The sequence below is a fragment of the Oncorhynchus keta genome, chromosome 27 (genome assembly GCF_023373465.1).
Source record: "Oncorhynchus keta strain PuntledgeMale-10-30-2019 chromosome 27, Oket_V2, whole genome shotgun sequence".
NCBI classification, from domain to species: domain Eukaryota; kingdom Metazoa; phylum Chordata; class Actinopteri; order Salmoniformes; family Salmonidae; genus Oncorhynchus; species Oncorhynchus keta.
In genome coordinates, this window is record NC_068447.1 from 48,928,535 (window position 1) to 49,072,713 (window position 144,179).

The window sequence follows — 144,179 nt, forward strand, 5'->3', positions numbered from 1 at the left end:
CAATTAACTTTGCTGGAAGTCAATGGATAAAACCAAGAACTCCCTTTTTAGTTTGTTCTCATGTTGGCAAAGTGACTCCTTTTGCAGCTAGATAAGACTACTTTCCATTTGCACGCCTTAATCTACATCCTGGAAGCATTTGTTGGGCAGAACGGCAGATTTTCCACTTTGCCAGCTCAGGGATTTGAACCATCGACCTTTCAGTTACTGGCCCAACTCTTTTAACTGCTAGGCAACCTGCCGCAGGTCCAAAGACAATGGGATTAACAACGGATTAAGTAGACTCAACAGCATAGAACTATTTCAACACAAAAAGTCTGTTTTTCAGAATTGTCAGAGGACAAACAGGTCCCGGGGCTATTGAACTTCCCGACGTTGAACTTCAGCGCTCACTTTTTCAAAATGTATCTATTCGGATTTTGGCTATTTGATAGGATTAAATGCATAGAAATAGAATGATTAGAATGGGCAAATTATTGACTTGACTGGGGCTCCGGTTGTATTAATTTCATTTGCATGCATGTTATCCTATCCAGTGTTGCCAACTCGTCAGTAAGGCATGCCCTAAAAGTCTCTAGAAGTCTCTAAATGACGTAATCACCAAATTTGCATAATTGGCCATGTGCATGTAATTGTGATGGATGCTGTAGGAGAGAGGAATAATGTTGTGGGAGAGACAAAAAGTCAGTAAAAAAACGCCCTAAATATGTTTAGAACTACAAATGAGCAAGCTGCAGAGAGTGGCACACACAGCGAATAAGAACCAGATATTTGAGGCCATACTCCTCCTCCTTCAGCACTTTATGGACCCCATTGTTAATCCCCGTCATAAGAGGCATTGTCAGTCCCTATCCCCAGGAGTTTCTCTTTTTTAAGACAACACTTCTCGAGGAAAGCCACAACAGCATGGGCTATAGATTGGCATCTCCTCCCTCCAACTCAACAAGCCCCAGAAATGTTGATACAACTGTCTGCTTGGTGTCACTAAAGTACCTTATCGCAACCCCCAGGTACTTAGAAACACTTACCTCAGTGGACTCATTGAGAAGGAGCCTGAAATGCTGGTCACCCACGTCTGCGACCAACATTTTCAGAAAGTATGGTGCTCGAACACCGTTAATCATTTCTGTGCACTTTGTCCTGTGCATTTAGAAGTGGGTAGCAGCAGTGGAGTCTGAGAAAGCAGCTCTACATGCTTCTCCAATGTGATCACATGCCAGCATGGAACAGTGCTCAGCGATAGCTAATGACATGGGTGGCCTCAGCCTTTTTTGCAGAGTCAATTTTTTAACCATAAACGGCAGCTTGTTTTGGGTGGAACTGTTTTTAGGCTTTGCTTTTTGAGTATGTTTTTGAGTTGTCATGTGTTTTTTTACATCACTAAGTTTGGCGTAGAAATCAGCCTTACAATACAGGCAGTATGCCCGTGTATCATCTCCAATAAACGGCTTCAACCAGCCTCTGAATTCAAGGTTTGATTCCCACTCCTTTCCGTATTTTTGAGTGTACAGTTTAGACTGAGACATGATGAGTCTAGATCTACATCTAGCCAGCTAGATGTCTAGCTTATGTCACAGAGAGGCACACACACAGTGGACAAGGTAAGTGACTGAGGCTGTGTGAGTCAAATGCAGTGATTTATTTTTGTGCAGTGATTTATTTTAGACAAAGAACATTTTACATTTGCATCCCGTCTGGAATGTACGCCAGGGCGGGATCAGCCAGCAGCGGCTTCACGCATGCACGATTCATTTGCAGTCTGGACTCGGAGGTGTGAACATCTCCTGCTCTGACTGCAGCTGGGAGGGACTGCTGCACGAGGACTGGGCCGCCTGTGAGTGCTTTGGGACGGGTTGGGGCCCACGGCAGCACCCGCTGCTCGTTGAGAAGAGTAAGAACGATACGTGCTTTCACGTCAGAGTTGACAAAGGCTCCAATAACACCAGAAAAAGTCACTAGATCTGTCGCTAGTCGATTTTTTTGAAAATGTGTTGCTAGAGGGGTCTGAATACTCGCTAAATATAGCGAAAAAGTCACTAAGTTGGCAACACTGATCCTATCTGATAGATGAAAATCTGAGCACAGGTAATTATCACCAGCTGCAGCCATGCGTGTGACCTGAATTGCACACGTATGATCAAATAGTACTGTATGCCAGGAGGTGGCAGCCTGCACATAGATGAAAAGATAACAAATGGAATTGAATTGATGTTGTCATCTTTATAGTGCTTTTTTTTTATTTTCACATTTGCAATATAGAAGGTAGACAGCAGAGGACAATGTTCCTGAATAACCTCTGAAGAAAGTCTGATAGTTATAGCTACAGCCAGGGTTTTTCCTGGTCAGGTCACATGGTTAGGAAAACCTTTTTGCCCTTATGTTTTCTAACACTAACAGCACAATGGGAAAACTCATGTCCGAATGTTATGGGCGGAGTCGGAAAGTTGGCTGTTAGAAGTGTGACAATGTACATTTCCTTTTAATCCGTCTGTCTGCATATTTCAAGACGGGACATATGAGGGTGCAGTGAGATACCCGATGGGGTGGATACTTTTTTCTCATCAATCATATTGAAAAAATGTATACTTAGCTGGAAATCAACCAATCCCCCATCGTTAACACAATGGAAAGGTCAAATGCTTTATTATCGGAATGTGCGTGGGCGACGGAGAGAAAGTAAATGGTGCAGTTTGAGGCTATGTGGCGTAAAGAGATGCGGGCCCTGGAGATGTGAGGCAGAGGTGATGTTGTGGATGTTTGTGTGCATCTGTATGTTGCCTTTTGTATATGTATGTTTTATATTGTAAAAAAAAGACCAAACAAAAGGAAAACTACAGCCCTCCATAACATAAGATACTACAGTGACCTACACTGTCAGCAGGAATGTCTGTAGCCAAACAAGGAATTTATTAGGCTGAGATCCATTTAGCCTGAGAACTTTTTCCAAATCACTTGAAAAATCATGTTCTCTCCACCACCAATTGTCTTTTGACAGCACCCTTTGTCCCACAAATATTTCAACACAAACACCCCAGAAAGTAAATAGGCTTTAACAAGCAGTCAACCCAGGGAATACATTTTCACAGCCCCCCTTTGTAAGCTGGTCTCTCTTAGCTCCCACGTCAATTTGAATGAGTGTGTTTCGTTGTAGCCGGACTGCACTCAGCATTGGCGGAATACAAAGTGAAAACGTAGTGAATTGGCACATTGCAAAGCAGTGGTGTGATATGAATGACGTGTTGTTCCAATTGTTCTTTGGTAATACCTTTGGAATAAAACAACACGTACATCTGACAGTGTATATTATTATTTCTCCATTTGAAACATCTTGTGAGTGATGACTTCACACATGAGGAAGGATTGTGCAGCCGGAGAAGTTTGAACCGAATCGACTATGGGACTTCTGGAAACAAAGACCTGAGATGTGATATGAACCGACGAACGGTATGCAAAGGCCTATATATCTCAGCCGTTATTTATTTAACAGGTTGTGATTTTGGTATATTCCTATATGTCATCACCATATTGCCATTCAGTGAAATTGTAACGAGTGCGCTGAGAGTTGGGAAGAAAGTACACGGAGTGAGTGTTTTAATAAATAAACAAAACAATGAACACGAAACACAAACAACGCACCAACATGAAACAGAGTCAATAACACCTGAGGAAAGAACCAAGGGGAGTGGCAGATATAGAGATGATAATCACGAAGGTGATGGAGTCCAGGTGAGTGTCATGAGACAGAGTCAATAACACCTGAGGAAAGAACCAAGGGGAGTGGCAGATATAGAGATGATAATCACGAAGGTGATGGAGTCCAGGTGAGTGTCATGAGACAGAGTCAATAACACCTGAGGAAAGAACCAAGGGGAGTGGCAGATATAGGGAAGATAATCAAGGAGGTGATGGAGTCCAGGTGAGTGTCATGAGGCGCTGGTGTGCGAGACGATGGTGACAGGTGTGCGAGATAATCAGCAGCCTGATGACCGAGAGGTCGGAGAGGGAGTATACCTGACAGAAATGTTGACGGTATATGAGTGGTGAAAAGTCCATTTGCTTGGTGCTCTACATACATGTAAGTGATATCCTCACTGTGCAGCTCACTCAATGATGCACAATGTCACCGTGGTTATATGGTGTATTTGGAAAGTATTCAGACCCCTTTACTTTTTCCACATCTTGTTACATTACAGCCTTATTCTAAATGGAATACATTTAATTTTTTTTATACACACAATAACCAAAATAAACAACTGAAATATTACATTTACATAAGTATTCAGACCATTTACTCAGTACTTTGTTGAAGCACCTTTGGCAGCGATTACAGCCTCCAGTCTTCTTGGGTATGATGCTACAAGCATGGCACACCTGTATTTGGGGAGTTTCTCCCAATATTCTCTGCAGATCCTCTCAAGCTCTGTCAGGTTGGATGGGGAGCATTGCTGCACATTTATTTTCAGGTCTCTCCAGAAATGTTCGATTGGGTCCAAGTCCGGGCTCTGACTGGGCCACTCAAAGGACATTCAGAGACTTGTCCCGAAGGCACTCCCCTGCGTTGTCTTGGCTGTGTGCTTAGGGTCGTTGTCCTGTTGGAAGGTGAACCTTCATCCAAGTCTGAGGTCCTGAGTGGTTTGGAGCAGATTTTCAAGGATCTGTACTTTGCTACTCATATTTCCCTCGATCCTGACTAGTCTCCCAGTTCCTGCCGCTGAAAAACATCCCCCACAGCATGATGCTGCCACCACCATGCTTCACCGTAGGGATGGTGCCAGTTTTCCTCCAGATGTGACGCTTGACATTCAGGCCAAAGAGTTCAAATTGGTTTCATCACACCAGAGAATCTTGTTTTTCATGGTCTGAGAGTCCTTTAGGTGCCTTTTGGCAAACTCCAAGCGGGCTTTCCTGTGCCTTTTACTGAGGAGTGACATCCGTCTGGCCACTCTACCATAAAGACCTGATTGGTGGAGTGCTGCAGAGCTGGTTGTCCTTCTGGAAGGTTCTCCCATCTCCACAGAGGAACTCTGGAGCTCTGTCAGAGTGACCATCGGGTTCTTGGTCATTTCCCTGACCAAGGACCTTCTCCCCCATTTGCTCAGTTTGGCTGTGCAGCCAGCTCTAGTAAGAGTCTGGGTGGTTCCAAACTTCTTCCATTTGAGAATGATGGAGGCCGCTGTGTTCTTGGGAACCTTCAATGCTGCAGACATTTTTTGGTACCCTTCCCCAGATCTGTGCCTCGACACAATCCTGTCTCGGAGCTCTACGGACAATTGCTTCAACCTAATGGTTTGGTTTTTGCTCTGACATGCACTGCTAACCTTACATAGAAAGATATGTGCCTTTCCAAATCATGGAGACAGGATGCACCTGAGCTCAATTTCGAGTCTCATAGCAAAGGGTCTGAAAAACCTGTTTTCGCTCACACTCACAAAGACAGATAACAGGACTTAAATGACCCAACCTCTGTTTGTTTTCTGAGTGTCCCTGATATGATGGAAACACACACGCAGATATGTAAACACTCACACAGCCACCCACAACCCCCCATTCTTATGTAGACACACATCACCAATGTCACCTGACACACATACACACACTGCAGTAGACAGTACTGCGTTATAAAAAGTTTTTTTTTTTACAGGGGACAGTGTAAATTTCCTTTATCAGGTATCTGCTTGGGAACATAATAGCAAACCTCGCCTGCTTTGCATCTTGACACTTAGTGTCCAGTGTCCCAGCCTGCCCAGCAAACCCTAGCCACTGGCTCTCTGTTACTGTGCCTCTTTATCTCAATTGAGCATGACTCTCAGGGGCACTTATTATTTACTTTAGAAACAGAGGAGATATGTTTTTTGTGTCGGTGTGTATGTCGTTATGTGTGTGTGTGTGCATTTCTGCACGTTATGGGTATGTGTTTGCCTCAGGTATGCAAATGTGTGTGCATGCTGTGTGCAAATACATCGGTGTGTGTATACTGTAAGTGTGCGCGACTCATTGTTGACGACAAGGCAGCCCATTTAAAACACAACATGAGAGTGAGGAGGTGGACTGAACTCTTCCCTTCAACCTCTCACACTGAACCCGTCCTTCACTTATTCAAGAGCTGCTATCAAATAAGAGGAAGTCCAGGGAGCCTGGTTTCAACTGCTCTGAATGAAAGGAGCAGGAAACCCAATTGGCCAAGCAAACACGATTAAATCTTGTATCCCACCCTAGATCAAACAACAAACTGATTATAGAAAATTGGGTTTTTGTTGTGGTTCCGGGGTGAGAATACATGCTGGTCCTGAACCACGATGTCCCGGAAACACGTCTCATAGTGTTCACCAGATGTTAGAGGAACGTTATCCTAATCTCATGTTGAACACACCAGAATGTTTATCATGACTAAAGGCTGCAAGGCAGCACTTTGTATAGGCTACAAATGATTGTAGTAAAGGAAATTGTAGGTAAGGTTCGATATTTTATCCAACATGTTTCCCAGAGTTGGAGAAGTTTGTGTCCTGTCTCTCCCGTCTTGGAGGGAGTTGGACAGACGGATGGAAAAGGGGGTGGGGGGATGCTGCATTCCAGAGAGAAAGAGGGGGAGAGAGAGGGAGACAGAGAGAAAAGAGAGACACACTCTTATCTACTGTTTGAGCAGAGGTGCAGTGTTTCCTGTAGTCTGTCAATACAGTCAACCAACAGGCAAACAGACGCCATCTGTATGCATTGTGGTGAATGACAGAGAGGCACTAAAGTTACAGTGCCTTCAGAAAGTATTCTTGACTTTTTGGTGGTGTTACCGCCTGCATTTTTTTTTTGTCAATGAAAAGAGGAAATGTCTTGAGCCAATACGTAATCAACCCCTTTGTTTTGGCAAGCCTAAATAAGATCAGTAGTAAACATTTGCATAACAAGTTACATAATACGCTTCATGGACTGTCACTCTGTTTGCAATAATAGTGTTTAACATGATTACTATCGCACCTCTATACCCCACACATACAATTATCTGTGAGGTCCCTCAGTCAAGCAACCACAAAGATCAGGGAGGCTCGCAAATCTACCTATTGGTAGATGGGTAAACAAAAAATAGCAGACATTGAAAATCCCTTTGAGCATGTTGAAGTTATTAATTACACTTTGAATGGTGTATCAATACACCCAGTAAAAACAAAGATACAGGCTTTATTCCTAACTCAGTTGCCGGAGAGGAAGGAAACCTCTCAGGGATTTCACCATGAGTGACTTTAAAATAGTTACAGAGTTTAATGGCTGTGATAGGAGAAAACTGCAGATGGATCCACAACATTGTAGTTACTACAACTTAATTAGATAACTAGCATGTTAAACTTAGCAAGTGTTAACGCAGAATTATTACATTTTCATGCAGAAAAAAATATGAAATGCCTAAGAAATCTCTTGCTGCGTTTTGTAAACGCAGATCAAAAAGGCTTCTTATTGTAATTTCTGTGCAGTATCAAACTTTGTGCTTCATTTGCACTTCTCCACTCAGATGAGAATTCACAAACGGGCCATTCTATCAGCAGACAGTGCTTTGACTCCTGTGTAGCTTTTTTTCTCCAGTACTTTTTTGTCTGTGTAGGCAGCCAGCCTACTATTCGTTGGTAAAATTCAAGATTAACTTTAAGCAAAAGATTAGGAAATGAAGCTGACTACATTCTGTCTATGATAAACATTATGGCCATGCATTGTTATTTTGCAATAAATACAGTGCTTTTGTGATCTCATTTACTGTGGCTGCCAACCAAATAGCATTGCACTTCTGTTGTCATTTGATGAAAACAAAGCTATTTTCTGCCAAATGTGTTGCACTGATGTATTTTCTGTGAAGAAAAACTAGTTGCACGTCCCTGATCACGCTATTCAACCAAAAAAAACACAGTTGACTTTCAATGTAAAACACAACCCCTGTCAATACATACAGTGGGGCAAAAAAGTATTTAGTCAGCCACCAATTGTGCAAGTTCTCCCACTTAAAAAGATGAGAGAGGCCTGTAATTTTCATCATAGGTACTTCAACTATGACAGACAAAATGAGGGAAAAATATCCAGAAAATCACATTGTAGGATTTTTTAATGAATTTATTTGCAAATTGTAGTGGAAAATAAGTATTTGGTCAATAACAAAAGTTTATCTCAATACTTTGTTATACACCCTTTGTTGGCAATGACAGAGGTCAAACGTTTTCTGTAAGTCTTCTCAAGGTTTTCAAACACTGTTGCTGGTATTTTTGCCCATTCCTCCATGCAGATCTCCTCTAGAGCAATGATGTTTTGGGGCTGTTGCTTGGCAACACAGACTTTCAACTCCCTCCAAAGATTTTCTATGGGGTTGCGATCTGGAGACTGGCTAGGCCACCCCAGGACCTTGAAATGCTTCTTACGAAGCTACTCCTTTTTTGCCCGGGCGGTGTGTTTGGGATCATTGTCATGCTGAAAGACCCAGCCACGTTTCATCTTCAATGCCCTTGCTGATGGAAGGAGGTTTTCACTCAAAATCTCACGATAAATGGCCCCATTCCTTCTTTCCTTCACACGGATTAGTCGTCCTGGTCCCTTTGCAGAAAAACAGCCCCAAAGCATGATGTCCCCCCCCCCCATGCTTCACAGTAGGTATGGTGTTCTTTGGTGTTCTTTGGATGCAACTCAGCATTCTTTGTCCTCCAAACATGACGAGTTGAGTTTTTACCAAAAAGTTATATTTTGTTTTCATCTGACCATATGACATTCTCCCAATCTTCTTCTGGATCATCCAAATGCTCTCTAGCAAATGTCAGACGGGCCTGGACATGTACTGGCTTAAGCAGGGGGACACGTCTGGCACTGCAGTATTTGAGTCCCCTCATTTTGTCTGTCATAGTTGAAGTGTACCTATGATGAAAGTTACAGGCCTCTCTCATCTTTTTAAGTGGGAGAACTTGCACAATTGGTGGCTGACTAAATACTTGCCCCACTGTAAATGTTGACTCACCCTGCTTGTAGACTAGTTGAACACCAATGCCAACCTCTTTTTCAAGTTAGCAAATGGTCTATGGCTCTTTTATACAGTACAGTTTAAGTTTTTGTTGTCATAGGCTACTTAGCAAAAATGCTCGCTAGCCTAACTTCCATTCATGGACAACAATGATCCAGCTAAGTTAGAGAGCTAGCTAGTTAATGTGAACCTACTAGCCTAACTTCCATTCATGGGCAACAATGAACCAGCTAAGTTAGAGAGCTAGCTAGTTAATGTGAACCTACTAGCCTAACTTCCATTCATGGGCAACAATGAACCAGCTAAGTTAGCTAGCTAGTTAATGTGAACCTACTCGGCTACATTGAACTTCAAACCTCTCAGGCCAGTGGCACAATATATTAATTTATTGTTAGATCATGGGCCTTTCCTCAGAATTATACAGAGAAGTTTAAATCCCCATCTCCATCTATGGCTTAGGAAAGGGCCAATTTAGCAAGCTAGCTAGTACAGGATATCAACACAAGCAGACCAGAAACAGACACGTTTTTCTGAAAATGAAGTTAAGGAAGTGATTTGGCTTCAGACCAAACTGGCCTCTCTTGGGGGGCGTTTTGCTGCACCAGGACAACCCACAGTTGAGCTCAGCTCAATGCTGATTGGCTAATTATTTTATTGTGTTATCAAGGGAGGCCAAATGCTTGCTGGCAGTGACCTACTTGTTGTGTGAACTGCTGACTGCTCATACCTTACAGATGGTTGTTGACACATCAACCAGGATCAAGAGGCAGGGACATGTGTGACTTGTTTTGGTAATCAGTGGTTGTATTGCAATGGGAGTTGTTTCACCTCTCTTAGGCAATCAGCTATTAGTACAGGGACTTGTGCTTTCCTGCTCTGCAATTATCAATTAGTGTTAGTTCTTCAGTCTCCCCTGGGCGGTTGTGTCAATGGCAGTTTTGTCAGAGAACTAAGATGGTTCTGGGGAGCTGTTTTAAGGAAGGAAAGAGAGGAAAGGTCCACACCACACTCTCACTTGAGTATCTTAACTAGTTATTTTAGATCTATCTCATTTTGCTCTCTTGTCAACTGTGTGTGTGTTTTCTATCTCAGTTCGCTCCTCTCCCTGTAGGCTTTACAGACGCTCCCCACCCCTTGCCTGCAACCCATCTAATTTTGTGTAACCTGCGTGCCCAATTCCGTGTCTCTGGCAGCATTTGGAATTGCCGATCTGCGGTCAAGAACGCAGCTTTCATCTCAGCCTGTGCTGCCCTTCAGTCCCTTGAGTGTTTTGCCCTGATGGAGACGGATCACCCCAGGGAACACTGCTACTCCAGCTGCTCTTTCATCCGACTGTTTTCTCTCATAGTCTGACAGCATCTGGTCGTCTCGGTGGTGACACTGTCCATCTCCTCATTTGAATTCCATGCTGTCACTTGTCCACTCGAGCTTAACATTATCTATTGCCCACCAGGTGCCCTTGGAGTGTTCCCCAATGAGCTTGACACCTTGATAACCTTATTTCCTGATGATGGCACACCGCTCTTTGTACTTCGTGACTTAACTTCCTGACATCTGCCTTCCCAACTCTCTTGCCTCTTTTGACATCACACTTTCCCAATCCCCTCCGACTCACAAGGCTCATACACTTGACCTGATATTTACTAGAGGCTGCGCACATACTAATCTCACTGCACCCCCTTCCAGGTCTCTGATCACTACTTTGTTTTCCTTTTCTGTCTTCCTCCAACCCCAACCACTCAGCCCCTACCCAGGTGTTAATGCGCCGTCACAATCTTCGCTCGCTCTCTCCCACTACTCTCATCTTATCATATCTCTCTTCTGCTAAATCCTTTTCCCTCTTGTCTCCTGATTCTGTCTCTTCAACCATATTCTCCTCCGTTTCCGCATCCTATGACTCGCACTGTCCCCTTTCCTCCCAGCCGGCTTGGCCCTCCCCTTCCTGCTCAGTGGCTGAGTGACTAGTTGTGAGCTTACAGAACAGAGCTGCCGGCAGCTGAGTGAAAATGGAGGTGAACTAAAATTTTGGAGTACCCATCTTCCTTGCAGCAGTCACAATGTTATTTGTCATCCCATATGACTGCCTGTCTTGACTGGAGTAACATAGATAAGCTAGCCAGTTATAGCTAGCTAGGGTAATTGAGACCACATGCTACACTTTCTCCCCAACCCCATTCAGATAGAACAGCCTAACTGTTAGTTGTCTGTTTTAGCCTACTCCTTCTCATTTCGTTAACTTTTTTAAATTCTGTAATTTTATTCCATCTTGCATTGCATTAGTAAACTCTCACTGCACTTGCTACACATTTAGCCTATTTGTTGCTTCGATTGGCCTACATAAACAACAAGCTACACACATGAAGGCTGCAGGCTGCCGGTCTTTCTATGGGGTGCACTGCAAAAGTTAGTTTTATTAAATAAGTCATTTGAAATGTCATGGTATGTCCTTGTATGTAACAATGAAAAAAACATTTTCAGTATTCAAGTAGGCCTACTGTATATACTCACACATGTATTAAAATATTAACGTTGGCTATTCTAATATTCAAATAACTGTGAACATCCCTAGAGTACAACAACTTAATTGTCCAGTCAAACCAACCCAGGTAGTAAGGGAGGCTGTGTTAATTCTGAGAATAATGATGATCATGTTAGGGTCAAATATCCAACATGAGTAGGCACTCCTGGGTTAGCTTCTGTTTTGGAAGTGTCTTTGTTAGTGAACATTATGACATTTTATTGTATGGCAGAATCCCACTAGCGATTACTGATGATATCAACCACCGTGTAGATAATGTCAACCTTTTCTAACTCTCCTTCTGTCTCAGACCCAGACATCCACTACTGGCCTCTGGATGAGCACTTCGATGTCCACCTACAGGCGCTGTTCTTGATGCTGAATGATGAGGTCTTTTGAGATCCTTGAGCTGGCCATCTGCACCATCGGACGCCACCTTTGTCACACTCTTCCTGCGCAAGATGCTCATCCAGGTAATGTAAACTTGTCTTGTTTTATTTGAGTAATTGATCCCATTCACCAGGTTAGTTGACTGAGAACCCATTTTAATTGACAAAAAAACAACTTATCTGTAGGTATTTTGTGTATTTCTGTGAAAGATGTATCAAAAAGATTATTCAGAAGAAACCAACAGGTTTTGATCTATTTTAGGTGTAGTTCTGTGTGTAGTACCCAAGATGCTTTTGCTTCCTGAGTGTCAGTGCTGGACCAGCCACTTCAATAACACACCAGCAGATGGCCAAGTTAATGTTTCACAATGTGGCTTGAATTACAAGTATCAGACTGTTGAACTATTCTAAACTATGCTTTGGGATTCTACGTTTTGACGGGAATAGGAGTGACTCTTCGCTCACAATTAAAACCTTGATATATTAGCTAAATTAAAAATAAAAGCGTTGATCAGAATGGCTGCTAAACGATGGTGTGTGCTTCTGCCTGTTCCAGATCCCGACTGAGCTGGAGCACAGTGGCGTGGACAGGAACAAGGAGCAGAGCGCTCCCATTCTCCGTCACCTGGTCTCCAACGCCCCTACATGGAGCCCATTCTAAAAGGTACATACTGTACCGTCATCAGCACTGTCCCCTATGTTTTACTCAATGAAAGTAACATACTATATATAGGATAAATGTAATCTTAAAGGTACCGCCATCAGTTCTGGCCCATATGTTTAACTACCCTATAAAATCCTCTGAATGTTTTACTCACTGAAAGATTGTTAGTCCACCATAACATATAAGTTACTGCTGTTGTTACTTTTTAAGTTGGACATGTTTAAATCATTCAACTTATACAAGTGACGTTGGCTCTAAGGTCATTTACTCTTCATTTCAGGCTCTTATTCTAAAGCTGAAACATCCATACCCCAATCCTGGGGTAGTCATCAGTGTCCTGGCTACCATTGGAGAGCTGGCTCAGGTATGAAATGTTGCCAACCTCTGGCCCTACCAGCAAACACTAGTGACATTCAGTAAAAAAAAAAAAAATTCATGTTCAGTGTATAGTGTGTTCTATATTATTTAACTGTCTGCCAATGGTGGCCAACTTTGGGATCCCCTGCGGGAATCAACCTTGTATTTTCACAATTGATTTCTTTTGATTGTCACTCTCCAATATGTTTTCTCCCTACTCGACACATCCTAGGCTACGACAATTATAAACAGAGTACTGTTTATGCACTGTATTATGTAAGGCATTGGCAATCACGGATTTGTGAATTTTGAACCACACAGGCCGAGTGAAGCGAAATGACAGACTGAATACAGTAAGTTGCATATCTGATAGGTGAGGTGCAATGTAGGCTTACTGTAAATTAGCTATGCAAGGATAGATGGCCTCTTTGCACCAGAGGCAAGCTCTGATTTGGTTGTTGACACAAGGCCCTCCAGGTGAACGGGTTGGAGATGAGGAAGTGGATGGATGAGCTGTTCCCCATCATCATGAACATGCTCTGGGAATCCCCTTCCCTAGCCAAGAGAAGTGTACGTATGTGCAATTGTATAGGCATAAGTTAATATTTTTATCTCACATTATCTTCAATTGCAAGCCTTTCCCCCAACCATCTCTTGTAATATCTGCTGTTATTATATTTACCTGCTTTCAAAAGGATGCTATTTTATTGTCTATTCCACACAGTACTGTTAGCAGGCATTTTATGGTACTATTATGGCTTCAGATGCATTTGTGATTTGATGACATTGTCAGTGTGGTAACACTTTTTCCTTTCCACCAGGTGGCACTGTGGACTTCAGTCAAACAGGTTGCCAGCACGGGATACGTGGTGGAGCCCTAAAACAAATACCCCTCTCTTCTGGAGTTGCTGCTCAACTTCCTCAAGATGGAGCAAAAGCAGGGAATAAGGAGAGGGGTACTCTTCATTCTCCATTGTGGCTCCATTTGGGCTTCACCCACAGTTTCATAGAAGCGATGGTTAAACTCAAAGCGAAAGCACAAAATGTCTTGTATGACGCCAGATGCAGCTGTCAAGATTCACAGCACTAATATAGCCCTAGGTGTGGTAACATCTTTGAATTACACTCCTAGTTAAGAATGAGGTGGAAAATGCTCTGTTTTACCATTTCACATGCCACTACACCACTGATCTAATGTTCTGTCGATAGAGATGTCATATGGTCTAATATTGTGTCTCTGTCCATCAGGCTTTTCGTCTGCTGGGCTTGCTTGGAGCCCTGGACCACCACAAGCAGAAGGTGAACATCGACCAGTCACAAGACGCCTCGGCCGTCAGCCTCCCGGATTCCAAGTCCAGCCAGGACACCGGTGAGCTCCGGCTGCTGTCTTTAACACCTCTTCTATTTCTCACACGCGCGCGTACACACATATATGCACATTAGCTTTGTTGGTAGGTAGAGATCACCTCTTTTTTTTCTTTTATATATATATATATATATTTCTGTGGTATTAACTTTACACTAGAGAAAAGCTATTTGCGTTACCAAAGGTCCCGGTTCTAGCTGCCACGAGTACCCAATTGCAGCTATGAGCTGGGCTAACAAATGGCCAGATCCACTGATTGACTTTATTATCACTGGAATCTGCTGCATGTAGGGCACCGCTGAGGCCTAGCAATGTCAACAGAATTTATGGCTTGGCTTTACAACCTGTCGGAGCCCAAGTGTCTTTGTACGTCTGCACACTTTGTCTGATTGCGAACCAAAAGATCCAACACGGGGAGGCTGACCTCCGTTCAGACAAAGTGAAGTGACCCACATATTTGGTCCCGAGGCTTGGAGTTTTTAACCATTAAATCCTGATGTATACGGCTTTGTAATGATTTTATAGGTCATATAAAATTCCTAATGGCCCATGCACTGTTGAGACCAACGCCTTGACGTCATTTGGGTCACAGGATTAGGCTACACTGTCCATTGTAGATTGAGAGTGAATGTTTTACTCATATTCATGTATATATTACATTTATGCATTATACCCACACCGTAAATCACTCATCTTTCTCATGGAGGTAGTACTCTATTCTGTGTGTTGGACTGATCCCCCGAGGTGAATTCAGTCCTCCCAAGATAATAACATATGCAGCCTTCTGTGGCGCCATCTTTTTACTCAGTCCAGAGATGAAACGGCTTGCAAAAATGACAAGCTTTTTTTTCAATCTGCAACTTATGTTTTGTCATATGTGACAAATGTTTTGTCAATGCCGGGAGCATTGCTTGGAAAATGTCAATCGGGACCTACACTACTGTTCAAACGTTTGGGGTGACTTAGAAATGTCCTTGTTTTTTTTGCACTTTTTTTGTCAATTTTAAAATATCAAATTGATCAGAAATCCAGTGTAGACATTGTTGTAAATTACTTTTGTAGCTGGAAACGGCTGATATTTTTAATGGAATATCTACATAGGCGTACAGAGGCCCATTTATCAGCAAAAATCACTCCTGTGTTCTAATGGCACTTTGTTAGCTCATTCAAGTTTCACTTTAAAAGGCTAACTGATTATTAGAAAACCTTTTTGGAATTATTTTAGCACAGCTGAAAACTGTTGTGCTAATTACAGAAGGAATAAAACTGGCTTTTAGACTAGTTGAATATCTGGAGCATCAGCATTTGTTGGTTTGATTACAGGCTCAAAATGGCCAGAAACAAAATACCTTTCGTCTGAAACTGTCTATTCTTGTTCTGAGAAATGAACGCTATTCAATGCGAGAAACTATCTCTTACAATGCTGTGTACTTCTCCCTTCACAGAACAGCGCAAACAGGCTTTAACCAGAATAGAGTGAGTGGGTGGCCCCGGTGCACAACTGAGCAAGAGGACAAGTACATTTGAGTGTCTAGTTTGAGAAACGGATACCTCACAAGTCCTCAACTGGTAGCTTCATTAAATGGTGCCGGCAAAACACCAGTCTCAACATAAACAGTGAAGATGCGACTCCGGGATGTTGGCCTTCTAGGCAGACTTCCAGTGTCTGTGTTTGTGCCCATCTTAATCTTTACTTTTTTTGGCCAGTCTGTGATATGGCTTTTTCTTTGCAACTCTGCCTAGAAGGCCAGCATCCCATCCTCTTCACAGTTGACGTTGAGACTGGTGTTTTGCCGGTACTATTTAATGAAGCTGCCAGTTGAGGACTTGTGAGGTCTGTTTCTCAAACTAGACACCCAAATGTACTTGTCCTCTTGCTTAGTTGTGCACCGGGGCTTCCCACTCTTTCTATTCTGGTTAGGGCCAGTTTGCGCTGTGCTGTGAGTAGAACACAACGTTGTATGAGATATTTAGTTTCTTGGCAACGTCTCGTATGGAATAGCCTTCATTTCTCAGAACAAGAATAGACTGAGTTTCAGAAGAAATATATTTTGTTTCTGGCCAATTTGAGCCTGTAATTGAATCTACAAATGCTGACGCTCCAGATACTCAACTAGTTTAAAGATGGCCCGTTTTATTGCTGCTTTAATCAGGACATCAGTTTTCAGCTGTGCTAACATAATTGCAAAAGGGTTTTCTAATGATCAATTAGCCTTTGAAAATGATATGCTTGGATTATCTAACACAACATGCCATTGGAACACAGGAGTGATGGTTGCTGATAATGGGCCTTTGCATGTCTATGTAGATATTCCACAAAAATCTGCAGTTTCCAGCTATAATAGTCAGTTAGTCAGTTACAACATTAACAATGTCTACACTGTATTTCTAATCAATTTTATGTTATTTTAATGGAGAAACATGTCCTTGTTCTTGAAAGGAAAGCAAATTAAGTGACCCCAAACTTTTGAACTAATGTGTTCGTCACTAACACACAGATGCGCTGTGACTTTGGGCTCTGTGGACAGTAATAGTTTTAGCAGGCCTGCTAAAAGGGCTTAGTTTGGAATTGAGGCTCTCCAATGGAGGATATGGTTACATCAAGGTCAGTGTCTGGAGCAGCTATAGTCTATGGAAGTTGGCTGCTGCTGTGCACTGGGGATACTGCAGGTCCTGCTACAGTGCTGGAAAGCAATTGGCTATGTTAGGGGTCTTCAACTTGTGGCTCCATAGCTGCTCCCTTGTGGTAGGAAGTCCTGGGCTAGGTGCAGCACTTAACCTGAACCACCACCCCAGTGAATACAATATCCAGGCCAAGAGTTGGACACCAAGGCCTCAAGAATGAATATGGTATGATGTTACAGCTCAGAGATCTGATAAAATGCCCCAGTTCCAACAGTACTCTGCACGCTCTGACGCCATGTACCTCACACCAACCTAGATATGTGTTCGGGGGGGTTGACAACACTTCAGGTCCCATGAAGACATTGGTGAAGAAATGGTCATACCTAATTGTCAAAGTAAAGATACCTTAATAGAAAATGACTCAAGTAAAATTAAGTCACTCTGTAAAATACTACTTGAGTAAAGGTGTTTGGTTTTAAATGTCAAAAGTAAATGTAATTGCGGAAAATAAACGTAAGTTTCAAAACTTAGTATAAATGATTTCAAATTCCTTTATATTAAGCGACCCAGACGGGACCATTTAAATAATAAAAAAATACACTTATAGCCAGGTGAACACTGACACAATTTACAACCAAACCATTTGTTTAGTGAGTCCGGCAGATCAAAGGAAATAGGGATGACCAGGGATGTTTTCTTTTAGTGTGAATTTCACAATTTTCCTGTCCTGCTTTTGGATACCAAGGAAAATGTATGTAGATAAGTACATTATTATCTTTACAAATGTAGTGAAGTAAATGTAAAAAAATTAAGTACAGATCCCCCCCCCCAAAAAATGTACTGTAAGTACTTTATACCACAGCATGAAGGAGACATCATGACTTTGACCAGCTGCTATCCACAGTTGTACTGTGCAGCGCAGCGGTAATCTGAGAGAATTTACAGACAAGACACCACTATGTAATTTTGTCACCTAGCAACACTCACTCATCCACATTGCTCTGGCTGGTACATAGGGCAGCAGTAAAAGTGGTCTTTGGCCGTCTTCTCCACCATGGCCTAGATCCTGATGTTGTTTGCGTCTCCATTAATCTCCACATTGTGTAGGGCCTAGTAAAGGGCCCATATACTGCTCCCGACTGGTGCAGCGGTCTAAAGCACTGCATCTCAGTACTAGAGGTGTCACTACAGACCCTGGTTCGATCCTGGCCTGTATCACAACCGGCATTGATTGGGAGTCCCATAGGGCGGTGCACAATTGACCCATTGTCTGGGTTAGGCCAGGGTAGGCTGTCATTGTAAAATAAGGATTTGTTCTTAACTGATTTTGCTTAGCTAAAGTAAGACAAGGCAATAGAAAAACTTGCCTGTCCAAAGGAACACGGGCGCTCTGCCCAAGTGCCCATCTATTGCGTTTGGCTTCTAAACCAGAGCGTAAAGGGAGGGGCCATTTATAAAGACTGGGACTTGCGTTAGGGGTTGAAACTAAACCCCTTCACTGGGCAATTAAACGTTTAATATCAGACATCTGTTTCTTCGACTCGCCTGTAAAACCAAACCCTGCTCACTGCAGCAGACAGGGCTGTGCTTGATCACCTAGGGTATTGTGACTGTGAAGCAAAGGGTTTTTGCTTGGGACGTGTTCTTTAAAAAAAAAATCATAATCAAACATATATTTCCACCTTTTTGTCTACTTATTAGTTGAATTAAAGAGATGCAGTGCTTTCGGAAAGTATTCAAACCCCTTGACTTTTTCCACATTTGGTTACATACACATTCTTTTTAGCCCTTTTTCTCCCAATTTATGATATCCAATAGGCAGTTAGTCTTGTCCCATCGCTGCAACTCCTGTACGGACTCGGGAGAGGTGACAGTTGAGCCATGCGTCACGAAACACGACCCCGCCAAGCCGCACTGCTTCTTGAAACACTGCTCGCTTAACCCGGAAGCCAGCCACACCAATTTTTCAGAGGAAACACTGTGCACCTGGCGACCAAAGTCAGTGTTCATGTGCCTGGACCGTCACAAGGAGTTGCTAGAGCCTGATGGGACAAGGACATCCCAGCCGGCCAAACCCTCCCCTGAACCGGATGACGCTGGGCCAATTGTGCGCCACCTCATGGGTCACCCGGTGTGGCTGGCTGCGACACAGCACTGCACTAAAATGTAATCAATGTTTTTATTTTGCCTCAATCGACAAACAATAGCCGGTTTAGACCTCTTTGCAAATCTATAAAAACAGAATTTACATACGTTTTCAGACCCTTTACTCAGTACTTTGTTGTTGCACCCTTGGCAGCGACTACAGCCTCTACTATTCTTGGGTATGATGCTACAAGCTTGGCACACCTGTATTTGGGGAGTTTCTTCCATTATTCACTGCAAATCCTCAAGCTCCGTCAGGTTGTATGGGGAGCAAAGCTATTTTTAGGTCTTGCCAGAGATGATCAATTCCGGGCTCTGGCTGGGCCACTCAAAGACATTCAGAGATTTGCCCGAAGCCACTCCTGTGTTGTCTTGGCTGTGTGCTTAGGGTTGTTGTCCTGTTTGAAGGTGAACCTGTGCCCCAGTCTGAGGTTATGAGTGCTTTGGAGCAGGTCTTCATCAAGGATGTCTCTGTACTTTTGCTGTGTTCAGCTTTCCCCCTCCTGACTAGTCTCCCAGTCCCTGCCACTGAAAAACATCCCCACAGCATGATGCTGCCGCCACCATGCTTCACCGTGCCAGGTTTCCTCCAGATGTGACACTTGGCATTCAGGCCAAAGAGCTCAATCTTGGTTTCATCAGACCAGAGAATATTGTTTCTCATGGTCTGAGTCTTTTGGTGACTTTTGGCTGTCATGTGCCTTTTACTGAGGATTGGCTTCCGTCTGGCCACTCTAGCATAAAGGCGTGATTGGTGGAGTACTGCAGAGATGGTTGTCCTTCTGGAAGTTTCTCCCATCTCCACAGAGCAACTCTGGAGCTCCATCAGTGCCACAGAGGTCTTGATCACCTCCCAGACCAAGGCCTTTCTCCCCCGATTGCTCACTTTGGACAGGCAGCCAGCTCTAGGAAGAGGCTTGGTGGTTCCAAACTTATTCCATTTAACAATGTAGGTCACTATGTTGGGAACCTTCAATGCTGCAGAAATGTTTTGGTACCCTTCTCCAGATCTGTGCCTCGACACAAGCCTGTCTTGGAGCTTTGCGGACGATTCCTTCGACCTCACGGCTTGGTTTTTGCTCTGACATACACTGTCAAGTGTGGGACCTTTTATATAGATAGGTTTCTGCATTTCCAAATCATGTCCAATCAATTGAATTTACCACAGGTGGACTCCAACATGAAGACACATCCCAAGGATGATCAATGGAAATAGGATGCACCTGAGCACAATTTGAGTGTCATAGCGAACGGTCTGAATTCTTACAAACATTTCTAAACCGGTTTTCGCTTTTGAGAATTTGTTTTTATTTAAGCTTTATTAGAATAAAGATGTATCGTAACAATGTGGAAAAAGTCAAGGGGTTGGAATGTTTTCAGAATGCATTCTATCATGCCCCTTATATTAGCTCATCAAATCAAGAAGTATTAAATGTTGGTTCTACATGAGCAATTACTTGTAGAATTTGAAAAGGTATCTAAGCAGCCCAGCAGATGGGCCCTATATGAATGATAAGCTAAAAACAAGAAAGTTCTCCGTTTCAATGCTGAAAGAAATAAGGTATTATAAAATCATTTCACTTTAGTCGCCCAGGGCAGGGAGTAAGTTACCTGTATGATTAGGCAAAATATAATAAAATAAGGTTTCACGGTTTATTTCACGTTTGTAGATGACCCGTGTTGAAACATTAACTTTCCTAACCCTTTACACTTGTTCCCGTGTATGAATTGAAAATGGCCTACATTGGAATGCAGTACAAGAACATGCTATACAGTACCAGTCAAAAGTTTGACACCGACTAATGTTCAGTTTCTTTATTTTTACTATTCTACATTGTAGAATAATAGTAAAGACATCAAATATGAAACACATATGGAATCATGTAGTAACCAAAAACGTGTTAAACAAATCAAAATATATTTTAGATTCTTCAAAGTAGCCACCCTTTGCCTTGACAGCTTTGCACACTTATTACATTTTTTTATGACCCTTTTCTTTGTACATTTTACTGCTTTTTCTCCTCAATTGGTGGTTAGTCTCGTCCCCTCGCTACAACTCGCCTACGGACTCGAGAGGCGACGGTCGAGAGCCATGCGTCACCGAAACACGACCCTTCCAAACTGCACTGCTTCTTGACACACTGCTCGATATAACGCAGAAGCCAGCCACACCAATGTGTCGGCGGAAACACTGACTAGCTGGCGACCGGGATTAGCTTGCTGGCGACCGGGATTAGCTTGCAGGCGCCCGGCCCGCCACAATTAGTTGCTAGAGCCTAATGGGACAAGGAAATCCCTGCCCGTCAATCCCTCCCCTAACCCGAGCGACGCTGGGCCAATTGTGCGCTACCTCAGGGGTCTATCGGACCGCCTGTAACGCAACCTGCGTTCGAATGACGGGTCTGTAATGATGCCTTAACCACTGCAATGCAGTGCCTTAGACCGCTGCTCCTCTCGGGAGGCCAACTTTGCACGCTCTTGGCATTTTCTCAACCAGCAAAAATAGAGAAAATGAATCACTATCCTTTGATCTTCATCAGATGACACTCCATAGGACTTCATGTTACACAATACATGTATGTTTTGTTTGATAAAGTTCATATTTATATAAAAAATCTGTTTACATTGGCGCGTTACGTTCAGTATTTCTAAAACATGCATTGATTTTGTAGAGAGCCACATCAAATTACAAAAATACTCATCATAAATGTTGATGAAAATTCAAGTGTTACATGGAATTAGAGATACTTCTCCTTAATGTAACCGCTGTGTCAGATTTTCTTTACTTTACGGAAAAAGCAAACCATGTAATAATCTAAGTATAGCGTTCAGACGACAAAGCAGCCAAAAAGAGATCTGCCATATTGGGTAGTCAACATTTGTCAGAAATGGCATTATAAATACTAACTTACCTTTTGATCTTCATCAGAATGCACTCCCAGGAATCCCAGTTCCACCATAAATGTTCGATAATGTCCATAATTTATGACCAAATAGCCTCTTTTGTTAGCGTGTTTGGTAAACATATCCAAACACGCGTTCAGGTCCAGTCGGACAAAGTTCAAAAAGTTATTACAGGTTGTATAAACATGCCAAACTAAGTATAGAATCAATCTTTAGGATGTTTTTAACAAATCTTCAATAATGTTCCAACCGGAGAATTCCATTGTCTGTAGAAAAGTAATGGAACGAGAGCTAACCGCGAGTCATGAGCCCAAGGCACTCTGCCAGACCACTGACTCAAATAGCTCTCATGAGCCCCTCCTTTATAGTAGAATCCTCAAACAAGTTTCTAAAGAAGACGGTTGACATCTAGTGGAAGCCTTAGGAAGTGCAACATAACCAATATCCCACTATCTACGATAGGGGATAAGTAAAAAAAAAAAACTACAAGCCTCAGATTTCCCACAGCCTGGTTGGATTTAGCTCCTCCGAGTTAGCTCCTACGATTCAGTGTCAGTTCATATCATTCTATTACATACAGTACATGCATACCGCAGAATGATAAATCATGCAATTATTATTCTCAAGAGCATTTAGCTGCAAACGCCTGTTCTCACCATCTTCAGTTCAATTCATCTAACTTTCTTTCATGGCAACTCCTAAGCAGGCCATGTCATTTGTTTCATAGTCAATATATAATCATATTTCATGACAGTGTAATGGTTAGCTTTGTTTACAGTTAGGGAGTCTTTGCAGCATGTAGATGGTGCCGGTATCATTGCATATTTCCCATCACCTGATGAACAACCACAGTACCAGTCTGGTGTTAATCGTTCTGGGCTGTATTGACGTATCCTGAAAATGACATCTGCTGCTTTAGATGAAACGGTCGTATCTCAGTTATTGTTTTCATATCTACAAAAAATAAGCTATTTTCTTTACTTTCAGAGAGCGAGCTGATCAAGGGGTTGAAAATGTAGATTTTGCCAGATGTTCACTGTCTGGGGACCAGGCCGTGAAGCGTTATTGCTGGCAATTGTCCACGACCAGAAGTAATTAAACTGTTCTATGTTCTTTTTCTCTCCATCTCGTCCTGGTCTTGTTGTACATGGAACCTGTCTCGCATGTATTAAATAAAAAAAAAATGGCAGCTGCCAATTTTCAGATTTTACACCACATAGTCCAGTGAAAATAGCTGTGTTTATCTGTTGCTGCCAAGTCATGATTTCCCTGCGGGGTTAGCCTTGCCATAACCATGTGGTGAGACTAATAGCCCTCTATTTAAATGTTTCAGGTACATTCCGATAGGTGTCTGCGTCACATACAATATGGTCTATTGACATTATCTTCTATTGTTTGTCCTCGTGTCTGTTTTTCAAGCATAAAGTACTCTTGCCACTTAGTGTGGACACCAGGTGAGACCACATGCACACACACACACACACACACACATAATCTCTTCACTTCATCCTTCTCCCTAAATCCTCTAGGTTATATCAGCTGTTTTGGTGAACCCCTCCCTCATCTGAACTGGCTGACAGGTCACTTGGTCGGGTCAACAGGAAGTATTATTAGAGAGATGCTTTACATTGAAATTCAGATAATGTTGTCGTCCCAGCATAAATGATCCAAGGTCGGTTTTGCATTTCACCTCCTGATGATTATGATGACTGACCTTGTTAGAATAACAAACAAAAAAAATGCTCTCTCTATATGTCTCTCGTCTGGTTAGGAGACACCACATTTGTTATAAACTGAGAGATAATTAGGGTAGCACTGTAATTCATTAATCATATGCTGTCTGGCGCTGTTCTTATCTCTTTCCCTTTCAGTCTAATCACCACTCTCCCAACCTTTCTTCCTCGTTTTTATAATATACACCGTATGTGCAATGAAGTTTCTATAATATTACAATTATCAGAACTATAATGCATTTATGTATTTAAAACATCTGGACAATGAACTTCTTTCAATCAAGCGTTTCACGTTCTCCGCTGGTTGAAATGAAGTATCTCATTGAAAAACTATCCTGTGTCCTCAGATTAATGCAGATGAAGGGAGTCAGCTATGCGTAGGTTTTTTTTCTGTGTGAATTACAAATCAGCCTTTACTTAAATCATGTTTTGTAGTCTGTAACTATGTAATAATGTGTTATCATTGGTCCCAGGAGCAGGAGTGGTAACCACTGTTGAAGTGTATAATTGTAATACCTACATGCAGACACAGCATCATTCAAAGAATGGAGTTTGATACACCTGGTATTGGATATGACTGAAAAATAATCTAATTCATACCTGAACCACACCTTTATTTATCAAGGTAGAGTACATGATCAGTGAATATATTAAATGTATAGGCTACAATGTGGGGATCTCATGCATGGTAATATCTACATATACATGTACAGTGGAAGTCGGATGTTTACATACACTTAGATTGGAGTCATGTACTCGTTTTTCAACCACATTTCTTGTTAACAAACTATAGATTTGACATGTCTGTTAGGACATCTACCTTGTGCATGACACAAGTAATTTTTCCAACAATTGCTTACAGCTGTATCACAATTCCAGTGGGTCAGAAGTTTACATACACGAAGTTGACTGTGCTTTTAAAACAGCTTGGTAAATTCCATAAAAGGATGTCATGGCTTTAGAAGCTTCTTATAGGCTAATTGACATAATTTCAGTCAATTGGAGTTGTACCTATGGATGCATTTCAAGGGATGGGAAAATCAAAAGAAATCAGCCAAGATCTTGGAGAAAAAAAATGTATACCCACACAAGTCTGGTTCAACCTTGGGAGCAATTTCCAAACACCTGAAGGTATCAAGTTAATCTGTACAAACAATAGTAGGCAAGTATAAACACCATGGGACCACGCAGCCATCATACCGCTCAGGAAGGAGACGAGTTCTGTCTCCTAGAGGTGATTTGGTGCGAAGTCTTGCGGTTCAAGCTCCATCTTTTATAGGAAGAACCACTGTAAGGCCTAAAGAAGCATGATATGAAGAAAATGTAGACTATTCCAGATGAAGAGAATAGGTCCTGTGGGCTACACTAGTTCATTTAGCAGACAAGATTTGCTTATTCTGTGGCAGTATTTTATAGTATGAAGAATACAATTGAATAAAGCTGAATAAAAATAAATGTTTTCTCCAAATTATTTTAGGGAGTGTGCACATGCGACTATTCTGTGTTGAGTGGTTAACAAATAAATAGGAACTCCTATGTTTAGCTATCAATGTAACTTTAGTAGTTTTAAAAACTTCAGGCTGCATGTTTTGATTTGTAATACATTGTAAGACTGCATGATGAGACTATAATAATGATTTGAAAAAAGTTGGAAAGGCATACATTTTGCGCAGGCTGTACACGCTCTAATAGGCTCTAATTCACATATTGACAAGCACTCGATAATGCCTCATTCCACGGCGGCATCCCATTTGTGGCTGTAATGCACCTTAAAAGGACAGCTGAGGACAGCACCCCATCATACATACACATGAAATCATATTTCAACCACGCAGGTGCATCACGAAAGTCAGAAATAACTATATAATTCATGCCTTACCTTTGAAGATCTTCTTCTGTTGGCACTCCAATATGTCCCAGAAACATCACAAATGGTCCTTTTTTTAAAATAAACTCCATCTTTATATCCCCAAAATTTCCATTTTATTTGGTGCGTTTCATTCAGAAATACACTGGTTCCAACTCGCCCAACATGACTACAAATTATCTAATAACTTAGCTGTAAACTTGTTCCAAACATTTCAAACAACTTTCGTAATTCAACTTTAGGTATCCTAAACCTAAATAATCAATCAAATTTAAGACTGCATATATTGTGTTCAATAGCGGATAAAATCAACGTGGAACGCATGACCTGGTGCGGCCAACAAACAAAAGAGTACACTTGGCTTGACACTCAAAGGAAAGGGCCACTTCATTTCTCAAAGGTAAAACATCAACCAATTTCTAAAGACTCACATCTAGTGGAAGCTATAGGAACTGCAACCAGGTGGCTCTTAAATCTAGTTCCCCATAGAAAAGTCACCTCAATGATTTTTTTCCCTGGATGGTTTGCCCTTAGGGTTTCGCCTGCCAAATACGTTATGTTATTCTCACAGACAGAATTTTAACAGTTTTAGAAACTTTAGAGTTTTCTATCCAAATCTACTCATATCCTAGCTTTTGGGCATGCTTTTCATCCGGACGTGAAAATACTGCCCCCTTTCCCAAAGAGAACTGTGCACACCAGCAGACCTCTCACTGAAACCTTGTCCATTTTTGGTCTTATGTTGCACCTACCCCAAATCTTTACAGAAAATAATGAATTAATAATGTTACTGAATATATCCGCAGTGGTTTCAGATTTCCTTGTCAACAAATGCAGCAAAAAGTACAGTAAATGTGAAATCAACAGTATATAATCAAATAGTATTTGGATTCAATGTTTGGTTCTGTGTGGCTCCGTTGGTTGAGTATTGCGCTTGCAACTCTAGCGCTGTGGGTTTGATTCCCACGGGGGACCAGTACGAAAAATGTATCCACTAACTACTTTAAGTCGCTCTGGATAAGAGCGTCTGCTGAATTAGAAAAATGAAAAAATGGTTGTCTTCTCAGGTGAACTGTTGTTTTCCTCACCTTTTAGTCTAATAATCTCAACTGTTCCCTTTTATTTTCTACCATGGTTATGCATATGCTTTCCACATTTCTTCTCTAAGAAACATTTCAATTTAGCCCTATCCATATAGACCTCTTCCCACAAGTGTAAAGGGTTAAAATTCCAGAAATCCTTTGGAGGATTCTGGACTTCCTGCTTATTCCATCCTGATTTCTAAGAATCTTCCAACCAGGGTTTTTGGAAAACCTCCAGATTGAGAAAGAAACCGGAATTTAGCAACCCTATTGACAATTAAATCAAATATTAACTCCATTTGGATGTTGAACTGGTCTTTGCCCAGTCTGTCAAAGAGACTAGAGCACGATACTGAACAGATACTTTACTGAGGATAAATGAAGCATTGTTGTCTCCTGATGATGATCCATCTACTGATGGTTCAACTGCCTCTATTTGTAATAGCATTACAAGAAAATGGGCATGCAGAGGCTCTAGTAGCCACAACAGTCTTGAACGGTTTGGAGAGGCTGAGAAACAGGGCCAGTTTCATTGCCAAAAGCTGTAAGGAAATAAGAGACAGATATGACCAAAAAGAAGATGGGCTGTACTACCTCACCACAGCCAACGGGGTGGTCTACCAGACCTTCTGCGACATGACTACTGCTGGCGGTGGCTGGACACTTGTGGCAAGTGTGCACGAGAACAACATGTATGGGAAGTGCACAGTGGGTGACCGTTGGTCCAGCCAGCAAGGCAGCAACCCTAACTGTCCAGACGGAGATGGAAATTGGGCCAACATGGTTACTTTTGGAACCACAGATGGTGCCACCTCAGATGACTTCAAAAATCCTGGTTATTATGACATTGTGGCAGAAGACATGTCGGTGTGGCACGTTCCCAACAACTCCCCTATGGAACACTGGAACATAGCCGCCATCCTCCGCTACCACACAGAGAGACGCTTTCTCACCATTTATGGGGGAAACCTGCAACAACTCTTTAAGCTCTACCCGGTGAGATATAATGCTGGGGCATGTGGCAACACAGGACCTGCCATTCCAATCGTGTATGACTTTGGGAACATAGAGACCACCAGAAATTTTTACGGGCCCAACATAAGAAACCAGTTTGAGCCTGGCTTCATTACTTTCAGACCAATAAATAATGAACGTGCAGCCATGGCTATCTGCTCTGGGGTCAAACCAAAACCAAACACTCACTGCGACACTGAACATTACTGTATTGGTGGTGGTGGACACTTCCCTGAGCAGGCCCCTCGTCAGTGTGGTGACTTCCCAGGCTTTGACTGGAATGGCTATGGTACCAACACAGAATGGAGTTCATCAAAGGAGATTACTGAAGCAGCTGTGTTACTCTTCTACCGTTAAAATCCATTCTATTGATTATCAATGCCTTCAGATGGCAAGATGTAAAGATACATTTAGTTAATACTGATGCTTATACTATAATCAACATCACAGCACTATGATTTGCATTTCTTTAAACTATAAATTCCGAATACATACTTATCGTATTTCCCTGTTTTCAAATTGAAAGAGACTATTACAATTTTGTGAATATGAATGGCTGAAATAAAGACTACTCTAAAGGATATATAAGTTGTGGTGTCAATGTGCTTTGTCTTGTTGGCATGAAAGACATGCCAAAATGTATAGTTCGGTTAACTTTACTGTTCGCTGTCAAATCCCAATATGTCCGTTCCCTGTGGAACTGGCCTACACATACCCCATAATGTCAAAGTGGAATGTTTTTCGAAATTGTTACAAATTGAAAAGATAATCTGAATGTTTTAAATGTCAAGTATTCAACCCCTTTTGTCATGACAAGCCTAAATAAGTTCAGGAGTAAACATTTGCTTAACAAGTCACATAAGTTGCATGGACTCACTCTGTGTGCAATAATAGTGTTAAACGTGAGTTTTGAATAACTACCTCATGTCTGTATCGCACACATACAATTATCTGTAAGGTCCCTCAGTGGAGCAGTGAATTTCAAACACATATTCAACCAAAAAGACCAGGGAGGTTTTCCAATTCCCCGCAAAGAAGAGCACCTATTGGTCAATGGGTACAAATAAAGCAGATATTCCTTTGAACATGGTGAAGTTATTAATTTCTTTGGATGGTGAATCAATACATTCAGTCACGACAAAGATACAGGCATCCTTTGTAATTCAGTTGCCGGAGAGGAAGGGAACAGTTGAGCGATTTCACTATGAGGCCAATGGTGACTTTAAAACAGTGACATTTTAAAGGCTGTGATGGGAGAAAACAACATTGTAGTTACTCCACTACTAACTAACCTAACTGACAAGTGAAAAGAAGGAAGATTGTACAGAATAAAAAATATTCCAAAACATACATCCTGTTTGCAACAAGGCAATATACTGCAATCATTTTGGCAAAGCAATTGACGTCTTGTCCTGAAAACAAACTTACAGTGGGTCTTCCTTTAAAAGTTGTGGTGCACTGCAGCACAGCTTGCGGGGTGCTGCAGAATTTTATGGCAACGTGTCAGCCATTGTTGGGAGTCTCATCACTTTGGACTATGTTGTGTGCTTTATTCTCTCAGCACCACATAGAGGTAATGTGAGTGTGGGAGTCTCATCACTTTGGACTATGTTGTGTGCTTTATTCTCTCAGCACCACATAGAGGTAATGTGAGTGTGGGAGTCTCATCACTTTGGACTATGTTGTGTGCTTTATTCTCTCAGCACCACATAGAGGTAATGTGAGTGTGGGAGTCTCATCACTTTGGACTATGTTGTGTGCTTTATTCTCTCAGCACCACATAGAGGTAATGTGAGTGTGGGAGTCTCATCACTTTGGACTATGTTGTGTGCTTTATTCTCTCAGCACCACATAGAGGTAATGTGAGTGTGGGAGTCTCATCACTTTGAACTATGTTGTGTGCTTTATTCTCTCAGCACCACATAGAGGTAATGTGAGTGTGGGAGTCTCATCACTTTGGACTATGTTGTGTGCTTTATTCTCTCAGCACCACATAGAGGTAATGTGAGTGTGGGAGTCTCATCACTTTGGACTATGTTGTGTGCTTTATTCTCTCAGCACCACATAGAGGTAATGTGAGTGTGGGAGTCTCATCACTTTGAACTATGTCGTGTGCTTTATTGCTTTATTCTCTCAGCACCACAGAGGTAATGTGCCGGTGCGCTCGTTAATATTTCTTCTGAAAACTTCTGTTTCCTGTAACCAATGATGACTACATCAACACGCATTGTAATTGTACAGTGGTAGTCATGGTTAGTGAAATATACAGTCTGAGGATTTGAGGAAACATTACATAAAATGTAATGATTTTACAAAACTGATAAATGATGTATCTACTGCAACAACGGCTCTCCATCACAGACCAGTTTACTTCCTGTTCTTCCAGTTACCATTTGTTTGTGGTTGCCATCAAAACTCACCCCATGACTCTTTGACTCTAGCCAAAGCACCATCGTTACAACAACCTAAGCCAATGAAGCATAGCTGGCACTCTCCTATTTCACCGATTTTTAGTAATGACAACAATACAGGTTTTCCTCAAACGGCAAATCTCGGCGGTGAAAATAGACCACATCGCACTCTAACCCATCACAGTTATTCAACTCTCCTTTGTCGCGCTTGTCTTGTTTCTCTAAGGAAGCGTTGAATATCAGCTAACCAGAAGCATGATAGTTTCAACCCCTTACACTATGTCTGGGTATGGTCTTTCGAACCTGAATTCTGGGTTAAGTCCCAAATGGCACCTGATTTCCCATTCAGTGCCATACTTTTCCCCAGAGCCAATAAGGGGGCTCTGGTCAAAAGTAGTACACTATAAAGGGAATTGGGTGCCATTTGGGATGCGAGTCTAACCTCAATACTTATCACTAGAGGGTCATGGCAGAGCCAGAATGAATCGGTTTACTTTCCTAGTCCAAGTAGAGAAAGGGAAACAGAACTCCATCATTCGTGGGAGCTGTCCGCCCCATCCCATTGAGAAATCGTGTACAGGAAAATCAGTTAGTTCCACAGAAAAGGTCTACTACCCACGAAGAAGAAGAATCCCTTTTGGAAGATGAAAATGTTGGCATTGGCAATCACTTCTCACAAACAATACTGTACAGGTTGCATCCGTATGCTTTACAAATACAAACGTCCAATTGACATTGCTGATGCAAAACAAGTTATTTCGTACCACATGCCCTGTTATATTTTTTGACCATCATACCAGTATAAGGATGCATAGTGTGCTACCTATACCAGTCGCTCCCACTAGGTGTACCATGAGCTCTGTATCTGGTACTAAGATTGCCCTTTGTAACTCTACTGGCTCTATTGTGTCTTCAGCTCCTCTGTTAGGTGCCAACCTGGACGACTAGCTCCACATGTTGCTGCCTCCCAAAAAGTACATTTTTAGTACAGCTCTGATTCACATGAGTATTTTCATTCCATGTTAAATTTTCTTTCCCACCCTCTTACCTATTTGTACTATAGAATTTACTGTACCGAAGAAATGGGGCCTGCTCTCGTAGATACAAAGTGCCAGGGTCTTAGGTTTTGTTGTCACACTCTGTTTATTAACCATCTGGGCTGGATGGAGGAAATGTGTTCATAATCAATCAATCAAATGTATTTATAAAGCCCTTTTTACATCAGCCGATGTCAAAAGTGCAATACAGAAAACCAGCCTAAAACCCCAAACAGCAAGCAATGCAGGTGTAGAAGCACGGTGGCTAGGAAAAACTCCCTAGAAAGACAGGAACCTAGGAAGAAACCTAGCGAGGAACCAGGATCTGAGGGGTTGCTAGTCCTCTTCTGGCTGTACCGGGTTGAGATTATAAGAGTACATGGCCAAAATGTTCAAACGTTCATAGATGATCAGGAGGGTCAAATAAAAATCATAGTGGTTGTAGAGGGTGTAACAGGTCAGCACCTCAGGAGTAAATGTCAGTTGGCTTTTCATAGCCGAGCATTCAGTGTTAGAGACAGCAGGTGCGATAGAGAGAGTTGAAAACAGTAGGTCTGGGACAGGAGCACGTTCGGTGAACAGGTCAGGGTTCCATAGTCGCAGGCAGAATAGTTGAAACTAGAGCAGCAGCACAGCCAGGTGGACTGTGGACAGCAAGGAGTCATCAGGCCAGGTAGTCCTGAGGCATGGTCCTAGGGCTCAGGTCCGGGAGGGGAGGGCGAGGGAGAGAGAGAATTAGAGGGAGCATACTCAAATTCATACAGGACACTGGATAAGACAGGATAAATACTCCAGACATAACAGACTGACCCTAGCCCCCCGACACATAAACTACTGCAGCATAAATACTGGAGGCTGAGACGAGGGGTCAGGAGACACTGTGGCCCCATCCGATGATACCCCTGGAGAGGGCCAACCAGGCAGGATATGACCCCACACACTTTGCCAAAGCACAGCCCCCACACCACCAGATATCTTCAAACCACCAACTTTCTACCCTGAGACAAGGCTGAGTATAGCCCATGAAGATCACCCCCCCACGGCACGAACCAGAGGGGGGCGCCAAACCTGGACAGGATGATCCCGTCAGTGACTCAACCAACTCAAATGACGCACCCCTCCTAGGGACGGCATGGAAGAGCACCAGTAAGGCAGTGACTCAGGTTTTGTCCGAGTTTAAAACGAAAACATTTGCCGCCTTCCACTTCCTTATGTCTGAAACATAGGCTTCCAGGGAGGGCAATTTTGGGGCTTCACCATGTTTCACCGAAATGTACAGCTTTGTATTGTCTGCATAGCAGTGAAAGTTAACATTTTTGTTTCCCGAAAGACATCACCAAGAGGTCAAATATATAGTGAAAACAACAATGGTCCTAAAATGGAACCTTGAGGAACATCAACATTTTCAGTTGATTTGTAATCATCCACAGAGACAAACTGATATCTTTCCGACAGATAAGATCTAGACCAGGCCAAAACTTGTCCTCTCCAAAAGAATGTCATGATTGATGGTGTCAAAAGCAACACTAAGGTCTAGGAGCATGAGGACAGATGCAGAGCCATTTATGATGTTCAACATATTAGGGCCAAGCACAGGAACCTCTTGATGGGTGGGCTTAGGGCAGAAGTGCTCCCATTTCGATGTTCCTCTCAGCTTGTCAACACTCTCCCAGTGCACTTTGGTAGCTGAACTGTGTTTGGGGTGTTGTTTATCCATGTTTCAGAGTTACTGGGATCCTCGGCTTGCACATCATTCACCCATAGTCATTCACGCACACCCCTTCAATCGACTCCTGTGCCATCACAAAGTGCCACAGCGGCAGTAGGGAGGGTTACTCTTTAAGAGTCGATGATGTCACCCCCCCCTTAGAAATCCAACCCCGCCACATGCAGGGAAGTCTGGGCCCGCAGCAGCTTTTGATCAAACCATCAAAAGATTTGCCAGTCTGTCATGGGTTTCTCTTATCGCTCCTCTTTTCCTCTCCTTCACTGCTTTAGTACCAGATCTTTATCCCCGTGGTGAACAACGTGATGTTGAAGGATCAAACACCAGCGCTATGATGTGCTCATCTGTCGGATTGTCAAGGTCAGTTTTTGGTCTCACGTTTTTGGACAGCACGTGGTGTGAAATGTGTTGAGATTAGCGAGGAGGCAATCTGTGAGAAACGCACGAGGCAAGTTTGAACAATTATAATTCCAATCAGACAGTGTAATAGAACAGAATTAATTGAGGCACCTTGCTTAGTGTGTTTCTCTGCAGGAATGAAATGAAACTTGTGGGCAGAACAGATGTTTCGAAGCCCTGGGCTCACTGAGTGTGTGTGTGTGCGCATCATCATGGTAACCGTGTCTCAGGGGTACACTTTGGCAGAGCAGGAAGAGGACCCTCTAATCTGCCAGCTGCGCAGGAACCTGAGCGATACAGCAGAGGCGGGGCCAATGAAGAAGCTCCACGTCAGCACCACGGCCCTCAGGAGGAATAACATGTCATTTCCATTCCTGAACTGTGTCTTGTATTATGCTTCCGTTTCAACTAATTATTATTTTTTTGTCCTCAAACAGGTAGTGCTTTTGGTTTTAGAGGCTGATTATCAAATCACTTCATGATCAGAGTTGATAAGTACTTTTTCAAATAGTCGGTTTGTGGTGGATATATAAAACAAATATTTGACAGTCTGCTCAGTTTACATCCAAATTTCCCTCTCCATAAGACACCAATGCACAATGATTTTGAAGTGCCTTTGTTACAGCACGTCTAATCATTTCAAAACAGTGCGAGAGACTGACCTGTCAGATCTGCTGATTTCTTCCCTCACCCAACTGACGCCATGTGAAGCGCATTAATGTGATTTTTGTGGCTGAGGCGCCTGAGCGTGGTCCTGCACTCGTGATAGTCGCTGGCCCAAATCTACATTCCCCTGGCCAGGTATAGCTATTCCCTCCCTCCACCACCCTTCCGAGCACCAAGCAGTCACCCATTTTCCAACAGAGGTCCTCATTTCCACTCTTAAACCAAATAATATTTATTTTTGCTGACATATCTTGACTGGTGTTGCATCCACAGGCTGTTTTTATTTTTCTGAAGCCTAGCCAATATGATGTGGCCATTCAGCAGATTTACAATTCAAAGATACTTGCAAAACACTGTGACTTACAATTGACTAAAGGTGCATAAACAACACCATTGCTTGACATTTTTGTATATTCTTTATTCATAACTATCTAACCGAAATACACAAAGCATCCAATTAGAAAACACATTATTTCTGTAACAGTGATTTGAGCCCCAAAAATGCTTAATGAATGAAACTATCACTATTACGATGAAACATTCACCCCCAGAATCCATCATACTGATTGTGATCTGATCTAATGGATGTTTATTCTCCCATCCATCGTTAGTGATCTGTTGATTACAGCCTCCCTGTCGTGCTGGTTGGAGCTGAGTGAGGACCAGCAGGATGAGTTGATCCGCAACATCGAGGTGGCCCTCAACTCCCGGGACATCGTCGAGTTCACCCTGCTCAATCGGGCCATGTTCATGGAGCACAGCGATAAGGTGGGTTCACATTCAGAGCAGGGCCCTATATAATGGGTCTTAAGCTCCAGTCCTGGATAGAGCTACTTGGTGTGCACGCTTTCGTTATTGCCCTGCTGTAACACACCTAATTAAAATAATAAACTCATCACTATCCTCAATCTGGGCCCTTATTAACTGAATCAGGTGTGGTGATAAGCTGGAATAAAGGCCTGCACACCCGTGGCTTGCCCCCGTAGTTGGAGAACCCTGCTTTAGAGCAATGCTACATCATTAATCCACCCATCTAAGGAATGTCCTGTGTTTTTTCAGGTTCCTCTTCCTCTGAGAGACAGTGGCATTGTTCTGCTTGGCGAAAGGGCTGCCAAATGCCATGCATATGCCAAGGCCCTCCACTGAAAAGAGCTGGTTTTCCAGAAGGGTGCCTCTCATCTCATTCTAGAGTCCCTCATCAGGTAGGATCCTCAATAAGAGAACACAATGATCAGCAGAATCCATTTTGAGTGAATAGGGGAGTGTTTGGCAGCTCCATGCTGTACATTTCCTGTGCTTCCCAGACTTGGCTATAGCCAACATCAATTGTTGAGACATTCTATGGGTAGCTACTGAGGCAGTGCGGCTACTGTATGGCTGGAAGGTTTCAAATTCCCCTTGGGTTATAGAACTCTTGCTTTTGTTGGGTCATACTGCACTTTTACTTTGTGAAGCCGAACCATGAAATTGATAGAATGGATGATGTGGTGCTTTTAATGGCCATTTTCTTTGGCTTCCCCGTGTCAGTATTGGTGGAATGCGTGTGATGGCACATGGTTGGGGAGAAGAGATGTACATTCCCCTGAAATAAGAATACCTCCGTTTGATATGAAATGTGACTCACCACCTGGATTTGGTCTTATGTAGCAAAATGTAGTTTTTTACATTGGATGTAGCAAGTAGAGACTCAGAGGTTACAAAACGGTATATCAAACACTGCATTTGAGGAAACAAGTAATTCTGCTTTGAAAGTTGATCAACTTGTAAACTCTCTTTAGAGAAAATCCCCTTTGAATGTTTTGATATGTAGTGAAGAGCTCCTCTTTGTCTACACCCATTCAGCATTGTTCACACCCTCTTAAGCTTTAGCCCCACCCATCTCGTTTCGCTCTCAGAGCGTTCAGAGTGCACACTTGACACACTAGCCGATGGAAAACACGAAAACAGCCTAACCAGCTCTGCTGGCAACAATTTCAATACGCTTTTTTGCCAATGTTTACTGACACCGGCCATATTCAACGGGTGTTAGCTTAAGACATGTAGCTAGGTAGCTAGGTAACATTGAACCTAGCTAGGTAAACAATGTGTAAGATCACACACTTAACTTAACTTAACATAAATTTACCTGCCGCCCAGGTAACAATAACTAGTTAAACAACAATGAACATGGTGCCAAATCATGTCATTACTAACCTGCATGAATCTGCTGGGAGCTAACCAACCAGGTTCAATGTTAGCTAGCTAACATTAGGCTGTAACTAGAATAGCAAACAGCTCTGGGAAACAAATAATAGCATCAGCTAGGGAGCCAGCCAGCCAACGTTAGTTAGCTAGCTAGCTAACAGTACACTATAGCTTGAAATGAAACCCCTTTCTGTCAAAATTAGAAATGTGTAATATCTGAAAATGTAGCTAGCTATCTTACCTGTATACATCATCATGCATGATGGACGCATCTCCCTGTCAGGAATGCCATTGCCCATAGTTTGAAGATGTAATCCAGAGACAGGTGTTTTCTCCATCTCTTTAACTATCATTCTCTAATTCCATTGATTTCAAAACTCGATCCTCCAGAAAGTGGAGAGCAACATTTATGCAGCCCCACTACACACATTTTTTTTTTAAAGCTGCGTTCGACAGGATTACCAACAGACTGACCAGTTCAAATAGACAGAAGTTCTCTATATGGCAGACCAATCTGAACTCCTCTCTCGGCATGTCCAGCCCACTCATTATCTCAGCCAATCATGGCTAATGGGAAGGTTGCTTGCTTTGTGTGGCTTAACCAACAAGGCTTGTAATATAACTATTTTATTCGTAATTACAGATGGCATACAAGTTTGTTATTAAGTCACATAAAAGTTCACATGTTCCAGAAGGTATTTCTGGCAAAAAACACAAATGGCTCCTCTGAAGTTGTGACTTGCGACATGCACCTCGTTTCCTGAAAAGGGTAACAAATGTTTGTCTGGTACCTCACACACAATGAATGTGCAATGAATGGAACGACCGGCCATAGTGAATGCTTCTTGCTTAGGCCTAGTCACTGGAGCATTGGCAGACTTCACCTTTCCCAAATTGGAGTCTGTTTTGAGTTATAACACAGAACAGGTGTCCACCTCAATGCAAATTCATATATTACACTATGGTTGTAGTTCTTCCATTACCTATTATTTTGTTTTTCTTTTTGGTGTATTTGAGAACCCTAAAAGCCTCACTAAAGACACGGCTGACCACTGACGATGTTTAACGACCCCTTTATGAGAGTCATTACACCAATCAAATAATGGTTGACTCCTGTCATCTTTTCCATCCCTCCTCTCGCCCTTGTCTTTTACGCTAGTGTTGTATTTCCAGCCATTGTTTTCCAGCCATTTATTTATGCGTTTGCCCCCTTTCATCCATCGAGGGGTCTGGAATAGCGTTCTCTCAGTGGCCTGTTTTCAATTTCTCCCTGCCTTGATGATGATGAATGACGGGAGCCAGCAGCTCAGTGTTTTCAATCTCTCCATCTGGTTCTCACCTCTCCAAGATTTCCCTTAAAATGACTCCTGTGCAACACGTAGCCTGTTCTATTCCATCACTTTGGTGTAGAAGTAGTATATTTCTGGGGCCATTGCATTATACACTTAAGTCAGGAAATTGTGAAGATATTTTCCCATTTCTTGTCACCTATTTCTTTTTAAATTCAGTAACTCAGTTGCTGGTGGGCCTATCAATGAAACCTTAATTGTGACATTTGTAAGCCAAAAAGTCACCTCAAAAAGTTGTCTAGTCAGACCATATGGGTCTTCATTTATTTAGCATTAAGGCATTGCAAATATGTGGAAGGTATGTACCGACACAGAAATGATTACCCACGTTGTCCTAGGAATTAAAGGCGACTTTGATGCTCCACAGCCGCCCAGATGCGGGGGCTATACACTATTAAGTATTTTCCAGACTGTACGTCGGATTCAGTCTTTTGCGATCGTTACATCACACTGTTCGGTGTTACCCAATTCAAATCTTGATGTCAACCTGGCCAGATTGTACCATTTCCTACAGTTCTGTCACATTCTGCAAACTTTTGTCCGGGACGGCATAAAACTGCTAAAATCGTATGTGGGGGGGTTTAAGACACGAGGGATTTTGAGTCGGCAAAAATTATTTAGGCGCCTCGATCTGGGGTTAATCTACTAGTCTAGACCATTACTTACCATTAGGTAAGCCTAAGGCCCTGCTCAAATACTTAAAAATGAGCCCTTCCTTTCTTCTTACCCTTTTCAAAAGCCCACGTCTTTTTCCTTGTCGCCTTTGCTGTCTGGTAGCTGATTACTCCACTCAATAAATAAATACTTTTCGAGGATTAAAGCAATTTTATTTTGATGGAAGTCAGTTGAGGTCATTGGGATCTCACATTCCAGATGATTTTATAACATTTACTTGTTGAATTTAAAGGTTTTCTTGGTACTGCAACAAGTTATACGATTACCCACCAACACTGTTTTATCTCCGAATGAAGCATATCAACATAGAACCAATGGTGGAGATACTGGTGTGTTGGTTCAACACTAAATGCTTTACAACCGATACTGATGCAGGTTTGATGTATCTATCCCTTAGCACTTGATGAAATGACTGCACATGCTATCCTGTTAAGTCTTTTGTTGATTTGCCATGTAAATAAGCTCTTGCTGCCCTATGCATTACTTATTGCCAGTAAATGCTAGCGGAGTGCAATGCTTGACGTCATCCATATGCAATATGCCTACACTCTGAAATGTTGTGTTGACAGTAAAAGCACTTATGCTTTCCGGCCTTATACTGTATATTCTTTTTTTTTTTACACTTTATGAATACATAGGCCTAGTTTCTGCTAAGCTGCATCTGAGAGTCCAAAAAATGTATTTGACTGCATATCGATTTAGTAATTTCCTTAATTTGACTTTTAAGATACGTTGACATTTTAGTCATTTAGCTGACACTCCTATACAGACTTGTAGTAGTGAGTGCATAGATATCCATACTGGTCCCCCGTGGGAATCAAACCCACAACCCTGGCGTTACAAGCACCGTGCTCTACCAACTGAACCACACGAGACCTAGCAACAGTCTCAGTCAATTTGTGCATATCCCTTTGCTGGCGCTGAAAAAAGGCACTAAAACAAATTCTCCTTCAGTACTTCACGATATCTTGATATCCTGTAAATAGCTGAGGCTTTGGCAGAACACTTTGAGAAAGTAGGCTACCCTGTAAATGAACTCTGAAATGTCCCCGGCAGACCTCGCAGTGAATGGCTGTAAGAAATGAAGCGTGTCAGCCATTAGCACAGGGTCCAAATACACATCCGAGAGGTTACACCAGGCCACAGGGTTCCTAGACTAATGAGGGCTCCGACTGGGACCTCACATTCTCCTTTGGACCCGCAGCTTCCCGTGGAAACCTTTTTGGACAGGTGGAGCCACAAGCTCCGCAGATACAACAGAATGGCTCTGTAATTTGTCATCTATCCTAAATTATTCTCAGCATTGATCACCGTCCCTAAGCTCCCAAGGACTTACTTTTAAGAATGTTGCTCATCTGCCACGAATGGAAGCACCCACTATTTCTTATTTGGAATCTCCTCTCCTGGCCTTGGCACCTGTTTAAAAGGACATTCACTGACAGTGCACCCTGCTTAAGGTTTGCCATAAGCACATTTTGAGCACACTGCCTCACTTCTAGTTGCAAAGTCATTGTTTTTGAATGTGGTCAAGACCTGTCAGAGTGGCTGTAGAAGCCATTGACATGATGATTGGGAAGCGTGTGTGTGTGTGGTCTTGCTCCCTGGAGTTTGGCAATGTGACCTTTGCCCAGTGGCATGAATGCCAGTGTGACCTGTGAGTCAGAGCTCAGCGGTGGCTGAAGGCAAAGGCATGGTTATTGGTTGATCAGAGACACGAGGGTGATCAACTGGCAGCTTCTCAAACCTACTAACCATTGATGTCTTGTGATGAGTACATGGATAATTTGATGATATTGAACTAAGACAGACAGCTCGACAAATAAAGCACATTGACTACCATCAGCAGCACACCTTTTCTTAAAAATACATGTTTATTTCCTATCCCACAAAACAACATACTATAGAGCTGTACACATTTTTACAAAGGACACAATTCCAAAATAAGTGTTTGCTTTCTTACAATAAAATCTGTCAGGTACTTCTGATGGAAGTACTTTGGGTGGTTGTTCCCGTTCCAGTAGCTCACAAAGGTACATTGCAACACACTTGCTGGGTCTCTGTGTGTGTATATATTTTTCCATTGTCATACCTGCCCGCTACGTGTAATCAACCTAACCACAGCTTGAGTTATGACCGATAAATAAAACCTCTTGCTATGAGACAAGATGGAGGGAAGCAACATTCAGTTACCCTTACAGAACATTGGTAAAGAGGCTTCGCTAAAGGCTTTTATGAAAAGAAAATATTTCAGTGATATATACAAAATGAACTACAATGTACAATCAAACATGTTTAAACACATTCAACCCATAGAAACATTCCAGACTATAACAAAGGGGAAAGACAATTTGGTTGCTCAGGTTCGGTTAAATCTGAAGCATGTGCATCATCCAGAGTTTGAAGTTAGAAGAGTTTATGGTTGGAAATTCTGTGGCCGGATCTTCATCTCCACTCTCTTCAGGGAGTAGTTGGGCCCGTGCCAGCCATACCAATTGATTCCATCCGTGCTCTTGCTGTGGTCGCCATAACGATAGAACACGCCGTTCAGGTTGGAGTCAGTGCAACAGTTGTACCAGTAACCACCTGTAGGGAAAAAAAGGTGAAAATGCAGTCAGTGGAAAGAAATTTCGAAGGTGTTAATTCTGTGAGTTAAACCAGAGTTAATTATTTTGTCTCTCTTGTACCTTTGCGTAGTGAAGCGCAGTCGTCCACACATTTGTCGTTGTCTTTGCCCTTGGTGCTGAAATTGGTGTTGTTGTGGTAGCGCAGAGAGTCCCCAGCATTTCCACTGTAGTTGGCGATGAAGAGTTTGTAGCTGTTCAACTCGTTTTTCAATGTGAAGTAACTGTACTCTGCATAGCGGGTCTGGCCTTCCCAGTCCTGGAGAACAGAAAAACAGAAACAGAACATTATTTAGTTGTTTGCTGCACATCTTGTGGTAAACCTATGCAACTTAGAATATTGAACTAATGTTATAACTTTTGGTGGAGCAAGAGGTTTACCACTTGACCATGAGTTTTGTTTTTACTGTGTTTTGGGTGGTGTATCTTTAGTCTCCTGGCTCTGGATAAAACCTCCCACCACAACCTCAGTTACCTCAGGAGTGGGGTGTGCCGTTATCTATTTACTGCTCTCAGTATCTGGGGACTGGTCCTCTGTACCTCCATCTCTATCCTTAGTATGCTGGGCTGCCTTGTCAGACGGAAGATGTTTTCATTGCCCAGCCAGAAGTCCCCGCGGATGGTGCCAAAGCCATTTTTGTACTGCTTCCAGTCGCGGTTGAAGGAGGTCAGGCCCACCTTGCGTCTCTGGATGAGCGTCCAGCCACCACCATTGCTCTCCATGTCACAGAAGACCTGCCATTATACAAAGACTACAATGTTGCAGGGATCTGTGAATGTAAAACTATTTTTTTGTAGTTCCAGGGTTATCACTTACGTCAATCTCAGGGGTCCCCAGGAAGTCATCTGCAGGCAGTTTGTACTCCCCAGAGATCTTGTAGTTCTTGGTGTACAGGGATGCACAGTCGTAGATGGCATCTAGAAAAGAAAAGGTTATGTCATTAGAGACGGCCAAACCAGATGCTGTTTCATGGCGGGTTTTAAAAATGCAAATTGACAAACGGTATCATGGGAATAGATGTCTGCCAGAGAAGTCAAATAATTTTTGGATAGAAGGATATTATACACAGCATGGTTACATTTCTTTGCATAGTTCTCTCTATTGTTTCTGTGATGGTATGGTGATGCCATTTGTGGTGCTTTGAGATCACTGGGGAGTAATGGATCCAACGCATCAAAAAGGTATCAAGTGTTTTCATGGCTAGAGGCTGGAGTGGAAACGCCACTCTAGTCTTTGCTTTTTCTTCGTGCTCTGCTTTACCTGTCTGCACAGTGTCTGTATAATTTGAAGAGTCATTATAAATCACTTCTCTGTTCACTGTTGCAGCATCATAAATGTACTACTGCTAATAGGGTATTAAAATATACACTGCGACATGCCTGGTTAAATCTCCCCACTGCCTGGTTAAATCTCCCCACTGCCTGGTTAAATCTCCCCACTGCCTGGTTAAATCTCCCCACTGCCTGGTTAAATCTCCCCACTGCCTGGTTAAATCTCCCCACTGCTTGGTTAAATCTCCCCACTGCCTGGTTAAATGATGGCTATCACGAGACACCCAGACAAGTTTGCACACTACAGTCTCCATTTGATGGCAGCTGTCTAATGCCGAAGATTCAGAATGCCCACTGATAATTATTACAGGTCGAACGATTATGATTTTTCAACACCGATACCGATTTATTGGAGGACCAAAAAAAAAACATGTATTTGTAATAATGACAATTACAACAATACTGAATTAACACTTATTTTAACTTAATATAACACACCAATAAAATCAATTTAGCCTCAAGTAGAAATTGAAACATGTTCAATTTGGTTTAAATAATGCAAAAATAATGTGTTGGAGAAGAAGGTAAACGTGCAATATGTGCCATGTAAGAAAGCTAACGTTTAAGTTCCTTGCTCTGAACATGAGAACATATGAAAGCTGGTGGTTCCTTTTAATATGAGTCTTCAATATTCCCAGGTAAGAAGTTTTAGGTTGTAGTTATTATAGGAATTATAGGACTAATTCTCTCTATACCATTTGTATTTCATATACCTTTGACTATTGGATGTTCTTATAGGAACTAGTTTTGCCAGTGTAACAGTATAGCTTCCGTCCCTCTCTCCTCGCCCCTACCTGGGCTAGAACCAGGAACACATCGACAACAGCCACCCTCGAAGCAGCGTTACCCTTGCGGAGCAAGGGGAATAACTACTCCAAATCTCAGAGCGAGTGACGTTTGAAACGCTATTAGCGCGCACCCCGCTAACTAGCTAACCATTTCACATGGGTTACACCAGCCTCATCTCGGGAGTTGATAGGCATGAAGTCATAAACAGCGCAATGCTTGAAGCACAGCAAAGAGCTGCTGGCAAAACGCGTGGATACCGGCCAAATCGGTTTCCAAAAATACGGATTTCCGATTGTTACGACAACTTGAAATCGGCCCTGATTAATCAGATGACCTGTAATATTTATAGTGCATTTTTTAAACAAAGAACAATGGCCTCCATACAAATAAAAGTTAAAACTTTTTGGTTGTCTGTTTAATAATAGTCGTCTGAAACTGTAGGCTAATATTTCTGTGAGGGGTTTTTTAAAGTAGATTTTCTGTTTTCTGACTGCAGACTGACTGATGTGATCATAAAGAGGATCATTTTTTTACCAACCACATTTCTTGTGTGTCTGACATTAAATCAAATCAAATTTTATTGGTCACATACACATGGTTAGCAGACCATGCAGTCATATCTAACAAGTAATCTAACCTAACAATTTCACAACTACCTTATACACACTAGTGTAAAGGAATGAATAAGTACATATGTACATATGTACAATATGTACATAAAAATATATGAATAAGAGATGGCCGAATGGCATAGGCAAGATGCAGTAGATGGTATAGAGTACAGTATATACATATGAGATGAGTAATGTAGGGTATGTAAACATTATATAAAGTGGCAGGTGTGTGCTATGAGTATTTATGGCAGTGTTTTATGTATGGCAGCTAGTGATAAGATTTTTTTACACTTGTGGAGAGTGTCTGGAAGCAGATGCTGAACAATCGACAGAAAGGGAGAGAGAAGTATTGTCTCGGTCTAAACTGAACTGGGTTTGTCATGTGGAGCTGGCCAGATTTGTCACAATCACTACTGTACTGTACTACTGCATTCTACTACTCATAGGCTGTTATTTTCACACAAAAAACATGTGTTTTACCCCTTCTAGCCTAATTAGTCAATTTAAAAAAAGGTTAGATGTTGAAACTTTCACAATGCAAATAAATGAAACAACACTAAATGTTTTATTCACACTAAAGTAGTGTTTTGTTCCTCTGTTACTTTGTTGCTGAGGAGCAATGAACAAATCAAAGGGGTTTAAACTTCTTAGGGATAGGCCCCTTTTTTCCTCAAATTCTGTCTGAATTATGTGTCCAAATCTAACTGCTTGGAGCTCAGGCCCTGAAGCCAGGATATGCATATAATTGGTACCATTGGAGAGGAAACACTTTGAAGTTTGTAGAAATGTTAAAATATCGGTTCTTACCTGATGTGGTCTGAGTGACGGACTGGGCGGCTTGCAGCTGCATGATCTCCACCCGGTTATTGATCTCAGAGTACTTGCTCTCGGCCTCAGTGACGCGGGACTCCTGCTGTCGGTTCTGCTTGTCCAGCTCGATCATCTGCCTTACTACGTTCATCAAGTCTGTCTCCTGCTTGCGGCCCAGCTCCTCCAGTAGGCTGGTCAGGTTGGCCACCTGCACCTTCAGGGAGCGCACTTCATCACAGCACTGCGCCTTTGGAGGCTTGGGTGGCGCCAGCCTCTTCCTTGGGTTTTGCGCCCACACTTCTGTCAGCACCAGCAGCAGGAGGGTAACGCTCAGAGCCACCGTCCGCAAAGACATCTTTACAATTTTCGCAATTTTAAAATGAGTTTTCTTGTCTTGCTCTGGTTGAATGCAAGCTGTCCTGGTCCAGTCTGATTCTTTAGCGGTGTCAGAGGTCTTGAAGAAACTGAGAGAACAGGATTGGATTAGTTGAGTTAGGAATCTGACTGGTTGAAGTGAAGCTTCCTTTAGCCAATTGCTTTCTCATGCTCTTTGCTCCCTCTGTAAAGCTGTGGCTGGGGGATCTTAAATATCTATACATGTGTGCCCTCCCCTTTTTTGGTTGTGCTCACAGTTACTGACCCGCCTTCAACCTCCAACCCTCTGTGTGGAAGGGCCTTTCCCACCACTGCCCCCCCCACACACACACACCTCACTCAATCACTCACTCACTCACTCACTCACTCACTCACTCACTCACTCACTCACTCACTCACTCAGACACACACACACTTTTGCTCACTCTTGTTGGTTCTGCCCTGTGCCTTGTTTCTTTGTCATGTGTTGCAAGTTTCAGAGGGACACAGTTCTTTCGCTCTGTCTGGAAGAGCGAAGGACAAAGGCTCCTGTCTGAAAGAGCTCACACTTCACATGTGGTAAGCTCAATTTCACATTCCCTGGCTTTGTATTCAACAGCCTTTCATTCCCAGAGGCACACCTCGCTGATGCATTTTGACACTTTCGTCAAGCTTAGATTTAACTGCTTAAAGTAGGAGTATGTGTACAATTTATCTTCGGTTTGGCCTTCACACATGACGGTGCCCGTCCTTGTTAATGATAGTTGTGTAGCACCCTCGGGGGGGAAGTTTCATCAATAACAGCAGCCTCTTTACATGCCGAAGGGATTGGTTAAAACCCCCATGCAGTCTTTTACATTTTTAAATCATCACTCACTGCTCAGTTTATTAGGTATACCCATCTATTACCGGGTCGGACCCCACATTGCCGCCGGTTAGCTTGCCTGTTAGCTTGCACGACTCTTGCCATTCTCCTTCGACCTCTCTCAGCAACGAGCTGTTTTCTCCCACAGGACTGCCGCTGGTGTTTTTTTTGTTTGTCGCACTATTCTCTTGAAAGCATAGGAGTGGCAGCCGTTTCTGAGATACTGGATCTGGCGTGACTCACTGTCTGTAGGAGCGATCCATTTTTGTGAATGGGTTGGTGTCTAAATCATTGTGTGTTTATTTCATGAAAATATAGTGCCTTCAGAACGTATTCACAACCCTTGATTTTTTCACATTTTGTTGTGTTACAGCCTAAATCAGTGACACAACATCTCAATTGAGATGTGGCACTGACCTACACACAGTACCCCATAACGTCAGAGTGGAATTATGTTTTTTGACATTTTTACAAATTATTACAACACGAAACGCTTAAATGTCTCGTCAATAAGTAGTCAACCCTGTTATGGCGAGCCTAAATCAGTTCAGGAGTAAAAATGTGCTTAATAAGTCACGTTATAAGTGAAGAAGCCGGATGTGGAGTTCCGGGGCTGGCGTGGTTACACTTGGTCTGCGTTTGAAGCCAGTTGGTCATACCGCCTAATTCTCTAAAATGACGTTGGTAGAAAAATTCTATTATCTTGCAACAGCTCTGTCGGACATTCCTGCAGTCAGCCTGCACCCTCCCTCGGTATCTATACCTATGGCTGTTACGGTGACCGTATTACCGTCACACCGGCTGTCACCAGTCATGACGGCATTCAAATTCCACGTGACCATTTAGTCACGGTATTTAAGCTGTGATGCTGCTGGTCATTTTAGTAGCCTATCAAACGTGTTAACTGCCTGGTACTCAGCACTCTACTGTTCCTCTAATCACTCTGACATCAATGTAATCGGAAATCTAAATTAAACACGTCACGAAAACCCATGAGCTGATGTTGTGCAACATTTCTGTAGGCTATGCAATTGAGAAAACAGAATGATGGCCTCTACTGAAATAGGAGGATCCCATCAGCTTTCTACAGGCTAGGCCTACTATATTTACAGTGCCTTCGGAACATCCTTTTAGAGAATTTGGCAGTATGACCAACTGGCCTCACAACCGCAGACCACGTGTAACCACTCCATCACCATGACCTCCACATCCGGCTTCTTCACTTTATGATGTGAATAATATAAAGCACATTTTTAGTCCTGTACTGACAAGGAACACAATTGCATTTTATCAATGGCAATTTGAATGCACAAAAATACCTTGACGAGACTCTGAGGCCCATTGTGAGGTCCATTTTGTAAAGTATCTGTGACCAGTAGATGCATATCTGTATTCCTGTCATGTGAAATCCTTAGATTAGGACCTAATTCGTTTATTTAAATTGACCGATTTCCCTCATATGAACTGTAACTCAGTAGAATCCAAGAAATTGTTGCATGTTGCATTTATATTTTTGTTCAGTATAAAATAAATATTACATGACCTGTCCCTTACCTTCTGCCTTTGCTATGATTTCCATCAATTTGGTGGTGATGTGAATGAATCTCTAATTCTTTTTTGGTTTGTACTGAGCCAATGCCAAGCAGATATGTGGTCCATACTGTAGCTATATGGATGACAGATTTCTAGAAACTTGGATAACATCGTTAGCTAAAATAAATAGGGGTAGCTATTTATTTAAATTGCAAGCAGGGAGTGTGTAGTTACTGTTTATTCTCTCCTCCAGATCAATATCAACCTGACGGCCAGGAGGTAGTGGAGCCAGTGTAGAAATCTATTGATGAACTGAAAGTGTAGGGATATACTTTATAAATGTATTGATACATTTGGAAGTGTATTAATATATAATATCCTATACTTGTGCTTTTCAAATAGACTGGGCTCTTTTTTTTTCTCCGAGGGCTATTTGTATTCTTTACTGGTGCTTACAGTTTTATCATTTATTCAAATGAAGCAGAAGGAACAGGATGTACAGAATGCCCCATGTGAGGATGCTGTTCAATATTCTGCACATTTGTTTTGTTAAATGTGAATAACGTGGCCTGACCCACTAAAATCTAGATAGCCAAAATTGCCTTGCAGTGCAATACATGGTTCCATATTCAGCTACAATGAGTGCCTCAATATGCGCCTGGTGTCTGAGCGGAAGAGCTCAAGGCCTTGCATGCGAATGGCGGGTCTGGTGCCTCACACTGCCATGGCTTCCAGGTGGTGTGGATTAGAGCATGGTGGACAGGAGCCAGGTACTTACCGCCAAGTCACCACCCAGTTTTAGAACAGTAGACGCCTCAGAACAGAGGGTACAGGGAGAAGAAAAAAAGATATTATTCTCCTCGTCTGAGCCCCCTGTTTTCTTATCTCAACGAGCGGTGCTCTACGGCTTTTCTTCAAAGACATGGTGCGTGACAATGTGCCGGGGAAAGAAGTCATCCCGACTTCTGTGACTTCTGGTAAATTACAGTTAAACCTGGTTCCATAGTTGTGGGTTCTCCCGGATCTCTCTGAACTAAATTGTAGTCGATGTGGGTGCATTTGCAAAAAGGCTCTGCTTAAATGTCTTCTTAAATCATACTCTTTACTCCAATCCCATTTGTGTTTTGGTTGACCTAAGTATAGAATGTCTGAGTACACTTTTTTGTTTAACTTGCTCAAAATCAAAATGAAAAAGTGTGACCAATAGGTTAGCATACAGAAAGGCAAAAATACACATATACCTTATACCAGTGTTGCCATTCTATGAGTCTAAACCAATGTAATTCATTTGTTTTGGAAACAAGGAATCCGTACACAAAATGTGTTCCATTGTTTAAGAGGGAACTTAAATAATAACATAAGTTGGTAAATGAGAACAAAGGCAAAAATGTACCAGAATATCATCAGAAGTGGAATCATTTGAACAGAAACAGATGTCCAGTGGGTATTTGTGACTGTAAATGCCATCAATATGAAATGTTCATGAAATTCCACGTGAATTCACAATGCAGCTGCACTGCTGCCAGCAATGGTTGGGAAGGAAAGGTGGAATAAACACGTCAGGAGCAGGTTTTGTTACATTCTCTATTGAGGTATTTTTTCTTCTCCAACACTCCCACAAAATCAAGGATGATCTCACAAGGATAAGACAAATCGTCTTTACGGCAATAAGGAACGCAAGGTGAGTTGTATAAAATGAATTTTTTTTTTAATTGAATATCCGAAACGTACAATATACTTGGAGTGAAGCCACTCAACAATGACACCACACCAGTCATCCAGCAGATTCCCATTCAGAGCGACACACAGAAGTATCCAGGGTCAATGCCCTGCTCAAGGGCACATTGCAAGATAAAAGTGAACCAGAACCCTCCAAGGTCCCCCCACAGTTCCCCAAAAGCTGTCCCTCAAACATCCAAGACCCCCCCCCAAGAATAAAATAAATAAATACTGTTGAAGTCGGAAGTTTACATACACTTAGGTTGGAGTCATTAAAACTCCTTTTTCAACCACATCAAAATTATTTCTTGTTAACAAACTTGTTTGCAGTTTACACCCACTAAGTTGACTGTGCCTTTAAACAGCTTGTAAAATTCCAGAAAATTATGTCATGGCTTTAGAAGCTTCTGTTAGGCCAATTGACATCCTTTGAGTCAATTGGAGGTGTACCTGTGGATGTATTTGATGATCTTTTTGGCATTCCTATGGCATCGGGTGCTGTAGGTGTTCAGGAGGGCGGGAAGTTTTCCCCAGGTAATGCGTTTGTCAGATCACACCACCCTCTGAAGAGTTTGCAGTTGTGGGCGGTGCATTTGCTGTACCAGGTGTTTGACAGGAATGAACTTTTAACAAGGCACACCTGTTAATTGAAATGCATTCTAGGTGACTACCTCATGAAGCTGGTTGAGAGAATGCCAAGGGTGTGGGAAGCTGTCATTAAGGCAAAGGGTGGCTATTTGAAGAATCTATAATATAAAATATATTTAGATTTTTTTAACACATTTTTGCTTACTACATGATTCCATATGGGTTATTTCATATTTTTTGATGTCTTCACTATTATTCTATAATGTATAAAATAGTAAAAATAAAGCAAAACCCTTGAATGAGTAGGTGTTCTAAAACTTTTGACCGGTTTTCTATTCTCCTGTATCTTAGTCTATGCCACTCTGACATTGCAAGAGGCATTATTACAGACCCTGGTTCGATTCCAGGCTGTATCACAACCGGGCCGTGATTCGGAGTCCCATTAGGTGGCGCACAATTGGCCCAGTGTCATTCGGGTTTGGCTGGAGTTGGCCGTCTTTGTAAATAAGAATTTGTTCTTACCCTAGATAAATAAAGGTTACATTTAAAAAAATATATATAAAACAAATATTCTGCTAATTCCTCCAGTCATATAAAGTTTTGTAAGAACTACATGAAATGTGTTGATAAAAATACAAATTTTTTCCCATGCAAAGAAAGAAACACAATGGCTGTGGTTTAGCCTAGGACTACTCTATGCTATATGCACTCAGCCATGCAATGAACAGCTCTTACATGTATGCAAATGCGATGATGCATGGAAAGCTTTATTATAAAAGGTGCATTCTTATACAGCAAATTATTTTCCACTAACTTGAAACTCACTCATTGCCTGTGATCCCGTGCCTTTATCACAGTCAACAACACACATATGTGACCGACCGGCTCCATTCGATCTCATGTAGCAAAATCTTTTATTCTGTTTTTTACATTGGATATAGGTAGAGACTCAGAGCTACAAAATGGTATATCATACATTGCAGTTGACAAACAATGGGGAAATAATTCTGCTATGAAAGTTGATAAAGGTTTGAGCAATTTTTTGGTACACCTATTGGAGAGCTCTCCTTTGTCTCCACCCATTCAGCATCGTTCTCTCCCTCTTAGGCCTTAGCCCCACCCATCTCTTTAAGGATTCACATGTGAGGTCATGTGCTAAACAGAGGGAGTACGGAGGTATAGTAAAAAAACAAAGATTTCAAGACTAAAAGTGGTTTAAAGTAGTAGCCTACAAGCAAATAGTACATTTATTTTCTTTGGGAATGAAGTGAAATAAAAAGTAAAGTACAGATACCCAAAACAACTCCTTAAAGTAGTACATAAAAGTATTTTTACTTAAGTACTTTACACCACTGATGAAATACAATAATCATCCCCAGACACACCTGGCTACCTTGATGGGTCATGTAATCATCTGGCGAAGTGGAGTCTTTAGTTTAGACATGTAGCAAGCCAGCTAGTTAAACATTGAACCAGCATAATCCCACACATACTATTACCAATACAAACTGATTGTCATAGCTGTTGTATGAATCTGCAGGTAGCTAAAGCTAACCAACTAGGTTCAATGTTAGCTAGCTAGCTAACATTAGGCTATAACTAGCAATGCGAATGGATTTCTGATATGAATAATATTAATACACAGATCATAAACAAACTGTAAACATTCAGAAAAGAGATGAAACCACTCCCACTCCAATACAGTCACTGATTACCAAAACAAGTCACAAATTTCCCTGCCACTTGATCCTGGTCGATGTATCAACAACTATCTATAAGTTGTCAGCAGTTCACACACCAAGTAGACCACTGCCAGCAAGCATTTGGCCTCCCTTGATAAAACAATTGTAAAATAATTAGCCAATCAGTGTTGAGCTGAGCTCAACTGTGGGTTGTCCTAGTGCAGCAAAATGCCCCCCAAGAGAGGCCAGTTTAGATTTGTCTTCAGACCAATCAAATCACTTCCTTTGCAAAACGTCATTTTCAAAAAAACATGCACGTTGTCTGCTTGTGGTGATGTCCTGCTGTAGCTATCTGGCTAAATCTGCCCTTTTGTAAGCCATCGATGGAGATGGGAATTTGGACTTGTAGTTTTGACTTAATTCTCTGTAGAGGCCAATACTTATGATGGATATTCTGATCTAACCAGAAATGAATATGAATATGCACCATGGCCAGAGACATGTCAAACAGCTGTCACTTTTACACATTATCAAAGCCTTATCCCAATGAGTCTCACCGATTTGCACTTCTAACCTCTTTTAAACGTGTGTTTGAGCTACAGAATTCTGGGTTGTACCATTGGATTCGTCTGTTTCTTCTGCGATTAGTGGGGCTGAGTAGTGCTGTGTGTGAGCCAAAGGCGGCCCCCGAAAGGGCCCGAGGCCAGGTCTTTTTGCAAACGTATCTGTAGAGTCCGAATGGCTTATGAAATTACTATCATTGAAAAGCTGAGACTCACACAAACGCACACATGGAACATGTTTTGCTCTATGACGCTCACAAGCTATACAAGAGTCGTTAGAAAGCAAGGGGCTCTTCTACATAGAGGATAATAGGAAATCCAAGGACAGTGTCTGTAATACTGTAATAAGCTCACATAGTTAATGTCACAAACTCCAAACAGTTGCCACTGACTAGTTGCATATTAATTTCCACTGAACAAGTCATTTCTGTACTAACAGCATTCATATAAATACATTTTTATCAGTTTTTTGCTTTGGCAGATCTTTTTTTCATTGACATTTATCAATAAAACTCATGAATGCAACTGTTTATATCAAATAGTTTTGATTTCTACTTGTAACCCTGGTTGTCCTGAAAAGAAGATGGTAAAACACATCATTGTGAGGCTAAATATAAATGCTGGACATGCAGATAGAAATAAGATAAATGAAAAGTCCTGGGACTGATAGGGTTAACAGAGTCAAGGAGTCGAACACCAAAAGGCAACCATTATATTAAGAAACCCAATGTTAGTTGCCTTATCTGACTCCAGCCCTGCCATATAGCCATGAACCAGTGCTTGCCGTAGCTTCCCCCAATAACACTGCAATTTCAGAGGGGCAAAAGGGCACAGTGTCGTTGGACTCAAACAACTTTCTTCAACAGAACATATCTGTTACCGTATCATTTCATTGTGCATTGTGGGGGATTTGTTTGGCAGATGGATCAGGTCGCCTCCTCCCCCATCAGGGAAGCCGACACTGCCCATTGCTTGAAGTCTCTTTAAAGACCACTTCAAATAACTTTTCCTCCCCTCACATGCTGCTCCTCCTGATTCAGACGTGGCCTACACGTGCAATTCTTGGCTCACGCCCTGAACCTTGGTGAAAAGTCTAGACAAAATCGGCCACTAGCGTAGAATGCGCTGTGACTTTCCAGTTTTCTTGTCAGGGGTCATTATTGAAGGTGAAGCCGATACATTACAGACAAGGTGAAGCCGATACTGCCGGAAAACCAAGCCAGGCTGCAGATGAGCAAAACAGCATGATCAATTTGAATGGGGCTTTGAAGAGGTCGTATCATCAGGATGGGAGGTTCCAGAGACTCCTCAAGCTGAAAGAGCTCCAGGGCACTTCTTTGTCGATAAACCTATTTTGAGTGTTGAACTGAAAAGCGTCCACTGTGTGTGTGTGTACAGTTTCCACCATGATTATGTAAAACACATTGAAGAAATACTCAATCTGAAAAATATGTGCACAATACTCAATCTGAAAAACCTCAATTCAATGGAACCTGATCCCTAATTTCCCAAAACTGATTTTTAATATAACTCTGACAAAAGCACAATGTTGTGTAATTTTTTTACAGGTTTTTTCTGTCAAACTTTTGCCACTATTAATCCTAAAATGATACTTTCCTGATTACTGCAGATTAGGTTCAGTAATTCTGTCTTTCTCTCCTTCACACATACGTTATGGTCTGTGGCAGAATTGACATCATTTTTCTTGAGGATTATATTCTGTCTAATTTAAAACCACAAGCCAATCTACTCAATGTTCTAGAAAAAACAGGACGATTGTGTGCGAATAGTGTGTTTTGTTTCTCTATGTGGATGCTTTAATCGACCAGAGAGTTCAGCATGTCTTGCTTTTGTTAAGTCTCTCAATACTTGTATGTATAATACCCTTTTAAATTGGTAAAGCAATGGATCAAATCAACTGTAATTTATACCTATTTGTTTTATCACACAATATAGACTGATCCTCAAGATGATTCACCTCTATTTTCAACCATGATTTCTGTAACATGATAAGCTGTTCGTGCCACTCTTTAAAACTTCCTCTAGTGTAGAGTGATTCCCCTCCCGTGTTCAATTACAGGGGTTCTACCTCAGTTATAATAATCATGAGAGCCAAGAGGCAACACTTAGTCAATGTTTCTGATTAGCCCAGGTAACTGAATACTTTTACCGTGACTAGAAATATTGAATGGTTGCCCGCCAACGGTGGTCGATTGGGTTTAATTGAACTGTAGTATTTGTTATTTTCTGACATGATAAACGACAATAAGACCAAAGAGACTGTTTTTTGTAATATGTGTGATCTACATCTGTTTATATCATAATATAATATAAATATAATAATAATATATAATAATATAATATAATATAATAATAATATATCAGTTACTTAGCAGTAATGTATTACGGCAGTGTTACGTTACTAAACCTAATAGGAAATGCATATGCGCACTACTATTGTGCCGGGAACTGTAGAGCACGAGGGGTTTTGACTAAACGAAAACAAACTGTACTCCCGTCTCCTGCCTGGTCATTTCTCCACAACACAAATATTACATAATAAATGGCTGAGCTCTGTCATTTGGGACTATATGGAAATGTGTGGTCAAATTAGATGGCCTCGGTAGGTTTAGTGAAGAAAAGGATATCCAACCCACTATAAATCTTGAAATCCCACTATAAAAATGTGGTCCACTTTCCCTGTGTTCACCTGTTTGCCTACCTGTTCTACACCTCAATTAGGAAGGTTATATTATATCTGATAAAGAGAAGTGTGGGGGTTGAGGTACGATACAGCCTTGCAATGAATACAGGCAGACCATATCAGCCATGACCGTACGCTGCTACGGTATATTTTGTGTACTAATAATTTCATCCCAATATCCTGTCATACCAGCCACATACTGTAGGTAAAGCACTCCACTGCCCTATGAAAGGTATTCATGCTCCTGAATAAACTTGGCATTTGGAAATGATGGTATGGAATATACATTAGTCCCGATATAGATGGATAGATGGAGTGCCACAGGGATCTATCACAACACCACACTGTCGAGCGGCAAGTGAGATGAGCCTCTTTGATGCGTGAGTTATTGTCCATCACATATGGCTGACGTTTCCTCCTCTTGCATAATAAGGTCCTTCACAAAAGGGAAATTAAACCACAAAAGTATGAAACCCTTCTTATTCACGAACATGACATTTTTGATGACTTAATTTTCCAATATTTTTTTTTATAGAGTTTTGTGGTGACACAAGTGGTGCGTTTGATACTGGCCTTGTCTGACTACTTGCATCCTATATAGTAAGTCATTTGTGTATGCGAAAAAAATTGTGTTTAATAGTATGTAACATTTCGAAAATTGGGTATACTTTAAATGCCCGGATTGTTTACTAATTTAGTAGAATTCACTGCAAATTTTTCAGGAATTTCACAGCCACTATGCATTGGAAGGGGGGTGTTTTGATAGCTAGATCTCTTGAAGTAAACAAGAACACAACTTGGGAGAAGGTGAATAGCGAAGCTTTTGCAGTGATGTTCAAATCTAAGTCATTTTTGTTCTCCTTAAAATGATCACGACGATGTCATTGTAACGGTACATCTTTTAAAACAGATCTGCAGCCTGCTGCCTGTCATGCCTTTAGCTAGCTAGCTATGTGCTTTAGTAGGACTATAAATTATACCTGTTTGAACAGTAACATTAGCTACAGGATTACTTGCTTGCTGTTGAGCGACACCTTAATATTTAAGATTAGCCTAGTTAGCTAGCTAGCTACTTGTTGTAAATACCAGGGCTTGTTTTCAAACTGTATACAGGATCATATGACAATACCAGGCATTGGCAAACGCGGTAGAAGAAATACCACAAAAAATGCAGTATCAGCCACACCCATTGTAATGATACATCTACTGTTGGTGTAAATAAATAATGAATCATATCAAAGCACATCAAAAGCAAAAAAGGAATAGGCAAAACATCGTGAGTAGCCTAGCTATTGTTAGCTATGTCAACTAATATAGGCCAAGTCTCAGTGCATGCATTCTAAAAAGATGGAGAGGGACACATGTAGGCCTGCGGTACACGTTTAAGCCAAATAAACTATATTTACAAAGGTATGTGGACAACCCTTCAAATTAGTGGATTCGGCTAGTTCAGCCACACCCATTGCTGACAGGTGTATAAAACCGTGCCACAGCCATGCAATCTCTATAGGCAAACATTGGCAGTAGAATGGCCTTACTGAAGAGCTCAGTTACTTTCAACATGTCACCGATGTTAGTTCGTCAAATTTCTGCCCTGCTCAACTGTAAGTGCTGTTATTGTGAAGAGGTAGGCCACACAAGCTCACAGAGTGGGACTGCCGAGTGCTGAAAAGCGTAAAAATCGCCTGTCCTCAGTTGCAACACTCACTACCGGGTTCAAAACTGCCTCTGGAAGCAATGTCAGCAAAATAATTGTTTGTCGGGAGCTTCATGAAATGGGGTTCCATGGCCGAGCAGTGGTAAACAAGCCTAAGATCACCATGCGCAATGCCAAGCATCGACTGTGTAAAGTTTGACGACATTGGACGCTGGAGCAGTGGATACTCGTTATCTGGAGTGATGAATCACGCTTCACCATCTGGCAATCCGATGACCGAATCTGGGTTTGGTGGATGCCAGGTGAACGCTGCCTGCCCCAATGCATAGTGCCAACTGTTAAGTTTGGTGGAGGAGGAATAATGGTCTAGGGCTGTTTTTCATGGTTCAGCCTAGGCCCCTTAGTTCAAGTGAACGGAAATCTTAACTCTTCAGCATACAATGACATTCTAGACAATTCTGTGCTTCCAACTTTGTAGCAACAGTTTGGGGAAGGCCCTTCTTGTTTCAGCATGTCAATGCCCCCATGCACAAAGTGAGGAATGGTTTGTCGAGATCGGTGTGGTCGAACTTGACTGGCATGCACAGAGCCCAACATCAGTGCCGAACTCACTATTTCTCTTATGGCTGAATGCAAGTCCCTGCAGCAGTGTTCCAATATCTAGTGGAAAGCCTTCCCAGAAGAGTGGAGGCTGTTATAGCAGCCTCCACTCCATATTAATGCCCTTGATTTTGGAATGAGATGTTCAACGAGCAGGTGTCCACATACTTTTGGTAATGTAGTGTATGTCGTCAGCCCAAAACAACTCGAAAGGTCACTGGGTGGGGCTAGAAATGTTATTTTACAGTTCATATGAAGCCGTAACTGGTTGCAACAAGACAACAGGGAACTCAGTCATCACCCCTCCTGTCTCAGCCTCCAGTATTTATGCTGCAGTAGTTTTTATCTGTCGGGGGGCTAGGGTCAGTTTGTTATATCTGGAGTACTTCTCCTGTCCTATTCGGTGTCCTGTGTGAATCTAAGTGTGCTCTCTCTAATTCCCTCCTTCTTTCTTTCTCTCTCGGAGGAGGACCTGAGCCCTAGGACCATGCCCCAGGACTACCTGACATGATGACTCCTTGCTATCCCCAGTCCACCTGGCCGTGCTGCTGCTCCAGTTTCAACTGTTCTGCCTTATTATTATTCGACCATGCTGGTCATTTATGAACATTTGAACATCTTGGCCATGTTCTGTTATAATCTCCACCCGGCACAGCCAGAAGAGGACTGGCCACCCCACATAGCCTGGTTCCTCTCTAGGTTTCTTCCTAGGTTTTGGCCTTTCTAGGGAGTTTTTCCTAGCCACCGTGCTTCTACACCTGCATTGCTTGCTGTTTGGGGTTTTAGGCTGGGTTTCTGTACAGCACTTTGAGATATCAGCTGATGTACGAAGGGCTATATAAATAAATTTGATTTGATGCAACTCTGTATTACAAGTCAGAAACTCGTCATCATCCTAGAGCTCTGACTTCTCCGACCTTAACATTACCGACGTCACGATTCTTCCCAGTCTGAGCTTGTTTTGTTTCCGAATTCCCAGTGGTCTTGAACGCACAAACTATGTATTCATGGGGTACTGCATACCTTTTACTAAACAGTACGTGCTAAATAGTATGTAGTATGATAAGTACACAGTATGCAGATTAAGTAAGTAGTAGGCAATGCAGATTTCAAACATGGCTACTGTGTATAAACATTTGAAGATAAATAAAGCCTGTGCTTAGTGTCACTACAGACACCCTGGTTCGAATCCAGGCTGTGTACGCCGTCATTGTAAATACGAATTTGTTCTTCACTGACTTGCCTAGCTAAATAAAATAGTGCTTACCTGTGGTTCTAGAAAATGTGGACTCTGTTTTACTTATTTCCTACCGCATATTTAATGTTTGATATGTCCAATTTTGTATTATAAAAATACATATGGTTAGCAACAGCAGTGTTTGTGTTCAGATGACCACTTCCCTGGGTCCAGCCAACACAATAGTCTGGCCCAGGGCACTCTGGGATTCCTGACATATAGGCTCCGATGTCTTTCAACTGTCTCGCCTGCTGTTCTCAGGAACCCCTTCCTTCAAATGCTACAGTTTAACAGATGTATTGGCACTGCACGCGTTGCTTTCCATAGTTGAGGAAATACTACAGAATTGTGTTTCAGATGAGTGCTTCCAGATGTATGGGGTTCTTAAACACACATTAGACAGCTGGGGGATCATTGTCAAGACCGAAAAGCGGATGACACGTAATTTATCTCCTAAATGTGACTCATGCCGATGGGCCGGGAAAGCACATTTACCTTTCACAATATACACCTTTTTTGGGTGAAAAAAAAACATGTTTAACACACAAAAGCCAGTGAGTGAACACTCCAGTCGGCAATTGGCTTGTTCATGATAGTTAATTAGAAATGAGCAATGACCATTACTTGTATGGTTTGCAGGTAAAAGGAGTCCAGGGGGCTACTCTCAGATTGAAGGGTGACTTTATGACAACTGTGTGTCAACAGGACCCCTGCTTTGTCACTCACCAGAGGCGTTTTTATTGGTTAGTTTTTTCCAGCCTTTCGTGTTCATAGGAGGTCATTGGTTGCCTGATGACACAAATCTGAATTCTTCAGCTGCTCTGTGTGTGATGACTTACAAATGGATTGTACCCATTTGATCAAACATAAGCACACATAGTTGGACTACTTTGCAGAAAACAAATTGGATGTACTTCTCTTCTAATGATTCATAAATTAGACCCACTCTCCAAACATCCCTCTCAAACAGGGTTGATCAGTGCCATCAGTCATACAGTGACAGCGTTGCCTGGCTCCAATTCCTTCCATTTCATAACTTCAGATTTTTGTATATATCTATTTGTGTGGGACCTCAGACTCTATCCATCACCCAGAGAATGCTTAAGACGACTCAGGAGAGCTCATGAGAGTCGGTTTCCAGATTGGGTAGGGATATCGCCTAAATGCTGTCTCTTTGCTTCTGTCTGTCTTGTTCCAGCATCAATAACAAACTGCAGCAGCCAGAGGCAGCATCTGGAGTCCTGGAGTATGCCATGAAGCACTTTGGTGAACTGGTAAGAGACTTCACTGACTTGTTCTCCATCCATCTCTATTGTACATACACTTTAAATTGTCCCTAGAAAGTGTCTCCTTATCTCCTACCTTGAAAAGCATCCCTTAACAACAGGATGAGCACCATTTGAAACATGGTCCAGGGGAATTTCCTGTGCTCACTCTCCAACTCGTGGCGTGCTCTGTATGCATGGGTAGATATATTGGTATTTTCTCCTGTAGTTTATGTATGTATGCATGGGTAGATATATTGGTATTTTCTCCTGTAGTTTATGTGTGTATGCATGGGTAGATATATTGGTATTTTCTCCTGTAGTTTATGTATGTATGCATGGGTAGATATATTGGTATTTTCTCCTGTAGTTTATGTGTGTATGCATGGGTAGATATATTGGTATTTTCTCCTGTAGTTTATGTATGTATGCATGGGTAGATATATTGGTATTTTCTCCTGTAGTTTATGTGTGTATGCATGGGTAGATATATTGGTATTTTCTCCTGTGGTATATGGGAAAACGTACATGTTTTTAAAGTCACATAACTGATAATATTATTTCTACAATTTCTCTTTTCTCAAAATGATAAAATGCATACCAAAAACCACACCAAAATCCCTCACCGTATGTGTAATATACACGCTATTTTCTCATGTTCCTGTGGGATTGCTTCACATGCCAAGTGGAATGCCTGCAAATTGGCACTTTTTCACATTAGGGGTGTAGGTGTTCATATCAACATGAACTATTTTGTTATTTCTTGGCCAAGGTCTATTTCTCTTTGTTACCGATTTTCAGAAGCTCCTCTCTTATTTTAACTGGGATATGTATAACTCCCTTCTGTTATTCCTCACACACACACACACACACACACACACACACACACACACACACACACACACACACACACACACACACACACACTCCAGAAAGGCAGATCTGCTTTAATATTGCAGATAGATTGTGGCTTCCATCAATGTCATTTTCTGCATAATTCTTTGTAGATATAAATTATATACACTACCTGTCAAAAGTTTTAGAACAAGTACTCATTCAAGGGTTTTTCTTTATTTTTTACTATTTTCTACATTGTAGAATAATAGTGAAGACATAAATACAATGAAATAACACACATGGAATCATATAGTAACCTAAAAAAGTATTAAACAAATCAAATATCAAATATTTTTCAAATAGCCTTGTTGACAGCTTTGCACACTCAAGTCCGGTCTCTGGCTGGGACACTGAAGGACATTGATATTTGTTCTGAAGCCACTGCATGAACAATTCCTTCGACCTCATGGCTTGGTTTTTACTCTGATCTGAACTGTCAACTGTGGGACCTTATATAGACAGATGTCTGCCTTTCCAAATCATGTCCAATCAATTGAATTTACCACAGGTGGACTCCAAGTTGTAGACACATCTCAAGGATGACCCGTGGAAACAGGATGCACCTGAGCTCAATTTCGAGTCTCATAGCAAAGGTATTTAAATAAATAATAACATTATTTTATTTTTAATACATTTGCAAAAATGTCTAAAAACCTGTTTTCACTTTGTCATTATGGGATATTGTGATGTAGATTGAGTTTATTTTTATTTAATCCATTTTAGGAAATTAAAAAATTATAATATTTGTCACATGCTCCAAATACAACAGGTTTCACCTGTTGCTTTCTGACAAGCCCTTAACCAACAATGCCGTTTTAAGAAAAATACAAAAAATAAATAAATAAAAGTAACCAATAATTAAGAGCAGCAGTAAAATAACAATAGCGAGGCTATATACAGAGGGTACCGGTGCAGAGTCCATGTGCGGGGGCACCGGTTAGTCGAGGTAATTGAGGAAATATGTACATATAGCTAGAGTTATTGAAGTGATTATGCATAGATAATAACAGAGATTAGCAGCAGTGTAAAAGGGGGGAGGGGGCAATGCAAATAGTCTGGGTAGCCATTTGATTAGATGTTCAGTAGTCTTATATGGCTTGGGGGTAGAAGCTGTTTTAGAAGCCTCTTGGACCTAGACTTGGCACTGCGGTACCACTTGCCGTGTGGTAGCAGAGTGAACAGTCTATGACTAGGGTGGCTGGAGTCTCCTCTGACACCGCCTGGTACAGAGGTCCTGGATGGCAGGAAGCTTGGCCCCAGTGATGTATTGGTCAGTACGCACCACCCTCTGTAGTGCCTTGCGGTCAGACGCCGAGCAGCTGCCATACCACGCAGTGATGCAACCTGTCAGTTTGATGGTGTAGCTGTAGAACCTTTTGAGGATCTGAGGACCCATGCCAAATCTTGGACCATGTTAGTTTGTTGGTGATGTGGACGCCAAGGAACTGGAAGCACTCAATCTGCTCCATTATAGACCCGTCGATGAAAATGGGGGCATGGTCGGTCCTCCTTTTCCTGTAGTCCACAATCATCTCCTTTGTCTTGATTACGTTGAGGGAGAGGTTGTTATCCTGACACCACACTGCCAGGTCTCTGACCTCCTCCTTATAGGCTGTCTTGTCATTGTCGGTGATCAGGCGGTGTTGGAGTCGTGCCTGTCCATGCAGTCATGAGTGAACAGGGAGTACAGAGAGGGACTGAGCACACACCCCTGCGGAGGGAGGTTCTTAGTCCCAGGGTCCTTAGCTTAGTGATGTGCTTTGAGGGCACTATGGTGTTGAACGCTGAGCTGTAGTCAACGAATAGCATTCCCACATAGGTGTTCCTTTTGTCCAGGTAGGAAAGGGCATTGTGGAGTGCAATAGAGATTGCATCATCTGTGGATCTGTTGGGGCGGTATGCAAATTGGAGTGGGTTTCTGGGATAATGGTGTTGATTTGAGCCATGAACAGCCTTTCAAAGCACTTCATGGCTACAAACGTGAGTGTTACCGGTCGATAATCATTTAGGTAGGTTACCTTAGTGTTCTTGGGTTCACAGTGTTCTTGGTATTACAGACTTAGTCAGGGACAGGTTGAAAATGTCAGTGAAGACACTTGCCAGTTGGTCAGCGCATGCTCGTACATGTACACATGTAGTACACATCCTGGTAATCCATCTGGCCCTGTGGCCTTGTGAATGTTGACCTGTCATCCTGAACAACGGATGCTCTCATGCATGTTTCAGTGTGGCTTGCCTCGAAGCGAGCATAGAAGTTATTTCGCTCATCTGGTAGGCTTTTGTCACTGGGCAGCTAGCTGACTGCTGTGCTTCCCTTTGTAGTCCGTAATAGTTGTGAGTCCTTCTGGGTAAGTCTGTAAGAGCTTTCCACATCTGGATTGTACAACATTTGCCAATTATCATTTCTAGATTCTTCAAGCTCTGTCAATTGGTTGTTGATCATTGCTAGACAACCATTTTCATGTCTTGCCATATTTCAATTTACGCTAAAAACTTTAATTCCGCCACTCAGGAACATTCACTGTCTTTTTGGTAAGCAACTCCAGTGTAGATTTGGCCTTGTGTTTGGGTTATTGTCATGCTGAAAGGTGTATTCATCTTCCAGTGTCTGGTGGAAAGCAAATGGAACAAGGTCTTCCACTAGGATTTTGCCTGTGCTCCGTTCTGTTTCTTTTTAATTCTTAAAAAACTTTGCAGTCCACCTTGATGCAGCCACCACTATGCTTGAAAACATGGAGAGTGGTACTCAGTAATGTGTTGTATTGGATTTGTCTTAAACATAACAATTTGTATTTATGATGGACACCTATATCTTTGTAATGAATGTGTGTATTGATACACCATCCAAAGTAATTAATAACTTCACCGTGCTCAAAGGGATATTTTAATGTTTTTTTTACCCATCTACCATTAGGTGCCATTCTTTGCGAGGCACTGGAAAATCTCCCCGGACTTTGTGGTTGTTTCTGTGTTTGAAATTCACTGCTTGACTGAGGGACATTAAAGATAATAGTATGTGTGGTGTACATAGATAAGGTTTGCTATCTTACTGGGAGTCTCGTGAGTGAAAACATCCGAAGCTCATCAAAGGTAAACGATTTAATTTGATTGCTTTTCTGATTTTCGTGACCAAGTTGCCTACTGCTAGCTGGACATAATGCTATGCTAGGCTATCGATATACTTACACAAATGCTTATCTTGCTTTGGCTGTAAAGCATATTTTCAAAATCTGAGATGACAGGGTGATTACCCAATAGTACTATTAATATGCACATATTAGCATCTGGGACAGAGTAGGAAGCAGTTCACTATTGGCACGCAATTCATCCAAAATGAAAATGCTGCCCCCTATCCCTAAAAAGTTAACAGTTTTAGAAACTTAAGAGTGTTTTCTATCCAATGCTACCAATTATATGCATATCCTTGCTTCTGGGCCTGAGTAACAGGCAGTTTACTTTGGGCACACCAGTCAGCAGGAAATTCGGGGTTTTAATTTAATGACTATTGTTGCACACAGAGTGAGCCGATTCAACTTTTTATATGACCTGCTAAGGAACATTTTACTCCTGAGCTTATGTCTGTAACACAGCAATGTGGAAAAAGTCAAGGGGTGTGAATACTTCCTTGAAGGGACTGTATCTGAGTCATGTCTTTAGTGAACGATGGCAGTGCCTGTTTAAATGTGCTTGTCTTTTTATGGAGACCATACGGGGGGAAATGAGTTGCAGTCAGTTTGTCTCGGTACAAGCACTAAAAGCAGTAATACAGGCTTTGTGTCGCTTGACTTTTCCTGAAGCAGACGTGTGTGTGTCAGGGTTAAGTCGCAAAAAATGTAATTGGTCCAAACACAAAAATATGTAGCATCGAGTTTATGTCATTTTCTTCTTTAAAAAAGTTTTTTTTTCATTGCACAGGCTCCAGTTGCACAAGCAGTGTTGTGTGGAGTGGACTCTGGTCACTGAGGATATGCAGGCCAAGATGGCCTAGCTATGAGCTCTCACTCATCCCTGCATCATCACCCAAATATTACTCTGGCAATAACATTACAATAGTGTCACTATGTTTCTACTTTGTAACTGCAGTAACTTGCCTATTACATAACTATTTAAAAGTGGATTGAACAGGGTAAACTATTTCATACAGACTCATTTTACAAATTGATGTAAAATGTATTACATTGCATCTATTCAATACAGCTAGCCTATACATCTAAAAACCAGTTGATACAGCGGAACAGTCGACACATTTCATAAAGGCTGCAGTGTTGTTTGCCACACCTCTGCCACAGAGCTCCTCTGGGAGCACTAAACAGTAAGTGGGCTTCCATTTTCTCTGACTGGCTGGAACTGAAGCCAAACAGTGATGATAACACCCACAGCTCGACCGTCTAGATGGGAGTTGGCATTCACCTGTATGTATGTATCCATAGCAAATCAAAATCAAATAAACGTTTATTGATCGCGTACACAGTTTAGTTTAGCAGATGTTAGTGGGTGGTTATGTTAATAGCTCCTAACAATGCAGTATAGTGTCAAATGAGTACACAAATAATAATTTAAAAAAGAAAACAACGTGAGATCAAGAAATGTCACAACGCATAAAATTAACAACTGAAATAACAGTGTAACAGTAATCAAAATGCAATCCACATGTGTCAATTAACAACTGAAATACCAGTGTAACAGTAATCAAAATGCAATCTACATATGTCAGTGGAGGCTCCTCAGAGGAGGAAGGGGAGGACCATCCTCCTCAGTGAATATCAGATAAATATAAATAATGATACATTAAATGTATCCTTTTCATATAAAACCTATACTACATATAGTCACCAAATAATTGATTAAAACACACTTTTTTGCAATGAAGATCTACATGAAATGTTTGGCCTTTTATAAACGCATTTCATGCAATTCTACATCCTACAGGGAGGATGTGAGAGCCCTGGCGGAGTGGTGCCAGGAACAGTTTAGGCTTGCTAATGGTGTAGTAGGCTATTCTGCTAAAAAAAAATTCAACAGACAAATTTCTTTCAATTTCTAATGCATGCTGCAGAACCCTTCACGTGGCTATTGTTCTATAAGGAAATCAATTATGAAGTGCCACGAGAGTTGCAAGCTCATGTCTATCAGAGCAGAGGGAGAGAGATCACAGAAAGTGAATCTCATTCTAGTTCTGTGACAGATGCAGGGGGGCAGGAGAAATAAGGAAGAGGCAACTCGAATGGACTTTGATTGCGTTTATTTACATTTTTACATTGCAAAAAGTGATCATTATTTTTCATGCCATGAAAAGGTACCAGATCCGGCCAAAAAATGGAGAGGTGACGATCGGGCTCAAATTAAGCACTGCTGCTATAGAAAGTGAACTGTGTTTGTGTGTGATCAGGGGCGTGCGTATTCATTCCTCCAATTCTGTTGGGGAACGTTTCTTAAAACTTCTTTGGGATAGGGGACAGAATTTTCACTTTGGATGAATAGCGTGCCCAGAGTAATCTGCCTTCTACTCAGTCCCAGATGCTAATATATGCATATTATTATTAGTATTGGATAGAAAACACTCTGAAGTTTCTAAATATGTTTGAATGATGTCTGTGAGTATAACAGAACTCATATGGCAGGCAAAAACCGGAGAAATATGAGGTTTTTAGTTTTTTAACTCACCCCTATCGAATACACAGTGGGATATGGGTTATTTAGCACTTCCTAAGGCTTCCACTAGATGTCAACCATCTTTAGAACATTGTTTCAGTCTACTCCTGTGAAGGGGGGCCGGATGAGAGCTGTTCTCAGTCACGCGCATTTCACATGAGAGGTAGCTCTCTTTCCATTGCGTTTCTACAGACAATGGAATTCTCCGGTTGGAACATTATTGAACATTTATGATAAAAACATCCTAAAGATTGATTCTATACTTAGTTTGACAAGTTTCTTCGACCTGTAATATAACTTTTTGAACTTTTCGTCCGAGTGGACCAGAAAGCGCTTTTGGAATTGTTTACCAAACGCCCTAACAAAAGAAGCTATTTGGACATAAATGGACATAAATGATGGACATTATCGAACAAAACAAGCATTTATTGTGGAACTGCGATTCCTGGGAATGCATTCTGATGAAGGTCATCAAAGGTAAGTGAATATTTAGAATGCTATTTATGACTAATGTTGACTACCCAACATGGCAGATATTTCTCTGGCTGGTTTAGGCTCTGAGCGCCCGTTCTCAGATTATGCTTTGTCCGTAAAAAATGTTGAAATCTGACACAGCGGTTGAATTAAGGAGTAGAGTATCTAAAGTTCCATGCATAACACTTGAATTTTCATCAACATTTATAAAGAGTATTTCTGTGAATTCATGTGGCTCTCTGCAATATTACTGCATGTTTTGGAACTACTGAACATAACACACCAATGTAAAATGAGATTTTTGGATATAAATATGAACTTTACCGAACAAAACATACATGTATTGTGTAACATGAAGTCCTATGAGTGTCAGCTTCTGACCCACTGGAATTGTGATACAGTGAATTAATTATAAGTGAAATAATCTGTCTGTAAACAATTGTTGGAAAAATTATGTCCTAACAAACTATAGGTTGATAACGAGAAATTTGTGGAGTGGTTGAAAAACTAGTTTTAATGACTCCAAATTAAGTGTATGTAAACTTCTGACGTCAACTGGATACCAAAACGTTTTAGGGTCCATACACAGATTGGCTACACAACCTTAGGCATAAAGGTTTTTTTATCCTCCAACCGAATTGTATGTAAACGTCCAACTTCAACTGTATATATACCAGATTTGCGCAAAATATAATATGTACAGTAGTAGATATATGGCAACACTTTACTTGACACGTAGTGTCATAACACGTTATGACACTGTCATAACCATGTCATAATATATCGTAACAGCTGACATAACTTTTCGTAACCTGTCATATTATGGTCATAGCACTGTCATCACCCATATATTTACACCTGTTGTGAAATACAGTACCAGTCAAAGGTTTGGACACTTATTCATTCTAGGGTTTTACTTTCTTTTTCTTTTTTTTCTACATTGTTAAAAAGTAGTGAAGATATCAAAACTATGAAAAAACACACATATAATCATGTAGTCGTCAAAAAAGTGTTAAAACAAATCAACATATATTTTATATTTGAGATTCTTCAAAGTAGCCACCCTTTGCCTTGATGACAGCTTTGCACAGTCTTTGCATTCTCTCAACCAGCTTCATGATGTAGTCACTTGGAATGCATTTCAATGAACAGGTGTGCTTTGTTAAAAGTTAATTTGTGGAATATCTTTCCTGCTTAATGCGTTCTGCAGCAATACACCATCTATAACGTGTGCGTTGGGAGTCAGGAAGCAAGTTCAGGGAGTGAATAATTCAATAAATTAAACATAATACAAAACAAGAAACACGAACAACGCACAGACAGGAAACTGAAACATAGTCATTAACGTAAGGAACCAAAGGGAGTGACATATATAGGGATGGGAATCAGGGAAGTGATGGGAGTCCAGGTAAGTCTGATGACGCACAGGTGCGCGTAATGATGGTGATAATGAACAGCCTGGTGACCTAGAGGCCGGAGAGGGAGCACACATGACCGTACCCCCTCCCCCCCTACACACAGCTCCATCTGCAGGATGCAAGACAAAATGACAATTCCGGGGATCAGGAGCGGACCGGTCACCTCTGCTGATGCGCGGGAACCTGACAGACGGGCTGAGGCAAGGGAGCCTGGCGAGCTGGCTGAGGCATGAGAGCCTGACGAGACGGTGACAAAAAAAAATTATATATATATATATATATATAAAAATAAAAACTTGAATGTGTAGGTGTGTCCAAACGTTTGACTGGTACTGTATATTGTGGTGTTTTATGGCTGGTTATGACACCTACATAAGAGTGTCAATACTAACATTCATTCAAATTATTTTTTTCCTTGCTGGGAAGTTTCCTTTATTTTTAAGTTTGTTTCTTAATTTTTTTGTTGTTATTTTAATGAATGTTTTTTTCATCGTATTAAATCATTTGTATTACATACACTTTATGACACTGTCAAGAAGCATTATGACCGTCATAATCATATCATAGATAGGCCTGTCACGTACATGCCCTTATATCAGTCATCAGTCAAAAAGAGGGTGTCTTGTCCTGCTCCTGAAATCTGCTCCTGCATTCATCCCAGTTTTCAGTAACCGAGCATTGGGGTAGGTACATGTCTGACATCAGTGAGTGTGCAATTACAGTTATAATTTATGGTCAAGAAAAAAATGTGAACATAGCCTGCGTGTGAACAGTATGTTTATGGTGTAATGGAATGTTTTGCCTTGTGTGGTAAGTTTAGTGGGTTTCTATACTCTTATGTAGGTGTCATGACCAGCCATAAAATATCTACCGTGGTAGGTTTAGTGGGTTTTGAAACTCTTATGTAGGTGTCATAACCAGTAATAAAATATCTACCGTAGTAGGTTTTGTGGGTTTCTACACTCTTATGTAGGTGTCATAACCAGCCATAAAATATCTACCGTGGTAGGTTTTGTGGGTTTCTACACTCTTATGTAGGTGTCATAACCCGCCATAAAATATCTACCATGATAAGTTTTGTGGGTTTCTACACTCTTATGTAGGTGTCATAACCAGCCATAAAATATCTACCGTGGTAGGTTTTGTGGGTTTCTACACTCTTATGTAGGTGTCATAACCAGCCATAAAATATCTACCGTGGTAGGTTTGGTGGGTTTCTACACTCTTATGTAGGTGTCATAACCAGCCATAAAATAACACAATATATGTCACAACAGGTCTAAATATGATAGTGTTATGACCATATTTTAACAGGTTATATCAGCTGTTATGACATGATTATGAATGACTATAACACGTTATGACGCTGGGTGTCAAGTAAAGTGTTAACATATTGGTATTTAAATACACAGTACAAAACCCCATGGCAAAATGTATAGAATTGCAGGAAATTAGCTTCTGGACCAGAGTACGGTATATAAATCTATATGTAATACAGCCCAACAGGATGCTCTCGATTGTGAATCTCTAGAAGTTCGTGAGGGTCTTATGGGCCAAGCCAAATTTCTGCAGCCTCATGTGGTTAAAGAGGCGCTATTGCACCTTTGTCATCACGCATTTAAGGTCGTAAGTGATGTGTGATGAGTACGCCGATGAACTTTAAGCTTAGGGAGCCTCTCCACTGCGGCCCTGTAGTTCTGGATGTGGGCGTGCCCCTCTCTTCTGTCTCCTGTAGTCCACGATCCGCTCCTTTGTTTTGTTGACGTTGTGGGAGAGGTTATTTTCCTGGCACCACTCCGCCAGGGCTCTCACATCCTCCCTGTAGGATGTCTCGTCGTTGTTGGTAATCAAGTCTACCACTGTTGTGTCGTCTGCAAACTTGATGATTGAGTTGGAGACTTGTGTGGCCACGCTGTCATGGGTGAACAGCAAGTACAGCAGTGGGCTGAGCACGCACCCCTGTGGGGCTCTGTGTTGAGGATCAGCGTGGCTGATGTGTTGTTCCCTACCTTCACTACCTGGGGTTGGCTCGTCAGGAAGTCTAGAACCCAGTTGCACAATGAGGAGTTCAGACCCAGGTCCCTGAGCTTGGGGAAGAGCTTGGAGGGGATGAGCTTGGAGAGTACAATGGTGTTGAAGGCTGAGCTGTAGTCAATGGACTGCATTCTTACATAGGTATTCATCTTGTCCAGGTGGGATAGGACAGTGTGCAGTTCATCGTCTGTGGATCTATTGGGGTGGTATGCAAATTGTGGTGGGTCTATGGTGTCGGGTAAGGTGGAGGTGATATGATCCTTAACTAGCCTTTCAAAGAGCTTTATGATGACAGAAGTGAATGCTACTGGGCGATAGTCATTTAGTTCAATTACCTTCGCTTTCTTGGGTACAGGAACACTGGTGGACAGCTTGAAGCAAGTGGGAACAACAGACTGGGATAGGGAAATATTGAACATGTCCTTTAACACTCCAGTCAGCTCGTCTGAACGTGCTCTGAGGAAGCGGCTTGCGATGCCATCTGGGCCGGCAGCCTTGCAAGGGTTAATAGGCTTAAATTTCTTACTGACGTCGGCCACAGAGATCATAATGTGCAAGACCACACTTACTGCTTATCAATTCCAGGTGGCCTATGGCTTCATTACATTAGAACCTGATCCGTAAGCCCAACACAGTGTGTTGGAGCCTTCTACAGGGTCGTGCTGGCTCTACATCAGGACCTCATTGGCTCAGCAGGGGAGAGACATCAGCATCCATTGTTTTCTCTAAATGGTTTTCCTTGGCGTGGTGCAAAGGCCCCCGAAGTGACATGAAAGTGATTCAAACACCAATATATTCCATTGAAATCAGTAGAGACACGATTGTTTAGGTGTGGGTAACAAAGGTTACGGTAAGGGAAACATACTTGACATATGCTAACCCAAGAGTAGACGTTTTTTCTGTAGGTTTTACGTTGTCTTAAAGGATACTGTCCTGAGATTTCATAGCGAGGTGTGAAAAGGATGATCTGTTTATTTCCTTTTAGAACTTTAACATTGCTAATCATTTTATAGTATTTTCCTGTTGAAAATACATGTACTGTATCGATGACCTTACAAGATTCCCATTTGTTCAATTCTTCCTTTCATAAAAGGGATAAAACATCCAACAGCTTTTTATTTTACAATGTGGCACTTCCTTGGTGTGGAAACATTATGTAACTCCCACTCATAAATGTAACTTTCACCCTGGAGCAAACTAAGTGAGTGAGGTATCAACAAGGTCTGTCCCATAAGCTGTGTTTCATTCTGGGACGAGCGATGGAGTCCGAGATGAGCTCATGGTCTCTCGATGTGGAGCCGTCCAGGCCAAATGCCAGGGAGGTGTCTGACATGGTCTGGATCGACCACTGACACCAAACTGTTCCTCTGGGCCCTGTCAAACCATCCCGCCCGTCACTCTATAACCCTAACCCCCAGAGACATGCACCCTGCGTGCCCCCTCCGATCCTTTGTCCCTTCTCTAATTCTTAGATTAACTCAAGGTGTGGCATATAGGTTTCCCTCCGCTGATAGGGAGAACGGTGACTATTGGAAGATCAGCCTATTCTCATTGAATGAGGCTGAATGATGGGGGAAAGGGTAAAAGCCCAGATGTCAACATGAACTCTGTTGTGTCTTCCGGATATGCTTGGTAATCTTTCGATTCCGGACCGTTGTACTCTGCACCTTTCTTTGGGGTAAGAGAGACTTGTGTACTGGGAGGTTGAGAGCATGCATCTATCTGCCTGAGAAGTCATACGTCTATCTGGTAAATCAGCTGAAGTGATTGGTATGTTACTACATCATTCTCATAGACATAACAGTGTTGTTTAGAACGATCATTTACAATGCCAATATATAAAGCTCTACACTTTCCATTGCCCAGTTGATAACCAAAATGTCCTTTTTGTGTGTGTGTGTGTGTGTGTGTGTGTGTGTGTGTGTGTGTGTGTGTGTGTGTGTGTGTGTGTGTGTGTGTGTGTGTGTGTGTGTGTGTGTGTGTGTGTGTGTGTGTGTGTTCCAGCGGAAGCTGCCGAGGTGAGAACGGCTCTAAATAATGTCTGGGACAGAGCAAATGAGCTGGCATCATACACCTTGAAACCAACGTGTCTGATGTATTTGATACCATTCCACTCCAGTCATTACCACAAGCCCGTCCTCCCCAATTAAGGTGCCACCAACCCCTGTGGTGTGTACCTACGTGTGTGCTATTCCAGTGCATCGTTACAGCCTGAATTTAAATGATTACATTTGGCCTACACACTATCACTGGGCTACACACAAAACCCCATAATGAGTGGAATTATTATGTGCAATTATGTTTTTACAAATGAATAAAAATGAAAAGCTGAAATGTCTTGAGTCAATAAGTGTTCAACCTATTTGTTATGGCAAACCTAAATATGTTCAGAAGTAAAAATGTGCTTAACAACTCACACAATAAGTTGCATGGACTCACTCTGTGTGCAATAATAGTGTTTAATGTGATTGTTGAATGACTACCTCCTCTCTGTACCCCACACATACAATTATCTGTAAGGTCCCTCAGTCAAGCAGTGCATTTCAAACACAGATTCAACTACAAGGACCAGGGATGTTTTCCAATGCCTAGCAAAGAAGGGCTCTTATTGGTAGAGGGGTAAAAACTCAAATAAACATATCCCTTTGAGCAAGGTGACGTTATTAATTACACTTTGGATGGTGTATCAATACACCCAGTCACTACAAAGACACAGACAATCATTCCTAACTCAGTTGCCGGAGAGGAAGGAAACCACTCAGGGATCTCACCATGAGGCCAACAGTTAGAGATGAATGGCTGTGATAGATGAAAACTGAGGATGGATAAACAACATTACTGCACAATACTAACCTAAATGACAGAGTGAAAAGAAGGAAGCCTGTACAGAATAAAATATTCCAAAACATGCATCCTGTTTGCAACAAGGCACTAAAGTAATACTGCAAGTAATGTGGCAAAGGAATTCACTGAATACAAAGTGTTATGTTTGGGGGAAAATCCAACACAACATATCACTGAGTACCACTCTTCTTATTTTCAAGTAGTGGTGGCTGCATTACGATATTGGTATGCTTGTCATCTGCAAGGACCAGGGATGTTTTTGTATAAAAAGAAACTAAGCACAGACAAAATCTTAGAAGAAAACCTGGTTGTCTGCTTTCCAACAGACAATTGGGGGACAAATGTACTTTTCAGCAAGACAATAACCTAAAACACAAGGCCAAATATACACTGGAGTTGCTTACCAAGGTGACATTAAAAGTTCATGAGTGGCCAAGTTACAGTTTTGACCTAAAATTGTCTTGAGAATCTATGGCAAGACTTAAATTGATGTTTAGCAATTAGTAGTGAGCGATTAACCAAAATGTCAGTTCAATTATTTGAATTCCATTTTTTCTTTCTGTGAGGTCAATGCACAGTTTTTGTAGACATAAATAAGCTTGAACTGTGACATAGTAGGGAGTTAATAGTTTAAAAAAAACTTGTATTTGTTTTATTCTGTTTTGTTACAACATTCAAACCACATAATGCATAGTGCATTTAATGTCAAAACAAATAATTAAAACTGAAATCAATAACTGAGATTATTTGTTCATAATCGAACCGACCTCGAAAAGCACGAATCGCTCAACACATCTACAACTACTACTACGGTGATCAACAACCAACTTGACATAGTTTGAAGAAATAAAACAATTACAATGTGCAAATATTGTACAATCCAGGTGTGCAAAGCTCTTAGACTTACCCAGAAAGACTCAAACCTGCCAAAGGTGATTCTAAAATGTATTGACTAAGGGGTCTGAATGTTTATGTCAATTTGAAATTTTCTGTACGTAATTTTCAATAAATGAAAAAGAAATGTTGAACAATTGTTTTTTCAGTTTGTCATTATGGGGTATTTATTGTATGTAGCTGGGCCGGAATAAAACCCTATCTAATCCGTTTTGAATTCAGGCTGTAGTAAAATAAACTGTGGAATAAATCAAGGGGTTTTAATACTTCCTGAAGACACCCTAAAAAAGGGCTTTATAAAATACATTAAATTGATAGATTGCTCTTTGTTCCTCTTTCTCTAGGTTTACCAGCGGATCGTAGAGGACTGGAAGAGGACCCTGATGGTTTGCTCGCCGGTCATCAACCTCCACGACGACATGAGGACCTGGCTCAAGTACGCCAGCCTCTGTGGCAAGAGTGCACGTCCGGTGAGTTCACTAGCACAGGACAGCTGTGAAGGACTACTAGCTGACAGGACAGCTGTGAAGGGTCAAGGGCCAAATGTTTCAAAATAGGGATGCCAGTAAGGGTTCTTTTTGCAACCGGTTAGCCTGCACCGTTAACCAGTTATCCTTTCCCAAAATGTTTTTGTATAAAATCATGATTAAATGCACTACGTTGTCCAGCTCACATCGTTTTATCGAGTGTAACGTTTTGACCAGGCCTGACAAAGACCTTCTGGACAAAACGTTGGACTCCATAAAACAGTGGGCACAGATATCTCTGTCATAAATGGCTATAAAACCCAGTATTTGGCAATCAGATTGTATTTAAAAACCTTTCATCTGGATACAGACTTAAGTTGCTGTATCAGGTTCAAAATACGTCATTTATTGCCACTTGACTTCAACACAACCAGAATGTGACAAATTTGCTTAAAACAATACTTTGAAGATTTCCTGTCAATTCAAGGGGAAATATATTCCCCTGGATTTGGATACTGCCAGGAAAGTCCAACAGTCTGTTTGCTTTGGTGTGAATCTGAATCTCTCATTGGAACGATTTCAAAATGTAGCGCGCCTCTCGGAAATCACACGGTTTAGAAACCGTACCTCAAACCTGTTTAATAACATTGTTATAATTTTTCCTCCCCCACTGCACTTTTATTGTAAGTGATTGTATTGGCTTGCAGGCAGCCGAACCTGTTTTCCACTCTCAACATAAAATCATTTCATTACGTTGAGGTATGATGTCATAACATCAAAACAAAGTGAATTGGTCCATACAGTTTAGCAGATGTTCTAGCAGGTTCAGCTAAATGCTTCTGTTACTAGTTCCTAATAATGCAGTAAAATGTCAAACAGATGCTCAAATAATAATAAAACACTTTTTTTTAAACCCAGAAAGAACAAGAAATCAAGAAATGTCTGAAGGAATCCAATGAACAACCTAAATACTGTAACAGACGTCCAAATGCAATCAGGGGCAGAGCGACAGATTTTTACCTTGTCAGCTCGGGGATTTGATTGAGCAACCTTTTGGTTACTGGCCCAACGATCTAAACACTAGCCTACCTGCCGCCCCGAATACAGTTTATAAATAAATATGCAGTGTGTATGAACAGTGTAACTAAAATGCAGTTCATTGAATGGTGTATATAGAAATGATGGATGGTATGTATAGTAGTGGTTATATAGGATGAGTGACCAGTGTTCAGTGACTCTATGTATATAGGGCAGCATTCTCTAAGGTGCAGGGTAGAGTACCGGGTGCTAGCCGGCTAGAGGTGACTGATGGCATTGAGATAGAAGCTGTTTTTCAGTCTCTCTGTCCCTGCTTTGATGCACCTGTACTGACCTCACCTTCTGGATGAACAGGGGTGAACAGGCAGTGCCTCGGGTGGTTGTTGTCCTTGATTATGTTTTTGGCCTTCCTGTGACATCGGGTGGTGTAGGTGTCCTGTAGGGCAGGTAGTTTGCCCCCGGTGATGCGTTGTGCAGACCTCCCTACCCTCTGGAGAGCCTTGCGGTTGAGGGTGGTGCAGTTGCCGTACCAGTGATACAGCCCGACAGGATGCGCTCAGTTGTGCACCTGTAAAAGTTAGTGAGGGTTTTTGGTGACAAGTCACATTTTTTCAGCCTCCTGAGGTTGAAGAGGCGATGTTGCGCCCACCAGCCTGCTGCCCGCCACAGAGCTATAGTAGGGCCAGCTGCAGGAGCCACTCACAGCTCACAAGGCAGGAATCTTAATGACACATGCACCCCGGTCCCTGCCAGAGAGGAGCCGTCCATCCCCACTCTGAAGGGGGAAACGTTTTGAAACTAATTTAAAGATAAAGACAAAATACTGTTGAACATCACTCTTATCATATGGTGTGGGGGAATAGTGTAGAGAGCCTGGAGCCATTTTGAGTATGTCAGGAGAGTTGTGTTGAATCCCTGTTTTGAATGAGAATTCCTATTTGACCCCCCCCCACCGTGTGTGTCTGTTGTTCTTCTGTCCCCCATCAGATTGAAGCCTTCCAGCACACACAACACTTTGTCCAGGGGATGCAGCAACAGGCCCAGCATGCCGCTGAAGACCAGCAGCACCAGCAGGAGCTCTACAAGCTCATGGCCAGGACTCCTACCGCAACTACTTTAGGAGAAAAACAAATCAGTCGCACTCTATTTGTTATTGCAGTGTGAGCTTTAAAAACACACAAACGTTTTCTCAGCCCACATGTTCTCCCTCATCTAAAGGGTCACGTACAGAGCGTTCTACTCTTTCTCCAGGACCGTGACCCGACCCCGGTGCTGTTACTCTTCTACGTCCTGCAACCCCAGCCAATTTCTCTCTCGTTTCATTCTGTGTAAACAGACTCTGGGACAGTTGTAGGATGGTAGATCCCAAATTCATACAACCAGTAGGCCTAGGCTAGATCCAATTATAAGCGCAGCAATGCGCACATGGCAGTAGGCTAGGTTACACGCAAACATTTGTTCCATAATGCAATTAGTGAGAGAACACCATTATGAGTGGTTTCATGTAACAGACATCAAAAAATCTAGTATGTGTTGCCAATATCACTAGGATTGTGCCTTTGGCTACTGGACAATGAAAGAACATTGATTTTAAAAATAAATAGAACATGAGAGAAAAATACTTCTGGTTTATAAAATAATTGCCTGCATGTTTAGTTGGATTTTAGCTTGGCTACTTTGAAGCAACATAAGACATGCCTCATAATACCCTTGGTACCATGCCACATTTGGTTGGAGATAAGTAGCTGGATACCTGCTGGCTGAGGATGACTGATTATACAGTCTCCAACTGGCAGTTTCATTAAATAGTACCTGCAAAACACCAGTCTCAACATCAACAGTGGAGAGGAGACTCCAGGATGCTGACCTTCTAGTCAGAGTTCCTCTGTCCATTGGCTGTGTTATTTTGCCCATCTTAATCTTTTATTTTTCTTGGCCAGTCTGAGATATGGCTTTTTCTTGACGTTGATACTGGTGTTTTGTGGGTACTCTTTAATGAAGCTGCCAGTTGAGGACTTGTGAGGCGTCTGTTTCTCAAACTAGACACACTAATGTACTTGTCCTCTTGCTCAGTTGTGCACCGGGGCCTCCCAACCTTCTTTCTATTCTGGTTAGAGCCAGTTTGCGCTGTTCTGTGAAGGGAGTAGCGATCTTCAGTTTCTTGGCAATTTCTCCCATGGAATAGCCTTCATTTCTCAGAACAAGAATAGACTGAGTTTCAGAAGAAAGGTCTTCGTTTCTGGCTATTTTGAGCCTGTAATTGAACCCACAAATGCTGATTCTCCAGATACTCAACTTGTCTAAAGAAGGCCAGTCTTATTGCTTCTTTAACAGGACAACAGTTTTCAGCTGTGCTAACAATATTGCAAAAGGGTTTTCTAATGATAAATGAGCCTTTTAAAATTCTAAACATGGATTAGATAACACAAAGTGCCATTGGAACACAGGAGTGATGGTTGCTGATAATCGGCCTCTGTACGCCTATGTATATACTCCATTAAAAAATCTGCCTTTTCCAGCTACAATAGTCATTTACAACATTAACAATGTCTACACTGTCTACAAGAGTGTGCAAAGCTGTTATCAAGGCAAAGGGTGGCTACTTTGAAGAATCTAAAATCTAAAATATATTTTGATTTATTTAACCTCTTTGGGGTACACCCCCCCTTCTTCTCAATTTCCACCTAAAGACATACCCTAATCTAACTGCCTGTAGCTCAGGCCCAGAGGCAAGGATATGCATATTCTTGGTATCATTTGAAAGGAAACTCTCTGAATTTTGTGGAAATGTGAATTGAATGTAGGAGAATATAACACAATAGATGTGGTAGAATAAAATACAAGGAAATAAACATGTGTTTTCTGTTTTTTATTGTTGCTGCATCATCTTTCAGCCGAACATACAGATGGGATGCTGTGGATAATTTGAATGAAGAACATACGATGGCAACAATAGCTGAGCAAAGTTTTACACAGATAACTTCAAAAATGAGCGAGCTACATGACATTGAGCATGAAGTCACCCAGGTGTCCCACACAAATGTACCCAAATGTACCCAAGTGTCTGAATTGGTACAGTGATACATTTGGAAGGAAAGAACTATATACAAAATACATAAATGCTATTCTAACACCCCCCCCCCCCCAATAAAAAAAAAACAATTAACAATGGTAACTATTTACATATTTTCTTTTTACAATATTGTGAAGACCCTCGGTCCTTTACACAATATTGTTCTGCTGGTACCATGGCCCATAGCAGTCTCTTTCTGCTGTAAAGCAGAGGCTTACTGAACAGGTGGTGCAGGGGATGGGGCATTTCCTGTGACAAAGGGCACAACGACTTCTGCCTAACTGTGCCCTTTTTGCCCTGTGGCACATTCATGCCTGCAGAGATGAATCCGGGCAGGTAAACACCACTGGTTGGAGCAGAAGGTGCTGCAGTGGACTTGCTGTAGCTAGCAAGCTCCTGGTTGAGCAGCTACCTGAAGGCTAGGTGTGAGATGGGTAAGCTGTCCACAGCTCTTGGCCATTTCCTTCTGGAGGATGAAGGAATTCACCACAGCAATGTCAATGAAATGATAGAAACATGTTTTGTACCATTTCATGGTCTTGTGTAGAACATTGTAATAGCCTATCAGCACATCTGAGAGGTCCACACCTTCCATGCTCTTGTTGTAGTCCTTCACAGCAGCTGGAATGGGGACAGTTTTTTGTGGTCCATGCCCCGGCACCGTCCTTCACACGCCTGACGACGTGATCTCCACTGAAGGACTTGTGGATACTGGAGCACATGACCACCTCTCTGGTACCCATCCACTTCACAAACAGCAGGCCATCTTCACGGCTCCATCGCATGGTACCCCGCTCAACCCGCTTAGGCATGTCGTTCACCTTTGGAAATCCCACCCTGTTGGTACGAATGGTGCCACAACCCCACACCTCCCGCTTCCTCAGCTCTGTAAACAGGGTAGGGCTTGTGTAGAAGTTGCCCACAAACAGTTTGTAGCCCTTCCTCAGCTCTGTAAACAGGGTAGGGCTTGTGTAGAAGTTGTCCACAAACAGTTTGTAGCCCTTCCTCAGCTCTGTAAACAGGGTAGGGCTTGTATAGAAGTTGTCTAGAAACAGTTTGTAGCCCTTCCTCGGCTCTGTAAACAGGGTAGGGCTTGTATAGAAGTTGTCTAGAAACAGTTTGTAGCCCTTCCTCAGCTCTGTAAACAGGGTAGGGCTTGTATAGAAGTTGTCCACAAACAGTTTGTAGCCCTTCCTCAGCTCTGTAAACAGGGTAGGGCTTGTATAGAAGTTGTCTAGAAACAGTTTGTAGCCCTTCCTCAGCTCTGTAAACAGGGTAGGGCTTGTGTAGAAGTTGTCCACAAACAGTTTGTAGCCCTTCCTCAGCTCTGTAAACAGGGTAGGGCTTGTATAGAAGTTGTCCACAAACAGTTTGTAGCCCTTCCTGAGCTCTGTAAACAGGGTAGGGCTTGTATAGAAGTTGTCCACAAACAGTTTGTAGCCCTTCCTGAGCTCTGTAAACAGGGTAGGGTTTGTATAGAAGTTGTCCAGAAACAGTTTGTAGCCCTTCCTGAGCTCTGTAAACAGGGTAGGGCTTGTATAGAAGTTGTCCAGAAACACTTTGTATCCCTTCCTCAGCTCTGTAAACAGGGTAGGGGTTGTATAGAAGTTGTCCAGAAACAGTTTGTATCCCTTCCTCAGCTCTGTAAACAGGGTAGGGCTTGTATAGAAGTTGTCCACAAACATTTTGTAGCTCTTCCCCAGCAGTTGAAAATCCAATAACTCCATAACGGAATCATAACTCAGCCCATTACCGGTAGCAAAACTGGTTTTCCCCTCATAAACAAAACAATTGCAAGTGTACACGCAGAATCAGCCAAAACAAACAGATTGTAGCCCCATTTGGTTGGTTTGTTACACATGTATTGTTTGAGGCTGATTCTGGCCTCTGAGGCTACCATTGATGGACATGTTCTGGGCGGGCTGAAAATAAGTCTTGCAGGCATTAACGATGCTGGGGTAGAGAGGTTTTATTTTACAGAGCCTATCAAACCTTGGCGTGCCTCTCTTCTTGTCATTCTCCCCATCAACTTCTGGGTCACTGATGTGAAGTGCCCGTGAGATAGTCAGAAACCGTTTACAAGACATGACAGTCACGGGGGAAGGCAGTTGATAGAGAGCTGACGTTTTCCAGTTGTCCCTTAGAGTTTTCAACTTCACCAGCCCCATGTAAATGACCATTGAAAAGTAGCAGAAAACATCTGACATGGAAATGGTCTTCCATGCCTCTTTCTTTCCTGCCTGCTTCTCAGCCCCGTACTTATTGGTGTTCGCCACCAGGGAATCAACAACTGACGAGGTGAAAAACAGTTGAAAAAGGTGAAGGGGGCTGTACTTTGCAGTCATGTCTAGTTGAGGTCCTGGCTGCCTTTTGGGTCTAAAAACTGGTGGATTTGGTTCCACATCATCTTCTAACACAGAGTGCCAATGACCCTCTGGCCCTCCGTCTGTAGGGTTCTCTCTTCCCCACCTCAGCTTCTTTGTCACATCTCTAGATGGCCAGGTAGGTGTGGACCTGGAGACAGTGGGGGTCTGGCTGGATGAACCAGCTTCAGAGGGAGATGGACACCTAGACATTGGCGGCTCATAATCAGAATCATTGCCACTGTGAAAGATTTTTAAAAAAATCAGTAACAATACTTTCATGTATGAGCCCTGTATCAGCGGGGAAAATAAACAGATATATATAGAGTACAGGGAACATAATCACTATGGTGAAGTGCTGTTCCATTCCATGTTTATGTCAAATAATATATCACACACACACAGTATTGCCAATGTGTACTTTATGCATTTCATTACAGATGATATTTTTATATATTGCAAATAAAATAAGAAAAAAAATAATAATCTCAAATGAATAATATTTCGTATTAACATTTACATTTACATTTAAGTCATTTAGCAGACGCTCTTATCCAGAGCGACTAATTTCAAACAATGACATTAGCATTAGAATTTACCAATCCAGCATGGCATCCTCGCCGTGCAGAAACATTTATTCCGCCTGGGAGTCAAAACTAGCTTCGCTGAAAGATTCATCTTCCTGAAGAAACTCTGTCTCGCTGTCTCGATCAATTTCCTCTATAATTTGGGTTAAATCTGTATACCTAGACTTTGTTTTAGCTTTTCCTGATTGATTCGCCATAATTTAAATATATAAACTTGGTGAAAATGCTATTGAATGTGTACTGCTATGCGTAACACTCGTGGCTTCGTCAATGGCGAAGGAACCTCTTTTACGGCAGAGTTTACGACAAAGGCTTGTCTTCGAACGTATAACCATTACATATTGCAGTTTACCTCAGCTCATTGGCTATCTTCCAAGCTAGATTTCAAGATGATCAGTGGTCATTGGGCCAAAATACAGTCAATCAACGATAGACCGGTCCTACCATTGGTGCGCAATGAGGTCATTGATTGGTGTCTTAAAATCGGTTTGTTTCGGTCAATACGTCCCGGGAAAAGAACCATCATGTATGGTTGTGTTAGTAACAACCAGAGGATTGCAATGAAACCAACCATGACTGGATAAACTTTAGTTGTGCGTGTGTGTAATTACCACGAACGCTTCGTCCACATTTGAATGGGAAGGAAATCACGACGCAACCGGTTTACAAATGTTTCGTGTTAGGCTGAAATAAATAATTATCTATTATTCTGAAATGTCACATTCTTAAAATAAAGTGGTGATCCTAACTGACCTAAGACAGGGAATTTTTACTAGGATTAAATGTCAGGAATTGTGAAAAACTGAGTTTAAATGTATTTGGCTAAGGTATATGTAAACCTCCAACTTCAAATGTATGTAGGATGAGATTACATTTTAAGGCATTGCACAGTCTTCACCTTTTAAGGGGCATGCCGTCTTTCACTAGCCACTCTAAAAACACACCTCATAATTCTATTGAGGCAACAAGCGAACATGACACCAGGAAAGGAATGTTTCATCCCTGCCATTGCACTTCCTGACAGGGATTCTCATTGTCTGTGGAATGTTGTTTCGGGAAAACACCTGTGTAACTTGGGTAGCACCATTTTCTTCCAGACGCGCTGACACACTTTCCCGAAAACAGGTCGGCACTGTGGAAAGGTGCACACCTGGTCCGTGCACACACACACACACTCCATCTCCCCAAAATAAATTGTTGTAATTTTAGAGCTATTTATTTGAAAACTGGACACGTTACAAGGCAATTACCATGATAAGACCTGCAACCTTGGAATCTTCTGAGTTCTCGTGGTAACACAGAGGCACTACTGGCACTAGTTTTTCTGTGTTTTTCTTAAGGAGAAGAGGTTTGTCAGAGACAAACTGAACCGGTTGTGTATTTTCACATGGAAAAGTACTCAGCAGGATTAGGTAATGCTGATGGATAATTTATTAGAAGTTCTCTCTGGAAATAGTGCTCCACACAGTTAGGAGCTGAGGGGTGGATCGCTGTGCAGCACTCGTGAGTTCCTGGTGAGATGTGTTATAAACCAATCACACGCGTGGCAATATTAAAAAGAGAAAGGGAGATTGATGTCGCGCAAAGACATTTATCAAACTTAGGCATCATTACCAAAAGCAACGGCACATTACTTTAGCTACAGAAAGGTCTTAGAATCATTTGTGATTTTTAATTACAACTCTTCCCATCATTCTTCTTCACTTTAATTAATGGACTGCACTTGTACTGTGTTGGACATCCATTGCCAACTCCCCCAGACAAATTGTGGTGACAATGAGCACAGTGTATAAATTATAACTTTATACCAACATATTTAAGAAGTTGTAACAACCGAACAGACTTTTCTCATAGTCAAGTAAAAAGCGGATTCAGTGAATTCAATTTTACTCCCGAGTTTAGCACAGATCTGGGCCTAAGGCCATGTCAGTGGGCAAACAAGGCAATAAGGGGTAGAGAGGGGTGTGTGGACGTGCCTCCTCTGTGGCAACTTCTCTGTAGGTTGGCTGCCAGGAAACACCACGTGGAAAGCATTCATCATGCTAACAAACAAGTTTAAATGGCCTGACTTACTGTAAGAGCTTCATATCACATACCAGCCCTTAGCTGTTGACACAAGCTTGCCAAGGCTCTTCAGATTGATCGGACCTTGAAGCAACCCTCAGCCCGTATTCCTGAAATGTATCACAGTATGAGTGTTGATCTAGAATTATTTGGCTTCGAGATATTTATGAATGAGATGGGGACTTGATCCTAGATCAGCACTCCTACTCTGAGAGACTTTGTGAAAACAAGCCCTAGAGCGTAGGCCGTATTCGGCTGACGATCCATCTTGTGACCAAGACTCTCTCTCTCCCTCCATCCTTCCTTCCCTCTCTAAGTGCTTCCTGTAGCTAGGTGAGTGGCAGCTCAGTCTGCAGGGCTTCAACGATAGCACCATCCCCAAAGAGCTGCAGTACTACAGCCACTCCACGAAGCACGACCGCAACTGATACCAGGCCAGTCACCTCCCTCACCTTTCACCTCTAACCCCTGTCACTCCCTTCAGGCATTCATGTTGAGTCCTCCATTTACAGTGGTTCCTCCTTAAACAGTTGTGGCACACCTTGTGGGCTGAATTCTGTGGCACGTCATTTAATTGGGCCATTTTTTGGCCATTTCTTTCTGTTAATGCAAGTTATTGCTAGTTTGACCACCAGAGGGCACCTTTGAGAAGCATTTGATAGTCTTTCATATTGCAGGCAAGCAGGAGACCAGAGTTCAATCCCCCGACCGGGAGGAAGGGGTAGGCTGTCCTTGTAATAAGAATGAGTTCTTAACTGATTCCATATGTGTTATTTATTCTACAATGTAGAAAATAGTAAAAATATAGAAAAATCCTGGAATAATTAGGTGTGTCAAAAAAACTTACGAAAGCACCTGAATGTCTATTGAGAACGCAGAATGACTAGCATTTAGCTAAGCTACAAATGACGGGAATAATCAAGTCAATAAATATTGAGTAGTTAGTTAGATAGCCTATAGTTAATATACTGTCAAGTTTGATGTATAACTACTAACGTTAGGTAGCTAGCTAACATACTGCTGTAATGATATGCTATGTGGTTTGTAAGGACAGCGTAGCTAACAAGTTGTCAGCCAACATAACGTGTAAGGTAACGTATTTGAAAAGTCATTACTTTATTACATTGAGTAGCAAGCTACTGCAAGGGCACACTCTATATCGACTCTGGGGCTTGAGCATGCTTTTGTGCACTGTCGATAATGCGCTGGCCTTCAGGCAAGAAGGTTGAGGGTTTGAAACCTGCTCCCTGTTTCATTCGTGCACAATAATCAGTTTATTCTTTGGTTTATACTGCCCATTCATAGTCAGTTAGAGACACAGTAGAGCATTGGGATCAAAAATAATAATAATAATCAACTCCCCCTTGGTCGTCAGGGCAAATCTGGTCGGTGATAGGGCGAGGGGGTTTCACACCTAGCTCGGCTATTAGACTATTCTTTACTAAAGGTTGAATAGTCTATTGTTCAGCTATTAGCCCCCCTCCCCAACTTGAAACAAATGGATTTATTTTTGTTGAGAGCAAAACGTTTTTATTTTCAATCCAAAATATTTTTTCTGAAAGCAACTTTTTTTTTTATTTTCAATCAAAAATAATTGTTCTGAAGGCAAAAACGAGGCTTCAAAGTTAAACATTTTTTTGCAATCAAATATTTTGTAATACAGCGCAAAACGTTATGCTTTTTATTCCCCAAGAAGATTTAGAGAACAAAAAATGCATTTGAAAACAAAAAAAGGAAGTCATAGCGGACACCTACGTAGAAGGACTGTACGGCATCTCAGGTAAGCAGCACTGGACGCTCTTCCGTCCAACTTCTAACATTACATAGCTAGTAGTTAGCTCCTACGATTCAGTGTCGGTTCATAACATTCTACTATATTACATACATACATACAGTGGGGCAAAAAAGGATTTAGTCAGCCACCAATTGTGCAAGTTCTCCCACTTAAAAAGATGAGAGAGGCCTGTAATTTTCATCATAGGTACACTGGACAAGTGTCTTTTATACTGATAACAAGTTCAAACAGGTGCCATTAATACAGATTACGAGTGGAGGACAGGGGAGTCTCTTAAAGAGGAAGTTACAGGTCTGTGAGAGCCAGAAATGTTGTTTGTTTGTAGGTGATAAAATACTTATTTTCCACCATAATTTCCAAAAAAAATCATTAAAAATCCTACAATGTGATTTTCTGGATTATTTTTCTCCTTTTGTCTGTCATAGTTGAAGTGTACCTATGATGAACATTACAGGCCTCTCTCATCTTTTGAAGTGGGAGAACTTGCACAATTGGTGGTTGACTAAATACTTTTTTGCCCCACTGTATGTATGTATGTAATATAGTAGAATGATAAATCATGCAATTTTTATTCTCAAGCTAACTAAAAATATTTAGCTACAAATTCCTGTTCTCGCCATTTTCAGTTGAATTCATCTAACTTTCTTTCTTGGCAACTCATAAGCAGGCCATGTCGTATTTGCTTCATAGTCGATATATAATCATATATAAGCTTTTTTTACAGAGTGATGAAAGAACACAATATGTCTGTCAGGGAATGCTATTCTGATATGTCAGATGAAGAGCAGAAAGACCAGAAAGTCAGGGACATTAAGGCAAGATGCCCCATGCAGGCTTTAGAATGGTCAAAGGAAGTCTCAGAGCAGTGGGCCATCGTGTACAATGGTGAATAGTTAGGGAGTCTTTGCAGCGTGTAGATGGTGCAGGTATCATTGCCAGAATGATCCAGCTTCATGGCATTGCTCGGGAAAAATCCTCAGTTCCTGCACCCCCGTCTCTTGTCCACATTGATACAAGTCATAACTTGTAAGGTACTAAGGTGTATAATGTCTCCATCAAATCTAAGAAGTTTTTTAAATATTTTTTAATCTTACTTATTCCTAGACACATTTTCAATGATGTATGAAATTGGAGATGTTAAACTGGTAATAGATAAATAATGAATCAGGTTAATAGGTTAAACATTTCACTTTTAATTCCAATGTGTTTTTTTTTTCAAGATACAACATTGTCTCAATTGGTGGTATAGATGGATTTTCAAGGAAGGTGAGTATATTATTTTGTATACGTATTGCATATGTCCCATCACCTAATGAACAACCACAACACCAGTCTGGTGTTAAAGCTTTCTGTGCTCTATTGTCGCATCCTGAAAATGACATCTGCAGCTTTAGATTGAAAGGTCATATCTCAGTTATTATTTTCATATCTACACAAAATAAGCAATTTTCTTTCATTTCAGATGTATGTTCACTGTCCGAGGAACAGGCCGTGGAAGCTTTATTGCTGGCAAAAGTGTCCATAACCAGAGGTAATTAAACTGTCCTGTGTTGTTTTTCTCTCTTCCTCTCTGCCTGTCTTGTTGTACATGGAACCTGTCTCACAAGCATTAATTAAACAACCCGTAAGATGTCAGCTGCTAATATTCAGATTTACACCACATTAACACTCAACCATTTTCACTGGACTGTCAAGCCCCTGTTGCTGCCAAATTTATTGTCACTCTTACAGATGTGTTTCTTTTGAGCGTTCCAGATTCAGCAGGTGGAGGACCTGCTTTCTCAGGAGGATAATCTGGTATCTGGAAACACTGACAATGGGGTCACTGTTCCTGACGTCCCATGCTCCCTGTCTACTGGGAATCTTGCTGTGCTGCAACGTCAAGTGAACCCTACCACTGACTCCTCATCTTTTGGTCAGGACATATACATGCATGCTATTCGATTAGTTATGAGTATCCAGCCTTTTTAGGTGCAGTCCTGCCACACTATGTAGGACATTGTTTTAGCCCCAGTGCCACTCATGATAATTGCAAACAGTTGTATTTTTTGGAGGAGGGTGAAGGATAGCAGGCCCAGCTGTCAAAGTGAGAGAGTAGACTATTCTGGATAGAGCAGGTACTTTTGTGTAGTCTACTTCTTGTGAGGTTTTCTGTCCTCAGATATAGAGAGCTGTGAAAGCCTGTCTGCAGATGAAGAGTTCCCAATGAAGAGCAGCGGTTCTCAGTCCTGGGGACTCAGAGGTGCACATTTTTGTTTTTGCCTCAGCACTGCAAAGCTGATTCAAAGGATGGACTCATCGTCAAGCTTCAAGTGGTATTTATGTATTCATTTGTGACGCTATCTTTGATATTATCCTGCTCTTGTCACATGTATCTATCCATCCAATGTTAGCACGATGTGTTATAAGGGATATTATACAGGAAGTATTATTAAAGAGATGCCTTACATTGAAATACAGATAGAGTTGTAGTACTCCCAGAGTTAATGATCCAAGGTCAGTTTATATTATACAGGAATTATTATTAAAGAGATGCTTTACATTGAAATACAGATAGAGTTGTAGTACTCCCAGAGTTAATGATCCAAGGTCAGTTTATATTATACAGGAATTATTATTAAAGAGATGCTTTACATTGAAATACAGATAGAGGTGTAGTAGTCCCAGAGTTAATGATCCAAGGTCAGTTTTGCATTTCACCTCCTGATGGTTATGATGACTGACGTGTTAACACGATTAAGCTTTGTTTTTCTATTATATCTCTATCCATCTGTCACTCGTCTGCAGGTTATGTTTTGATGTGAGAGACGGTGCCAGTCCCCTTAACGCCACCTCACCCGCTCTTAAGATAACCTTCAGGCCGACTAGGAGCCTGGCTAAGAGACACCACAAGAGACACTATAATTGTGATGAACTGAGAAAGTATTATAGGTAGCATTGGAATTCATTCATCTTATGCTGTCTTCCCTGCTCCTCTGTTCTTACCTCTTTCCTTTTGTCTTCCATACCTCTCTCCCCACCTTTCTTCCTCTTTTTATAATGCAAACCATATGTGCATTGAAGTACAGATTGAACTTGTAAAGGAGGAACCACTGTACTAAACATACGGTTTGTATGTTGTTATGAGTTGATTGAAAGTTGAGTTGATTGAAAGTTGAGTTGATTGAAAGGAACCAAGGACACTCTTGGAGTGCCCATGCCCACACTGCAGACAAGAAATGCCACTTTTTTCATCCCTTGAGTGCCATCCTCTATCTCTCAATAGCTCCATTACATAACAACATAACAACTCAAAAACATGATCTGTTTAGACCCAAAACATTTCCCAGAGGCCCTACTCATCTGGGACATCTCACATATCTTTCATATTGGCTAACACACTAGAAGTTGATGTGATAACATGAGTTCAAACGTATGTTTAAACATGTACACCTAACATTCTATAACCCCTAATAAAATTAAAACATTGCTCACCTGGTGTATTTTTTTTTCAGGCCTGGCACTCATGGGCAGTGTACACAGAACCAGAACCAGGGATTGACTGCACAGAAGAAGGCCAACAAGGCAAGGGCGGCAGCCATCTTGAACCCTTCTTCCTCTTCCATCCACAAACACTAACCTGCCCTTTCAATCTTCACTATGGAACCAATCTGAACTAATTTGACAGACCTCTGTGTAACTTGAAACGTTGCCTAAATCTCATGTTGATGTCAATGAGAGACAAGGAGAGAATCTGAGTTGAAGGACAAGTGAGGCTGGTGTGACAACTTCATACCACACCAAAAAAGAGGTGGCAAAAGAGTGAAAGAAAAAACCTATTGTGCAAGCAGTAGATTAAGTTTTCCCTCTGCTCTGTTGACAACAAATTGGTTGTTTGTTTGTGGTAAAATAATTCAGACAAATCTATTCATTTCAAATGGACCAATTTAGGTCTTCTGTCTATGAATTAATCCCTTACACCCTCAGGTAAGTCTCCACACGGGGCCAGGGCCAGTAGTCACAAAAGGTCATAGAGTAGGAGTGCTGATCTAGGATCATTCTTCTCTTTTAGATCAAAATGAATAATATTATAAGGATGGGGGAGACCTGAACCTAGATCAGCACTCCTACTCCTACTCTCCTACATTGATAGACCCTGAATTGAAATATGTTGAGAGGGAGCCCTCTGGTGGCAGAGAGAATCATTTGCGTTGCTTCATGGACTTGATGTCGATTTGTTTTGGATTGAATGTGTGTTGAAATTCAGCTTTTCAGGGAAACTTTTTTGTTGTTGTGTGTGAACCTATCAATAAATATGCAATGGACACAATACTTGATGCTTCTGTTTACTTTCTCCAGGGTGCTGACCCTCTGGTTTGACTATGGGCACTGGCCTGAAGTCAACAGGGCACTGGTGGAGGGCATCAAAACCATTCAGATGGACACCTGGATCTCACATGCTCATTTTCGATTTGCTTTTATTGTTATGTCCGTTGTGATAAAAGTACTTGAAACTGAATTCTTCCCATGGGCAAGGTTGGTCTTGGGCCATGAATCATCCATAACAGTTATTCAACAAAGTCTTATAGGACAGTAACAGAATAGGACATTGCGTTTCCACGGGGGGGGATAACTATGTTATGTCTCCCTCTTGCCCCCTCGCCCATAGGTGATCCACCAGCTGATTGCCCACAATGACAATCCCCGCGCTCTTGTGGGCCGCCTCATCCACAAGCTGCAAGTCATGCTGATACGCTCTCTGAGCTCCCACAGGCATGGCTACTTACTGGTGCAAAGCATCATCAAAAACGATGATCTCGTTAGAAAACTAAAATTACATTCCTACCTTAACAAAATGAGTTATCCAATTTCATATCACATAGACAACGTATTGGATGGGAATTTGACAGATAACAGGAGGAACCTTCCTAAGTTATAGTATTTGATTTATACCGTTTTTAATCACAAAATGAAAAGCAATACGACATTAGTTGTATACCTCATTGAGCATTTCCCACATTCGGATGTTAGAAATATTGTTCCAAAGTTTGATTTTTGGACGTTAAAGTTGTGGGCTGGCGAAAGTCTTCTGGGGATATTGACATTCCGATTTCAATACTAGAGAGCCAGAGAGTCCTCTGCTGCATAAAATATACCACTAGTGTGTGGAGGAGTCAAAGAGAGGCACAGCACCCACCTCCACTCTTCAGTGGGTAAGAGAGGGACTGGTAATTTGTCAACTAGTGCCAAGCTGATCTGAGTCACTGGTTTCTCAAGTGTAGTCATGACACTCCCATACATCTACATTTCAGCCAAAAAACATTCAAACAAAAAGTGGACGATGACCCAGCTACCATTTGAATCCGCTCTCTTTTGTGATCCACAGCTAACACTAACTGAAACAAACGATCCAGGACCAGAACGGTCTCTGCTGGACAATCAGGCGGTGAAACAAGATGGCCATTTTGTGCCACGAACAACCTTTTGACTGTATCCGACGAAATGTATCTTTCTGTTCCGCGTTTGTTGTCCACTGCAAAATCACTGGATGGACATTGGCCACACAATACAAACCAGGAACCACATGCCTGAATCCATGAGTCTTTGGCTCAAGCCAAAACTGTAAAAATGCATTAGTTAATGCTAACATTCTTAGTAGTTTCTATGGTACTTTTGTTTGTTAAGAGAAGTTTTTTAACAAGCTAAGTGACATAAGTTGGAGCTTCTACTGTATAGCTTTCTCTTTCCTCAACCAAGAGTTGTGGAGGATATTAGTATGTGGAAGTACTATCTTTCCTTGTTGTTGGCCCAAATGTTGCCTCAATGTTGACACTAAGTCATCACTCTGTGTTTCTGTGTAGCCTGAGGCCCTGAACAAAAAGGCGATCCGGATTGTCAACAGAGTACAAGACAAACTGACTGGTAAGTCTTTCACTACACATGTAGTTATAAATGCTATCATATGCTGTCATATACTAGGATACGCTAGTACAGGGGAATTCAACTCTTACCCTACAAGGTTCGGAGCCTGCTGGTTTTCTGTTCTATCTGGTCATTAATTGCATACACTTGGTGTCCCAGGTCTAAATGGGCTACTGATTAGAGGGGTACAATAAAAAAGTTGAATTTGAGGGTGCTAGTATATTTGCATTATGTGGAAGGACCACTGGGCTCATGGATAGTAGCCCAACAAAGCATGGGAGACAAGGTAACCAGAGTCAATTAAGCACAGCTGACGGTACTAATGACATACTCTCCTTCCCCTATAAAAGAGAGAATGGAACCAGCAGAGAGGGGGGAAACTATCTCTGGAAGATGGCCACCGAGAGAGAAGCTGTGCTGAAAGAACCACTAAGACGGTGACAAACCCGTGATTTATGTTTGTTGTAGTTTAAAGATAATCCTATTGTGTTCTTGTTTCATCTGGAGAAGAAGATGTGTGTTTTTCCTTGGAAGATTTTTCATTGATTATGTTAGAATGTTTTTGTTGACAAAATACCCTCAATAGAGAACCGTGTTCAATCAGAAAAACCTACTCCTGACTCGTTTACTCCACCTTCCCGCTTTAGAGTGACGCCTAATTACTTGGTACGCTCACAATTAATTGACTAATATTTGTTTCCTCATCAGGGTGAGATTTCTCACAGAACAAGACTCTGGAAGTGTGGAACCCAATTGGCGCTCCTCATCCAACAGGAGACGTCACACGAGAATCTGTGCCAGTGTTATATTGGTAGGTCAGCATGATCTGTTTCTGTTAGTCAGTCAGCCTGATGTTAGTCACTCACCAGCTTCATTAATAAGTGCATCGAATACGTCATCCCCAGAGTGACTGAACGTATACAGTTGATTTCAGAAGTTTACATACACCTTAGCCAAATACATTTAAACTCAGTTTTTCACAATTCCTAACATTTAATCCTAGAAATAATTCCCTGTCTCAGGTCAGTTAGAATCACCACTATATTTGAAGAATGTGAAATGTCAGAATAATAGTAGAGAGAATGATTTACAGTGCCTTGCGAAAGTATTCGGCCCCCTTGAACTTTGCGACCTTTAGCCACATTTCAGGCTTCAAACATAAAGATATAAAACTGTATTTTTTTGTGAAGAATTAACAACAAGTGGGACACAATCATGAAGTGGAATGACATTTATTGGATATTTCAAACTTTTTTAACAAATCAAAAACTGAAAAATTGGATTTTTTTCTTCTCATTTTGTCTGTCATAGTTGAAGTGTACCTATGATGAAGATGACAGGCCTCTCTCATATTTTTAAGTGGGAGAACTTGCACAATTGGTGCCTGACTAAACACTTTTTTGCCTCACTGTATATACTTTTGTATATATAGTCTACATATATATACAGTATGTGGACACCCCTTCAAATGAGTGGGTTTGGATATTTCTGCCACACCGTTGCTAACAGATGTATAAAATAAAGCACCTAGCCATACCTAGCCACTCTCCATAGACAAAAATTGGCAGTAGAATGGCCTTACTGAAGAGCTCAGTGACTTTCAACGTGGCACCGTCATTGGATAGCACCTTTCCAACAAGTCAGTTCATCAAATGTCTGCCCTGCTAGAGCTGCCCCAGTCAACTGTAAGTGCTGTTGTTGTGAAGTGGAAACGTCTAGGAGCAACAACAGCTCAGCCGTGAAGTGGTAGGCCACACAAGCTCACAGAACATGACCGCTGAGTGCTGAAGCCCGTAGCACTTAACAATCGTCTGTCCTCGGTTGCAACACTCACTACCAAGTTCCAAACTGCCTCTGGAAGAAACGTCAGCAGAATAATTGTTCTTTGGGAGTTTGAAGAAATTGGTTTCCATGGCGAGCAGCTGCACACTAGCCTAAGATCACCAGGCTCAATGCTAAACGTCGGCTGGAGTGGTGTAATGCTTGTCGCCATTGGAATCTGGAGCAGTGTAAACACATTGTCTGGAGTGAGCATCATGCTTCACCATCCAACGGACAAATCTGTGTTTTGCGGATACCAGGAGAACGCTACCTGCTCCAATGCGTAGTGCACACCGTAAAGTTTAGTGGAGGAGGAATAATTGTCTGGGGATGTTTTTCAGCGTTCCGTCTAGGTCCCTTTCAACTTTGTGGCAACTGCGAGCCAAGCATAATCGCCCAACATCAGTGCCCCACCTCACTAATGGTCTTGTGGCTGAATGGTCCCCGTAGCAATGTTCCAACATCTAGTGGAAAGCCTTCCCAGAAGAGTGGAGGCTGTTGTAGCAGCAATGTTCCAACATCTAGTGGAAAGCCTTCCCAGAAGAGTGGAGGCTGTTATAGCAGCAATGTTCCAACATCTAGTGGAAAGCCTTCCCAGAAGAGTGGAGGCTGTTATAGCAGCAATGTTCCAACATCTAGTGGAAAGCCTTCCCAGAAGAGTGGAGGCTGTTATAGCAGCAATGTTCCAACATCTAGTGGAAAGCCTTCCCAGAAGAGTGGAGGCTGTTATAGCAGCAATGTTCCAACATCTAGTGGAAAGCCTTCCCAGAAGAGTGGAGGCTGTTATAGCAGCAATGTTCCAATGTCTAGTGGAAAGCCTTCCCAGAAGAGTGGAGGCTGTTATAGCGGCAATGTTCTAACATCTAGTGGAAAGCCTTCCCAGAAGAGAGGAGGCTGTTGAAGCAGCAAAGCGGAGACTAACTCCATATTAATGCCCATAATTTTGGAATGAGATGTTCAATGAGCAGGTGTCCACATACTTTTGGTCATGTCGTGTACGTACGGCATCTACGTCAATTACCTCATACGCCTGCACATCAACTCGGTACTGGTACCCTGTGTATATAGCCAAGTTATCGTTACTCATTGTGTATTTATTCCTTGTTATTTTTGTTGGGGAGGGCCCATAAGTAAACATTTCACTGTTAGTTTACACCTGTTGTTTACAAAGCAAGCGACAAATACAATTTGATTTCATTTAAGTCATTTAAGTCATCTCCTTATCATTTAGAAGTGAGCTTTGATTCATTGTTAGTCTAATATGTCTGCCTGAATCCAACATGACCTTCTGCTGGCTCACTGCATTTGTCATGCACATTGGGATGTTCTGGTGCACTCATGTCCTATTTGGGTTGGGCCGGCACATTGCTTCTTCCAGACAATCATGTCCACCATGCTGGCTATCTTCCCTGGAGTTGCCGTACATGGTTGACAGTTATGGTGCATGGGGAGGATGCAACCACAAATGACAAGCGCATAAGGCAGGTGTTCACTATAATGAACCAACACAACTTGACAGTCATTGACAAGAAATGTCATCAACTTAGTGGGCCTTCACATGTCATAGGACCACCTCTCCAATGTCAATGCCATCCTGAATCTCCCAGAACTGTCCTTAATAAGCTCCACCATCAGTCCTCCCCTCAGGCAGAGACACTGTGGAACTGGACTGCCAGATGTCAGGCCATTCAACAGCCAAAATGCCGTCTGGAAATTGATGGTGTGTATTGCCGTCATATGTACCTATTTTGCTACCACCCATGGCTGGCCAGCCCATGTGATACCTGAACTGGACTCGCATGTACAGGATGAGCTTTCGTATTGGGGAGACTCATGCATTGTTCTGGAAAACTGTACAGTAATCCCAACATCCCTATAAGGACATGTGCTTTCTATGGCAAACAAGATGCACCTTAGGACGGTAAACTACACTGTATATGATTGTTTATGGTGGCTATGGATTGACTGTGAGATAGTGGTCTTTGTACACCATGCTTGATCTGCTCAACCTCCTCTGCAACCCTTTTACTGTCCATCTTCAAATGTATAGAAGACTTGCGTCACAAATAAATCAACCAATCAAATGTAATTATAACGCCATTTTTACATCAGCTGATGTCACAAAGTGCTGTACAGAAACCCAGCCTGAAACCCCAAAGAGCAAGCAAGGCAGGTGTAGAAGCACGGTGGATAGGAAAAACTCCCTAGAAAGGCCGGAACCTAGCAAGAAACCTAGAGGAACCAGGCTATGAGTGGTGGCCAGTCCTCTTCTGGCTGTACCGGGTGGAGATTATAACAGAACATGGCCAAGATGTTCAAATGTTCATAGATGACCACTTTGTCAGATAATAATAATCACAGTGGTTGTAGAGGGTGCAACAGGTCAGCACCTCAGGAGTAAATGTCAGTTGGCTTTTCATAGCCAATTATTCAGAATTAGAGACAGCAATCTCTCCAAAAGAATGTGGTGATCGATGGTATCAAAAGCAGCACTAAGGTCTAGGAGCATGAGAACAGATGCAGAGCCTCGGTCTGATGCTATTGAAAGGTAATTTACCACCTTCACGAGTGCAGTTTCAGTGCTATGTTGGGGTCTAAAACCAGACTGAAGTGTTTCGTATACATTGTTTGTCTTCAGGAAGGCAGTGAGTTGCCACGCAACAGCTTCTAAAAAATGTTTTTTTTGAGAGGAATGGGAGATTCAATATAGGCCGATAGTTATTAATATATTCTAGGTCAGGGTTTGGCTTTTTCAAGAGAGGCCTTATTACTGCCACTTTTAGTGAGTTTGGTACACATCCAGTGGATAGGGAGCTGTTTATTACGTTCAACATAGGCGCGCCAAGCACAGGAAGCAGCTCTTTCAGTAGCTTAGTTGGAATTGGGTCCAATATGCAGCTTTTAAAGGCCAGGACTATTTTCATCAATGTGTCAAGAGATATAGTATTAAAGAAACTTGACTGTCTCCTTTGATCCTAGGTCCTGGTAGTGTTGTGCAGACTCAGGACAACTGAGTGTTGGAGAAATGTGCAGATTTAAAGCGCAGTCTGTAATTGTCCATCTTAAATTTAGTTCCTCAGTTAGGTGGTTAACCGATTTTTGTACTCTGACGTCCTTGGGTAGGTGGAGGGTGTCTGGAAGGGCATCTAGAAATCTTTGGGTTGTCCGAGAATTTATAGCACCAACTTTTGATGATCCTTGGTTGGAGTCTGAGCAGATTATTTGTTTCAACTGCAAACATAATAAAATAGTGGTCCGATAGTCCAGGATTATGAGGAAAAACATTAAGATCCACAATATTTATTCCACGAGACAAAACTAGGTCCAGAGCATGACTGTGGCAGTGAGTAGGTCCGGAGACATGTTGGACAAAACCCACTGAGTCCATGATGGCTCCAAAAGTCTTTTGGAGTGGGTCTGTGGACTTCTCCATGTGAACATTTAAAGTCACCAAAAATTAGAATATTATCTGCTATGACTACAAGATCCGATAGGAATTCAGTGAGGAACGCTGTATGCGGCCCAGGAGGCCTGTAAACAGTAGCTATAAAAAGTGATTGAGTAGGTTGCATAGATTTCATGACAAGAAGTTCAAAAGACGAAAACGCAGTCTTTTTTTTTGTAAATTGAAATTTGCTATCGTATGTTATCAACACCTCTGCCTTTGCCGGATGTGCAGGGGATATGGTCACTAGTATAACCAGGAGGAGAGGCCTCATATAACACAGTAAATTCATCAAGCTTAAGCCATGTTTCAGTCAGGTCAATTAAGATTAACGTCAGTGATTAGTTCATTGACTATAACTGCCTCGGAAGTGAGGGATATAAAATTAAATAGCCATATTTTGACATGTGAAATATCACAACCTCTTTCAATAATGACAGGAATGTAGGTCTTTATTCCAGTGAGATTGCTACGGCGAACACCGCCATGTTTAGTTTTGTCCATCCTAGATCGAGGCACAGACACGGTCTCAATGGGGATAGCTGAGTTGACTACACTGACTGTGCTAGTGGCAGACTCCACTAAGTTGGCAGGGTGGCAAACAGTCTGCTGCCTGGCCTGCACCCTATCTCATTGTGGAGCTAGAGGAGTTAGAGCACTGTCTATGTTCATAGATAAGATGAGAGCACCCCTCCAGCTAGGATGGAGTCCCAGAAACATGGCCAATAATCTACACACTCTATCTTTTGGGATGGGATGAAAACTGTTTTCAACCAGCAATTGAGTTGTGAGACTTTGTTGTAGAGCTCATCACTCCCCATAACTGGGAGGGGGCCAGAGACAATTAATCGATGCTGACCAATCTTTCTAGCTGATTTACACGCTGAAGCTATGCTACGCTTGGTGACCTCTGACTGTTTCATCCTAACATCATTGGTGCCGACGTGGATAACAATATCCATATACTCTCTACACTTGCCAGTTTTAGCCTTAGCCAGCACTATCTTCAGATTAGCCTTAATGTCGGTAGCCTTTCTCTCTGGTAAAGAGTGTATGATCACTGGATGATTATTTTTAATACTGTAGGTAATGGAGTCACCAATGACTAGGGTTTTCAATTTGTCAGAGCTAATGGTGGGAGGCTTCGACGTCTCAGACCCCGTAATGGGTGGAGAAGAGAACAGAGAACACTCAGACTCTGACTTCAACTCGTTGCTTAATGGGGAGAACCGGTTGAAAGTTTCTGTTGGCTGAATGAGTGACACCGGTTGAGCATTCCAGCAGCATTTCCTTCGAGAAGCCATGAGAAAATTGTCCGGCTGCGGGGACCGTGCGAGGGGATTTATACTACTATTTGTACTTACTGGTAGCGCAGACGCTGTTTCATCCTTTCCTACACTTAAATTACCCTTGCCTAATGATTGCGTCTGAAGCTGGGTATGCAGAATGGCTATCCTCGCCATAAGGCAATTGTTCTCCTGTATATTATGAGCACAGCGACTGCAATTAGAAGGCATAATGTTACTACTTAGCTTCGGCTGGTGGAGGTCCTGTAGAACCATGTCCAGATAAAGTGTACGGGGTGAAAAAGTTGACTGAAAAAAGTTGAGCAAGGGAAGAAGAAAAAAAAAGATATATAAAACGGTATTTAAAAAGTAAAAACTGTAAAATTGGCAGGTAGCAAAGAAATGTTAGTAACAAACAGCACAGCAGCACGTAAACAAGTCCACAAGTTGTGACCAGATAAGACGTCAAATCACCTAGCAACTGCACCAAGCGCCATGTTGGAAGAAACTCAGTCGGTTGAAAGTCCCCTGATTGTCCACCTGGCTGGCTGCTTTTTGCTCCCATTGGAAACTTCTGGAAGATTGCCCATTATTTAGTTTTTCTAAGGACCCAGAAAACAGAGGCGGCGGGAGAATCTATTCAAATAAGTAAATATATGTTGAAAGCTTGCTACATAAACTTAGTGTGCATGCTAACTCAAATGAGCTTCTAACATAAACTTCGCTAGTTGGCTAACTTGACATACTGTAAACTGAATTAAATATCACCCGCTAGCTAAGTTCATATTAGCTAGCTACCTACAACTAGCTAACTAGGTAACAGCCATGGAAGAGGGTGAAAGGATTAGCTCGCACTTCCAGCTGTCAGATAAGGGATAGTAGTCTACTCTGGATAGGAGAAGTAACTTTGTGGGACATTATGAAAACATTCTCCAGTTCCAGTCCCAAGCAAGAAAAACTGAGGACAGAGATATTTTATTTTTTATTGAACCTTTATTTAACGAGGAAGGGCTCATTGAGATTTAAAATCTATTTTTCAAGAGCGTCCTGGCAAAGATAAGCAGTACCAAGTCATTACAAAAATTACAGACAAACAACTTGAAAAGTACAGGTAATCTAGTAAAAACCATAGAATTCACAAGACTATAACAAAATCAAAAACAGCTAATTAAAAACATTGACATGTCAGGGAATCAGTCTCAAGATCATTCATCAGTGATTTAAAAATACCAATCGGGATGAGTTCTTCTAGTTTAAAATAATTTTGTAAGGTGTTCCAAGACGATGGCGCAGAGTACAAAAAAGCCCTTTTGCCAAATTCAGTTCAGACATTTGGAACAGTTAGCAGGATAAAGTCCAGCGAATGAAGAGAGTACCCACCACATTTCTGAACAATAAAAAAGCCCAAATAAAAAGGTAGTAAACCCAAAATGACTTTAAATAAAAGTATACCAGTGCCTGAGCCTACGAGTGACTAGAGAAGGCCAGCGAACCCTGGTATACAAAGTGCAGTGGTGCGTAAGGGTTTTGCAGTTTAAATTAAATGTCAAAGTGCCATGGTAAAGACCGTCAATTGATCTCAAACACTGAGCGGAAGCATTCATATATGAAATATCTCCATAGTCTAGTAAAGGCATAAATGTAGCTGTAGGCCTTATTCCTAAAATAAAATCCCAATTTCAGGATTGTTGAATATGTAATTTAAAAGAGAGTCCAACATCAATTCAAATTCCAAGATATTTATATTAGGCTACAACCTCAATCTCCTTGCCCTGACAGGCAGTAATAGGGGAAAGGTTCAGAGGTCTATTTCTTGCTTTAGAAAACACCATTAGTTTAGTTTTGTCCGTATTGAGGATAAGCTTCAATTGACACAAGGTATGTTGAACAGTATTAAAAGCAGTTTGCAAGTTCTGGAAAGATTTTGTAAGAGACGAGGCACAACAGTAAATAACAGTATCATCAGCATAAAAATGAAGTCGCGCATTTTGGACATTTTTGTCTAAATCATTTATATGAATAGTGAATGAGAGAGGACCAAGTACAGAGCCTTGGGGCACACCATTAAAGACAGACAATTTAACAGACATAAGCCCATCAAATTGTTCTATCAGCAGCAGTTCTATCAGACAGATAGTTAGCATACCATACAACTACATGCTCTGAAAGACCGACACTCGACAATCTCTGCCTGACCAACTGTATCAAAAGCCTTAGAGATCAATAAAAAGTGAGACACAGTGCTGTTTTTTGTCAATGGCTTCAGTGATATCATTTAAAACATGCATGGCTGCTGTAATTGTGCTATGCTTCTTTCTGAAGCCCGATTGGTACATTGATAAAATAGAGTTAGTGAATAAAAACTATTTTAGCTGTTCACTCACAAGGGTTTCAAATATTTTCACCAGGGGTGACAGCTTTAAGATTGGCCTATAATTATTTCAAATATTTGGATCTCCCCCTTTTAAAAGTGTTAGGACAAATGCTGATTTCCAGATTTTCGGGAATTTCATTACATTCCAGGGTTAGATTGAACAGATATGTGAGTTGTTCAGCTATGAAATCAGCTGCCAGATTTAAAAAGCAGGGATCCAAAACATCAGGACCTGCAGGCTTTCTCTGATCTAAGGACTTCAGGGCTTTATGTACCACCTGCACTGAGAATGGCAAAAAGCTAAACGTTTGACCAGCTCTCACTGGTTCATCCACACAGGGTTGTACAGAGACAGAGGACACTGAATCAAACAGCCTACCAGATACAAAGTGCTCATTGAAACAATTCAGCATTTTAGTTTAGTCTCTGCGGGGGATGCTTGCGAGCTGAAGAACACCATTCCAACTGTAAAGCACGGGGGTGATAGCATCATGTAGTGGGGTGGATTTCTGCAGGAGGGACTGGTGCACTTCACAAAATAGATGGCATCTTAAGGAAAGAATATTATGTGGATATATTGAAGCAACATCTCAAGACATCAGTCAGGAAGTTAAAGCTTAGTCGCAAATGGGTCTTCCAAATGGACAATGACCCCAAGCATACTTCCAAAGTTGAGGCAAAATGGCTTAAGGACAACAAAGTCAAGGTATTGGAGTGGCCATCACAAAACCTTGACCTCAATTATATAGAAAATTTGTGGGCAGAACTGAAAAAGCGTGTGCGAGCAAGGAAGCCTACGAACCTGACTCAGTTACACCAGCTCTGTCAGGAGGAATGGGCCAAAATTCACCCAACTTATTGTGGGAAGCTTGTGGAAGGCTACCCGAAACGTTTGACCCAAGTTAAACAGTTTAAAGACAATGCTACCAAACACTATTTGAGTGTATGTAAACTTCTGACCCGCTGGGAATGTGATGAAAGAAATAAAATATGAAAGTTAACATTCTCTCTACTATTATTCTGACATTCAACATTCTTAAAATAGAGTGGTGATCCTAACTGACGTAAAACATGGACTTTTTACTAGGATTAAATGCCAGGATTTGTGAAAAACTGGGTTTAAATGTATTTGGCTAAGGTGTATGTAAACTTCCGACTTCAACTGTATGTCTCCTCCTCTGTGTTGTTCCCTGTAGTAGCATTGTTTATCATGTTTATGTCCAGACGCTGTTCCTCATCCGTTGTTGGGACAGTTTTATGTAGGCCCTAACATTTTGTGGGCACCATTTGTCACCGTTATAGTGAAAGTAATGTGTTGTGTAGTGGCTTTTCTTGCTAAAAAAAAAAAGATTTGGGTGAGTTTGCACCACCAAGATTTATATGCTAATATGGCCACAGTAATTGAGGGATGTCTCCTTTCGTGGAAAAGGACAAAGTAGAAGTAGATACTGATGCTGCTTAAGCATTTCTCATCTTCACTGTGGGAATCCGGTCAACAAGGGTGTCTTGATAGATGTCCGCTGGTGAACCTACAGTACTACATAAAGAAATAAATAGCACACCTGATGTTAGAATATCACTTCTTCAGCTCACCTATACCATCAGTGCTCTTAATTGTTTGGTTGTGTTTCATTCATAACATTGAATGTTGTAATGGCAAGCATATTGGATTTGAGGCCCCGTTACTTAATTGCAAGACTCGAGGCTAAAGATACAAAATCCTTTAAGGAACCATGGACCCCCAACATTTTTAATTTCGATGTCTGAGAAACGATTACAATAGCCACAAAATCAAAAAATCCATGCATGTTTGTCAGGCAGGATCATAGACCACTGCATGAGAGTGGCAGTCTCTATGGGGGTGCCACAGGGTTCAATTCTTGGACCGACTCTCTTCTCTGTATACATCAATGAGGTCGCTCTTGCTGCTGGTGAGTCTCTGATCCACCTCTACGCAGACGACACCATACTTCTGGCCCTTCTTTGGACACTGTGTTAACAACCCTCCAGGCAAGCTTCAATGACATACAACTCTCCTTCCGTGGCCTCCAATTGCTCTTAAATACAAGTAAAACTAAATGCATGCTCTTCAACCGATCGCTACCTGCACCTACCCGCCTGTCCAACATCACTACTCTGGACGGCTCTGACTTAGAATACGTGGACAACTACAAATACTTAGGTGTCTGGTTAGACTGTAAACTCTCCTTCCAGACCCATATCAAACATCTCCAATCCAAGGTTAAATCTAGAATTGGCTTCCTATTTCGCAACAAAGCATCCTTCACTCATGCTGCCAAACATACCCTTGTAAAACTGACCATCCTACCAATCCTCGACTTTGGCGATGTCATTTACAAAATGGCCTCCAATACCCCACTCAACAAATTGGATGCAGTCTATCACAGTGCAATCCGTTTTGTCACCAAAGCCCCATATACTACCCACCATTGCGACCTGTACGCTCTCGTTGGCTGGCCCTCGCTTCATACGCGTCGCCAAACCCACTGGCTCCATGTCATCTACAAGATCCTGCTAGGTAAAGTCCCCCCTTATCTCAGCTCGCTGGTCACCATAGCATCTCCCACCTGTAGCACACGCTCCAGCAGGTATATCTCTCTAGTCACCCCCAAAACTATTTCTTTCTTTGGCCGCCTCTCCTTCCAGTTCTCTGCTGCCAATGACTGGAACGAACTACAAAAATCTCTGAAACTGGAAACACTTATCTCCCTCACTAGCTTTAAGCACCAACTGTCAGAGCAGCTCACAGATTACTGCACCTGTACATAGCCCACCTATAATTTAGCCCAAACAACTACCTCTTTCCCTACTGTATTTAATTTTTTATTTTTATTTCTACTTTGCACATTCTTCCATTGCAAAACTACCATTCCAGTGTTTTACTTGCTATATTGTATTTACTTTGCCACCATGGCCTTTTTTGCCTTTACCTCCCTTCTCACCTCATTTGCTCACATCATATATAGACTTGTTTATACTGTATTATTGACTGTATGTTTGTTTTACTCCATGTGTAACTGTGTCGTTGTATCTGTCGAACTGCTTTGCTTTATCTTGGCCAGGTCGCAATTGTAAATGTGAACTTGTTCTCAACTTGCCTACCTGGTTAAATAAAGGTGAAATAAATTAATAAAATAAAAAGAGCAGTGCTCCATTTCGGCCTATTGTATCGGTTTATTTACAGGTCTATACTATGCTTAAGATATCCTAATGTTGCTTGTTTCTCTATGTAGGGCAGACAATTGACTACTTGTATTTCACATTTTTGCAATATCAGAGCTTTCATTATTGGGTTACACAAGCTTATGTTGTGCACCCCCCTTCGAGCCAGGCATTCTTCTGAACTGTTTGAGTTAAGGGGGTGTGTCACAATATCTATACATTTAACCACTTTTTCAAGTAATATATTTTTACACAACCATGCATTTCATATATGGGAGACAGAGATATGGAAAAACATGGTTGTGTTTGTTATAGGGGTATCTCAACATTTTGGGGGCCTTGCCACTAGCCTATATTATGATAATTTACCGTTAGCATCAATTAGATTAGCCTGGCCAATTCTGCATTCAACAAGGCTTAGGCACTGCCTTGCTGTTTGGCAAGACAACTACAAGTTGCCTTAAGCAGGATCAGACGGGGACCCAGGCTACAAACCAGTCTTTTAGTTGGGAAAACTTTAGGGGGGTTATGTTGGGAAAGTTTTAAACAATGGCCACTGAGCTTATAATATTTTTCTATCCCCAGGTGTCCATTTTGGTGGAGGATCTACAATGGCGATCCAACTTGTGGCCACACTTCCTTTTACACAGCCTGTTTTTATCGAGTAACCATGAACTTACTAAGTAACGATTCCATTTTGTTGCTCCCTGCCTACAGACAGAAGCTAAAACAAGAAGCTCCCGCTCTGAGGTCTGTTCAATGCTGGTCCGACCAATCTGATTCCACACTCCAAGAGTGCTTCCATCACGTCGACTGGGATATGTTTCGTATTGCGTCAAACAACAACATTGACGAATAGGCTGATTCGGTGAGCGAGTTCATTACAACGTGCGTTGAAGATGACGTTCCCATAGCAACGATTAAAACATTCCCAAACCAGAAACCGTGGATTGATGGCAGCATTCGTGTAAAACTGAAAGCACGAACCACTGCTTTTAATCAGGGCAAGGTGACCGGAAACATGACCGAATACAAACAGTGTAGCTATTCCCCCCGCAAGGCAATCAAACAAGGTAAGCGTCAGTATAGAGACAAAGTAGAATCGCACTCACAAACTTCTACAGATGCACAATCGAGAGCATCCTGTCGGGCTGTATCACCACCTGGTATGGCAACTGCTCCGCCCACAACCGTAAGGCTCTCCAGAGGGTAGTGAGGTCTGCACAACGCATCACCGGGGGCAAACTACCTGCCCTCCAGGACACCTACACCACCTGATGTCACAGGAAGGCCATAAAGATAATCAAGGACAACAACCACCCGAGCCACTGCCTGTTCACCCCCCTATCATCCAGAAGGTGAGGTCAGTACAGGTGCATCAAAGTTGAGACTGAAAAACAGCTTCTATCTCAAGGCCATCAGACTGTTAAACAGCCACCACTAACATTGAGTGGCTGCTGCCAACACACTGACTCAACTCCAGCCACTTTAATAATGGGAATTGATGGGAATTGATGTAAAATACATCACTAGCCACTTTAAACAATGCTACTTAATATAATGTTTACATACCCTACATTATTCATCTCATATGTATACGTATATACTGCAGTCTATATCATCTACTGCATCTTTGCATCTAAACTCGGACAAAACAGAGATCCTTGTTCTAGGTCCCAAGAAACAAAGAGATCTTCTGTTGAATCTGACAATTAATCTTAATGGTTGTACAGTCGTCTCAAATAAAACTGTGAAGGACCTCGGCGTTACTCTGGACCCCGATCTCTCTTTTGAAGAACATATCAAGACCATTTCAAGGACAGCTTTTTTCCATCTACGTAACATTGCAAAAATCAGAAACTTTCTTTCCAAAAATGATGCAGAAAAATTAATCCATGCTTTTGTCACTTCTAGGTTAGAATACTGCAATGCTCTACTTTCCGGCTACTCGGATAAAGCACCAAATAAACTTCAGTTAGTGCTAAATACGGCTGCTAGAATCCTGACAAGAACCAAAAAATTTGATCATATTACTCCAGTGCTAGCTAGCCTCTCCACACTGGCTTCCTGTCAAAGCATTGCTGATTTCAAGGTTTTACTGCTAACCTACAAAGCATTACATGGGCTTGCTCCTACCTATCTCTCTGATTTGGTCCTGCCGTACATACCTACACGTACGCTACGGTCACAAGACGCAGGCCTCCTAATTGTCCCTAGAATTTCTAAGCAAACAGCTGGATGCAGGGCTTTCTCCTATAGAGCTCCATTTTTATGGAACAGTCTGCCTACCCATGTCAGAGACGCAAACTCTGTCTCAACCTTTAAGTCTTTACTGAAGACTCATCTCTTCAGTTGGTCATATGATTGAGTATAGTCTGGCCCAGGAGTGGGAAGGTGAATGGAAAGGCTCTGGAGCAACGAACCGCCCTTGCTGGCCGGTTCCCCTCTTTCCACTGGGATTCTCTGCCTCTAACCCTATTACAGGGGCTGAGTCACTGACTTACTGGGGCTCTCTCATGCTGTCCCTGGAGAGGGTGCATCACCTGAGTGGGTTGATTCACTGATGTGGTCATCCTGTCTGGGTTGGCGCCCCCCCTTGGGTTGTGTCATGGCGGAGATCTTTGAGGGCTATACTCAGCCTTGTCTCAGGATGGTAAGTTGGTGGTTGAAGATATCCCTCTAGTGGTGTGGGGGCTGTGATTTGGCAAAGAGGGTGGGGTTATATCCTTCCTGTTTGGCCCTGTCCGGGGGCCACAGTGTCTCCTGACCCCTCCTGTCTCAGCCTCCAGTATTTATGCTGCAGCAGTTTATTTGTCGGGGGCTTGGGTCAGTTTGTTATATCTGGAGTACTTCTCCTGTCCTATTCGGTGTCCTGTGTGAATCTAAGTGTGCGTTCTCTAATTCTCTCCTTCTCTCTTTCTTTCTCTCTCTCGGAGGACCTGAGCCCTAGGACCATGCCCCAGGACTACCTGACATGATGACTCCTTGCTGTCCCCAGTCCACCTGGTCGTGCTGCTGCTCCAGTTTCAACTGTTCTCCCTTATTATTATTCGACCATGCTGGTCATGTCACGCCTTGGTCTTCGTATTTTGTGGTTTCTTTAATTATTTGTTCAGGCCAGGGTGTGACATGGGGTTATTGTATTGTCGTATTGGGGTTTTGGTAGGCATTGGGATTGTGGTTGATTAGGGGTGTGTCTTGTATAGGCTTGGCTGCCTGAGGCGGTTCTCAATCAGAGTCAGGTGATTCTTGTTGTCTCTGATGGGGAACCGTATTTAGGTAGCCTGGGTTTCACTTTATATTTCGTGGGTTATTGTTCCTGTCTCTGTGTAGTGTTCACCAGATAGGCTGTAATTAGATTTCACGTTCCGTTTTTGTATTTGTATAGTTATTTCATGTATCGCTTTTTTCATTAAAGTCATGAGTAACCACCACGCTGCATTTCGGTCCGACTTTCTTTCGACAAACGAAGAACGCCGTTACAGGTCATTTATGAACATTTGAACATCTTGGCCATGTTCTGTTATAATCTCCACCCGGCACAGCCAGAAGAGGACTGGCCACCCCACATAGCCTGGTTCCTCTCTAGGTTTCCTCCTAGGTTTTGGCATTTCTAGGGAGTTTTTCCGAGCCACCATGCTTCTACACCTGCATTGCTTGCTGTTTGGGGTTTTAGGCTGGGTTTCTGTACAGCACTTTGAGATATCAGCTGATGTAAGAAGGGCTATATAATTAAATTTGATTTAGATTTTTTTTTATCTTTATGTAATACATGTATCACTAGCCACTTTAAACTATGCCACTTTGTTTACATACTCATCTCATATGTATATACTGTACTCGATACCATCTACTGCATCTTGCCTATGCCGCTCTGTACCATCACTCATTCATATATCATTATGTACATATTCTTTATCCCTTACACTTGTGTGTATAAGGTAGTAGTTTTGGAATTGTTAGTTAGATTACTCGTTGGTTATTACTGCATTGTCGGAACTAGAAGCACAAGAATTTCGCTACACTCGCATTAACATCTGCTAACCATGTGTATGTGACAAATAAATTTGATTTGATTTTTAACTCCTGCATGTATTTAAATGGTGAAGTCATGCGAGATGGTCCATGACTGATAAGTGGCGGAGGAATTTAATGTCCAAAGCGCTTTATCAAATGATGCCATGCTGACGTTAATGTCAAGCATTTTACATTGACTTAGCTAAGTGCTTCTAATTTGGTTCACTGATATGTGTATATTCAAAGATTGAGCAACTGAACTCAGAAGCGTTGATTTAAAACAAAAAAAGGTAAAGAAGAAGCCTCCGATAAGGAAATTAGCGCCAAATCTTTAGTTCTCAGTAATGACTCATTAAGCATTAAATCCCAGAACGTTTTACCATGTAAAGGTAACAGCCTGGTTATTTGCTGGTGCTTTTTGCTCAAGGCACTGGCTGTAAGAGGAAGTGTTGCCCATTATTTTGTTATGTCATTGCCATAATGCTAATGCATTCTAAGTTAAAACTGGGGAATGTGCTTCATAGATCTCACTAGTCCATTGTATTATGGTGTGTTAATGTGACTGTATGAATATTATATGAATAACATACTCCATGCCTTTTACTGACTTAAACATTATTGACGGGTGTCCCCTGATATATTAGGAATGGGGGTATTTGATTTAAGATCGTGATGGTAATGTAAGCATTTTTCTGTGCTTATATATTGTGAAAAGATCTATTGGTAAGTGTCTTGTGCTCTGTAACATTGTCTGAATATATATTGCTATTCATGTTTGTAGACTTAGACGGTCATTGCCGTTGAATTATGTTCTACTATGCATGTGCAGAATCATCAGGAGAACAGTGAAGCAATCCTACCTACAGAGGTCCCTCCAGCTCTGTCCATGTGAGGAGCACCTCACATGTATAGCATTTTTTGAGCTGACGTGAGGAGGGACTCTAAAATGAATAGGTATGCAAGTTACACTGAAAACAGATGTGTTGGCTCATAGCTGATTGATCATTTCAACTCTATGAACCCACAACAACATTTTGCCCTATGTAGACTAGCTTATCCCAACTAGCACAGTTGGTTCCTTAGAAGTTGTGGTAATGTACGTTTTTGGTTTCCCATTGGATCTGGGAACGAAGTCATACGTTTCCTGACCATTTAAAAAAAAAAGTGACATTTTACTGTTCTGAGAACGGAAGTGAAAATTCTGCCTGTTCTGGGAGCGTTCATTTTTAGGTTGCAGGGATTGAGAACGTTTTACTATGGTTTCCTGAAAGTTTTCCTGGGAGGTTTAATTCACTTTCTGAGAATAATTTTAAGAACACTGCTAGCTTAGTTTGGGTTAACTGTTTTGAACTCCAAACGCGGATAGGACACTTGGAAATGTAATTTCCTTAGGCATTAACCATGCAAACACTTTTTTTTGTGGCACAGCGTCAGTGAGATTCAAAACTATGATCTTCTGTTCTCTATCCATAGAATTAGTCCACTGCGTCACCAGGGTAGAGCTAGAATGCCATGTGTTTTTAACTCATACAAAGCTGTTCATTTTCGTCTAGTCAAACAGACCACATTTGAAAGGAAACAAGCACTCATGAAGATCAGGTGTGGCGTTTCTCTCTTTCTGTTTTATTCATTCATTCCCTGGTTCTCCTCTGAAGGTTGACTACTTATATATAGTTATGCATTACAGAACAAGTACCCACCCTTGTAATGTCACCCATTTACACATTGGGGCAGAGCCCTAGATTATCTGCTTGCGTTGTTTGATTCCTCTTCTGTGTTTTCTCTCTCCTTCCCATTGGGCACACCACGTCATTTCAAAGTGGACATTTGGGTAACATTTGTTTGAGAGGTTGATCAATGCCGAGTTAAATGTCAACCCTTATTCACCGACTCCAAAAAAACAGCCAAACGTTTGTTGAATTCCCAATGTGTTATCACTGCTTTCAACCATCGAAAAGCACAACCAAATTCCAATGGAAAAACAATGTCAGATGTTTGCTTTTACTTGTCCTCTAAATGTGTCCTCACTGCACTTTCAACCATTTAAAAACAAAGTTCAAATGGGAATACAATGTCAGGTGTTTTGTATTTATACTACAACTTTTTAATGTGTTATCACTGTGCTTCATCTAATAGCACAACCCAATGACCTGGATTGCAGTTGAGGTTACATTAAAAGTACTTAGTGCAAGTGATCAATGCGTTTCAATATTCTAAACAGATTATTATAGAAATTGTGAAGATCTTGACAATGCAACCAAATATCAACATTTAAAGTGTATCTAATGCTTGGATATTTTCTTCTGAGCCACTGGCTTAATCCTATTATTTAAGTTGTCTTTTTGGTTGAGTTGGAGACGTGGATCTAACATATTATGTGTTAACTTGTTAATAAGCTGTTTACTTGGAAAAGTGATTTTGAATTGTGTTTGGTTGTCAACGCAACCAAATATCAACATTTGAAAGAGATGTAACTTTTGTGCTACTGACTTAGTCTGGTGGTAATTATAGTTTGACTACAAATTAATAATTGATATGTTGGATTCACGTCTCCATCTCCACCAATAATCAAAGTTAAAGCTGAGGACTAAATCAAATCTAACTTTAAATTCACTTCGCGGGGCTATGTCATAAACACTCGTTTGATTTGATCCTATTCTTTAACTTTTCTTGGTTGCGTTGACAACCAAACACAATTCAATATCCAGTTTGTCCACAACTTAATAGTTGATATGTTGGAGTCACGTCTCCATTGCAAACAAAAATCAAGGTTAAAGAATAGGACTCAAACACAATAGGACTCAAATCAAATCAAGCTTTAAAGTCACTTAGAGGGGCTATGTCATAAACCCTAAACGTTCCGGAATGCGGTGAAAATGACAGCCAATCCAAACCAGTCTAATTGGAATTAATTGCAGTAGAGTCATAATCCTAATTTTACTTATGAAGGACAATAAAATTAAGGCATGTGATATATCCAAAATGTTAAGATTGTCATCCTAAAATATTATATAATTATAAATATGGTTTATATGGGTTGTATACCAATTTTCTGTAATAATAGCCTGGAAACAGACCAAATCATGTCTCAATTGAATTTTTCTTGGAAAACTGTGTGACTGCTATTATAAGATACAACATCAGTACTTGTTGCATTTACAACTTGTCTTATCGTCAACTGATTTCAGCCAGTGTTTGGTTGTGGATTGACTGCATTGTTTCAATGGAATGTTGGCATATTGGCAGATAATTTGAATACTTTATGGAATCAATTCCTCTAAAACTGTCTGGCTATCTAGCTAACAAACCCTCAGTGCAGATAATTTATTTAAATGAATTATTTTACACAAAATCTTATTACAGCACTGGCAATAATGGTTCACCAACTCCCTGACCAAAATGGCTGACATTTATCTCATCATAACAGGTTCATGTCCATTCTAATATTCTAATTCCTAATTTTACGGAATATTTATTTAATTCAGAGCTCTCTCAATAATCATTATCCCGATAACACATTGGTAGTAGTCAGTGACGAATATGTTTAAAACCCTGTAAGTTGAGACCAAAGAAATAGCTGTAGAAAGAGCAACTCTCCAGTAGGAGGTGCGGCCCAGCCTATAGTTTTTTTCTGATAGTGGATATAATGTTGAAGATCTGTCGTTGTGTCAAAGGTACAAATCAACATGCTTAACAAAAGGTTTGTCTATGTTGACAATTGATTACAATGACAACATACTCATGTTATCGAAATTCCACCCTCAAAACAACAGTAAATTACTTTTTTCAAATTCCACTTTGATTCCATGCCACAATATGTTGTTGACAAATGACGTTGAAACCATGTTGATTCAACCAGTTTGTGCCCAGTGGGTTTTCTCTCTGCAAAGATTGTTAGTGAGAGGCAGAGTTTTCAGGCCGCATCTCCATTTAAGTGTTTTGTATTTTTTCAGCATCTCTGTCTGTTGAGCGGTCGTGAGTCAATAGCTGAAATTGAATGGGCTCCATCGATCGGGGAGATTTGGCTGTTTACTGTGTGTGGAGATGGCCAAGCATCTAGTCAGTCAATGATGACGAATGATAGTCATCGGGAGACAATGCCTCCTAAACGATGGAAGGTGAAGTGCCTGACCATGGAAGCCAGAGGACAAGCGTAATCAAGGAAATAAAATGTAGATTCATCCCTGCACTTGTATGCTGGTTAAATCAAAAAAGTGGGCTGGCTAATCTGGTCATAGTCCAATGATCTCCTCCTTACTGTTCTCTTCTGTTAACAACTCTCACTTCACAGTTGCTGTCTTTCGGGCTCCTATCCCTTCTACTTGCCGCTTTCAAGTGGTTAACTGTGAAGACAGAGTGTTCGTCTTGGCACATTGGAGAGTTCAGTATCTGGCCATGGAATGGAGTGTTTAAAGCAGGGCCAGTAGACAGTAGCAGCCTGTCTTTGTGCACTGGTGTAGAAACCTGTATCGGTTAACTTGACAGCAATTTAGCCATGTGGAGAGCTGCTCCCTAAGGAGGTTAGTCTGGTGTTGCTCCCTTTACCCTGGTTGCTAATGGGAGTTGGAGGGAAGTAAGACGTGAGGGGAGTTCTCATTTCCTTTGTCCTAGCTACTTCTATATTTCTGGCCATTGCCTTGGTCTTTGAATAGTTTGGTACGTTATAAGTTGGCACTAAGTGATCTAGAGCAAGATGAGGGCAGATTTCAGTTTTGTTTTCTTTCTACATCCAGTAAATGACTGTGTGAACCTGAGGTGGACCTAACCCATTGACTCTCAGCCGTCCTCAATTTGTCTCCATTGACCAGACCACCGCTGTCTCAGCCATTACATCTCCTGTTATTATTTGCCATCAAAATCAGCTGAACGGCGATTAACCGTGGGGCCTATAAAAGACATCGGGGGTGTGAGATGGTGTCTCCATGTCATCAGTCAGATACAGTGGTGAAAACAGCAGCTTCTCCAGTGGGAATATATTTTTCTACATCTCAAAAATGAGGTTGTGCGAGGCAGAGGACGGAAGGAGTGGGGGAACTGGGCGAAGGAGAGTGGTCTGATGGTGGATGCTGTGAGAGAAGGATGGGGGAAAAAAGATTGTGAGAGAATGCTGTTGAAGTAATTCAGCCTTAAAGTTTTCGAGAGTGGCACTACAGCTACAATAGTGATTTTGTGTCTTTGTATTCCTCAAAAGTATTGTTTTGAGAATAAGTGGTTACTACAGTATAACAAAATAGGTATTGCCATGCAATGCAACAATCTGCGATCAAATGATTGGATGGCCTTTACAGTGCTTGATATAACTATGTTAGCTACAGGACTACTTGTTTTAGTCATTTTAACTCCCTCTCTCTCCCTTTTGCCAACTAACTGCACCACTTAGCTACTATACCTCCATGGCCACTAAGGACAGGAGCCAAGGAGACAAGGAAGGAAGCCAATGTTGAATTAGTGTGACTCAACCAATGGCTCAATAATTCAACTGTGAAGAGTCTGAATCATGCTTTGATGGTTTTTTGTTGCTCTAGCTACTCATCTATGAGATGCCCTATCCATTCAAACAACAAGCAGAGCTCTTCAACTCCAGTCCTGGAGGGCTAGAACATTTCAGTTTTTTTAATAATCTCCTTCTAATTAGAGACAGATTCAGACCTGGGACACCAGGTGAGTGCAGTTACCTAGCAGGTTTTAGAGACGGATAGCAGGTAGAAAGAAAGAAAAAAGCTGTGTTTCGGCCCCCTAGGACTGGAGTTGAAGAGCTCAGTACAGTACAGTCAGATCTGAGCCAGAGCTCTATTCTTATCATAGCCCTGGTGTAGTGATATATTCTAATACCCACGCTTGTGCACTGACCCCTGCCTGCGTCTCATAGCATAACTGTGTTCTGCAATGACAGAGGTGTTGGGAGACATGACACTCGCTCTATCATCTGCTATCATTGTTTTTTGTTACATGGTTACACCACATACAGTACCGGTCAACAGTTTGGACACGTCTACTCATTCAACAGTTTGGACACATCTACTCATTCAACAGTTTTTATAAATGTTTTACTATTTTCTACATTGTAGAATAATAGAGAAGACATCCAAACTATGAAATAACACATGAAATCATAGACTGTTGGAAAAGCATTCCAGGTGAAGCTGGTTGAGATAATGCCAAGAGTGTGCAAAGCTGTCAAGGCAACGAGTGGCTACTTTGAAGAATCTCAAATGTAACATATATTTTGATTTGTTTAACACTTTGTTGGTTACTACATTGTTCTGTATGTGTTATTCCATAGTTTTGATTTCTTCACTATTATTCTACAATGTATAAAATACTAAAATTAAAGAAAAAACCTTGAGTGAGTAGGTGAGTCCAAACTTTTGACTGGTTCTGTATATTAACTGTATATTTTGTAGGCTCTCATCCTTCTCTCTTATTCAAAGCTTCTCTCCATTTTTCAGCTTTTTTCAGTACGGAAGTCTTTTTTCTCTTGTCGTTCTCCTCTCTTTTTGTCCTCAGGGTCAATTGTGAATGTGGTCAGGAAAAAGGCAGCCAGATGAATTCATGTTGTTGTAGAGGAGATGCCAGTCACTAGAGTATAGAGGTTATCTGTGATGTTTGAGGTTCTGCCTGATGGGTTACTACCTCAGCTGTATGCCCTCAGTTTAGTACGACGAGTGGATATGGACTGTTTAGGTACTGCCTTTCAAAGCTGTGCATATGCAAGTGTGTGTGTCTGTGTGTAGACTACATATGTGTGTGTGTGTGAAGTGTGTGTGTCTATGTGTGTTTGAGAGTGTGAAGCGTGTGTTTGCATGGCCATCATTTGAATGTCAGACACTTTCACAATTGAAATAATTGGTTGATCATTGACTAGATTTCACAGTGTGACTGATTGTGTATAACTCCGTGATTAAATATGAGAATTCTAGGCCTTGATATAACGCCAGGCGCGCAAGCAAAACTACATTCTAAAAGTTGACTTTTGTCCTGGACAATAGGGTTGTGAAACCAGTATAGCCCTGCTGCCATACAGTTACCACATTATCCAGGCTCACAGACATTCTAATTTCTAGTCTTTTTCTATCTGTTCCTTTGCCTCATTGTTCATCTATCCAGGCAGGGAGACAAAAGGATCAATTGGTCAGTGAGTTACGAACCGTAGAGAGGTGAGAGAAGGAGCAGCACAGACAAAGACACGGGCCAGGTTAGTCCATGGTAATACAGTGACTTCATCTGTGTCATTAACAGGCCACTGAGTGGGATGACACGACCATGCAGGTCAGCCACTCTCACACGAGCAGCAGTCCCTTCGATTCACCTCACCTCCATTCTCCGACCCTCTCCATCTTTTTGCCATTCTTCTCCTCTTCGTCTTCTGTAGCCTCTCTTTCTCAACTTGCTTTCCTCCGTTTCTTGGCGTGCTCTTATAGAGTGTGACACTCCACCAAAGCAAAACAGTGAGGTTGGCACAGTAAGTCACAGCAGGACACAGACAAACACAAAACAGCACAGAGGGGTAAACAAGGTTATTTATAGAGGCTTGTGTTCCCGTAAGGATCTGAAAACACACTGCACTGCATAGAGGGGGAAAGAGACAGCAAAAAAGTGGCATGATGGTAGCTGTCTGTTGTGGTACAAGTAGTGAGAGACAGAGGTGTGTGTTTGGTAAGGTGGCTTTCACAGTGTGACACCAAAGACTCTTAATGGTTTGTTAATGCAGAATGAAGTAGCAGAATGCTGTCACATTATGTCGGTGTTTCTGGTGGGTTGTGAACTCTGGTCTCCCTCTTGGAAGTCTTAACCATTACACCTAATGTCCTCTTTGGTCGAGGACTTCATTGCACGGTTACCTCATCAGAACAGCATGATTCCAAATCACCTCCACTACACGTACATACTGGAGCTGTGCCTGTGTGATCTGCATCAGTCCTTCAGTAATGATGATCACGATTAATTTTCTTCTGTACGTGTTGTTTGTGACAATCAGCACTTCTGTTCAAAGAAATGTGGTTATGGGTGTTAATGTGTTTGTTTCTCCATTACCTAAGCTCGGTCGTGTGCCTCAGCTCCTATCTATATTTTGTGCTTGGCAGCACTGCACTTGCCCCAAAGCAAAGAGATTCTTTGCAAAGAGGTACTGCCTTTCAAAGCTGTGCATATGCAAGTGTGTGTGTGTGTGTGTGTGTGTGTGTGTGTGTGTGTGTGTGTGTGTGTGTGTGTTTGAGAGTGTGAAGCGTGTGTTTGCATGGCCATCATTTGAATGTCAGACACTTTCACAATTGAAATAATTGGTTGATCATTGACTAGATTTCACAGTGTGACTGATTGTGTATAACTCCGTGATTAAATATGAGAATTCTGTATCTTTATGATACCGTGCCCTTTAGATATCATTGTCACAGAAGCTCTAAAGCCACGTTTTAACTCAACAATTGTCTCAACCATTTTGTACTCACCACCCCAAGAAATACACTATCTTTCAAAACACAATATACATAACGGTAGTGTATACAGTAGACTTCACAGTTCATTCAGCATTTCATTCACAGTTCATTCAACGAGTCATGCGTTTAAATGTCCATAGTGTGTCCGGATTCCCTTTTGCACGCTATATTCAAATGCCAGTATGCATCTACAAACGGTGGAATAGGCTAAATATGATAACATCTGATGGCAGTAGCTAACTAGCCAGCTAACCTCTGTAGCTCACCAGCAAGTTAGCAAGCAATGCTAAAGGGATTGCAAATGGGTTAGCATAACTCTAGCCAAACTAAAAATAATTTTCCTAAATATTATCTAGCTGACGAGCATTTATGAGTCCAGAAAACACATTCCTGACAGACTAGGAACATATTTCCTCCAACGTTATAATAAAAGGTGCCTCTCGGGCCCAAAACACAAGTTTTCTGGAGACTTGTGGGAGGAGTGCTGATGATGTCGCCCACTGTATGCACTTTTGGTAGCCTGATTTTCATCCAAACTGAGGGGAAATCCACACACAATGCATCGCTGACCACCTCCTCAATTGGTCAGCCAGATCTGAACACAATCAGACCACAAAGCAATTTTGTGCGTCTAGACGTGTCTTTTCTATTACATGTTTTGTCATTTTACCCCCTTTTCATGATATCCAATTGGTAGTTATGATCTTGTCTCATTGCTGCAACTCCCCAACGGGCTCGAGAGAGGCGAAGGTTGAGTCACCTGGAAGCCAGCCGCACCAATGTGTCAGAGGAAACACCTCAACTGTCAACCAAAGTCTGCTTGGTTGATGTATTCATTGTCAGCACTGCAGCCAAAATAAGTGATGTCACGACTTCGGCCCGAAGTCGGTTCCTCCCCATGTTCGGGCGGCGCTCGGCGGTCGGCGTCGCCGGTCTACTAGCCATCGCCGATCCACTTTTCATTTTCCATTTGTTTTGTCTTTGAGTGTTTGTTTGGGAAAGTGTAGTGTTTTACCTTGCACAATTCATTATTCTGAGTAAATGTACGTTGCTCCCAGTTCTCTGCTCTCCTGCGCCTGACTGCATACACCAGCTACACACACCATTCTGACAAGTGATTTGATTTCCCTGACCACAAATTAAGTTAGGGTGATAAAATGTTCAAATTGGGCTTCTCTCACAGCCATACATTACGGCCAACATATTTCACTACACAGCCACAGGCACCCAGCAGTGACACCCCTCTATTGGAAGACATCATGGGAGCATGATGAGAATTACTCAATAATGCTGTTGCTGCTGGTCCCACAATAACCTGCTTGCCCCAATGATCACTGTACAGCACAACAGCACACCCCTGCACAACTATTTACAGCCACAGAGGAAACACTGCTGCCTCCTGGTCGGCTCACCAATATTCTGGCTGTAGGATACACACAGACACACCAATACACCAATACACGAACATGTAAATAATGTTTAATAGTGGCTCATTCCATTCTTTCACATTAATAGATATTACGGCTATTATTTAAGATACAAACACATATACATACATACAAGCGTAACATGCTGATTCCATTCTATCTCAGTCCAAACTGTACACTCACTAACCTGTCGTATGACTTGTTTCTGTAGATTTCAAAGCAAATGGCAGTCTGTCTCTGTTAGAGAGCATCGTGGAGCCATGTTTGATTGTTGTCTGGTAAAGACTGAGTGCTCAATCACCCAGAATTCCCCTCAGCATCACCCTCCCCACAATAGAGCCAGAAGCCTTCTGGAGTAGAGAACCTAGACACAGTTGTCTGGTATCTAAATCCTTTGACACAGTAACAATGGGAGGTCAACTGATCTGCTGGTTCTTCCTTGTGGGTATTTGGTTGTCACCAAGTTTACAATTGACACAATGCGTCTCAGAGTAAATGTGCTGAGTTAGGACCAGTTGTCCCCTGTCCATTCATGATAATCTAAAGCATAACTGATCCTAGATCAGCATTCCTAATCTGAGACACACTAATACAGGCCTTGACTAGTTTGAGAGCTCACCACCTGCTTGCAGAGTGAGGTTACAGGGTATGAACTAGACACAATTATCTGTGCCGGTTAAATCCTCTCAAAGCATTTAAACACACAAAAAATACACTATAAATAGTCTGATTAGAAATACTCCCGGCCCCACTGAAATATCGACCTATCAGGAACATTGAAAATAGCAAGGCTGTTAATTCTCAACAAATATTTATTGTAAGAGACAAGACCCGGTGAATTGTAAGAAACCAGAGTACAGTAAACTTGAGTATAGTACATACAGGAATGTAGAGTAGTTTAGTATAGTATAGCTCAGTACTGTACTGAACTTTAAAAATATATATATATTTCACCTTTATTTAACCAGGGAGAACACGTTCTCATTTACAACTGTGACCTGGCCAAGATAGAGCAAAGCAGTGTGACAGAAACAACAACACAGAGTTACACATGGGATAAACAAACGTACAGTCAATAACACAATGGAAAAATCTGTATACGGTGCGTGCAAATGAAGTATATAGGTCATAGTGGCGAAGTGATTACAATTTAGCAATTTACACTGGAGTGATAGATGTGCATATGAGGATGTGCAAGTAGAGATACTGGTGTGCAAAAGAGCAGAAAAACAAAATGGATATTGGGGATGGGATATTTACAGATGGGCTGTGTACAGCTGCAGTGATCGGTAGCCTGCTCTGACAGCTGATGCTTAAAGTTAGTGAGGGAGACATAGGTCTCCAACTTCAGTGATTTTTGCAGATTGTTCCAGTCACTGGCAGCAGAGAACTGGAAGGAAAGGCGACCAAATGAGGTGTTGGCTTTGGGGATGACCAGTGAAATATACCTGCTGGAGCGCGTGCTACGGGCGAGTGTTGCTAAGGTGACCAGTGAGCTGAGATAAGGCGGAGCTTTATCTAGCAATGACCTGGAGCCAGGGGTTTGGCGACGAATATGCAGGGAGGACCAGCCAACAAGAGCATACAGGTCGCAGTGCTGGGTAGTATATGGGGCTTCGGTGACAAAACGGATGGCACTGTGAAAGACTACATCCAATTTGCTGAGTAGAGTGTTGGAGGCTATTTTGTAAATGACGCCGAAGTCAAGGATAGGTAGGAAAGTCAGTTTTACGAGGGTATGTTTTGAGTGTAAGAGGCTTTGCTGCGAAATAGGAAGCCATTTCTAGATTTAATTCTGGATTGGAGATGCTTAATATGAGTATGGAAGGAGAGTTTACAGTCTAGTCAGACACCTAGGTATGTATAGTTGTCCACATGTCAGAACCGTCCAGAGCATGGATGCTAGTCGGGCGGGTGGGTGCGGGCAGCGATCGGTTGAAGAGCATGCATTTGGTTTTACTAGCATTTAAGAGCAGTTGGAGGCTACGGAAGGAGTGTTGTATGGCATTGAAGCTCGTTTGGAGGTTTGTTATCACAGTGTCCAAAGAAGGGCCAGATATATACAGAATGGTGTTGTCTGCATAGAGGTGGATCAAAGAATCACCAACAGCAAGAGCGAGATCATTGATATATACACAGAGAAAAGAATTTAACCTGGTGGCACCCCCATAAAGACTGCCAGAGGTCCAGACAACAGGCCAGCCGATTTGACACTGAACTCTATCTGAGAAGTAGTTAGTGAACCAGGCGAGGCAGTCATTAGAGAAACCAATGCTGTTGAGTCTGCCGATAAGAATACGGTGATTGACAGAGTCGACAGCCTTGGTCAGGACGATGAAGATGGCTGCACAGTACTGTCTCTTATCGATGGTGGTTATGGTATTGTTTAGGACCTTGAGTGTGGCTGAGGTGCACACGTAACCAGCTGGGAAACCGGATTGCATAGCGGAGAAGGTACGGTGGGATTCGAAATGGTCTGTAATCTGTTTGTTCACTTGTTTTTTGAAGACTTTAGAGATGCAGGGTAGGATAGATATAGGTCTGTAGCAGTTTGGGTCTAGAGTGTCTCCCCCTTTGAAGAGGGGGACGACCGTGACCTCTTTTCAATCTTTGGGAATCTCAGACAATACGAAAGACAGGTTGAACAGACTTGTAATAGGGGTTGCAACAATGGCGGCGGATAATTTTGTGAACGAGAGGGTCCAGATTGTCGAGCCCAGCTGATTTGTAGGGATCCAGATTTTGCAGCTCTATCAGAAAATCAGCTGTCTGGATTTGGGTGAAGGAGAAGCAGGGCTTGGGCCAGTTGCTGCGGGGGGTACAGAGCTGTTGGTCGGGCTGGGGTAGCCAGGTGGAAAGCATGGCCAGCCGTAGAGAAATGCTTATTGAAATTCTAGTTCCTTGCCTCAGTGCAGTGGGCAGCTGGGAGGAGGTGCTCTTATTCTCCATGGACTTTACAGTGTCCCAAAACGTTTTGGAATTAGTGCTGAAGGATGCAAATTTCTGTTTGAAAAAGCTAGCCCTTGCTTTCCTAACTGACTGGCGAAAAGTTGCATATCGCGGGAACTATTTGAAGCTAGTGCAGCACGCCACAGGATGTTTTTGTGCTGGTCAAGGGCAGTCAACTCTGGAGGGAACCAAGGGCTATATCTGTTCTTAGATCAACATATTTTGAAAGGTACATGCTTATTTAAGATGGTGAGGAAAGCACATTTAAAGAACAACCAAGCATCCTCTACTGACGGGATGAGGTCAATATCCTTCCAGGATACCAGGGCCAGGTCGATTAGAAAGGCCTGCTTGCAGAAGTGTTTTAGGGAGCGTTTGACAGTGATGAGGGGTGGTCATTCGACCACTGATGCAGGCAATGAGGCAGTGATCACTGAGATTGAAAACAGTGAAAACAGGTTGAAAACAGTGTATTTAGAGAGCTCGTTGGTCAGGATGATATCTATGAGGGTGCCCATGTTTATGGATTTGGGGTTGTACCTGGTAGGTTCCTTGATAATTTGTGTGAGATTGAGGGCATCTATCTTAGATTGTAGGACGGCCGGGGTGTTAAGCATATCCCAGTTTAGGTCACCTAACAGTACGAACCCTGACGATAGATGGGGGGCAATCAATTCACATAAGGTGTCCAGGGCACAGCTGGGCGGCCAAAGTGAGCGGCCAAAGTGAGGACTGGCCACCCCTCAAAGCCTGGTTTCTCTCTAGGTTTCTTCCTAGGTTTTGGCCTTTCATGGGAGTTTTTCCTAGCCACCGTGCTTCTACACCTGCATTGCTTGCTGTTTGGGGTTTTAGGCTGGGTTTCTGTACAGCACTTTGAGATATCAGCTGATGTAAGAAGGGCTATATAAATACATTAGATTTTTGGGTATAATAGGTATGCTTTGTTAGTCTTGAATCCAGACAAAATCCAGAAACGTGATTGTTTCACCCTCTACGCTCTATAACCAATCAATTGTATTCTAAATAACTTTTAAAGTTTAGAAATTGTGTGTTTGTGTAATGGTAAAACATGGCATGTTTTCAATTTCCTGAAAACGTTCGGTTTTGAGATAATATAAAACATCACTATCCATCTACCAACATTCAAAGTCTAAAGAGAGGTTACAGTTTTATATCAGCAGGCGATATCATAGCCTAAAGAGAGGTTACAGTTTTATATCAGCAGGCGATATCATAGTCTAAAGAGGTTACAGTTTTATATCAACAGGCGACATCATAGTCTAAAGAGGTTACAGTTTTATATCAACAGGCGACATCAAATATGTTTTTGGAGAGGCATGGAAAATAGGGTCTCTAAATATCTCCCCATGAAATGTTAATGTTGTGTTGTTTGCTACCTGTGGTTTGGGAAGGATACGGATGAGTTGTTACCTGACAGGGAGGCAGCGGTGGTTGAAGTTTCAGAGACAAGCAAGCTGCTACCAGGCTTCACAGTCACTTTACCTGCTGATAGTTTGACAACTGAGCACCATCTTCTTCCTGCAGCTTTGACAAATAGTACTTTGGTTCCCTTCTCTGAAATGAGATGGTAATAGATTGGTACCGTTCACACAAGGAAGGAAACAGCAGAGGATATACATCTTCCTTTGACTGAACACTCAACTCAGAGTATTGGGTTTGAGTCACAATATGCTTTCAAAATGCGTAATAATGTAAAACTGCGTCATTACGTAGAATACACAATAACATTACTCAAATTGACTGGCCATCTCGGCAAAAAATATGATTTGACATTTGTTAGTTTAGATTTGTTTATCACATGTTTATTTGTAAAAGTAATATAAACAACACATTTTATATGCGTGCATTGTGACTGAGTGTGTGACGGAAAAACAATGTTTTTGTGTCATTTAGAGGGAAAATACATGTATTTTAGTGTTTTAGTCACCTTTCAAAAGTTGCTAAAAGTTCCAAATACATTTTTAAAAGTAGCTGCATTTGTTGCTAGGTGCAGTCTGAAAAGAAAGTTGCCAGGGTAGTCTGAAAAGTTGCTAAATCTAGAAACAAAATTGCTAAATTGGCATCACTGGTTCCTGGCCAGAGCTGCACGATTAATTGGATTGCATGGCACCACTTTGTAATGGAGACTTAGAAAGCGCTAATAGCATTGAGACTCCCTAGTTCTTTCAAACGGATCTCAGCCTGCATTCCAATATAGTCGGACCTTAGCCCCTATGCGGTTTGCTCCTTTTTTATCTGTGTGTGCGTGAGTGCGTATGTGTGTGCGTGTGTGCGCAAGTGCTTTTGTGTGTGTGCATGTGAGCACCTGTGTGTGTAAAATCTGTCAACAGTTTCAATCTATCAAGTCATAACTTTGTATACCATAGAGTATACCATATGCGTACGGATGGAAACCTACAATCTAGAGATTCAGTGTGATTTGTTACCATAGATACAGTACATGAAGAGATGTGTTTGGTCTCAAAGTCAGTTGATGGAGATAAACTAAATATACAAAAGTATGTGGACACCCACATGAGTGGATTCGGCTATTTCAGCCACTCCTGTTGCTGACAGGTGTATAAAATCGATGACACACAGCCATGCAATCTCCATAGACAAACATTGGCAATAAAATGGCATTTACTGAAGAACTCAGTCACTTTCAACGTTGCACTGTCATAGGATGACAGTCAGTTTGTCAAATGTCTGCCCTGCTAGAGATACCCCGGTCAACTGTAAGTGCTGTTATTGTGAAGTGGAAACATTCAGGAGCAACATCGGCTCAGCCACAACGTGGTAGGCCAAACAAGCTCACAGAATGGGACCTCCGAGTGCTGAAGCGCGTAGCAAGTAAAAATTGTCTGTCCTTGTTTGCAACACTCACTACCGAGTTCCAAACTGACTTTGGCAGATGCCAGGAGAACGCTACCTGCCCCGATGCATAGTGCCAACTGTAAAGTTTGGTGGAGAAGTAATAATGGTCTGTGGCTGTTTTTCATGGTTCTGGAAGGGAAATCTGAACGCTATAGCATACAATGACATTCTAGACGATTCTGTGCTTCCAACTTTTTGCCAACAGTTTGGGCAAGGCCCTTTGCAGTTTCAGTATGACAATGCCCCTGTGCACAAAACTAAGTCCATACAGAAATGTGACCGACCACCTTGATTCGGTCTTACGTTGTAAAATTTGAAAATGTGTTTTTTACGAAAAAGCAGACACAGAGCTACAAAATGGTATATCATACACTGCATTTGAGGAACAATGGGAAAGTAATTCTTCTTTGAAAGTTGATCAACTTGTAAACTCTCTTTAGAGAAAATCCCCTTTGAATGTTTTGATATGTAGTGAAGAGCTCCTCTTTGTCTACACCCATTCAGCATTGTTCACACCCTCTTAAGCTTTAGCCCCACCCATCTCGTTTCGCTGTCAGAGCGCACACTTGACGCTCTGGACGATTTATTTACCTCTGGATAACAGGAAAACAGCCTAACCAGCTCTGCTGGCAACAATTTCATTTAGCTTTTTTTGCAGACGTTTACCGACACTGGCCATATTCAATGGGTGTTGTGCACGTAATGTTAGCTAACGAGCCAGCCAGGTAACGTTAGCTAGTTTAACAACAATGAACCAAGTGTCAACAATGCCACAGTGCTGGGAGCTAACTAACCAGGTTCAATGTTTGCTAGCTAACATTAGGCTCTAACTAGAAAAGCAAACAGCTCTGGTTAACAAATAATAATGTCAGATAATGTTAGCTAGCTAGCTAATAGTACACCTTAGCTTGAAATTAAACCACTTTTTGTCAAAATTAGAAGCGTGTATCTGACAATGTAGTAGCTATCTTACTTGTATACATCATCATGCATGATAGACGCATCTCCCTTTCACCTTTCAGGAATGCCATACCACGGTTGCCCTTAGTTTGAAGATGTAATCCGGAAACAGGTGTTTTCTCCATCTCTTTAGTTTTCATACTCTAATTCCACTGATTTCAAAACTTGATCCTAAAAAAAGTGGAGAGCAACACTTTAAGCAGCTCCACTACCAACACAGACTGACGAGCTCAAATAGACAGAAGCCTTCAATATGGCAGACCCATCTGAACTCCTCTCTCGGCATGTCTAGCCCACTCATTATCTCAGCCAATCGTGGATAGTGGGAAGGTTGCCAACTTTTTCTGTGGCTTAACCAACAAGTTAAAAATTATATTCATATTTACAGATGGCATACAAGTTTATTATTAAGACACATAAGTTCATATGTTCAAGAAGCCATTTCTGCAACAAATGTTTCCTGAATTGGGTCACATATTAGATGACCCTTACACAGACACACTTGGGTAAATTAAATTGATGGGTCATGTGAAAGAAATAACCTCCAGCCACATCCAGTGGTGGAAAAGTACACAATTGTCATACTTGAGTTAAAGTATAAATCATTTCAAATGCCTTATATGAAAGGCACAATTTGTTATTATTCATTTTTATTGACGGATAGCAAGGGGCACACTCCAACATGTCACGTCTGCCCCCCCCGAAACGCTTGAGGGCGCTAGGCTGCCCTGCAACACGCACTCCTGTCATCCGTTACGCACACCTGCCTCCCCTCGTCACGTGCGTCCGCGATATTGGACTCACTCATCACCTGTTATTACCTCCCCTATATTTGTCAGTTCCCCAGCTCTGTTCCCCGCTTCTGCATTAATTGTTTTTGTTTGTATTACTAGTTTGCTGACGCTCTTCTTGTCTCATTACATAAATGGTTGACTCCCCATACCTGCTTCCTCTCTACAGCGTCATTCCATGTGACAACACTCAGACATAATTTACAAACAAAGCATTTGAGTTTAGTGAGTCTGCCAGATCAGATGCAGTAGGGATCACCAGGGATGTTCTCTTGATAAGTGTGAATGGGACAATTTTCCTGTCAAAATGTAACGAGTACTTTTGGGGTCAGGGAAAATGTATGGAGTAAAAAATTATTTTATTTCGGAATGTGGTGAAGTAAAAGTTGCCAAAAATATAAATGCTAAAGTAATGTACTGATACCCCCACTTTAGTATTTTTACTGAAGTACCACTGCCAAAATGCCTTCACACCAGTACATTACCATTACATTTACATTTAAGTCATTTAGCAGACGCTCTTATCCAGAGCGACTTACAAATTGGTGCATTCACCTTATGACATCCAGTGGAACAGCCACTTTACAATAGTGCATCTAAATCTTTAGGGGGGGGATGGGGGGTGAGAAGGATTACTTATCCTATCCTAGGTATTCCTTAAAGAGGTGGGGTTTCAGGTGTCTCCGGAAGGTGGTGATTGACTCCGCTGTCCTGGCGTCGTGAGGGAGTTTGTTCCACCATTGGGGGGCCAGAGCAGCGAACAGTTTTGACTGGGCTGAGCGGGAACTGTACTTCCTCAGTGGTAGGGAGGCGAGCAGGCCAGAGGTGGATGAACGCAGTGCCCTTGTTTGGGTGTAGGGCCCTGATCAGAGCCTGGAGGTACTGAGGTGCCGTTCCCCTCACAGCTCCGTAGGCAAGCACCATGGTCTTGTAGCGGATGCGAGCTTCAACTGGAAGCCAGTGGAGAGAGCGGAGGAGCGGGGTGACGTGAGAGAACTTGGGAAGGTTGAACACTAGACGGGCTGCGGCGTTCTGGATGAGTTGTAGGGGTTTAATGGCACAGGCAGGGAGCCCAGCCAACAGCGAGTTGCAGTAATCCAGACGGGAGATGACAAGTGCCTGGATTAGGACCTGCGCCGCTTCCTGTGTGAGGCAGGGTCGTACTCTGCGGATGTTGTAGAGCATGAACCTACAGGAACGGGCCACCGCCTTGATGTTAGTTGAGAACGACAGGGTGTTGTCCAGGATCACGCCAAGGTTCTTAGCGCTCTGGGAGGAGGACACAGTGGAGTTGTCAACCGTGATGGCGAGATCATGGAACGGGCAGTCCTTCCCGGGAGGAAGAGCAGCTCCGTCTTGCCGAGGTTCAGCTTGAGGTGGTGATCCGTCATCCACGCTGATATGTCTGCCAGACATGCAGAGATGCGATTCGCCACCTGGTCATCAGAAGGGGGAAAGGAGAAGATTAATTGTGTGTCGTCTGCATAGCAATGATAGGAGAGACCATGTGAGGTTATGACAGAGCCAAGTGACTTGGTGTATAGCGAGAATAGGAGAGGGCCTAGAACAGAGCCCTGGGGGACACCAGTGGTGAGAGCGCATGGTGAGGAGACAGATTCTCGCCACGCCACCTGGTAGGAGCGACCTGTCAGGTAGGACGCAATCCAAGCGTGGGCCGCGCCGGAGATGCCCAACTCGGAGAGGGTGGAGAGGAGGATCTGATGGTTCACAGTATCGAAGGCAGCCGATAGGTCTAGAAGGATGAGAGCAGAGGAGAGAGAGTTAGCTTTAGCAGTGCGGAGCGCCTCCGTGATGCAGAGAAGAGCAGTCTCAGTTGAATGACTAGTCTTGAAACCTGACTGATTTGGATCAAGAAGGTCATTCTGAGAGAGATAGCGGTAGAGCTGGCCAAGGACGGCACGTTCAAGAGTTTTGGAGAGAAAAGAAAGAAGGGATACTGGTCTGTAGTTGTTGACATCGGAGGGATCGAGTGTAGGTTTTTTCAGAAGGGGTGCAACTCTCGCTCTCTTGAGGACGGAAGGGACGTAGCCAGCGGTCAGGGATGAGTTGATGAGCGAGGTGAGGTAAGGGAGAAGGTCTCCGGAAATGGTCTGGAGAAGAGAGGAGGGGATAGGGTCAAGCGGGCAGGTTGTTGGGCGGCCGGCCGTCACAAGACGCGAGATTTCATCTGGAGAGAGAGGGAGAAAGAGGTCAGAGCACAGGGTAGGGCAGTGTGAGCAGAACCAGCGGTGTCGTTTGACTTAGCAAACGAGGATCGGATGTCGTCGACCTTCTTTTCAAAATGGTTGACGAAGTCATCTGCAGAGAGGGAGGAGGGGGAGGGGGATGAGGATTCAGGAGGGAGGAGAAGGTGGCAAAGAGCTTCCTAGGGTTAGAGGCAGATGCTTGGAATTTAGAGTGGTAGAAAGTGGCTTTAGCAGCAGAGACAGAGGAGGAAAATGTAGAGAGGGGGAGTGAAAGGATGCCAGGTCCGCAGGGAGGCGAGTTTTCCTCCATTTCCGCTCGGCTGCCCGGAGCCCTGTTCTGTGAGCTCGCAATGAGTCGTCGAGCCACGGAGCGGGAGGGGAGGACCGAGCCGGCCTGGAGGATAGGGGAGATAAAGAGTCAAAGGATGCAGAAAGGGAGGAGAGGAGGGTTGAGGAGGCAGAATCAGGAGATAGGTTGGAGAAGGTTTGAGCAGAGGGAAGAGATGATAGGATGGAAGAGGAGAGAGTAGCGGGGGAGAGAGAGCGAAGGTTGGGACGGCGCGATACCATCCGAGTAGGGGCAGTGTGGGAAGTGTTGGATGAGAGCGAGAGGGGAAAGGATACAAGGTAGTGGTCGGAGACTTGGAGGGGAGTTGCAATGGGGTTAGTGGAAGAACAGCATCTAGTAAAGATGAGGTCGAGCGTATTGCCTGCCTTGTGAGTAGGGGGAAGGTGAGAGGGTGAGGTCAAAAGAGGAGAGGAGTGGAAAGAAGGAGGCAGAGAGGAATGAGTCAAAGGTAGACGTGGGGAGGTTAAAGTCGCCCAGAACTGTGAGAGGTGAGCCGTCCTCAGGAAAGGAGCTTATCAAGGCATCAAGCTCATTGATGAACTCTCCGAGGGAACCTGGAGGGCGATAAATGATAAGGATGTTAAGCTTGAAAGGGCTGGTAACTGTGACAGCATGGAATTCAAAGGAGGTGATAGACAGATGGGTAAGGGGAGAAAGAGAGAATGACCACTTGGGAGAGACGAGGATCCCGGTGCCACCACCCCGCTGACCAGAAGCTCTCGGGGTGTGCGAGAACACGTGGGCGGACGAGGAGAGAGCAGTAGGAGTAGCAGTGTTATCTGTGGTGATCCTTTATATACTGTTTATATACTGTTACACACAAACTTATCACGTAGTATACCATACATAAGTAAAGGTCATGCAATCTGACTTGAAACCTGAGTGAGGTGCACATGTACGGTACATAAACAGATGCATGTGCCATATATTTATGTGGTGGACACTTGATACGGTCAAATTATATTGTTGTGGTATGTTACAAAATCATGTTACGACCACACATATCAGTATTAATTTTATATATCAAATTCTGCTAAGTCTTGCTAAGTGGATGGGTCTCGACAGAAGGTGTAAACAGTACAGCCGAATGGTTACTCCCATATTAGCAATATCAGGAATAGATAGTGTCAATATAAATAAAATAATATACAGTATGTACAAGAACGATATCGGTGATAGACGAGGTAGTTATATGCATACAATCAGGGGTAAAGTGGCTGAGCAGCAGGACAAAAAAGAATTGTAGCAGCAGCGTATGACGTGTGTGTTAGGAGAGAGCCTGTTTCTGTCCTTCACTTTGGTGCAGGGCATGTGATGTCCATAGCCTCTTCGTCGCAAAAATCCCTTATCTTCTCAAAAAGATAAGTTTGTCTAGCTGTGTCCAGTCCAGGTGGTGCTTGTACAGGCAGACCATCTATGGGAGGAAGGATGTCAGCGTTGGGCAGCAGCTGAAACCTGGTCTCGACTGAGTTTGAACGCTCCTTGGCGACAACAACACCAGGCTCCAGACCACCGAAGCTGTAAAGCAGGGAATAACGACAACAAGACATTACATTACAACCCTGCAAATCTTCAATTCACCTCCCAGGTTTAGAGAAGAAGAAGAACGTCGTACAACGCAATTGAATCATTTTCAGCTGAAGTGCTGGTACTGCTAGATCTGTGGCAGCGGCCTAAAGTACGAGTCAGGTGTTGTTGCCAGCCGTAGCTTTCCACCAGCACCGTACCATCCTCCAGTCCCAACAGTCCCACCAGCTGTCCCATCATACTCCCTCGGGAGCGCAAGTCAAATCCCGCTGGGACTAGGTGAAGGAGGGGTGGACAGCCTGTTGTAGTGGGGCTGGTGGAGGCGCTGAAGAACCTCCTCCTCTCTTCCAACAATCCATAGTCTGCAGCACGCGATCCATGGCGGTGCCCAGACGTTGCAATATGGTCGCGTGTTGCTGAACGCGCTCCTCCACTGCAACTGGGAGGTCGTCTGCTCCTGCTGACTCCATTCTTCGGGTGAGTGATTCTGTAATGTGGTCCTGTGTGTAGCTGGTGTAGAGAGTCAGGCGCAGGACAGCAGAAATGAGTAATCACCGTACTTTACTCAAAATACAAGGCAAATATACGAGCCAACAAAATAGCGTGCCCAAAAAATAACAAACATGGGGAACGGAGGGTTAAATAATAAACAGGTAATTGGTTGAGTGAAACCAGGTGTGTAAGACAAAGACAAAACTAATGGAAAATGAAAAGTGGATCGGCGGTGGCTAGAAGGCCGGTGACGCTGAACGCCGCCTGAACAAGGAGAGGGACCGACTTCGGGGGAAGTAGTGACATGATGCAATGATTGAATAACATATACAGTATATATATACACATTTATATTGCATTGATTGCATCCAAACTGCTCGCGAGTGTCTGCGTAGCCAGGCGCTAAAATAGTACTTGGTTCTATTCGTGATGCTTAACTCGCTGCAAGTCCTGACTCTCCCATTGTAGTCATTGGTTTTTAGGAGCATATACCCACGGTTATACCCACGGGTGATTGAAAGATGAACTGAAGTCCACACGGCAGTGGTAATGCACCTTAAATTTGATTGCCAACCGCCATATAAAGTCCAAAAAACAAGAAGCCTGAAGGAAGAGAGTTTACTGGAAACAAACTTTTCACTTTAATCTGTGGATTAATTGTCGGAGTAGATTTCAGGTGAAATAACAACCCAATGTTTATATCCCAGGTCAAATTAGCTAGCAACAGCAAGCTAGCTAGCTAAATTGCCATAAATGTTTAATGCGTTTCGACCTGTCCCCAAATTAATATAGTTGGTTCAGAGTTGGTTTTGATATTTCACCCTGCGTGCCCTGATAGCATCTGGTGTGGGGAGACAAAATCAACATGCGTGCGCGATGGTGCACGTGCGGTCTGTTCAGCATGTTAGTGTAACAGGTTTATATTGGTGATTGCCCTTGCCACTTCATTGTTAAGCCAATGGGTTTTTGGTTTTGTCTTGCCTTCACCTACTCAACATGGCATCTTATTGGCTGGTTTGTGTGGCTTGCTTACAAGGGAGGATGTTTCAGTTAGAATCGTCCCAGTGAACAAGCACCAAACCAGCGGTAAGTGGTTGGTTGTAAAAGCACTGTACATCAAAAGTGATTTTATACTCCCAAGTGATGATTTGAATATACAATTTGTATCAATTTGTTTGTAAATGTTATTAGAACATCACACATAAGATGCAGCACTTTTTGTTTATATTTGTTGCAGAGAATTCCAGCTAATTCTAGCTAGCAACTTACTGTGTCTGGTGGGGGGGTTCATTTATTTTGTACAGTGCTGGAGATCGTGTCGATGATTGATTGTACACAACGCAAGAGGAGCACTGTTATATTAGCCTACATTGAGTGAAATTAAACAAACACGCTTCTCAAAAGTGTGGGTGGTACAGGGAAGAATTTTCCCCAGGATCGTTGTATTGCTTTTCGTAGTTGGTGACGTGGGGTGACAGCAAGCTGTGCTCTAGTGAAGCAGTATTTCAGCATACACTGAGCAAAACATTACGAACACCTGGTCTTTCCATAAGGAACACCGTTTGGGTCTTTGCATGTCAAAAACGATACACGTCAAATAACACTATTTGACACGTTAATTAAGCTTTTAATTTGACACGTCAAATAACACAGTTCTATATATATATATATATATATATATATATATATATTCTATTAGAGAATGTGTGTTCTGAATATGCATGTGTAAGCCAAGCGCCACCACTACTATCAGTAGCGCTGTCAAAGCTGTACAAACAAGCAAACACCGGCCACGAACGATGTGTTTACAATACAGCATTCATTGTTTGACCACAACTGCTGGGGTAGCTAGCTAGCTTTAGCTTGGCACCTAGCTAGCACCAATACAACCAGCCTGAAAACAATGACGAGTAGAAACTGCAGTCATTTTCATTATTCTTATCAATGATTTAGGAATCCTTGTGAGTAAGTATTAGCTAGGTTGCCACTTGTTGTTTGCCTATTGAAATTGAACTTCAGTTCATGAAAATAGATAGTTAGCCAGCTACTTAACCCTGTTGCCCAAAGCTAATGTTATAAGAAACCAACCTGGACCGGGGTATGTGTTGTGAAGCTAGCCACAATAAGAATTAGGCATAATAGTGGAATTTGTGGTTTGCCTTCAAAATAAAAGTACCTATTTGAAAGTGATGCAGTAGGTTACAATTTTGGAATCATGCCATATTTAGACTAGATGTTAAACAAGGTTGGAATGTGAAGCAATGAACTAGGGTATCAGTCTACTCGGTGACACCCACAGAACACAACTGTGAAGAGTTTACGCAAAAAGTGGCGTTGTAGCTCTTATCGCGGGACTGTGACTGTGTGAAATCACCTCCCCAGTCAGCCTATTGTGTGTATTGACATTCATATTGCCTATCGCTTTACCTACAGATTGGGGAACAATGAAAGTGGGTATCAGTCTACTCAATATCCAAACTCTTTTTTCCCAACGTCCTCCTCAGAGTTATCAGACTCCAAAACATCCACACAGTATTGTTTTTCCTCTGGAATAGTGTTCAATGCACATAGGTTGACAATAAATGTGGCTCAATTCACAGTTGTTTCAGAGTCCCGCAATAAGATCTGCGATGGTAATGTTCTCTGGGTGTCACTCATTCCAATGCAATTCTAAAGTATAATACATCAAGTGTGATTTCAACAGACCTTTGTCAAATTAACAAATTAATGTCTTTTGTTGATTTTATATAACATTCCAACCTCATTTAGCACGATCTATTCAATTATGGCATAATTCTACTATTTGTATTCATTTGCATCATTGTCAATTATATACTTTTATTTTGAAGGCTAAACGCAAAGTCCACTGTTCTCTCTACTACAGCATGGCCAAGTGCCAAGTCTAGGACAAAAAGGCTTCTCAACAGTTTTTACCCCCAAGCCATAAGACTCCTGAACAGGTAATCAAATATCTACCCGGACTATTTGCATTGTGTGCCTCCTCCCAACTCCTCTTTTACGCTGCTGCTACTCTCTGTTTATCATATATGCATAATCACTATAACTATACATTCATGTACATACTACCTCAATTAGCCAGACCAACCAGTGCTCCCGCACATTGGCTAACTGGGCTATCTGCACTGTGTCCCACCACCCGCCAACCCCTCTTTTTACACTACTGCTACTCTCTGTTTATCATATATGCATAGTCACTTTAACCATATCTACATGTACATACTACCTCAATCATTCTGACTAACTGGTGTCTGTATGTAGTCTCGCTACTTTTATAGCCTCGCTACTGTATATAGCCTGTCTTTTAACTGTTGTTTTATTTCTTTACTTAGCTATTGTTCACCTAATACCTTTTTTTGCACAATTGGTTAGAGCCTGTAAGTAAGCATTTCACTGTAGGGTCTACACCTGTTGTATTCGGCAGTCTTGACAAAACTTTGATTTCATTTTATATTTCCATGACAGACTGAGCAGGTGAATCAAATCAAATCCAATTGTATTTGTCACATGTGCCGAATACAGCAGGTGTAGACCTTAGCGTGAAATACTTACTTACAAGCCCTTAACCAACAATGCAGTTTTGAGAAAATACCCCCAAAAATAGTACGAGATAATAATAAGAAATAATTAAGGGCAGCAGTAAATAACAATAGCAGGGCTATATACAGGGGATACCGGTTCAGAGTCAATGTGTCAATGTGTGGGGCACCGGTGTGGAGGTAATTGAGGTAATTATGTACATGCAGGTAGGGTTATTAAAGTGGCTATGCATAGATAATAACAGAGAGTAGCAGCAAATAGTTTGGGTAGCCAACTGATTAGCTGTTCAGGAGTCTTATGGCTTTGGGGTAGAAGCTGTTTAGAAGCCTCTTTGACCTAGACTTGGCGCCCAGGTACCGCTTGCAGTGCGTTAGCAAAGAGAACAGTCTATGACTAGGATGGCTGGAGTCTTTGACAATTTTTATGGACTTCCTCTGACAATCCAGGTGAAAGTGATCCCTTATTGATGTCACTTGTTAAATCCACTTCCATCAGTGGAGATGAAGGGAAGGAGACAGGTTAAAGAAGGATTTTTAAGCCTTGAGACAATTGAGACAAGGATTGTGTATGTGTGTCATTCAGAGGGTCAATGGGCAAGAGAAAATATTGAAGTGCCTTTGAACGGGATATGGTAGTAGTTGCCAGGTGCACCGGTTTCTGTCAAGAACTGCAACGCTGCTGGGCTTTTCGCGGTCAACAGTTTTCCGTGAGTATCAAGAATGGTCTACCACCCAAAGCATTGGAGTTAACATGAGCCAGCATGCCCAGACAAATTTAGGCTGTTCTGAGGGTAAAATGGGGGGTGGGGGTGCAACTCAATATTAGGAAGTTGTTAATAATATTTGGTATAGTCCGTGTATATCTGACTACATGTAAAATAAACAAATAACAGTCTGGCTACTTCTGCAGACCTATACCTATATACTTTTTAACCACAGCCACTTGTAAAGTACAGATCATCTTGAATTGAGTCAGAACCAGAATCCCCTTTATTCTCCAAGTTCATTTATATTTACATATAATCTGACTTGGTGAAATGGTGCAGCCAGGAATAGATTAAATATACAGACAGAATATAGACAGAGGAATTTCACATAATCTATATATTGTATACTTTATGTAGACTAGATACCATAAACAAAGAACAATTACACATTATAGGAGAATATTAGCAAATTAACAGTTGGGGGTTGTACTCTTAATTTAGCCTTGTAACCAGCCTGAGAGTTAAGCAAATTAATCAGGCTGGCATGCAAGTTAGTATTTCTGTACTACGAACCAAACATTCAGTGGTACTCTTATCTAAACTATATTAAATACAGGTAATCACATTGAAGTAAATATCCCTTTAACAATAGAGACCTGTCCCAAGAAGGCAGCCATGCTTACACATACCCATTTTTGATTACGAAAACTTGCTCAGAATTTAAATGCTCACCTTCCTTTATAAGTGGATTTAATTAATTTGTGGTTTTAAATAAATCAAGTCACCCCTTCTCTCCTTGGTAATCAGTTCTGGGCCATTAATAAGTGAAGGACTATCGACTGCCAAAGAAGCTGATCATTGAATGTGTAGAGACCATTAAACACAAACACTTTGAGGCTACTCAACAACAGTGAATTCATGTTCCTCGTTGGCAAAATCAAGGGGAAACTTGGTGGTCTATTCCCAGCTAGCACATTTGGTTCCTTGGAAGTTGTTGGAAAGAACATTTTTGGTTTTCCATTGGTTCTAGGAAAGAAGCCATAAGTTTCCTGACCGTTTTTGAAAATGTTCTGAGAACAGAAGTGAAAATCCTACCTGTTCTGGGAGCGTACTATGGTTTCCTGGGAGGTTTAATTCACTTTCTGATAATAATTTTAATAACACTGCTAGCTTAGTTTGGGTTAACTGTTTTGAACTCCAAGCACAGCTAAATTGTAATTATTTCGCCACTATGGCTATTTATTGCCTTACCTCCCTAATCTTACCTCATGTGCACACACAGTATATTGACTTTTCTCTCTATTGTGTTATTGACTATATGTTTGTTTATTCCATGTGTAATTCTGTTGTTGTTTGTGTCACACTGCTATGCTTTATCTTGGCCAGGTCGCAATTGTAAATGAAAACTTGTTCTCAACTAGCCTACCTGGTTAAATAAAGGTGAAATATATATATATATATATATATATATATATATATATATATATACATTTTTTTTGTAACAGATAGCACACATGGGAATTTCATTTCCTTAGGCATTAACCATGCAAACACATTTCTTTTTTTGTGGCACAGCGTCAGTGAGATTCAAAACTATGATCTTCTGTTCTCTATCCATAGAATTAGTCCACTACATTTTTGTTTTAACTCAGATTTTAGCAAACAGACCACATTTGGGAAACAAGCACTTCATTTGTGGCCATTTAGGCATTAACCAAACAAGATGCAAACACATTTCCTTAACTTTGAGGATGGCACGAGGACCAGGAGAGGATCTGCAGCTATGATCTGCTGCTCTGCAGGATGTTTCAGGATTCCAACAACTATTGTGCAGGAGATCTTCACCTCCTACTTCTTCTAGGGTGCTGTTCCCTGGCAACACCATAGACTACACTTAGTCCACTGTGTCACTCAGGGTGCCAGAGGGTTCAATTCTCGCATGCCATGATGTTTTTAACTCATACAAAGCTGTTCATTTTAGTCTAGTAAAAAACGAGACCCAGCATTTGAAAGGAAAAACAAATGCACTCATGAAGATCAGGTGTGGCCATAAGTACCTAGGTGTCTGGCTAGACTGCAACTCCTGACTCATCAAACATCTCAAACAAGATAGAGAATAGAGTTTTGTTGACCCTAGTAAAACTGAGAAGACCTACCTGTGTCCTGCAACACTTCATGAGGATGGAAAGCACCTTATACCACCCACCACTGCGAGGACCAGGCCCTCACTACATATTCGAGAGGCTCCATCATCTACAAGTCCATGCTAGGTAAAGCTCCGCCTTATCTCAGTTCACTGGTCCGATGGCAACACCCATCCGTAGCCAGAGGTGTATCTCAGATCATCCCTAAAGAACACCTCATTTGCTGCTCTGCTGCCTGTGAGGATGTTTCAAAAATCGGATGGGGACTTTTATCTCAACAACGCAAACATCAGAGAGGAAACCCTGTGTGCAGGTAGATCTTCATTCCTCCTGTTTTTACTTTTCTGCTCTTTTGCACACCAATATCTCTACCTGTACATGGATCATTTATCACTCCAGTGCTGTTGTATTATTCCCTACCTCCTCATGCCTTTTGCAACACCATAAGACTACCCATTTTTTTTTCTACTGTGTTATTGACTTGCTAATTGTTTACAACCTGTGTTGTCTGTTCAACTGGCTCTTTTGAGAGCCATCCACCTGGTTAAATAAAGGTGAAATAAAAATAAAACATTGCATAAGAGTATTCTTCCATTTACTTATCTATGTCAACTAGAGTTATTAAATTCCTAGTTTCTCTCCCTTTGATTTCTACTTCTCAGGTGAGGGTGCTGTTTAGGTAAGGGTGTGATGTCTGTAAAAAAACAGGATATTTTAAGTCACCCATATTGAATACATTTTGAACAATTATACACCCTATAACCCAGACCTACACACTCATGTATCAAACTGATTGATGGATTGTGTTGTGCAGTATGCAGGCTCAGGCATATACAGTGGGGAGAACAAGCATTTGATACACTGCCGATTTTGCAGGTTTTCCTACTTACAAAGCATGTAGAGGTCTGTAATTTTTATCATAGGTACACTTCAACTGTGAGAGGCGGAATCTAAAACAAAAATCCAGAAAATCACATTGTATGATTTTTAAGTAATTCATGTGCATTTTATTGCATGACATAAGTATTTGATCATCTACCAACCAGTAATAATTCCGGCTCTCACAAACCTGTTTGTTTTTCTTTAAGAAGCCCTCCAGTTCTCCACTCATTACCTGTATTAACTGCACCTGTTTTAACTCGTTACCTGTATAAAAGACACCTGTCCACACACTCAATCAAACATACTCCAACCTCTCCACAATGGCCAAGACCAGAGAGCTTTGTAAGGACATCAGGGATAAAATTGTAGACCTGCACAAGGCTGGGATGGGCTACAGGATAATAGGCAAGCAGCTTGGTGAGAAGGCAACAACTGTTGGTGCAATTATTAGAAAATGGAAGAAGTTCAAGATGACGGTCAATCACCCTCGGTGTGGGGCTCCATGCAATATCTCACCTCGTGGGGCATCAATGATCACGAGGAAGGTCGGGGATCAGCCCAGAACTACACGGCAGTAACTGGTCAATGACCTGAAGAGAGCTGGGACCACAGTCTCAAAGAACCATTAGTAACACACTATGCCGTCATGGATTAAAATCCTGCAGCGCACGCAAGGTCCCCCTGCTCAAGCCAGCGCATGTCCAGGTCCGTCTGAAGTTTGCTAGTGACCATCTGGATGATCCAGAGGAATGGGAGAAGGTCATGTGGTCTGATGAGACAAAAATAGAGCTATTTGGTGTGTTTGGAGAAAAAAGGATGAGTACAACCCCAAGAACATCATCCCAACCATGAAGCATGGAGGTGGAAACATCATTCTTCGGGGATGCTTTTCTGCAAAGGGGACACCGTATTGAGGGGAGGATGGATGGAGCCATGTATCGCGAAATCTTGGCCAAAAACCTCCTTCCCTCAGTAAGAGCAATTGAAGATGGGTCGTGGCTGGGTCTTCCAGCATGACAACGACCCGAAACACACAGCCAGGACAACTAAGGAGTGGCTCCGTAAGAAGCATCTCAACGTCCTGGAGTGGCCTAGCCAGTTTCCAGACCTGAACCCAATAGAACATCTTTGGAGGGAGCTGAAAGTCCGTATTGCCCAGTGACAGCCCCGAAACCTGAAGGATCTGTATAGAGGAGTGGGCCAAATTCCCTGCTGCAGTGTGCAAACCTGGTCAAGAATTACAGAATTACAAATGACCAAATATTAAGTTCTGCTTTTCTGATGTATCAAGTACTTATGCCATGCAATAAAATGCTAATTAATTACTTAAAAATCAATGAATGATGAATCCCAAATGACAGGCTAGCTGATGACCCGATAAGTGTGCAGAACGCCTTCCAGAATTGGGATGAGAACTGAGGACCCCGGTCCGAGACAATGTCAACTGGGAGTCCATAGATTTGGAAGACGTCTTGTACCATAAGCTGGGCCGTCTCCTTGGCTGAAGGCCGTCTCCTTGGCTGAAGGCCGTCTCCTTGGCTGAAGGCCGTCTCCTTGGCTGAAGGCCGTCTCCTTGGCCGTAGGTAACTTCGGAAGAAGGATGAAATGGGCTGCCTTGGAGAATCTGTCAACCACCATCAGGGTGGTGGTGTTGCCATCTGACTGAGGAAGCCCAGTGACAAAATCCAGGGAAATATGGGACCAGGGGCGATGAGGGACAGGGAGTGGCTGTAGGAGGCCAGATGGAGCTTGCTGTGGAGTCTTGCTTTGCGCGCACACACTGTATGCGGCGATGAAGGCTGAGATGTCAGGAACCATGGTGGGCCACCAGAAGAGTTGATGAAGGAAAGCCAGAGTTCGACGAATACCGGGATGACAGGTAAGCCTGGAAGAGTGAGCCCATTCCAGTACCTGAGGCCGGATCAAACCCCCCAACAGAATCCGCTAAGCAGGAGGCAGGGAGGGTGGTCTCAGATTCAGATGGATACAACTGGCTATGATAGCTGAGGTTCATAGCTAGGTGCTGAACTAATACAGTTGAAGTCGGAAGGTTACCTCCACCTTAGCCAAATATACTTAATTTGTTATGGCTGCCATCCCAATACCGGGATCGATGTGACAACTACCAGTGAAAATAGAGGGCGCCAAATTCAAACCACAGAAATCTCATAATTACAATTCCTAAAACATACATGTGTTTTATATAATTTTAAAGGTAATCTTGTTGTTAATCCCACCAAAGTGTCCGATTTCAAATAGGCTTTTCAGCGAAAGCACTGCAAACGATTATGTTAGGTCTCCACCAAACCACAATAAGCACATTAATTTTCCAGTGAAATATAGCATTCACAAAAACCAGAAATAAAGATCAAATTAATCACTAACCTTGAATTATCAGATGACACTCATAGGACTTCATGTTACAAAATACATGCATGTTTACATTGGCTTATTAGATTCACTAGTTGCAAAAACATCAAGTGATTTTGCATAGCCACATCGTTTCAACAGAAATACTCATCATAAATGGAGATGATAATACAAGTTATACACATCGAATGATAGATATACCTCTCCTTAATGCAACCGCTGTGTTAGATTTCAAAAAGGTTTATGGAAAAAGAAACACATTGTAACAGCATTCCTCCTCCTCGTCGGAAGAGGAGAAGCGAGAAGGATGGGAGGACCAATGTGCAGCGTGGTAAGTGTCCATAACGTTTATTTAAAGACATAAACTGAACACTACAAAACAATAAACGTGAAACGAACAAAACGGAAACAGTACCGTGTGGCAACAAACACTCACAAGGAAACAAACACCCACAACTCAGAAGTGAAACCCAGGCTACCTAAGTATGATTCTCAATCAGAGACAACTAACGACACCTGCCTCTGATTGAGAACCATACTAGGCTGAACTCAAAACCCCAACATAGAAAAACACACAGACTGCCCACCACAACTCACGCCCTGACCATACTGAATAAAGACAACATGAAGGAAATAAAGGTCAGAACGTGACACACATGCAATAATCTGAAACGGTGCTCAGAACAGTAGCCAAATTAGCCTCTATGTTAGAGTCAACAGAAACCAGAAAATACATGATAAATGTTTCCTTACCTTTGATGAACTTCATCAGAATGCAGTCCTAGAAATCCCAGGTCCACAATAACTGCTTGATTAGTTCAAAAATGTCCATTATAAATGTCCAATTAGCTACTTTGGTTAACACGTTTGGTAAACAATTCCAAAGTCGCAAAGCGCGTCCACTATAATGTGACGAAATGTCCAAAAGTTCGGTAACAGTCAGTAGAAACATGTCAAACGTTGTACTGAATCAATCTTTAGAATGTTGTTTACATATATCTTGAATAACATTCCAACCGGAGAATTAGAATTACTTCAGATGACTGGTGAAACGCAGGTCCTACCCCTGTGAACGCGCCTGGTGAAAGCATGGTCCACTCATGGCAGTGGTGACTATTTCCTGTGTCATTCGACCCCCCTTCACATTAGAGTCATCAGAAAAAGTTCTATTGACATCTAGTGGAAGGCTTGGGAAGTGAAAACTCATCCATATCTCGCTGTAATTTCAATGAGAGCTTGGTTGAAAATCTGCCACATGCAGAATTTTTTTTCTGGACGTGGCAGATTTTCAACCAAGCTCTCAGGAAGGAAGTGGAATCTCTCAGGTTTTTGCCTGCTATATGAGTTCTGTTATACTCACAGACATAATTCAAACAGTTTTAGAAACTTCAGAGTGTTTTCCATCCAATACTAATAATAATAATATGCATATATAAGCAACTGAGACTGAGGAGCTGGCCGTTTACAATGGGCACCTTTTCATCCAAGCTACTCAATACTGGGGCGGCAGGGTAGCCAATGTTGGACTAATAACTGAAAGGTTGCAAGTTCAAATCCCCGAGCTGCCAAGGTACAAATCAAGGTACAAATCTGTCGTTCTGCCCCTGAACAGGCTGCCTGTGTGTTAACTAGGCTGTCATTGAAAATAAGAAATTGTTCTTAACTGACTTGCCTAGTTAAATAAAGGTTAAAAAATATATAAAAAATACTGCCCCTCCAGCCATAAAAAGTTGAACTCAGTTTTTCAAAATTCCTGACATTTAATCCTAGTAAAAATTCCCTGTTTTAGGTGAGTTAGTCAGATAGTCAGTTACTTTATACTAAGAATGTGAAATGTCAGAATAATAGAAGAGAGAATTATTTATTTCAGCTTTTATTTCTTTCATCACATTCCCAGTGGGTAAGAAGTTTACATACACTCAGTTAGTATTTGGTATCATTGCCTTTAAATTGTTTAACTTGGGTCAAACGTTTCGGGTAGCCTTCCACACGCTTCCCACAATAAGTTGGGTGAATTTTGGCCCATTCCTCCTGACAGAGCTGGTGTAACTGAGTTAGGTTTGTAAGGCCTCTTTGCTCGCACACATTTCTTCAGTTCTGTCCACAAATGTTCTATAGGATTGAGGTCAGGGCTTTGTGATGACCACTACAATACCTTGACTTTGTTGTCCTTAAGCCGTTTGGAAGTATGCTTGGGGTCATTGTCCATTTGGCAGATTTCTTTTGATTTTCCCATGATGTTAAGCATAGAGGCACTGCGTTTGAATGTAAGCCTTAAAATGTATCCACAGGTACACCTCCAATTGACTCAAATTATGTCAATTAGCCTATCAGTAGCTTCTAAAGCCATGACATCATTTTCTGGAATTTTCTAAGCTGTTTTAAGCCACAGTCAACTTAGTGTATATACACTTCTGACCCACTGGAATAGTATTGCAGTGAATTATATCTGTAAACAATTGTTGGAAAAATGACTTGTGTCATGCACAAAGTAGGTGTCCGAACTGACTTGACAAAACTATAGTTTGTTAACACGAAATTTGTTGGAGTGGTTGAAAAACAAGTTTTAATGACTCCAACTTAAGTGTATGTAAACTTCTGACTTCAACTGTATACCGAATCGTTTTAGGGTTCATACACAGATTGGCTACATAGTTAGCTACACATCCATAGGCATAAAGGTATTTTTATCCACCACTGCACAATAAGCAAGCAAATAGTTAGTTAGCTATGTTACTTCAGCTGCATTGCATAGCAAATATCAGCAAGGCAAGCTTACAAAATGGTACATTCAATTTGCAGTAAGTGCTTTAGCTAGCTAGATTCTTTACATCCAGTGTTGAAAGCCTGGTTTGCTGGTTGTTTCAAGAGTCCCTAAAACATTAAACAACCAGAATTACAATTTCATAAGCATGTCACTACACCCATTAAGCTAGCCAGCTACCTGGCTAATGTTAGCTAGTCAGCTAGGTGGCTAAATGTATTCACTTCATGACAAGAACAATATGCATTATTGTTTGTCTCTACATTCACTAACATATTCCTCTCAACTGTACATTTTTTGCAAAAATTGTTATGACGTTATAATTACTTACATTTGCATCCATCTTAGTATTCTTGTCAGCTACTGTATCTTTGCTGAAGAAAATCTCCAGCCTTGGGTCGCATGGCGTCAAATTCATCATGGAAACCACAAGTTGGGTAATGTTGAACTTTTTCACAACTTCCGACGTTACATTCGCGCAGCCCAATGGCCCCCCGCCCTCTCCCCTTCTCATCGCTTTCTTTCCATTGAAAATTAATGGGAAGCGGTTTTTCACCTCGCGGCTCCGCATGCTAGTGTACACGGGACACTATATCCAGGGACCTGTCCTGGGAGTGGCATCGCGTGGACATCGGCATAGTTGTTGAGATAGAAAGCTATCCATCGATGCAGTAGAAAGCTAAGCTAGCTAGCTAGTGTTAGGGTTTGCATAAATTCGAATCTGGTATCAGGATAAATATAACAATGAGTCACCGATTTTATACTATGTATTTTTTATTAGCTAAGTAATAAATGGCAAATGCAACTTTCATATATACGGGCTCACTGTAATACCACGCAGGGCAGAACAGGGAACTGGCAAGATGTATGTAAACAGTATTCTTTATACTGTGATAGGCCAACAGACGGGTTGGAACTGTCCATCACAGTAGAGACTGGGCGTGGTTTAAACTTGCTCAGCCTATTGCAGGCGCTCAGGCGGGTCCCCGCCTCTTGGTGCTTCTGTTGATAGATGTAACTGTTGCTGTAAAGAACATCCATGCTCTCATGCTCCATACGGTTATCTTGCACCTGGCTCCTGTTATCTAACAAAGGACCGCTTGTTCTCGCAACCTCACCCTCTGAATGTGCCCCCCCCCCCAAATCATTGCGTCTTCTGTATTTTTCCATCTCTTGTTTTTAAATATACTTAAGTGTCAAAAATAAATGTAATTGCTAAAATTACATTTTTTTAAAAATCATTTACATTTCCTTAAATTAAGCAAACCAGACAATCTTATATATTTTTTTATGGATAGCCAGGTGCAGACAACACTGAGACATAATTTACAAACAAAACATTTGTGTTTAGTGAGTCCTCCAGATTAGAGGCAGTGTCACGCCCTGGCCACAGAGAGGCTTTATATTCTCTATTTTGGTTAGGCCAGGGTGTGACTAGGGTGGGCATTCTATATTATTTTCTCTATGTTTTTGTATTTCTTTGTTTTTGGCCGGGTATGGTTCTCAATCAGGGACAGCTGTCTGTCGTTGTCTCTGATTGAGAACCATACTTAGGTAGCTCTTGCCCACATGTCTGTACCAGACAGAACTGTTTTGGTTATTCTTTTTGTCATTTTCGTATTTAGTGTTCAGTTGCTAATAAATTAATTATGAACACGTACCACGCCGCACCTTGGTCCTCGCCGCCTTCTCTTGAATGCCGTGACAGGCAGTAGTGATGACCAGGGATGTTATCTTGATAAGTGTGTGAATTTGACGATTTCCCTGTCCTGCTAAGTACTCAAAATGAGTACTTTTGGGTCTCAGGGAAATTGTATGGAGTAAAAAGTACATTGTTGTCTTTCGAGTGGAGTAAAATTCAAAGTTGTCACCTGTTCCTTAACCCTTTAACCCTGAATCCTAACCCATAGCCTACCTAACATCGTATCATATGAATTGTAATTCTTAACATATCATCCAAAATTGATGGACATCCCACAAATTAATACATACCATACAAAGAGTAACATATCATAAACAATGGAGATTTGGTTTTATGTACAGAATAATACAAAATGCTCTGAGACCAGGTTACAGCGACTCATCGGCTAGGCCTAGAGCTGACAAGCCATTGGGCAAAAACCAGTTGAATCAATGTTGTTTCCACGTTATTTAAACACAAATGTAAATGTGACAGTGGCAGTCAGTGTTGTTTTAAGATGAGGGAGGATGATTTTTTCATGAACTTTGCCTTATTTTAACAGCATATTGGATGACTGTCATTCATATTCCATTCACCCAGCTAAATGTAACAGCGATAGGTTTAGGCTACTACACACTCAAACTTTCCCTATACCCAGCATGAGGTTGCTACAACCTAGCCTATGAATGAAAGTTTACAAAGTAGGTGCACACAGGTCGAGAGACAAATTTGATGTGATAAACAGTGACACATGGACAGACATTGACATTCAATACCGCCTTGCACACTCTTGCTAGCATCTTAAGCCTTAGCCCCACCCATCTCCTTAAGGGTTGGTCCAACCGTTCTGTACTAACTTGCCAGCTACTTCCAGATATCTAAGAGAGAGAACAGCTCACTGAACATTACTCTCCCTATTGCTCTATCTGTGGTTTCTCGTTCAGAGCGCACACTGGAGGCTCTGGCCAAAAAGTAGGATTGTTCCGAAAGCTCTGACCTCACAGCTACCGTCAAGCACCCAAGCTAACTGGCTAACATTGGTTAGCTACTTCCAGACACATAATGAGAGAACTCTGACCATTTTACTCACCCTAGCAGAGCTGGTTAGGCTTTTTTCATGTTATCCAGAGTGTTGACTGTAACTGTGCTGCTGGCAACAACTGAATAACGCTTTGTTTGCCGACATTTACTGACACCGAACATTTTCAACGGGTGTTGAGCTTTTAAAAATTCATCAGTTATTATGCGCTCTGGCACACTAAGACGATAGTCCTTTGTTAAAATAAATGTAGCTAGATAGCTAACGTAAACCGACCCCATTCCGTACAAATGTGCGTAACCGCACATTCAAACGAGGCTGCAATGAAAACGAATGGGACTGTAGTGACTGTGTTGGCATCACAATCCGG

At 41.9% G+C, this 144,179-nt stretch overlaps 2 protein-coding genes and 1 pseudogene across 2 annotated transcripts; 2 read left to right on the forward strand and 1 right to left on the reverse strand.

Annotated features, from left to right (window-relative positions):
* The first annotated feature begins 26,959 nt into the window (after positions 1-26,959).
* LOC118360238 (intelectin-like) lies at positions 26,960-28,225 on the forward strand. Its single transcript, XM_035739533.2, has one exon. The coding sequence runs from the start codon at positions 27,009-27,011 to the stop codon at positions 27,999-28,001; it is 993 nt and encodes a 330-aa protein (XP_035595426.1). The 5' UTR covers positions 26,960-27,008; the 3' UTR covers positions 28,002-28,225.
* Positions 28,226-34,386: 6,161 nt separating this feature from the next.
* On the forward strand, positions 34,387-77,504 carry LOC118360239 (serine/threonine-protein kinase mTOR-like; annotated as a pseudogene).
* On the reverse strand, positions 39,944-44,830 carry LOC118360237 (angiopoietin-related protein 7-like). Its single transcript, XM_035739532.2, has 5 exons — positions 44,255-44,830; positions 41,530-41,630; positions 41,253-41,447; positions 40,776-40,971; positions 39,944-40,674 (listed from the first exon to the last, which is right to left on the reverse strand). Exons 1-5 carry the CDS (start codon positions 44,610-44,612, stop codon positions 40,505-40,507), a joined length of 1,020 nt encoding a protein of 339 aa, XP_035595425.1. The 5' UTR covers positions 44,613-44,830; the 3' UTR covers positions 39,944-40,504.
* Positions 77,505-144,179: the final 66,675 nt, after the last annotated feature.

What these genes read in the sequence shown, in the direction of transcription:
- LOC118360238 (XM_035739533.2), top strand. Translation starts at nt 27,009, where the DNA reads ATGAAGCATTGTTGTCTCCTGATGATGATCCATCTACTGATGGTTCAA.
- LOC118360237 (XM_035739532.2), bottom strand. Translation starts at nt 44,612, where the DNA reads ATGTCTTTGCGGACGGTGGCTCTGAGCGTTACCCTCCTGCTGCTGGTG. An exon ending in CGTCACTCAGACCACATCAG is followed by an intron (nt 41,631 to 44,254) that starts GTAAGAACCGAT and finishes TTTCTTTTCTAG; the next exon opens with ATGCCATCTACGACTGTGCA. An exon ending in TACTAAGGATAGAGATGGAG is followed by an intron (nt 40,972 to 41,252) that starts GTACAGAGGACC and finishes TCTGTTCTCCAG; the next exon opens with GACTGGGAAGGCCAGACCCG.